General features: G+C 33.8%; 9 protein-coding genes across 20 annotated transcripts in view; 4 read left to right on the forward strand and 5 right to left on the reverse strand.

The window, feature by feature from the left end:
- The first annotated feature begins 1,244 nt into the window (after positions 1-1,244).
- Positions 1,245-48,999, forward strand: LOC128179683 (potassium voltage-gated channel subfamily KQT member 1-like). 5 transcript variants are annotated; one of them, XM_052847197.1, is made up of 15 exons: positions 1,245-1,388; positions 2,198-2,314; positions 14,729-15,214; positions 38,710-38,803; positions 39,488-39,614; positions 40,828-41,003; positions 41,320-41,448; positions 41,627-41,737; positions 41,872-42,056; positions 43,464-43,652; positions 44,481-44,504; positions 46,225-46,331; positions 46,930-47,131; positions 47,236-47,332; positions 47,631-48,999. In XM_052847197.1, exons 3-15 carry the CDS (start codon positions 14,790-14,792, stop codon positions 48,303-48,305), a joined length of 2,541 nt encoding a protein of 846 aa, XP_052703157.1. In that variant the 5' UTR covers positions 1,245-1,388; positions 2,198-2,314; positions 14,729-14,789; the 3' UTR covers positions 48,306-48,999. The 5 variants fall into 5 exon arrangements, with proteins under 5 accessions (XP_052703157.1, XP_052703183.1, XP_052703191.1 ...); XM_052847223.1 differs by lacking the exon at positions 44,481-44,504 and adding an exon at positions 45,423-45,440; XM_052847206.1 differs by lacking the exon at positions 1,245-1,388 and adding an exon at positions 1,970-1,987.
- A 378-nt stretch (positions 49,000-49,377) lies between these two features.
- Positions 49,378-58,381, reverse strand: LOC128179656 (transient receptor potential cation channel subfamily A member 1-like). Of its 4 annotated transcripts, none has more exons than XM_052847185.1 (4): positions 58,196-58,380; positions 56,770-56,848; positions 53,903-54,050; positions 49,378-53,762 (listed from the first exon to the last, which is right to left on the reverse strand). In XM_052847185.1, exons 3-4 carry the CDS (start codon positions 54,047-54,049, stop codon positions 50,118-50,120), a joined length of 3,792 nt encoding a protein of 1,263 aa, XP_052703145.1. In that variant the 5' UTR covers position 54,050; positions 56,770-56,848; positions 58,196-58,380; the 3' UTR covers positions 49,378-50,117. The 4 variants fall into 4 exon arrangements, with proteins under 4 accessions (XP_052703145.1, XP_052703142.1, XP_052703137.1 ...); XM_052847182.1 differs by having other exon boundaries at positions 58,170-58,380; XM_052847177.1 differs by lacking the exon at positions 56,770-56,848 and having other exon boundaries at positions 58,170-58,381.
- A 2,908-nt stretch (positions 58,382-61,289) lies between these two features.
- LOC128179796 (coiled-coil domain-containing protein 12-like) lies at positions 61,290-66,669 on the reverse strand. Its single transcript, XM_052847407.1, has 5 exons — positions 66,468-66,669; positions 62,930-63,006; positions 62,163-62,224; positions 61,774-61,885; positions 61,290-61,676 (listed from the first exon to the last, which is right to left on the reverse strand). The coding sequence occupies exons 1-5, from the start codon at positions 66,587-66,589 to the stop codon at positions 61,582-61,584; spliced, it is 468 nt and encodes a 155-aa protein (XP_052703367.1). The 5' UTR covers positions 66,590-66,669; the 3' UTR covers positions 61,290-61,581.
- Positions 66,670-69,806: 3,137 nt separating this feature from the next.
- On the forward strand, positions 69,807-82,998 carry LOC128179754 (transcription factor E2F3-like). 3 transcript variants are annotated; one of them, XM_052847333.1, is made up of 9 exons: positions 69,807-69,943; positions 73,999-74,359; positions 76,624-76,729; positions 76,853-76,953; positions 77,158-77,282; positions 78,870-78,943; positions 79,092-79,191; positions 79,334-79,623; positions 79,746-82,998. In XM_052847333.1, exons 2-9 carry the CDS (start codon positions 74,108-74,110, stop codon positions 80,039-80,041), a joined length of 1,344 nt encoding a protein of 447 aa, XP_052703293.1. In that variant the 5' UTR covers positions 69,807-69,943; positions 73,999-74,107; the 3' UTR covers positions 80,042-82,998. The 3 variants fall into 3 exon arrangements, with proteins under 3 accessions (XP_052703293.1, XP_052703286.1, XP_052703302.1); XM_052847326.1 differs by lacking the exon at positions 69,807-69,943 and having other exon boundaries at positions 73,817-74,359; XM_052847342.1 differs by lacking the exons at positions 69,807-69,943; positions 73,999-74,359 and adding an exon at positions 74,381-76,462.
- A 4,089-nt stretch (positions 82,999-87,087) lies between these two features.
- On the forward strand, positions 87,088-89,470 carry LOC128179770 (uncharacterized). Of its 3 annotated transcripts, none has more exons than XM_052847355.1 (2): positions 87,088-87,361; positions 88,076-89,470. In XM_052847355.1, the coding sequence occupies exon 2, from the start codon at positions 88,103-88,105 to the stop codon at positions 89,090-89,092; it is 990 nt and encodes a 329-aa protein (XP_052703315.1). In that variant the 5' UTR covers positions 87,088-87,361; positions 88,076-88,102; the 3' UTR covers positions 89,093-89,470. The 3 variants fall into 3 exon arrangements, with proteins under 3 accessions (XP_052703315.1, XP_052703332.1, XP_052703324.1); XM_052847372.1 differs by lacking the exon at positions 87,088-87,361 and adding an exon at positions 87,674-87,835; XM_052847364.1 differs by lacking the exon at positions 87,088-87,361 and adding an exon at positions 87,674-87,831.
- Positions 89,471-92,602: 3,132 nt separating this feature from the next.
- Positions 92,603-98,851, reverse strand: LOC128179787 (60S acidic ribosomal protein P0-like). The gene is made up of 10 exons (XM_052847379.1): positions 98,795-98,851; positions 97,673-97,773; positions 97,454-97,553; positions 96,972-97,047; positions 96,773-96,860; positions 96,435-96,581; positions 95,994-96,102; positions 95,020-95,096; positions 94,772-94,912; positions 92,603-92,842 (listed from the first exon to the last, which is right to left on the reverse strand). Exons 2-10 carry the CDS (start codon positions 97,724-97,726, stop codon positions 92,690-92,692), a joined length of 945 nt encoding a protein of 314 aa, XP_052703339.1. The 5' UTR covers positions 97,727-97,773; positions 98,795-98,851; the 3' UTR covers positions 92,603-92,689.
- Positions 98,852-105,188: 6,337 nt separating this feature from the next.
- On the reverse strand, positions 105,189-117,711 carry LOC128184187 (solute carrier organic anion transporter family member 4C1-like). The gene is given in 13 exon segments (XM_052853551.1): positions 105,189-106,539; positions 106,819-106,883; positions 107,253-107,337; positions 107,340-107,436; positions 107,540-107,684; positions 107,945-108,140; positions 108,313-108,570; positions 108,663-108,784; positions 108,914-109,010; positions 109,167-109,352; positions 111,956-112,231; positions 113,487-113,790; positions 116,839-117,711. Coding segments are annotated over 13 exon segments (2,163 nt in total). The 5' UTR covers positions 116,845-117,711; the 3' UTR covers positions 105,189-106,213.
- Positions 117,712-133,947: 16,236 nt separating this feature from the next.
- On the forward strand, positions 133,948-137,199 carry LOC128165394 (magnesium-dependent phosphatase 1-like). The gene is made up of 6 exons (XM_052829900.1): positions 133,948-133,992; positions 134,675-134,735; positions 135,087-135,197; positions 135,344-135,451; positions 135,809-135,894; positions 136,687-137,199. Exons 1-6 carry the CDS (start codon positions 133,956-133,958, stop codon positions 136,779-136,781), a joined length of 498 nt encoding a protein of 165 aa, XP_052685860.1. The 5' UTR covers positions 133,948-133,955; the 3' UTR covers positions 136,782-137,199.
- Positions 137,200-139,373: 2,174 nt separating this feature from the next.
- Positions 139,374-144,179, reverse strand: part of LOC128165390 (COMM domain-containing protein 9-like) — a 13,210-nt gene continuing 8,404 nt past the window's right edge. The window contains exons 3-6 of the mRNA XM_052829887.1: positions 143,838-143,922; positions 141,726-141,815; positions 141,378-141,481; positions 139,374-139,624 (exon numbers count right to left, since the gene is read on the reverse strand). Of these exons, the coding sequence (XP_052685847.1) occupies positions 139,484-139,624; positions 141,378-141,481; positions 141,726-141,815; positions 143,838-143,922 (420 nt within the window). The 3' untranslated portion in view covers positions 139,374-139,483. The remainder of the gene's footprint in view (positions 139,625-141,377; positions 141,482-141,725; positions 141,816-143,837; positions 143,923-144,179) is intronic.

A 144,179-nucleotide genomic window follows, 5' to 3' on the forward strand; every position in this document is an offset into this window, starting at 1 on the left:
TGTAGGATCGTAAAAAATATATGATGTATTATTTGCTACAAGAGATTTTCAAAGCGGAAATAATACCGGATGCAAAAATTTTAAAAAAGCTGCTAATTGTCTCATTTCGCAAAAGGATGACTGCACTTAGCGCTGGGTTTTGGGTCTTTTTCAGTTGCTTCTGTTGCTTTTATTTCTTTACCTAATATCATTTTTGTTTATTTCATTAAAGAGTCTTGTCAATCTCAAACATAAATTAAGATTTTAGACTGTGATACAGTAAACTTATTCGTATTTCCCCTGACAACTTTCGAAAAAAAGAGAATTTTCGCTTATATGCACATTGATCGAACAAAAGACTGATACTAATATGCATGAGAGGTGGTGTTGACATCAGTAGTATTATGCATGACTCTCACAGTACATTATATTATTGTAAAGGATTGACATATCTATGTAAAGTCGCTTCTTTTCAAGATATGTACATGTAGTTTAAGATAATAGCTAACGTGAACAGTTATAAATTTTGTTTATTTTATGTAATCAGAATGAGGTTTTGGTTACGTGGTCTGAGACCAAGAGCGGATTGATTGAACTACACCATTATTCTTAAGTTTGATCCTCTGTCCATTGGAAGCTCAAATACAACCCAATGACGCGGTGAAGAGTTCGATATCTTAAATCCCAAGTGTCATTACGATAAATATCCCTTACTTGGTGTACATGGTTGCTAGGTGGCGACACCAGTGTGAACTAGCTCAACGGGACATTCAACAAAATACTTGAAATCTTTTTTTTTTTTGTATGTTCATGCAGTGTGCGAATTCATATTTAACTGAGCATGCGTGCCGGATGCTTTACCTCCAACGAATTTTCGACCAGTGCTTTGCTAAATGTTAACCCTGTTGTGACTTTACTCTGCACCTCAATATACATATATGTCTGACATATTTCCGAAGGTTTGTAGAGATTACAAATAAAACCTAACTGATTATCTCTGGTGAGAAAATCAGATCTTCTCACAATGTGTCATTCACTCAAAACGCCATTCCATCATTCATCAATAAAGCGAGAAGTGTCCGTTCCATTTAATATATTAATCAAAAGAATCTCTGTATAGAAAAAAATAATGATCAGAATTTTATTCTGCTAATGGACTATGGTAGTTACTTTGAAAGTTTTGAATTTGCGTATCCCTTTTATATTCCGTAAGCCAGGCGCAGCACTCGATCTATTAAGAGTTCAATATGAATGTAGCTTACCTATATCGAGAAGGAAATCAAACGCTCATGAGAGGCTGCTGCAGCAGATAGACAGATAGGCTGCATGATGAGAACGGAAGATCAATCCCACGAAACGTATCTCTGTTCATGATAGCGGACTGCGATTTGTATCAATAAATATACAAGGTATGTACTTCGATCTTAGCTTGCCTTCATTTTCCCCCGTCTCCTGTTAGCAGGCAAGAACTGATCATAGTAAAACTATGAACTAAGATATTTTATTGTTCTGTCCCTATTTTTCAAAAGATCAAACCATTTTATTGAACATTCTTGTATGCATATTTGAAATATAAAAATGTAAACCATATTATATCGAGGTACATGTATTTGTTGCGATGTATTTTGAACAATATATTGAATATTCGAAGGTAATACTCCTTCTCGTTGCGTTTTTTTTTAAAAGGAAAATATTGTTATGATGGCACAAACAAGAAAGTTGTAGTGGAATCGTGCAAATTTAATACTATGCAATTACTGTCGGTGCTAGGTAATTCCTATATAATCCCCAATACAAACCAATTATATTGCGAACCCTGGTAAAGCCATACGTGTACAAGTCTCCCAATGTTGTTGAACCCAGAAGCAACAGAAATATTAGGAAATATCGAGGAGATGCTTTCATATTAAATGCTGGCTTTTTGCGGCAGAAGATAATGATTTGCAGTCAATATATGAATGCTCCGTTGATGCCTTTCATCATTAAGTCAAGAAATAAGATTTTTGAGGTAAATGTCAAGGAATGATTTGGGCGCTAGTTGATTTGAGGGGGAAATTCAATTACACAACAATACAAGCAGTAAATAAGGCAGTTGGCTTTTGTCAATTACCACAACTTAGTTCTTTATTTTTTTTTACGAATTCTTCTCACGCAACCAAGCTTTACACTGAGGAAAATGAAAATCAGGAAAATTTGGTGTTTTTATTCTCATTTTTAGAAGCTGCACATGACGAAAGGACAAAGAGTAGAAATTCGGAATCTCGTTAATTTTTCGGAGTGCATGTGCAGGGATATTTTTCAAATAGTGGGGGAAACATATTTGGAAGGATCGTAGGTATGTATCTGTAATAATTTTGTCAACTTTGATGTAAAAATAGTGCATTATTGTGTACATGACGACTTTATAAAAAATAGAAATAAGGTGTGAATTTATTGATAACTGGGTAAAATATGTAATTTTACCAACTATCTGTCCTTTTGACGAATTTAATATTCTTATTTTGTGAAGGTATACCAGTATACATGTGTAAATATGCATACTTGTTTACGTGTAATTTCTATGCATTTTGTTGTGTATAGATATATATCATTTTTTTTACTTGACATGAAATGCGTTTTAAATGACAAGCCTCTTCTATAAGCTAGAAAAACATATTACGTGATAACTTTTCTCCGATTGGAGACAGGATGTCGGGACACGGACGAACAAACCCTCAAGATAAAAAAACAAACAGTTGAATATAATACAACCAGACAATGTTGTACTAAGCGGAGAGACACATTATTCCCGGAGACAGATTTTGAGATTTTTCTCTGTTTATTGATGTGATAGTGTCTGTCTGCGAAGCAACAAGCGGGATGAAAAGAAATGCAGTGGGGAGTTGTGTGAGATTGAAGAAATGGAAGGGGGAGGGGCTGGATAATACGGTCAATCCGATTACACCTTGGAACCCTAAGAGGGTTTTCAAGTGCTCTGATTTCGCTTCATGCAATATTATTTTTTTTCCAAATGCGAAAAGCGGAACATGTCACTTATAATTTAGAAAAAAAGGTATATAATGTATATAATGTAATTAGTCAGATTTGAAAAAGGATCCTTCGTTTAAGACTAAGCGTAAATTGTTCTCGCCCACCGTTCCCTATGTAACGCTTACTTAATTGCTATTGACTTGCAACATGTAGTTGAAAATCTAAATTGCCATCACTATATCCAGCGAAAATTTGTTCCGTTCAATGATCGTAAGTAATTATTACGGCAAATTGCTACTCAATTTCAAAATTCGCGTGTGCGTAGAGCGAAATTAATCACCCAAAATCCTACCAATAGCCCCCTGGAGTATGAATTATTGCTCCTAAATTTCCTTCTTGGTAGCTTTTTGCTTTTGTGAAAGATTAGGTGTTGTCTTTTGATTCATTTTAAAGCCACTGAGGAGATTAGTTTTCGCTATTTTCTTTCATAAATGGAAAATTCTTGCTAAAAGAATATTAAACGTCATAAGTAAAATTCGATCTATTAGTTTTTTACCACCAACTTTTCACTGTAGTTATGATTGACACGAATGAATGATTTTACTGTAAACGCATATTACTATATGAACAGGTTAATTTTGAATATGTCTATTTTTTAAATATTGAAGTTTAAATATTATAGTTCTTAAAAGTTGAACATAAGTGTTTTTAAGTAAGCACATGTGCAAATATGCATTGTTTATGTAAGTTTTTACTGTAAAATCTAGTATTGCCAATAATTTTTATGCAATAATAATTCTATTTCCCCCCCCCCCCCCCTTTTTTTCGTCTTTCAACGTATGTTTTGTATTATATGCATTATTGTTTATTGGATTTTTCTCAGCGCTGTAAATTATGCAGTTAAGAGAATAAAGAAATTGTCAAATTGTCAAACGGCAATTAACTATAGAATAGACATTAGTCATCCCTAATGCAAATGCCAGTTCAAATTCTGTAATTGCTCTCCATTAGTAAACCGAGCACATTGAAATTCACAAATTTTAAAAATCCCATGCAAATACATACGTCAGAAACATGAAGTAGTTTATGTCTGCAAATTAGGAATCGAAATTAGTTATATAAACCAAACCTTTATTTTCTTTATTTGCAACCTAGCCTTTTAAAATTGATCGCATATTAGGGAAATTAACATAATTAAAGCATATTGTACGCTCATTTTTTTTTCATATCTATGTGGAAATATTAATTTTGTTTCTAACAAATACCAAAGGATTTGACTTAATAATAAATCTTGAATAAGCTTTTATACATCAAGCAACTTCTTCTTTCACTTAATCATGTTTGAGAAGACAATATTGCCATCTTTTCATACTTTTTCATCACTATTACCGAAGCAGCTCGCTATCGTATTATCGATACCACTGGGTATACCCCTTTCACCCCTCGTTCTTTTGAACCAGCAGATACAATGATAACTGTGTAAAATATTGAACACCGTTGTCTGCGGTAGCAGTGATGATAGTCAGACTCAGTGCTCTGTTTTCTATGTCTGATCTTGATTTGATTTACATTTCTCTGAGGGAAAAAAAAGAGATTTCTATGATATTCTTAAACATATTGATTATAATCCAGGGGAGAATCACTGAAAATCTCTCACTCATGCAAAACGTAATTTGTGCATTAAGGATTGTGAATTGTCACATGACGGAACCAGTAATAAAGGAGATAATGCCTAGTTTCAGGAGCTTTGTTTTCTTTGAAACCACCGACTCTGCTGATAATTTACATGCCTTCCTATTCATTTCCTTTCCTGTTATTTGCTTAAATTAACATTAGAACTTTATTTTTCATCCGGACACCGGATGAAAACTTCTTGCTTCAAAACAGCGTGAAAAACGAAATATACATTTCCTTATAAATGATTATCTTTCATTGAAATATGACAAATATAGTGACCTGTACCACGTGATAAAGAAAACCATAATAACTACAGTAGCGGGCAAAACTAGCAAGGTGTCAATTAAAAGTAAAATCATTATTTCACAGATCTTAATTAAATGAAAACATTGAAATGATGTAATAAACATGTTTTTAAAACAACATACAGATATGTATATTTTATTTTTTATTGTCAGGAATAAACTGACATAGCCTTTATTCTCTTGTCTTCTATATAATACCTCTGATAATCGGTTTTAGAAGATGTGTAAATGTCAGAACCATAACTCATGGATGATTAACAAACGATTCACATTTTTTTTAATTTTCCACACTTTAATCTGTAAAATTCACACTTGAATCTGTAAAATTCACACTTTAATCTGTAAATTTCATATTTTAAAGTGTAAAATTCACACTTTAATCTGTAAAATTCACACTTTAATCTGTAAAATTCACACTTTTATCTGTAAATTTTACTCTTTAATCTGTAAAATCGACACTTTAAAGTATAAAACTCACACTTTCATCTGTAAAATTCACACTTTGAAGTGTAAAATTCACACTTTGAAGTGTAAAATTCACACTTTAATCTGTAAAATTCAGACTTTAATCTTAATATTTACACTTTAATCTGTAAAATTTACAATTTAATCTGTAAAATGTACACTTAAAAGTGTGACTTTAAAGTGAAAATTCACACTTTAATCTGTAAAATTCACATTTTAAAGTGTAAAATTCACACTTTAATCTGTAAAATTCACACTTTAATCTGTAAAATGTTCACTTTAAAGTGTAAAATTCAGACTTTAATCTGTAAAATTCACACTTTAATCTGTAAATTTTACACTTTAATCTGTAAACTTCACACTTTAAAGTGTAAAAGATACTTTAATCTGTAAAATTCACACTTTAAAGTGTAAAATTCACACTTTAATCTGTAAATTTTCACTATAATCTGTAAAATATACATTTTAATCTGTAAAATCTACACTTAAAAGTGTAAAATTTACACTTTCTTGTAAAATTTGCTCATATATACACATACATTGGAGAGCATTTCCGATGGTTTGATCGAAGCATTATGGACTGAAATATTTTAATTAGTGAATATTTCAAACTTTGTCTTAAATACAGTGACATCATTACACAGTGATATTTAAAAGAAAAAAAATACCGTGGGTTTTTCAAATAGTGGTTTTATGCCTCGGCTTATTTCCACACATTTTTTGATGATGTTACAATAAAAATAACAAACAGTGTTGAATTACTGATCATTCAAAGAATATACATTATGTATCATTCCGGTCTAAACCTCGATTAGTTTAAGTACGTTCAGTACTTTGAGTTGTGTACGTACTACAAAAACTTGATTAAATAAAATTGTACTGTATACAAATGAATAAAATTGATGCTTTAAACTAGTAAAAGTTGACGTCTTATATACATTTAACAGGCTTGAAGACTGTGTATTTGCATAAAAGTGAACAAAAAAGTCAAAACCCCAAATTACAGAAAATTCTACATTTTATGTTGCGGCCGCCATATAATTATGTGGTGGCCGGCTGGCCGCCAAATAAATAAGTGGCGGTCGCTATGACGACTGCTACTTATTTATCTGGCGGCCGCCAAATATAGTTATGTAGCGTTCTCCAGACAAGCGCTCACCTTATTTTTTGGCGGCCGTCAGATAATTAACTTGTTGCGACCGCCAGTTATAATGTGGCGGCCGCATGATGAAATATATTTTCCACCTGTGACTTTCCGGCTTCCATAATTTACGCCCTTCTTAACATATATTTAATATCTCTGAAAGTCTCATAGTTTAATCTAAAAACGTTCAGTAGAAAACTCTTAAAAATCAGTTTTAAAAAATGAAAATTAGACGCGTTTGACGAACGAATGTCATCTTCTAAACATTGCAAATTATAGCTATTTTCGTTCTCTATCAATGCCGCGAAGAAAAACAAAGAAATACCTTAATAAAATGCATGACGATTCATAACATATATTGAAATTCAGAAGTAAATATGTTCAAAACAGGGTGATTTAAGTTTTTAGTCCATTAAATTATCACTTTTTCAGATTTTGTGAAAATCTGATTGAAAGAGATGAGGGAAATGGCTTTCATTATAAAAAAAAGCCCTTCTCGTTGAACATTTTTTTGCCATGTGACACCGATACATTTTGTTTAAGAGAATTAAATCATAACTGTTTCACTTTTTGGAAAATTGAATACTGTTAATGAGAACTCATTTGTCAATTGCAATTTTTATTATTCAAGCAAGATCAAAGAAATTCCGGACAGTAATTAAAACAGCCATGTGGTGTTTATACAGTATTTTACAGACAAATGTTTGATTTTTACAGATTAAAGTGTAAAATTTACAGATTAAAGTGTGAATTTTACACTTTAAACTGTAAATTTTACATATTAAAGTGTGAATCTTAGAGATTAAAGTGTAAATTTTACAGATTAAAGTGTAAAATTTACATATTAAAGTGTGAATTTTACACTTTAAACTGTAAATTTTACATATTAAATTGTGAATCTTACAGATTAAAGTGTAAATTTTACAGATTAAAGTGTAAAATTTACAGATTAAAGTGTGAATTGTACACTTTAAACTGTAAATTTAACGGATTAAAGTGTGAATTTTACACTTTAAACTGTAAATTTTACATATTAAATTGTGAATCTTACAGATTAAAGTATAAAATTTACAGATTAAAGTGTAAATTTTACACTTTAAAGTGTGAATTTTATACTTGAAAGTGTGAATTTTACAGATTAAAGTGTGAATTTTACACTCTCAAGTGTAAAATTTACAGATTAAAGTGTGAATTTTACACTTTAAAGTGTGAATTTTACAGATAAAAGTGTAAAATTTACAGATTAAAGTGTGAATTTTACATATTTAAGTTTGAATTCTATAAATTAAAGTGTGAATTTTACACTTTAAAGTGTGAATTTTACACTTTAAAGTGTGAATTTTACCGATTAAAGTGTAAAATTTACAGATTTAAGTGTGAATTTTACACTTTTAAAGTATGAATTTTACAGATTAAAATGTAAAATTTACAGATTAAAGTGTGGAAAATAAAAAAAATGTGAAGTGCACATGTGGCACTTATACGCTTCTGTATCTGTCAGCGTGAAAAGACAAAGGGTTATAACAATTTTTCGCGTATGTGCAGTATTAAGAAAACCACAAAAGTCCTTCATTATTGTGTTGTAGGGTCATAGTTTTAAATTTGCGCTGAAATTTGATCGGCATAAATATGTAGGTTCACATACAATTTGCAATAAAATTGCAAGCAAGGATATCAATATAATGATAATTTATTAGAGTAAGCAAAAGTCAGTAAAGAGCTCGAGTGTCCGTATCGTTAGAGGGCATAATTTCAATATATCAATGTTTACCTTTATCAAATCAAGGAGTCGCCAATTTATGAATTCATCGATAAGAGGAAGGTACAATACAAACTAAAAAAGTATATTTTGCAAACTTACTAAATCAAACATTCCAAACTTAAATTTTAACATACAAACTTAAATTATATGTAATACAAATGTAAAATTTACAATACAAATTGAAAATAATTCCATACAAATGGAAATTTTACAATACAAATGAAACTTTTTACGATACAAATGAACAATGAAGCACTTTAAATGAAGAAGTATCGAGATGACGTCATCAGCTTTAAAGAAATCGCAAGAACAATGGCAAAATAATGTTGAGGTTCGCATCATGTTCAATAAGCAGTGCAGCACCTTTAAGCTGTAGATTTAAAACTAAGTCAAGTTTAGTTGTTCATATTCCAAACTGATGTTTTATTTGTTTAGTTATACTTTACAGCAATCAAGTTCACGCATAATTGTTAGCTTTGAAACTTAAGATATAAGGAAAACACTGGTGGGACGGTCACAATTATCACAGGATTCTGTTAAGTTCGGTTCTTTTATTTTTTTATCAAAATACAAGCCACCATATATTGGCTTTTTGAAAATACGTTAAAATTTGAGGTACCAGTTTGCTATTGAATATTCATCATTATTGCAGACACTATTTCCTAAGGAGAATATACCACAACTTCTCTGAACAAAACAAAATGTCTAGGGTCACTTGCTTTAAGAAAAAAAATAACAAAAACAAAATGATATACAATGCCATAACTTGGTCATTTTTTGAACTTGTAGATGAATAAATGGGGGCAGATGGTGCTTGTTTTGAGTTAACACAAGAGAGATAACTTGTTTTCTCGTAATACGTCTGGCAATATTTCAGATTGTCATTATGATTTTTTTGTACATATCACTGGCAAATTGTTATGTCTAATGGTAGTGAATATAGGCATTTGGTAATGGCAATAATATGTTCCTAGGAAAAAATAGCTTTGTTTTATGTTTTTCTTCATTTAATTGTAGTTTAAATTTCAAAAGCATTTGGAATTTGACAGGAAAGCGTTCAGTGAAGTGGACTAATTAATGCAAGTAAACTCTTTCAAATGGTTTGCATGTTTGCAATAATACTAGTCCAGAAAACTCACGGTTACTATTTTGTCTGTCCAATTGTTGAACTAATTATCTACTGACATGTTGAAACAATGTACGATATACTTACCGACAATTTAATTATTGTGAAATTTGCTTTAAACGCGCTTCTATAATGATTAACTATATTGATATCGTGTATACAGAATTTCCTGGCTAAATTATCAATTGAACTTTAAATGTTAATGCTGATTGATAATTATCGGCAACATGTGTGGGAATTGTTATAAACAAATTATCTCAAGAATTTTAGGTACATTTTGATATCGATTTTTTTTAAAGATGTCAATTCAAATACTTGGATGCTTTTGCGTCATTGGATAGCCGTTACGTCGATATAGAGGTCACTTAAGAAAGTTGCCATCGCCTATTGGCATCTTAGACCTATTAGTTACGATATTTGCAAAGCAGCAACCCCATTACATATTGATCAGTCTTGGACCATTCATCAATGCATTTCCTGGTTTCTTCAGAACACATAATTATTAACGTGATATCTTTTACCTGTATATGACTTATGCTAATAACGTAGTCTCTAGCTTACTTCTATCACACTTTTCCTGTTCTTGCACCATTTGGGATTACTCGTATTCTCTTGTCCGTAACAGACTTATAATAGCATCAGACAGACTTCATGTATATGGATTAATGAATATCATATACCTTCGTATACACACAATATAGATAGCCTTCCCATTGATGCCTCACAAAGATCAGACGGATAATTTCTATTGTTTCCCGTGACGTTGCAATGTCAACCTCCGTCCATGTAAATTGATGTCAATGACGTAGATATATATACGCACTGTCATAGTAAACACTTGTTCTTCTTCTGGTGTTCGATCGTAGATCAGCATTCGGTTATTTACATGTGTTTGTCGGTGAGTACTCAAATATACTATCACAAATACAGATAATTTATAAATAATTTGACAAACAAGTTTGAATTCTTTGTCTATCTTTCAGATTATTTCAAACTTTGCAATGTTACAAAATTTCATTTTATAAAGTTATGATTTTACTTAGCTGGAATCTTTCAGCATACTCGAAAACTACGTGGACTTACTCTTGAAGTCAGACTTTGTCTTTTACATCAGTAACTGAAGCTATACATGTTCCAGGATTTTTTTCTTTCTGGAAAAAAATCAGACTAACGTAGCATTTTCTTGGACAAACTTAAATAGGAAAAGGGGCGAACTTTCTTGCAGTGATTTGCAGCAATGGTCGCACTTTTTAAAAATATGAATTTATGCCAATTGCTTCGTACATGTACACTGCTATATTGATTAAAAATATGTGTGAAAGTGATTCTAGACGGTGTTTGATTTTTATGTATATTATTCGAAAGATGGGCGCTAAAGTTAGCAACATAATCTAATTGCATTTTTTATTTTACGTACGGGTAACTAGCGTCGTTGTCTATTTTTCATATATAAATTCTATGATTATTCATTAGAATGACATTGTGCATTATAAACATTGTACTTTGTACTGTAAACAAAAATAAACATTAAACTAAACTGCACCTGGCTCATTAAACCTGTACATGTGTAAGTCACTTTTTTCATTAAATTATATAATTTTTTACACATGCAGACGATGTTTTCTATTGTTAAAGGCTGTATGCTCAAATTTGGCTCATTTTATCTGGGAATCTTGATTTAACACTTTGAAGAAATAAACGGTGTCGTTATTATTTGGGTGATCATTATATGTATAATCTATAGTACATGTACGTGTACTTGACCAAATATACCGATCCATGGAAACTCGAGAAATGTTTAGAATTTATGTGCTGAGTGTAAAAGAAATGTTTCTGTAATGAATTACACTTTTGTAATATAATGATGTGTCAATATTCATTGGGGAAAATGATACAATCATGATTTCCAAGGAGATTCGTGTAAATGTATCACGAATTGAATACCCCGAACTTGGTAAATTAACCAATATTTTGTAGTCCCTTATCATTTAACTACCCGTATATATATATTTATATGTCATTCATAAATAAGGATGTAATAAAACGTTTAGCACACGTACCCATCGCTTTTTTACTCATGGCGCATCTCAATTACTGGTCAAACTATGTATTCCGGTACATAGATGGATAACGTTCTCATACTATCGAAAAAAGATTAATCAAGCCAGAGGGGCTTATAGGCATTGCATATAGAAATCTACTACGAGCTGGAAGTCGGTGTTATCTGAATGAAATTGTATCAGTAATTTATAGAACATGGAGAGAGAGAGAGAGAGAGAGAGAGAGAGAGAGAGAGAGAGAGAGAGAGAGAGAGAGATGCTTGAGCCACGGCTGCCAGTGTGCTAAATTGTGGCGATCGAACACCAGCGTTGTCTTTGACTTTTGGTCAGCCCCTGTTGTAGCCAGTAGCCCAGATCCAGCTAGAATATGTGGAGGCTATATAGAAAATCATAATACGTTAGTAAGAACAGACCTCATGAGATTTCTTTATATAACGATAAATCTTAATCAGAGAGTGTAAATTAATATTTTTCATAGTTATTGTCAGATATTGTTTAATAATATATTCTTCCAAACTTTTTTATATAAACAGTATTTGGAAATATACCTTCAAACAACTGCATAGTATGTTATAAATCTTGACTTTTGAACCTGTTTGTCCCTTTTTCTAATAATTGCATTCTTTCTTTTAAAGAAGTACATATGTATAAACAAAGTGCCTATTAAGCAAATACACGTGAGAAAAGTTGGTTATTAATAGAAAACAAGACCCTTTCAACATCGACATATCATTAAGATTTCCTTTAACATTCTTGCTTCTCTTCTCATATAACAAAATGAAATTGGCATCATTTAAACGACCATCTTTCTGATTTGTGAAATTTGTTTCAAGATCATCAATGTTTTCTTCAAATTTGAAAAATGCTGTTCTTTTGCGAAGTATTTTTTTTTTCGGGGGGAGGGGGATTATTTGATATTTATGTTTTATTTGATAATTTCTTTATAAGTAAATTGCATGTACAAGGAAACGAATTTTGATTTGAGATTTGAATCATACAAATGGAACAGCTATTGATTCGTGATTATTTCCCTTACTCCTTGTGACAAGCAGCATCGGAGAAAAATCTGTTACGAAATCCGATACTCATTTTTCTTCCATAACTAAAAAAGACTCCATTGCTATAAAGAATACAAGAATAAACTAAATCAATTTCTCATTGATATCTCTTGTCCTGTAGTTGACATTTGGATCTTTTTGATCAAACATTTTGTTGGTTTCAATCCGATTTCTCGTGTAACTGCAATGGATAGGGCTTATTTTGGTAAGAAAGAAAGTGACATTTTCCAGATATTCGATTTTCCAAAGCATTTTAGCCAACAGATTGTTTCATTAATTTCAGGAAAGAAAAACGTTACAGTGACAGACAATATCATGTAACTAATGGACTAATGGAAATTAGTAAACTAAAATTCTCAAGTAAATCGTTTTTACTGTTACATCAGTGGTCTATAATCATTTAATTTCGACATGTACTGGTTTTTGATAAACAAGAATGCCTAAATACAGAAAAGCGGGTTTGAAATAGCAACGTTAAACGAGAATAAAAACTTATCTTTTTAACGATTTTTTCCTTTTTTTCTACACTATTATATATATTCTAGATAAGATAAATTTTCGAACATGTGAGCAACATTATTTAAAATTTAGAGAAATCAAACTAAAACTAACACTAACGTAAATTCACCAACTGAATGACGCTGTTCATATTGCGAAAATGTGCAACTGAAGTTTCTCTCTCTCCCTTCCTCTCATTCATTCATTCATTCATTCTCTCTGTCTCTGATTCTCTCTGTTTCTGTCTCTCTGACTCTCTCTCTGTCTGTCTCTCTCTCTCTCTGTCTTTCTCTCTCTCTCTGTGTTTCGGTCTCTGTCTCTGTCTGTCTGTCTGTCTGTCTCTCTCTGATGATAAAGAAAAGCTCTTAAAGGTCAAGGTCAAGGTTCATGTTTCTCTCTCTCTCTCTCTCTCTCTCTCTCTCTCTCTCTCTCTCTCTCTCTCTCTCTCTCTCTCTCTCTCTCTCTCTCTCTCTCTCTCTCTCTCTCTCTCTCTCTCTCTCTCTCTCTCTCTCTCTCTCTCTCTCTCTGTGTGAGAGATGATACAGAAAAGCTCTTAAAGGTCAACGGTCTTTGATGAATAACAAGCAGAATAATTTGCCTAATGCAAGATAACGACGCTACTCGTCTTTGAACGATTGATCTCGATTTAATAATAATTCTGAGATTCTGATGCGAATAAAAACAAAAATTAAGCTCACCGTTTATGCTATTAGATTCTTTTTACGATTAAATGATTTGAAATTTCATCCGATCGGGTAAGTTGCCAGTGTAGAAAATCAACGAGTCTCGATTTTTTGCCACACTTCAAAGCGCATTCCGTTAAATTGTTGCGATTCTTCCCCTGACACGATTAAATTTCCGTTGATTTTTCTCTTGTACACTCTACAAATTGGATGTCGACAATGCTTTACTTATTTTTGCTCCTCTTCAATTTGGTCTGACGTCAAGGTGACTAAGTTTGTTGCGAGTTTTCTGAAGATCTATCAAACTACATGTGTAGAAGATAGCATATTATTTTGATGCCAACATCTTCCAATTATTATATAGTATATATCGGCTCCTCTCATTTTCAGAAAACATTACATGCAATCTTAACACCGGTAATAATGAAGTTGATGATAATTAAAATTGATTTCGAACAAAAATTTAAAAAAAAACTTTTAAAAAAGGAAGACAAATATTTCTACATGTTTTGTAACAATCATTATGGTTCACAAGAAGTTTAAAAGTAATGCGAGTTTAAATAGAGTATTATGAATTACCCCCCCCCCCCCCCAACCTGTAGACACGATCTTTTTATTCAGATCTTAGCATTGCTTTGCATGTTATGCGTTTGTAGTTTACAACCAGAGTTTTTATCGCATTGCCTCAATTCCCTAAAGCATTATTGCACTACTTGATGGTTATGCACTTTTGATCCATTCCTTCTGTTTTAACTTTCGATATTCTTCATATACTTTAAAAAAAGAAATATGTTCGCCAAGACTGAAAATAGCAATTTAATTACATGTAATTATGAATAACAAATTAAAGCAATTTTGACATTTCCAACAGTTACTTCGTTTCCCTCAGTTTAGCTGTTAATTGAATGATAAACTCCTGACTCTCCCCTTATTTTTCCATCTCCATTTCTACAGGTAAATTGTTTGGTTTATCTCACTTGTTTTATTTATTCTTTCTACAGCCGCCTGTATTAAAGGTAGACGATTGAACTCGCCGACCACCAGCATCTGCGAGAAGTGATAATGAGTAGAAAATCGAACGTCAAGCTGACTATCAGCGTAGCAGGCGGAGGAGGTCCGAGTAGCATCTACCGCGATCCGAGCTATCTAGACTGGGTACCAAACAGCCCGAGTGAGTCCGACTCTCCCTCGCCATCTCCAAAAGGAGGGGGGAAAAAGTTCTTACGAGTTGGATTTATGGATATGGAAGAGAGTAGTGACAATAATTACAACAAAACAAAGAGTGATGTGGAAAGTGATATAAACCGACTGTCAGGCAAAGGATCCAGGAGTAAAAGATTTGTAGAACCAAGGATGTCGTTGTTAGGGAAACCGTTAAATTATCGTCAACACAGAAAAGATGCACGGATGCGGAGATTGCAAGCAAAAATTTACAATTTCTTGGAAAGACCAAAACAGTTTTTATCTGTTTTGTATCATATACTTATGTAAGTAATTTCTATTTACAAATATTTGTTGTTCGAATTTGCTTTTTTTAAAAATTCGTTTCTAAAATTTAAGGATTTGCTATAGAATCACAAGGGAACGATTTTGCTACAGACTAACAACAATATTAATGGGATAAACAACTTGCAGTAATCAATTTAAAATTAACTTACTAAATAAATGAAAAAAATAAATTATGCAATCAACTTTTATCGTTACTAAAGATGCTTTCCCTGTGATTTGTGATGTTCTTTGTAAATTCACCAAGATTTCCCTATCCAGTTAAGATTTTGTTTAAAATGAGGGATTTAAAAAAAAAGACATGTGTAGTATCAAAGCAGGCGCATCCACTTGTCTGTAATAGCGGTTGTTCTTATATTGAACGTATAGACGTACGCTAGACACATCTGTGATATTTTCTCGTTATTTGAATTCATGTGCAGCAGACTCGTGAAAAAAAATCTCAATATTCTCATCATGATTGTGACAAAACCGATATTCTACACAAAGCAAATTGCTGTTAATATTTGATGACGCGAATAATGGTTATTCCTCAAACATTAGTATGTATACAAAGAATCGGTAGTGGTTTTTGAAATTGCAATCCGAAACTATGACGATTATACCTCAACGTAAGAAGGTGTCCTGTAATTAAGGTGCCTGCACGTAAAATTGCATGCAAAAATGCACGAAATATACAGATGTACAGTTTTGCAGACAAAATTTGCAACAGTCTAATTTTCACGAAAGCTCTGTTATCGGATTGGATATACCAAGAGATATATACAATCTGCAAATGGCTATGTGGCACTCGCATTCAATTACTTCAGTAGCATCAAACTTATAAGTCCTGATTAATTTGATATGAAAGACTGAAACCCGTTTGATCCAAAGCAGACGACCATTGCCGTTCGTACTTAGCTGGTCTATGACAAGGGAATCAAAATGTCCAAGAAATTCAGTTTCAAGTCCTATCAAACAAAGGCATCCGATACCATCTTTAATTCCCATTGGGTGGAAGAAAAAGGTCTGTCTCCTCTGGGAAATATTTTTGATTAGGTGAAAATTATGTCAAGTACATAATGTACTCTATGCTAAACTGCTTGCTTTTTAAAAAATTTCTTTTGCATTTGCTGTTGTTTGAAATACGGAAATAGACAACCGCTTACACTCGCAATGCTTAAAGTAAGATTTGGTGTGAGATTAATTGTTTTCGAACTGTTTCCTGCAATGTCAACAGTTTCTCTTTTGAAAATGTTGATTCAAAACAACTGGTGTTCACTTGGTAAGACTCTTATTGCACAATCTGGATGGCGCTGGGAAACAAATTGTCTTCTTTCCAGTATGTCCGTCATTTCTTGCACAGATTGTCGAAGCAAATGTCAGAACTTGACTGCGTTTTTATTGTGCGACTGTCAATTTTTTAAAAAAAATACACCTCTATTGTTAAGATTTTACGTCATTGTTTTAATGCACAAAAAAATATGTAAAAGGAAACGATGATCTGTAACGTGGTATAAAAGAAATTACACTGTCTATCTAAATAAAGCCAGGTCCTCAAATATTGATCAAAGAAGCTTGGTTTTTTAGATTTGCAAGGTGAAAAACATATAATGAAACTAGGATGGTAACAGATTGAGAGCCTCTTCACATTTCATTGATATATGTTATCAAATCGCGGTAGATGAATGATGTCTATGCATGTATGCTAGTATAAAAGCTTTGAAATTTAAAATTTCCTTGGTAGTAAAAAACGTCGACATTAAAGCTTTTTATATCGGTTTTAGAATATTTTTTTTTACATTGTAAAACATGTTTAATGTGAGTAACTTTGTTTTCAATGGGGATTTCTCAATTTTAAAGAAAACAAATTAATAGAAAAAAATATAATATTTCATAACAACTATATGTCTATATTTGTTGTGAACATGTAAAAAGGGTTCAAATTCTTTGTACTTGCTTTATGTTAAGATTTGATAATGATTGATTGATTAATTGATGTTTAAAGTTACATCGATAAAACTGGATTTAAATCTCTCTTGGTGTCGTTGTTAAGCCAAATCAAAGGTAAAACTTAAGAGTTGACATTTTGGTCAGAACCTTTTACAACACACGTGGACTTGGACTGTATCTTACCAAGTCAATACAATGCAATTTACACAAGATATCACTCACACAAACAAGTATTTGGTCCGGGTATAATCACGATGAAAGCCTGTACATGCATTTATTATCACCTAATTTTCTTCAAATTTGTCCCCGTCCTTGATAATTAAGTACTTTCTGCATCAATTCGCTCGATGCAGAATTCGCGAAAACCAATATAAACTCGATGTTCAATGGGAGACGAAAGATGGGGATATTTCTTCTTATGGAAAGACTTATTAATTTAATAAAACCATACAAAGATCTCTCCAACTTCCAATCTATCTTGTACGATCGCAGGAGAATGACAAAGATTCACCTTTTGACCTCAGTGGTCATCGCTTGTCAACAATCGTTTTATGTCGGAAAATTACCGAGATTCAATTGTCTATGTTCTCCTATTTAGATTTACTCCCAGGAGAATATTTCTTGTCTTTCTGCTGCTGTACGGTATGAATGGATTTGAGCATCTAAGCAAATTTGATAATTGGGAAAAGACTAGCACCGAATGCAATTATCACTGTAATATTGGGCAATAACAAGACGGAATCGATCATCTCTTTTACTCAAGGTTAGCTATTGACGAGCACTGGTCAGCATTATGCCACGTCATCAACAGATTCTTAAAATTCTATGCTTCTTTCTTATAAGCATTTCTTAGAACATAACACTTTCTGGCATTCCGCCCATTCTTTCACTGATTTCCGGTTCAGCGCCACCTATGTGTAGTTTATCTATGGTAGGGGAAATCCGGGTAAATCCGGACAACGGGTAATTCTGGACAGGTCCAAAGTTTGCGTACAATGGTGACTTCTAATCCTTTAGCTAATTCGGTCTTTCTTGCGTCTCTCAAAATCTACCTAATAGCGTAACGTTAACGAAATGTTTATATTAACTTTTTTGTTCTGACAGTATTGGGGTTTTATAAACTTATACAAGAAGAATGTGATTATAGTTGATTAATGCAAATTATTGAGCGAATCACTACTTAGTGAATTTCATTATGGTAAACAATTCCTAACTCAATGTTTATATCTGCATCCGAGATACTTCAGTGTGTGTTGATTTGATAATTGCATATGCAAGATTATCTCAATGTGCGAATGTTTTCCAAGAGCCATATTCTTCAAACATCAAAGAATGAGAGTTCTGGATGCAAAAAGTATGCTTGGCTTTGAATAAATATCATTTCATTCGATTAGTGCTGGAATCTTCGTGTAACTTTTGGATTCCTTCTCCATTAAAATTCTTCAAAATATGATACCGTGGTTTGTTTACTATTTGTTGGCATGAGTTTTCGCGGATTTGGTAACAATTATTACAGTTTCAAAGAAAGGTCGCGGCAATTCTTCTTTCAATACAACACTAGTTTGTTATTAGATATTGGACCTCAATAAACATAATTTTGTTGATATACTGAAAAGCATATTCCAATAACAATTTATATTCAACAGATGTTGATGAACAACAGTACTGTAGTTCCTTTAAAAAAAATCCATACCTGAATATTTACACTTGTTAAATTTAAAAAAAAACATTGTGAAAGCCAGTTTCAATTGAAATTAAAGATGTTAGGGGAATTATTAGCAAAAATTATTCAGTTAAAAAGGGTCTTTCAAGTAAAATGTACTTCGGTACTAGTAAAGAGGCCGATGTTATTAGAATTATAATTCTCTAACAAGATAAAGTACATAAAAAAACCCTAACTTGTGCAACAACAACAACTAAGCCGTCGAGATTTGCTTTAAAGAATCTTGTCTTTCATTGACAATTAAGCTGTATAACCATTTGATATCTTGGATAACATCAAGTGAGAGCCCGTGATCAACAGTAAGTTTATGGATAACCACAAGTCTCTCCCCCTATTGATTAAGTTGCGAGTATTTTGTTAATAATTAATACTTTGGTTTCACTTTATCTCCTTTCATATCTATCATTTCTCAATATATTTGATCTTAGTAATCGCGCAAGATATTCAAATCTGTAATTTCAAGTATCTACGGGCTCTCACTCGAGAAAGTAGAGATCCCATTAAACGCAGCTTTCTAGCTACAGTATACATGAAGGGGATTACTTATAGAGATATATCATTATGCAATAACCTATCATTTTTCTCAGTCGTGGTTTTGTAGGGTTCGTATAGTACATGATCTTAAGAATCTATCATTTTTTGGTGCATATTTTTAAGCGATATATATAATGACTGCATCATATCCAGAATCACGCTATTTCTCTGGGTTTTCCCCCCTCTTTAGCCATACCATTCAAGTATCAATATACGACCCCGGCATCAGTCATCTTTGTGTAGAAATCAATGTAGATTGCTGTTTTCTCTACGAGATATGCGAGTTTGATTTCATACGAAGGATTCTCTGGGGTTAGGTTTTTTGTGGTGTGTTTTTCGAAATCGCCAAAATTTTATTCAATTTTAAATAAAGCACACATAAATTTGTAAGATTTAAGCTCAGTGTATGGTGGCAGAGTAATGACATCCCTTATTGGATAATTTTGTTTACTTGTCAGATGTTATTAAAACAACATGTCAGATATTAATTTAAACTTATTAGATCAAAACAATTTGGACGTGCACAAGTTTTTGTTTAAAATTTAAGTCATGTTAATAAGTGAAAAGTCGACATATAGATCTTACAGTCGACATACTAGTAATCATAATGATAATTATGTTAAAATGATAATCTGACATGTTGTGGCAGAAATATGCAAAAATTAGAAATGAAACCATTACTTTGCGAAATTATATCATTTTTGCTTTGGTACTAGTCTATACCTTCATGTAGCTACTCAAGCGATATACCGAGTTTGTGTTATATAGAATGCAAGTACATGTATGGTGGATGCCAGCATTACAAAAAAAACAACTTTTACAATATTTCACAAAAAAACGTTTTAAAAAACTTTGTAAGGTAAAAACTTTAAAATCACAAGGGGGATTCGAACTTATGACTAAAAGATTCGTAGTGAACCCTCCTATAACACACTGCGCTACGCTATAAGGTGCTAATTATGGGAACGAAACTATTTATAAAATTAAACTTGATTGTATTGTTTATTTCGATAAACAGTACGTCATAACATAGTGGTATCCCATACCACATTTTAAAAATATTTGTTATTGTACGTAAGCCATCGGGTTATCGCCATAATGTTTCATAAATAGAAGAGCCAAGGCACCTTTTCTCCATATTTGGTCATGTCATGCAGTATGCGTATTGAATTCAACAAGTTCTTAGCGGATCAATTTAATAGGGCATGTCCTTTTATTTATTGTACATAAACATGCAATATGATTTTATGCTGATATATCTCATACTCTAGCTGAATGTCAACATATCCTGTGCTGTATAATTAATATACAGAATCAGCTATTAACACTGACATATAGGTAGCTATGTCTGACATTTTACTATCTATATATACCCTGGCATCTCATTAATTATTCACGGACGCTGATATATCACTGGCTTTACCCATTGACATTTTCACCAATCACGGAGCAGGGTACGTGTAATTACGTCATTGGACGCATGGCTAATTTTGGCAATGCTTGTGGCCTAGTTTCCGAATTCAACGTATAATATAAAATAGACGGTGCTTGGGGTCTCCAACGACTTTTTTTAATTTTTTTTTATCTCACCTTGGATGTGATATCATAATGCTACATATAGCTAGTGTTACATTATACTGTATTATTTACTACAGGCAGATATATTGCTAGACAACTACTTATACCGTAGATATACCCATATTGCTAGTTCTGGTACTAAAGCTGAATAAGGTTGAATCACTAGCTCAATGCTGGCATATAACCAGTTCTAGTGCTATTGCTAAATATGGGTGAACCACTTGCGTAATGCCGATATTTTACGAGTTAAAGTACTAAAGATAAATGTTGTTGAACAACTACCTTTATGCTGACATATAGCTACATATAGTTCTAGAAATATAGCTACATATCGTGAAACTACGTTCTTTTTGCTGATATATTACTAGATTTAGTATTGTTGCTAAATATTGTTCAAACACATTCTTTGTGCTAATATATTACTGGTTTTAGTATTATAGCTAAATGTCGTTGAATCAAATCTTTACGTTAATATATTTACGTCTACCAAGCATTATTCTCTGTATTTCTTACGGAAACGTATAGTTAATTCATAGCTCTATCTAAACAGCCAGTCTGAAATGTACACGCCCCGTTTATCGCTTGGTTGAAATCTACAGCGGCTGAAACTGACAAGAAACTGACAGGACTGAAATTGACACACCCTGTTTATCGATTGGTCGAAACCTACAGCGACCTAAGAAAAGTTACGGACTGCACGAAATAATCATGTTGAAGTCAGACTTAAAGTCTCACAGAAAACGACTTGGCTGTTTCTTTTAGCTAACGTACTTACGTACATTAACAGTAATTTAGCAGATTTTACTTACTCTTTATAATCAATTTATTAATTAGTTAAAAGAAAGATGTTAATATAACAATGAAATGTTTTTTTGATGATTCATGCGGGTTATGAAGGTAGCGATCATTGCAGAAAAAATTTACATAACCCGCTAAGGCGGGTTATGTATTTTTTCTTTACTTGATAATTGAAATACACTTATGCATTCAGAATACAATTGGTAATCAATTTTCGCGTCTTAACGCATTTGAATGGATTCAAAAATATAGACTGTATGTTGCAGCTTGCACGTGAACTTGTGGTCTGTTATATGCAGAATACAGACTGGTGACTTTTGGTGCAAGCTGTTGAAAATGGTCGTAAAATTTGGATGTAATAAGAATTGTTATCCTTATATCAGAGGTTGAATAAGCTATTATAATAAGATAATAATCAATCATCAATCAATCAAAAGTTTTGCATGGCTCACTTTATATTCATGTATATCTCTGTGGCACTTTTGGGACAACTATGGTAATAGTTCTAAGCGCATCGATCAACCAAGCGGCAGGTGTTGATATATAGCGGGCCAAATCTGATTGCAAGAGATAATTATTGCTTTAGAAAATAAGGTAATCAAAAATGCGTGCTTAATTAGCTACGCCTAACTTAATTATTCATTTTTTAAGTGCTAAGATCTACATATTTCAAGAAAACCTGACCTTAAAACTTTTATGCCTTTTCATTTTGTTAATTGTTCCATCTTTCATGGTTTAAATAATTGTTTTATAGGGAAAAAATACATCACAGAAATGTGTACGGTGAAAGTATTTAAAGGTTGGCCTTCAATTCACGTTAGCACTTGTTTGCTCCTGACTTTTATTCGAAATAAACCAATTCTTAGCCAAAGCCCATCAAATTTTCATTGAATGTCTAATTTGTATCGGGAGCCGAAGTTTTTGCCTTTAATTAAATAATTAGGGTTTCTGTGTTTATTTTGAGATTGGCAGTAAGATTGGATTGTATATGTCTGAGGAAATGGGGTTAGTAGTATTGATTCACCCCCACAAATAAACACTCCATTCCAGTAAGTAGCTCACACGCAGTGACTGAATAGCTTTCATGTACGCAAATCTTAGTGCTCTCTCTCTCTCTCTCTCTCTCTCTCTCTCTCTCTCTCATATTTCAATCTTTAACCAATCTTATTTTTAGAAACATTATGGATTACAGACAACTGCATGATTTTTTGAAGTCTGTTTCACACGATTCAAATATTCATGGCATATTAAATGACAATTTTAAACCAGAAAAAAGGTTAAAAATCCATAAATATGCATTAATGATTATTGACATATTTCGTATAATGTGCCTTACTAAAGATAGTAAAAGTGAGAAACCGCCAAACATCAACTTTTTAATTATAATACAAATAATGTGAAAATAAACAATGAATGAACTATCTAAATGTTTAAACTACATGCATTACAACGAATCAATAATTCAGATTGTTCCAGCAGTTGCAAGAATAGGCAATGTAAAATATAAAAATATAGGTTTTTTGTGCTAATGTTACCCAGAACTCTATTTTTTCTGCAGCCTGCCAACAATCAAGCACACCACTTCATAATGTGATATGTTTTTTAAATGTCTGATGGCATGCCGTTACTAGAAATATAATAGCTCTATTAGGTAATGTGAAATCAAACTAGAAATAGAGACGACTGCAAAATAAATATATTCGATCTCTATGTTAATTTTTGCCTATTGTGTTACCATTTTTACATTATTCAATTTGAATATGAGATTTTATTTTATGACTCTTTTTAATGAAATTAACGAGCTTCCAGCCCACCCACCCCCTTTCATTAATATTTTAAATTTATCGCTCTCACATTCTATCTCCCTCTCTGAATTGAATGTAAAAAAAAATCAGATTCCAATCATCGGTATGGGAAGCCTATTTAATTTAATTTAATTTTCCACTGGGAAAAATCACACTTCAATTAGTCTACGTCATATATATTAAAGTATGAAGAGCTATCAGATACATTTTTTTCTTTGATAAATTACTTCTACTAAAGGGGTCTCACGTGTATTATTTATTAATCGGTCTGTGTAACAGATGATGTAAACTCAATCTCGTTACTGTTCTATTGAATATTTTCATTTATCCATCATGAGAAAATAGAATGGCTTAATGTTAAACTTGTATCGAGCAGTGTTTCTCTTTGTTGTTAACGTTGCAATTGTTTATTTGGGTGGTTCACAAATTAACCATCGTATTCGCCTCAAATTTTTAAACATGATATTTTTGACCACAAACTATCATGAAGGAAAGAAAAAAAATCCAAATGACAGAGCGTTAAAATTTGAACATTTTCATTTATAATTATACAAAGCTCTTCGATCGAAGGTGGTAAATATAGCTTAAAATGGTCACAGCCATCTGTGTAACAAAGCAGTAAAAGGCATCTTTCTTTATGAAAGCGAAACTTCGAATCTCTACAATGTTAATTCTAAATCTTAACGGATTTACACTACATTTTAACATATTATGGAATAGGTCTGGCAATATTTAGTCAGTCCGCGGGCTGACTAATTAAGTTCAATCGCAACTTCTCGAGCCTCGAATGTACTACCTCGAATGTACTACCTAAGCGTCCATGACAACCCCCTTTTTATAAAATTTGATATAAATACAACACATTTTACGATCTGTTGCGATGTCAGCTAGACTTCGTTAAAGTCAATGATATACCCTAAAATGTACCACAAAAGTGACACAAGAGGCTGTCTAGCCGATACTTATTTTAATGGGAAGCGACTCCATTTTGTATGAAACTCTAACATCCGCTGATGTTAATACATTTGAGGTATTTTTCCGAGCCTGCCGGAAAGGCCCGAGATACTGCGATTGTAATTAAGTTACTAGACTGGTCCTCTGACTCTATTTGCTAGCGCTCTCGAGCGCTAGCAACTACGTTAGTCCTTTTCACTGGAATACGCATGCTCGACTCCACAGCAGGGGATTCTGGGAATACTGTACTACTGTAGATAAACTGTACCATTTGAATTTTGTTTTATTATCTTCACGTGAAGTTTTGTGTTTAATCGTTAATGTCAAAAAGTAACAGTAGCTTTTGTCTTATAATGCAAAGTTATTTTCAATATTATAATAAATAACATGTAGTTAGCTTTATCTTAAATTCCTTCAAGCTCGGAAGACAACTTCGGATATATGTTTTCCGAGCTTGCCGGAAAGGCCCGAAAAGATACGATTTCTACAAAATAGTACCAATGGTTCCTGAAAAATTTCACCTCGAAATTGAAATTACAGTAGACCTGTACATAATGATTAAGGCTGGCGTAGTATATAACTTCAATTTCACTCCTCATTCCCTACATACTCCCAAAAAAGTGGGGGGCCAACACCATGATAATTCTATTTTTTATATGTAAATTACAAAAAATTTGTTGCTGTGAGAAAAAGTGGGGGGGGGGGGGGGGGGGGGGGCAGGCCCCCCCCCCCCCCCCCCCCCCCCGATGCTACGTGCCTGATATATCGTTGGAGGTTACTCCGAAGGAAACGAATGTGGCAATGACACCACCTATAAAAGATAGTTTACCGGTAGTTTCTATCATTAGGGAGCATCAAACTAAGCCGTAGTCTGTTAACAAGAGTTGATTTATTATGATGATTTTTCAATGAAAACCTCTTTAAAAATGTTTTCTATTTCTTCACATTTAAGATTTAGAACATTCAAATATAACGAATGATCAATTTCATGATCATAAATGACAATTTCAAATTGCAAGTGGTATTTTGTTGATTTCAGCCACATGAAATGAATAATCTTATAGTACTGATGACAAAATTAGAAAAGAATTTTTCAGCATAATGTTTGTACAATAGTATCTTATCTATAATTATTTTGTTGCATATGCTAACATGGACTACCAAATCTGGTCTCTTTTTTTACATAATAGTTAAGATGGTTTTTTTTCTTTTCATTTCAATACTGCAGTGTAAGACAAATCTCTTGTCTTCAATAGTTCAAATGCTAGATCTTGATTAATGGTAATCTTCCAGAAATGCTTTAAGGCCATTCATGTAGTAAGAATGATTATTGCAAGGCGTGAGCCAATTCCATTCATAACATACAATAAGGTAGATCTTACTCGTGATTTATTTCAAATGCCACTTCATAAAGTTCAGAAAAAAATCTATCAAGTGAATTTTTATTAAAAGATACTAGTATATAGGATGAAACATGAGTTTTTTAAGTTTTTTTTTTTCAAAGCTGTAGCTTTGTAGATTAAAAATGGACTTTTACCTTTTGTTCAATAGACATGGGGGGGGGGGTTGGCAATACCAATTTCTGACGAGAGGTGTAGAATTCATATCTTTACTTCATTATCTACATGCTTGAAAAAAAAGTCTTGATTTCTGATCTTCCTGTAATATGTAAAAAATAATTAATATGAATAATCAGAATAACCAATCATAACCTCTTGTTAACTGAAGGATTGTTTATGTGGGGATTTTGGAAAGAAAGAAATGCATGTTCATGTCCCTGTACAGTTTTTAAAAAAAATCAGAATATTAAGAATACTATATACAGGTAAATATTCGCCCCCGTTTTATTTTCGCCCCTGTCGCCCTCGTTGGCAGCGGGAAAATTTAGTACGGGGCGAATTACAATGTTCCAAGTTATTTCTTTAGTACAAAAGCAAGTCTGGACGAATTCAAGACGAGGCGAAACTGTTTGCAAGTGTAGAAGGGCGCAAATAACACGGGGCAAAAGTAACCCTGTATACAGTATGTTATAACTACAGGGTCTGTGAGCTTTGGAGAAAATAATCTTTGTGTCGGTTCACAAGCATGGTAAAGTTTACACATCTCCTGTAAGCTCTGTTTACTAATTTTCTTATCATTAGACCCTTCTTATGTAACTCCTACAGGTGTTAATTTCCAGTCGTTAAACAATCTTTGAAATGTTTTCACACTCTTTTGTAAATATTGGCGCAGAGACTATTTACATTGGAAGCTGAAATATTGCACATGCATGCTGCGGTGTTGTTTTTTTCTATTGCACTGATATTGTTATTTTTATAACAGAAAGGTATTGATTTCAACAGAAAATAATAAAGTTCAAGTAAGTTTGAGGTTTATTTCTCGATTTTCCCTAAATAATATATGTTTATGTGTTATTGGACTGAATGGAATAGATCAATCTTGTTAAATGTCAGGGTGTTCTGGTAGCAGACTTTTCCACAATCTTTTGAAATACTTTATTTATATTTGTCAGACAGTATATTTTCATAATATTTGCGTTTGGTCAAAAATGCCAAGAGGTATCAATAATTCATAATTCCATGTTTACCCTGGCTGTGATGAGTTTTAATAAACAAAAAAAGTACAACATATTATCGATATTGCGTTTGTGTCTAGAATATTACGTGCGAGCTTACTGTGTACGAATAAAACGACGCAGAATACAGTCTTTTGTAATTTTTATCAAAGGAACTCGTGATTAAGATGATTAATTTCTCTTCTAAAGACGTTTGTATTTTTTTTTGTTTAGTTATTTTTAAATGCATAGCATTGTGTTTGTTTTCCACGTTTTTACCAATTGTATATGTCTAACGTAAAAGTAACCTAATAGTACTTTTTTGTATGACCACTAGGTGCCATTTTGAAACAGCTTATTCAACTTGCAGGTGGGCAACAAGTATAACAAATTATCAAATGATAGTGTTAGGGGGATGGGAAATGTTACTATTTCATGGTGTTCTTTCTACCCATTTGGTTAAAATTCAAACGAATTAACTTTGATCTACATGTATTAGCGGCTTTGCTAATAACAATAAAAAGAATTCAATACCTTTGAAATGAACCACAATGAATCAAAATTGCGTACTTAGTACGAATTAACTATGTACAAGGTAGTAGTTTTCTGTTTTTGACCAATTACAACAAGGGATAGTTTTTTGAGAACCAAAGACTTACTTTTACTTGATCGAGCCAACTAAATTACGTTACTATATTTAAACTTGAACAAAAGTATTATTTAGCAATTGTTGTACTAGTATCTTGTACATGTTATGTCACTTTTTTTAGCCAAAAACGCCAACAATAAAAAAACAAGGTACCCTTCAGTAATAGAATACAGCCTATCTAGATCTTATGAGAATTTCTTGCAGGACTCTTAAAGCTTACTATCTATCACCAGTTGGCAGCGTTCATTACATTGTGCGATTTAGGTGATATGTTCACGGTTACATTTGATGACGTCATCAGATGCGTATGCATCGTGCTAATGGTCAACAATCTTTGAATCATTATTTTATTTTGCTTTGACTGAAATAAGTTTTCCTTGAATAGTGGATTTGTTTAAAGCATTAAGCGTTGCAACGTCACGTCCCTCGGATTCCTAAACATTAATCATCTTTGTAATGATATCTAGTCACATTTTTAAAACCTTGGTCAAATATTCTTGTAAATGCAACAATAAAGCAATCGATGATATTTTAAATTCGTAGATAAAACGATGCTTCAATCGATGCAATCGCCATTATTTTAAGGGCAATAAATACCAAACGCAACGTATCACATTCAATATGAATGGGTTTTAAATGTTAATCACATAGTTTATTTTTAAAAAAAAAATTTATGGCATCTGGAAAAAAACCACCTGTGCTTTTTGGTGACGTCTCGATACCTGCTGTTTAAACAGGTCAACTTGGCAATGGACTGTTCCACAATAACTATTTGACAGATTTGTTTTAATTTGAATATGACGCCGTAATTAATTTTAGTCCAAACTTTGTTGCATTTCTGTAAAGAACTTGTTTGGGTAGAAATTAAGCATGATCAGGCCGTTTCCAGTTGAAATCATGAAAATATGGTGCCTCTCTTTCGTTTAAAGTACTTTGAGAGAAACAGTCGAGAAAATACACTATAGATAAGATCATAGCAATCTGTAAACATTTCATTTGTTTTTTTTGTAAGTAAAAATATTAAAGTTCGTTCGTGTTAATATACCGTTGATCCATAGATTACACGTTTTCTTAAATGTAAGCAATCTGTAAACATTTCATTTGTCTTTTTTTGTTCATAAAAAAAAATTAAAGTTACTAGAGGATAATTTTGCCTTGAAATGGCCGCTTCAAAACAGTTTTCATCGAGTTTACCCGATATAAGCAATCTTTTTTGTGCATCATTAAGAAACTCGTTTCTCAAATTCAAATAGCATGTAGTCTTCTTTCCTTAAAATCTTTAATCTTTAATTTCTTATTATTTTGCCATGCGAGATTATTTTTTTATGAGAGAGAGAGAGAGAGAGAGAGAGCATAATGGTAAGTTTATATTGCGAAAGTGCAGATTTTTATGCCTGACAAGGATTGTTTTTGACAGCAAAACGTGATAACATCTCATTTTATACTTATTTCTGAGGAAGCATGACGAGGAAAATATATTTCCAGGAAAGTATGAACAGCTATAAACAATAATCACGTGGATGAAAAACAGAGAGCACATATAATAACCAAAACCCCTCCACCCCCCCCCCCCCTCCCCCCGCGATCTTAAACTTTGAAAGAAAATGATGGTGTCACATTAACCTGACCCACAGCACTTCTTGTATGAACAATTACCATGGAACCAAGAAGAACGGCAAACGTACACAAGATAACGTCCTGATAACAAGAGGCCTCCATGTAGGTTGCTGTTTTATCTTGCCCAACTGCTGCTTTATCTTCTTATCTGGTATAGATAAAATATAAAAGAGTTCGGGTTCTAAACATTGTGTAGAAAGTCATAACCATAACTATCTAACATGTTTTTGATATACTGACAACAAGTCTTGGGGTATTATTGTTATATTATTGGAGTTCATTTAAATATCGTTGAAGGCTTGCATGTACTAGTAATTGTAAACTATCAGTGTTTTAAAGATGTTTTTTTATCGAGCTTGTATTTATAGATATTGAAGACAAACGGAATCTGAACTCTGTCGTTTAATTTTCTGAAGTATTATAGCTAAATGTTACATTTTATTTGTATCTGACCAAAGTAGCTGATCGCTGTATACCCACCTCATCCTTCCACGGAGACTTTTACAATCCAAAGGAATATGTCATTCACAAAGTAGGAAAGTGACGTAAACTGTGGCTATTTTCAAAAGATTAAGGCATAGCACTATATTTTCCAGAAAAAAAACACCCTAAATGTTTCATACTTTGGAACTTGCGGGAGTTGTAGTATCTCTCGTATCATGAAAGTCTGACTTTTTGGTTGAAAGCTCGTATATATACAATGTAATGTTCGCCAGGAAAAGAAAAAAAGAAAAATTACTGTTTATTTTCGAGATGGTTATTGCAACTAATATTTAAGATTTTACAAGGTAGTTAAAGAACTTCGTCATTATCAGAGACACTTATTTAAAGATCTTTTTGGTGTACATAAACCTTCCACAACACAAAATCATTGTCTCCATGAAACGAATAAAGTATTTTCATTTCTTAATGGAACTGTTTGTTTCTAATATGTGTATGCGCTATTCGCTGCTACGTAAAACCATACGACATATATCTTTCATATAACAAATCTTGCGGAGAAGAAAGCGGAATCTAATTTTGCTTTTTCAGCTATTTTCCGTCAGAATTTCTCTTCCCAAACAAGAATTTAATCTATCAATTTTCTGGCCTGGCATTCAGAGAAGTGGCATTTGTGTCATTCGAGAGGTAGAAAAAATGCTGGGGTTATTTCCACAATTAAACTGACAAAATGCGCAAGATTATTTTTGATTTAGACAATTTAAAGCAAAATACGGTACATATCATCTTACTTTAACAACGCAACAGTACAAATGGTACTGTGACGCACAATAGTATCTCTTTCGTCATAATTACGTCAACATCTCGGAATAGCCTCATTTTTCTCGTAAATTTGAGAATATTACTAAACTATAGATAGTACTTTCCGTAATGGAGTGAAAGTGGTCGTAGCGCGTTTTTTTTTCTTTCTAGCTTTAAATTTTAGAAGTCTGCAAGTCACGTTTAGGTTGATATAACAATTTTGTAGAGTATCTTTAGAAGAAAAAAAAACAACCCGCAAAATAGCAAGAAAATAATTCAACAGTTACATGTTAGTATGTTGTTTTGGTATGATAAGCCGGATTTGGTGGCCATTGTCTTCTAGCCATGATACTATTATCTGTTTTACAAACTTTTCAGGTAGTCTCAAACAAAACGTCCCATCGGAATGATATGCATTGACAAGCGGAAATGCCAGCATATTCTACAGGTTTTTTACCGATGTAATTTAAAAAATTTTATCTGCTGATTGAAAATATTGATCGTTCGGTTAGGCCATAATGTAGAATACGAGTACTCAATGCGTTGAAACGCGGGTTCTTAAAGCACAATTGGATGTCCTTCTTTCATTTACTCTAAAGACGTAAATTAATATCATTAAATTTGTTGTTGAATCATTTTTAGAGGTACATTTTGCCCTCCAATCTCGTGCAGGCTTTTCAAAGAATAGACAAACAGTCGAAATGCATTAGCCCGCATTCATCTTGTGAAACGGTTATATCGTTTGTTTTGGTTTTTGTATGCAGTGATTGAAACCTTGGGAAATCTATTGCAAGCGAACCTTGCTGAAAAGCATTATACTTCTTCAAACTCAAATGAACGTGTAAAACTGATAGATTAAATCGTGACGGAATGAGAGAATGACTAAATCACATGGGACCAATTTTGTGGGAACTTAACATGCAACAAAGTGCCTTTGTTGATTTTCAAGCTCTTAGAATAAAAGAAGAGTTCCGTTTGTGGTCTCCAGGTTCTATGGCTTAAATGTTTCATTTTGTCTCTTCTGGGTCTGATACTAAATAGAAAGTCGAAGATGACGCTGTTCTTGCAATATAAAGGGAATTGCAATGTACCTCGATCGTTGTTTAGAGTACTCAATTTAAAAGGATATTTCTTTTTAAAAAGCAACAAATAGTCATCTCGGACAGATAGATGATTCACGTAATGCTGTATAGTAATACGATTAATAATTGGAAATGTAGAAAAATATTCTGTTAAATGTTTTCAAGGCCTAACAACAAGATACATGTAATATATGTGTAATTGTAAAGCGCTTTGAGAAATGGTTCGCCAATTTTAAAAGCGCTATATAAAAACTTGCAATTATTATTAATTATATATGTAATAATAGCTTTTGGACAACCCGTCGATGGCGAATATTTAGAAATGCTTTGGAAACTTTCACTTCCCTCTTTCAATATTGATGAGCAGAAGATGCTAGATCTTCTGTAGAAGAAAGGCATAGTGTCTGTCCATTATATTACACCAATGATTAGAGTATAGCCTATGTATCATTATCACATTGATGAATAATGAAAGATTACCCCCTTTCTCCCCGTGAAATCGATATTTTATTTAAGACAAGTTAAAACAATAATAATGTAAAGTGGTGATGGGGGAAATAGTAATAAGCTGATTTGCAATGTCTTGATATCAATCTCTTGGCATGTTGGGTTCTATCAAGTGTTGCGGGTGTTAGAGCTTATTGATCACAGTAGAGTATGGTGCTTGTTGTTCTAATGAACAGAAAACGATAATGAATAAACTATTTTCAATACAAGGGGGAAAACAGCTCTCAATTCGTGCTTGTTGTATGTCTTATGTGTATTTCAACGATTGTGTTGTCATTCTGAGCTGGGCGACAGCCGCTAAGTCGGGAGTTAATGAGCAATGTCTACGACCTCGCTCTGATTACGTAAAGTTATTTTGGCAGAACAGGAATATTTTGGCAGTGTGGTTGTAGGTTTTTTTTTTTTAGATAACTAGAAATAATTAAACAGAAGGCAAATTACTGTTATATATATGAAAGTTCGAAAAGTTTAAGTAATTTAAAATGTATATGTTTAAATTTCATTTTAAATTCCATATTTTCAAGTAAATTAAAAGTCTGATCAAAAATAGTAAGTTAAATACTGGTCATCAAAATGAATTGTCTCTCTATGTATTGTGCACACGAAGCGCATATATGTATATAGACAGGAAAACGCAAAAAAAAATGATATTAAAAAAAAATCTCAGATCAACTTTTTTAAATATAGGAAAATACCCAAATTTAAAAGTTAAAAGAATTTTTTCTTTGGTTTAAGAATGTTAGGTAGATCTGATGGTTAATGTGTTGACTACAGAGCCTCCTTAAGATCTGAAATACTGTGGAATCATAATTGTTCGTGAGGGGACCAGTATTTGTGGCTTTCGTTCGTGGGTAACCCTTGCACACGAATTTACATCCCCATGAACTTATATATACAAGTATTTTTTGAGATAAATTTATTCACAAAATAGAATTGCTACCGACGAATATACGTCCCCACGAACCAGAAACATTTTGGCTACCCACGAACATTGAGCCCCACGAATAAAAATTATTCCAAAGTATCTGGTTTGGGATAAATAAAGGATTGTGGTGTAAGTTTGATATGTAGGTAAGATTGTAAGAATACGAATTTCATTGATATCTTCGATATTTTTTAAAGAGGAAAGAATTGTGGAATTAATAGATCAGAATAAAAGTCATTAGCAACTACTATCCTGCACAAATCATACACTTAATCAATTTAAATATATTATTCAACAATCAAGAACATAGGCTGTAATTATTGATTTTTGTTATGCAAGTTTCGACTAAATATACGAAGAATAGAGCGATGGTGGCATTTCTAAGGTATAATTCTCCTCTTTCTTCCTGGAATATATTTATCTTTGATTTTCACATTGGCATTTATAAATTATTAAATGTCTCTAGTTCAAAGCAGTAAGTTTAAGTGTATTGCTTAAGTATTCTGTTTGATTTTCTCGTGCATTTTTATCCAATATTGTTTTTGGACCAAAAAAATGTTCAGTCGATTGTCACATGCTGAAAACTGCGTATACAAAGAGGTCTGGTTAAAAACTACCACTCAATTAATAATGAGCCCGTCTAACTTTCAATACTCAATCATATGACCATTGCTTTGATCTTTGGTCAATATCTTTCTAGCTAAATAAGTATAAGGGAGAATCCTTATTTCCTCATCACGGAAATTAAAGACACTTGTAGAACTCTCTCTCTCTCTCTCTCTCTCTCTCTCTCTCTCTCTCTCTCTCTCTCTCTCTCTCAATTTTAAAAGAAAGTTTGCCAAATGTAAATTGATTTCTGCTGACTATTCTAGGATTTTTAGAGATTTAGATCCACACATTTTTATTAAGTGAGATATTTGAGAATCGTATGATTTCCAAGCATAACCATAAAGGTTATTATAAGCGATTAAGTTCACATTTGCATATTCCTTTTATAAAAAAAATGTTGCAATGGTTTTCGGATTGAATGATGAAACATAAAAATAGACACGATCTCGTTGCGAGCAACGAGGAGGTCTTCCGTTCGAGTTCAGAGTGTGAAATAAAAGATTGACTTTAATATTCGACAACTAAACATGATCTAGAACGGGGGCACAGTCACAGGGTCACAGATAATTTAGTATCGATAGTAAAAGCTGGATGTGAAAAGTGTAAGACCCCTATTGGCCCCTGATTAAAGGCGCAAGCCCCTTTCCAATTAAGGGTCTTATGATTCTAAACACATCTTGTTCAACAAGTGTTTAGAAATTTGTTACCGTTCTTGAGATATATTGGAAAGAATGTTTTAGGTGCTAACCCCTTATCTCCTATCGGGCAGTTTATTGAAATTTTAATTGCTGATTGTTGTTAGGAACAAAACTCTAATCATCTTCTTCTCTATATTGCTTTCCAAAATATTTTTCCTTTTTAGAGATATGTTATAGAAATTTTGGATTTCTGGCCCCTTAAACCCCTAATTAAGTAACGCATGAGAAATTTTTTTATTATGTTTGGTTAAACAACTGCAGGATGAACATTTTTTGCCTCTATAACAAACTTTCGTTAAACAAAATTTTGATGGTAGAATATTGTTTAGAACATTATTCTAAGCATCTCCTTAACTATGTTGATTTTCAAAATATTTGCTTTTTTTTTTTTTTTACTTCTGGCCCCTTAAAATCCCTAATTACTCAACACATGACAAAATCATTATATTGTTTGGGTATATTACTGTAAGATAAATATTTTTGCTTCTATAAAAAATGTTCCTCAGTAAAGTGCTATGAATGAAAGACGTTAGATCCATTTCGGCCCCTAGTTTGAGGAGCCAGCCCTTTTTCTGATACAAACAAAAGTCCTTGTAAATATAAACTTCATTTGCATTACATGTCTGAACAAAATATTTTCAAGAAAAGAGATAAACACAGAAAACCAAGAAAAATCGAAAAAAAAATTAAATCTCAATTTTCATGTCCAGGCGAGCTTTAGTGCTTTTTGAGCCAGACAAATATAAAAGAACCAGAGATCTTAAAGCAGTAACAAGATTAATAAAAACAGAAAATCATATGCTTCGTGGTATGACTTAACAAAATCCGAATGAATTTAAGTACGAATTAACAAAAACCTTAATGATTTCAAGAACGACTTAACAAAAATCCTAATGTGTTTAAGTACGACGTATCCATTTTCGAATTCTTTTTGGTACGAGTTAGCTTAACATTGAAGAAAGACTATTTTCTAAACCTAAGAACGCAGAGTCAAAGTTTCTGGAAATATCAATTTTTGAACCCTAATATCTTTGCTGTGCTATGTTTGATTTTAAAAAGTGATTTCAGTGTCGTATTTAGCATAAAAAGAACACTACAAACTGCATAATCTTTTATTCAAAACATTTGAAATTTCGAAAATTTTAAAATACTTCCAGTTTGGACCGGAAATGACGAAAGGTACATTCAAGCTTTATGTCTCAATAAAAAAGATAAATGTATAAACACAGAAACTTTCAAGTCTCTATCTCGGAGCACTTTTGAAAAGCGACCTGGACAAAATTACTTGTCTCTATCTATCTTTACTCGGTTTATTTTTTTTAGAATCGTCGCAGACAAAATTAACCTTAAAATCGTTTAACGACAATAACTTACGACCAGAAGTAAATTTTGAAAAACTGTCACGGTTGTACAAATTTCAGATGACGAGGCATCATCCCTGAAAATCTGAAGACGGAAGACCCTAAAAATAATCAGTAGAATATTTAACAAGAGGGTCTTCCGTTGGAAACGGAACTAATAAGGAAAAAGAAACGGAAGACCTTAATTATTCCTTATTGATTTTTTTCAATGCAGCAATATGCAACACGGTTCGCCAACATGCTTGTTCAAGTAAGCGCTGATGAAATATGAATGTCATTTTGAATAAAATATAGAATATCGGTCACATCTATTCTGTAATGATTAGAATAGTTAGTGAACGTTTTTTTAGAAGAACAGCTTTCTCTCCACTAATTACAACTTCTTGCACAAGCGCCATCGAGAAAATGAAGGAGATTGAAGTTCCATTAGTGGCAAAAATGTCTGTCCCATCGGCTTCGGATGTAGCCATTGTGATACATAGACGGAGATTAACCTTTGATATCGGTTGTTAGCATTTACAGAGAGGAGACTCCAAGATGGGCTCATTGCACGATGATCTGGCATTTGTTTTTTGCCTAAAGACGTCGTATTTTGATGTGAATTTCGATTTAACTTATCTGAAACCGTGCGACAAGTCAACCAGTCATGAATTTGCAACCAAGTTGTAAAGACAAAAGATAAATTGATAAATAAGAACAACTATCTCATAAATATTGTTACTACCAAAATCGTCCCTTGTACAAGAGTAGCTTTGTTTTGGATGATAATGCACAGCTTTAGTGTTTATATTGAAATGTCAGGCAGAAAAAAGCAAAATCGGGATGAAACCGACCGTAATTCCACCTGTTTTCAGCGCAGTGATTATCAGTATCTCCTTAAACCATTAAACGTGTCGTGTGCGAATGTGTACTTCTGGGACCAGATCCAATCAAATATTAATCAAGTATACGTAACAATTAAACAATTATGTGTCTTTCTCATGAAAAGAGTGGAATAGTTCTTCATTAGACGTAACACGTGGGATTACCATCATGACCTCTTTGACCTTTTTATAATCAATGAGGTTTTCTTCTTACGATACTTTTAACGTGTATTTCACTCTATATAATCAAAATTCATTTTCGTATCTTCTGAACAAAAATAAAATTTTATTCAATTTTATTTGATTTTGTTTCTGTTTTTGTTTTTGTTTCTGTTTTTTTTTTCTTTTTTGCTAGTATACAAATTGCCCCAGTAACTTTTGTTTTCGTTCGTCTTTGATCAAACTGAAATGCAATATTGGGTTGTGGAACTTCTTTGTGGGCAATTGAAATGTGATGAACTACAAATAACCCTAGTTATTTCTAATCATTCAAACAATCATATTCTTGTTTTGAGATTAAGTTTGCTAGTTTGTTCGGTATGGATGTAGAATAGTTAACCAAAGGACAAAAAAAGACCCCCAAAAAAAAACCAGAAGGAAAAAAATCTTGGGGAAAACAGCACGAAAAAGAAAAAGAAAACATTTTAAACAATAATTAGTAGTTAGCGAGTAATTTAACAACAACATATGAAAAATACACTGTAGTGAATTACCAAGAAAGAAAGGTCTCAGCACTGAATTGTAAATTTGTTTACTATGTTATTCGGATACTTAAGTTTAACATGACGTCGTTTAGGTTTCTGATGCTAACCTGTTTTTAGAACCATTTTAACAAGAGCTTGGACTTTGGGTAGTTGGGTCATACAGCAATGTGTCGTAGGCCTGTCTATTTCATTGCTGGCCACTTAGCCATGGCTCTTTGAATTCAACAAGATTTGTCTGACTTTTGAGCTAAGACGGCGCAATTGGTGTATATTTCGCTTGAAACTGCGTCATTTCCAACCTGTTTTGACTCAAGAAATAGATAGCTACTTCCAACCGAAAGTCCAATGTCTTGTTTAAATGGTTCTATCTTTTATTACGAATTGTCATATTTTTGTCAGTAGTCGTAAGTTTCTGCGGAGTTGTTATCCGTTATAGAAGTAGACAAAAACATGAGACAATGACTTTTTTGTTACTTGGTTATTGCGGGATTTTTTGGGGTATGTGTAAAAGTAGTCTGTAACATATAGCGAGATATATTTACCGCGATTTCTTAGTTTACCAATGGTTGCATACATCTAATAATTTAGATTTATTAGTAGCCTATATAAGTGCATCCTCTGAAATTGGTGCAATAAAACGACGTTGTAAGTTTAGTATCGCTTTTCATCGTGTTGTTATTTTGGTTCATCTAAAACAAAGAAGATTGTTTCAACACCGCCGTTTACATTTTCTGTGTATTCATCAGAATTCAGATAGAGTAAGCTTATTACCACTATTGCCATTAATAATTTCTCAAGGCTACTAATGGGAAATGGTTGCTATCTCGGGGGACTATAGATTTTCATTTGGTTTTATAGACGGTAAATATATATAGGTATTAAAAAAAATACACACTCTTTGATATACAATAACTTATAGTATTTTATGTTGAGTATTTGATATTTCTATATTTTATTCGCGTATATATGGTAACTTCATGTGTGTATTTTTAGATAATTTGCTGACACCACGTTGCTTATACATGTATGTCTGTCGGAGGATTTTCCATAAAATGCCATATAACACATATATAAAATGTTACACTACGAAATTTCATCTTGTTCATAATAAACCAAAGTATTTTTGACATATGTTATAATGTTTTGGTTTCTATTTTGTCGTTTGTGTCAATTTGATGTAAATGTGAATTTCAAACAGTTTATCATTAAGTCTTGCATTATGAAATCTGAATGACATATTTTTTTGTCGAATAAAATTGACAATAGCGGTATACTTTCTTAAACAACAAAGTAAGCAACAGTTATATACTATATGTCGTATTTATATTTGAATTTCTACAGGTTTCTCGCCATTCTGTCATGTCTGATCCTAAGTGTCTTAGCTACCATCGAGGAACTCAACGAAGAATTCATCACTCAGATCGTCTTGTATATTGTAAGTGTAATCCTTTTTTAACCCAATTTCTGTGTTATCGAATCCTCATTTGCTTTTAGGCAAAACAAATTGATCAAACAAAAAGAAATTTGCTATCCTTAAAGGGCCATGGTAACGGTTTTGGTCAAAAATTATTTTTCTGATTTTAATGTTTGCAATGCTTAAGTAAGGCATTTATAATATGCAACAAAAATTTTAGTGTCATTTGTTGAGTTATAAACGAGTTACAGAACTTACAATTCTTTACTATGATCAAAGCTTTTGTTTACATTTATTTTGAAAGTAAAAAATGTATGTGTTTAAACGCTAGGAACTGTTTATTTATGCTTAAAATGAATAAGATTTTTTACTTTTATATTGACCTTATGTATAAAAAAAAGGACGCGAGCCTTGTTTACAAAACAAAGAATTGTGAGCTCTGTATCTTGCTTTTATCTTGATGACTGACTCTCAAACATTTGATCATGCATTTCTTAAGCATTGTAAATAAAAAAAACAGAAAAATAGAATTTTTTTTCAAAATCGTGACAATGATTTAGCATAAAATATTATTAAAATGATTTAGCATAAAATAATAAAGTTTATGATCATCATAATTTTTGGTATATTTTTTTGTAAACGAGTCTGTTTGTGGAGGATGAAAGCATAAATCATTTTAAACCAGTAAATTTTTTCTCAAACCAGGAACCAATTATGTTGGTGTGGCTGATTGCGGAATTCGGGGTGCGGATCTGGGCTGCGGGGTGTCGGTCCAGGTACCAGGCGTGGAGCGGAAGGTTAAGATTCATGAGGCGCCCTCTATGCATTGTTGGTAAGTCAATCTTGTCATGTTCCAAATTCAGTTCTGATATTGGATTCACTTGAATCAATTCATGCCACTTTAAAGAAGACATATGAGAATTTAATCAACTTTCGTGGGGTCTCTCTGTTAATTACTTATTGATGAAGACGTTGTTTCGTGTTTATTAGACAGTTTTCTTTAATTCATCATTATTCAAGTAAAGTGCATAATAAACGGTGTCGAAATTGTTGGGAAATGCAATCGTAGACTCGGGATACACACGAATAACGTGGAATCATGCCAATTTTGGTGGGCAGTAAAAACACTTACACATGATTTCTTTCTAAGTTTTTTTCTGATTTGTTTCTTCTGTGTTTACATTTTTCTATACCAAGTTCGTAGAGTCGAAAATCACAAGAATTGGTTAATTAAAAAAATATATATAAAGATTCTGTGATTTGTTTGCAACGTGTGTTACAGTGTATGTGCCCATCAAATCGTACAAGTGACAAAAAGTTGTGATAACTGAGTATGAAAATTATCGTTCTTAAGATACATGACTGTGTCATTCTTCAAAAAAGCAATCCATCTTGTAAATTTCGCGCGAGTAGAAAATCTAACCAAAAAAAATAATTTTTCTCATTCCAAACGAGATAGTAGTATTCTGTTTCAAAGAAAATCTTTGTAGAATGTCAGCGTTTTCAACGCAAAGAAAATAAAAATACAACAACAAAGATCTTGTTCTACGGACGTACAAAATTGCAGCTAACGCAAAATAATGACGTTAGTTTCGACACGAAACCCGTTATATGCAACCTTGTCATTATGAGTGGAGTCGTGAGAGAAATACACGTATTGCGTCACCTTTCCCTAATGATAAATAAAAAAAGACCAATGAAATGATGTGAACGGATTATATTTTTCGCTCATAACATGTTGAATGCGCCACGATCGCACCTTGTCGTTACAATAGCCAAATGTACTATAGTCTGTGAAATGCTAATCCCTGTTTGATATTTTAAACGATTTTTAAAAACAAAAATGACAGTAAATGCCAGAAAAGCAAGCTGGCAAGCAACAATACAGACGTACCTTCACTTAAATGTACATCTTAATTAATTTTAGAGTGTACGTATAACTAAATGTCCTCAATATGTAAAACCATGTGTGTTATGTATTGACAATTTATTATATATATTAGCTCAATTTTTTATAAAAGATAATAATGTTGTTTTTTTTTTAGATATGGTTGTGATAGTTTCCAGTGTCTTTGTGCTCGTACTCGGGGCGGGAAATCCCGTGTTTGCCGCCTCCACTCTCAGGGGTCTTCGATTCTTCCAAATTCTACGGATGGTCCGAATGGATAGACGTGGCGGATCCTGGAAACTCCTTGGGTCGGTGGTGTGGGCCCATAGACAGGTACTTGTGTGGTTGACAATACTTTATCATTATTTAGAAAACTTTATGACATGATGCTTCTCCGGCCGTTTATCATTTAAATTCTTAAAATCTGGAAGTCGGTCAAACCAAAAATAAAAAATAAAGCAATTTTATAAGTGTAGAATGTTAGAAATAAAATTGATTTGCATACTTTATACCATGACATGACACACTACATGATTACATTTTAGACGCGATTTACATTTATTTTATATTAAGGTTATACCCTGTAACATGATAACGTGTATGCAAGTAAAAATGACTTCATTGACAAAACCTCTCTCTCTATCTCCAGGAGTTACTTACAACGTTGTACATTGGACTTCTTGGCCTGCTCCTTTTTTCATTCCTGGTCTATCTCGCCGAGAAGGACGCTACCAGGCCGAAGTTCAAGAGTTACGCCGACGCCCTATGGTGGGGGGTTGTAAGTGGTTGATTTGTGGCTTTGGTGTCCTGTGACTGTCGATCTCAATACAAAAAGCTTTTCAATGTGCTCTTAATCAAAAGTCTTGCACTACTGAATTTAATAACAAAGAATATGAATTATCATTTCTGTTTTATATCTGACTTGATGAGAACAGTCTAAATGATTGATGTTGCAGATCACACTGTGTACAGTGGGATATGGTGACGTAGTTCCGACCACCTGGGCGGGAAAACTCATTGCGGCATTTTCTGCCATTTTAGGAATTTCATTCTTTGCCCTTCCCGCAGTAAGCCAAGTTTTAAAATTATGTAAAAATTCAAACGTTTATTAATATTATCAAATTTAAAAAAATGCTTCATTGTATAATTTCAATAAATTTTAGGTTTCTGTTAAGTTGATTTTTTTTTCATGAAATTTTAGGGAATATTGGGTTCCGGTTTTGCGCTGAAGGTTCAACAACAACAGCGCCAGAAACACCTTATCCGGCGCCGCGTGCCAGCCGCTCAGCTTATCCAGTGTCTGTGGCGCTGTTACGCCGCCGACGCCAACTCCATGTCCGTGGCCACGTGGAAACCCCACATGATCCCTTGTCCAAGTCCTACGTCGTATGTTTATTCACTTTTAACTGTTTTCCATTTTTTAAAGGTGTTTTATATGCCAAAAATTGCTTTCTTATACATTGATTTTTATATGTTTGACCGTTAACGAACTTTACATTTTTCAATCCTTGTTAAACTTTTCACTTTATTTTTTAAATTACGTTGGTCCTGTTTCATCATTTAATTTACCTTAGTTTATATCGGTCCTGTATTACTTATCATTCGTTGAGTTCCTGTATTACTTATCATTCGTTGTGGTCCTGTATTACTTATCATTCGTTGAGTTCTGTAGTACTTATCATCGTTGTGGTCCTGTATTATTTATCATCGTAGTGGGTCCTGTATCACTTACATGTATCATTCGTTGAGGTCCTGTATTACTTATCATTCGTCGAGGTCCTGTATTACTTAACATTCGTTGAGGTCCTGTATAACGTATCATTCGTCGAGGTCCTGTATTACTTAACATTCGTTGAGGTCCTGTATAACGTATCATTCGTTGAGGTCCTCTATTACTTATCATTCGTCGATGTCCTGTATTACTTAACATTCGTTGAGGTCCTGTATAACGTATCATTCGGTGAGGTCCTATATTACTTATCATTCGTCGAGGTCCTGTATTACTTAACATTCGTTGAGGTCCTGTATAACGTATCATTCGACGAGGTCCTGTATTACTTAACATTCGTTGAGGTCCTGTATAACGTATCATTCGTTGAGGTCCTCTGTTACTTATCATTCGTTGAGGTCCTGTATTACTTATCATTCGTTAAGGTCCTATATTACTTATTATTTGTTGTGGCCTTGTTATGCTGTAATGTTAACTGTTAATGTCTAATTCTACTGTCAATTGTTCCTGTTTTAGCTCTGATTAACATTGGTTTTGTGGAAACTTTACTTTATTAATTTCGTTTAGCTTAACGTCGCATGTTGATTTATTAATTACTGACTAAAGGACGTAAGTGTTTAAGGATTAGCCTTTCTTACCGTTTTGATTACATAATCATTAAAGAAATGATGTATTGTTAGTTTATAACTACTTGGTTTTTTGTATATGTATTGAAAAAAATATTAATAGAACTTGTTCCAAATTATTATGAATGTTCACCGAAAAGAGAGACTGTGTTGTAATTGAAACAAAATCAAATATAACTGGATATGTCATTATCAGACGGTCTATTCCAATTATCGATGCGTGTCAGTTATCAACACGATTTTAATGAGGTTAAAAATAGAAATAGAATTTGAAAATATCTTGCTTTCTGTTCTCATTATTTCTAATGACCACCATTGTACTTTGTCTCACCATGAAATTATTTTAATTGCGCTGCAGTTTTTCTTTTCAACTTACCAATCACTGTCTCGAGACTTGAATATTGAATTGAATTCACTTGAAATTGACAACTATTGCAGGGATCGGCCATTCAAAACGAACGCCTCTTTCGTGAGTCGCTTCTCCACGCGGCGCAGGGACCGGTCGTGTTCTAGTAACCATTCAAGTGTGTCCAATAACCCTCACTCCCCGCTCCTGCCCCGGAAGGACCATAGCAGACGAGCCAACGGACCGGAAGTCCATGAGGAGGGAAATCTGGCCATTAACAGGTGTGTCATTGGTGACTTTGTTACTATTTTTAATAATTCAAATGACAATTTGGCGCAGTTTACGCCCAAACACCAGTTCAGCGAATAGTATACTAGTATAAATGACATGCGAAGGTAAACTTGATATACATTTGTACATGTAGGAGATTATTGATCAAAAGTAATAAGATGGTATTAGTATTTATGTTGAATATCAATATGACTTTGTTCACAACGCCCAGATAGATTGTTAATGTAAAAATATTCCTCGATGTTATCTCACTTTGTGATTGAGGTGAAGGGTGTTAGACTTAGCTGCCTTGCATGCTTACGTTGGATTGTGTCTGTCATGATCAAGATATGGACCGGATATAAATTTCCACATTGAAACAACTTTTCAAAGTAAAAAAAAATAAACGAATTCCTAAATTTATTGGTATATAAAAGTAATTATTAAAACCCAGAAGGATGAAGTCATTGTATAGCTCCCCATTAATGCAATGTGTCTGACATCAAACTATTAACTTACAAAATGTTTATGCAGTCATACTTTAGAAAACCTTAAGCATATAATTCAAATACTAGTAATTCGCATTTCAAGGATTTTTTTTTATCGATTACATATAAACTGCCTGTAATTGCTCTCAAGTCTTCTGACAAAGGGCAATAATCAATGTCAGAATTGAAAAATCAAAGAGAAAGAAATATTTTTTTTGTAGAAAATACATTAAAATAATTATGAAAACTTCATCAAAATCAAAGTGATTTTTTAAGCTGTTCACTCTCCAAATTTTAACTACATTTGTATGCAAAACTGGTGTATTTTTATGACAAATTGGCTGTGTATAGAAGGAAACAGTACAGACAAGCAGGGTAAGAGTGACCGTATAAAAACACACACACAAATCATGTTCACGGATTATTAAAGACCTTTTCACAGCAACTGCAGTACTGCTCTTTTGCATCTTTTGCGTCATTTAATTATCTACCAGCTAAAACTTCGACAAAGTATATCATTTTGCCCTGCAAGAGAGCAGTTCCGCGGTTATCGTGAAAGGGTCTGGAATGTATCGGTAGTAACACCAATTATCAAAATAAAAGTTGTCAATATTTGCAATAAGCACGTTTGGGGCACATGCCACATTGTTCACACTCGCAGGTCTTTATAAATACACTAATGGTGTAGATCAAGAATTCACGTCCCAAACAGACAAGTTCTGTGCACGTTACCTAAAAAGTTTCTGCGTTAAAGTGGACAGTGTTAAAATAGTGTTAAAAAGTACTATAGTTTTTTGTAAATGTAAAAACTGTTTTAATATAAAAAAAATTTAAAAAATTTCGTTATATATGAATTAATTATAAACAATCCCCAATATGACGTCATCGCTTACGCGAAAAAAAGACTGTTAAGGGTTTTAAAGTAGACAAATTGTTTTAAAGATTAAAAGTAGGGGAAAAATAACCATTTCGGGCTTTTTCTTGTAGTGAAAGTAACACGTCCGTTGTAGCAATGTGTATAAGGTAATATATTTGTACACTAAAACTCGCTATTTTGTACTCAAGGTTATTTCAGCGCACCTGCTGGTTTTTTACATTTATCTATGTTTATATTTCACAACGCGCTACCATGCTTAAAGTGAAAACACTCAAAGATGTGGTCCTATATGTAATTTCAATTAAACAAATCCATAAAAACAAAAAGATTTTTTTCACCAAAAAAAAAATGCATGGTAATTTTGATTTGACTGATTTATCACATGACAATTGATTTCTCTATTCCTGTATTTTTAGCTTAGTTAATCGAACATGGTAAGAAACTGAATACACTTTCAGTGTTTTTGTAAAAGTCCTAGCTAGCTGTTCATATATATACCTGTACTCCATTTAGATTATATATATCTATATCCATGGTATTTTGTTTGCCAAAAGTAGTGGGTCCATGTTCCGTTCTATAGCCATCCGTGTATCGTATTTTGGCATGTTAGTTTGTAAGATCTCGAATTTCCAGTCGAGCATATTTTCAATCGTGTTTGATATCATTCACTCTTTGTATATATATTAGGCGCCTTTTTATACTGATTTGAAAGCACTTTATTCTATATAGTTTGCATCTGAACACAAATCGCATGCCAATTAGAGAAATTAAATTATTTGCCAGATTCGCTGTTCATATGGAAAAGATCACGACTTGACTTCTCGGTCTCTTGTTTGCCCCCTTCTCTCTCAAAAAGATTCGTGTGTGAAGACATTTCTTTTTAATGATAGATTTACCAGTACCTATAAAGTAATTTTTTATTACACAGCAAAGATATGTACACTGTATTTTATAAATGCTGTGCCATATTTTCATTATCAATGAATATTTAGCGAAGTTGGCCAGGAGTGATCTCTTCCCAATGTTCTCTTGCTAAAAGACATTTTATTAATATTCACATAATAGATGCATATAAAGAATCTGAAATGTAATAAAAATGTGTATCGGTCAAATATTTTCGAGATAATGACTTCATCACATAACCAAACCGGGTGTCTTTAATTCCATAAAAGTCATATTTTCATTCAGATTTAAAATCTTTACAAAATCTTTTTTAAGGAGTCATTTAAGCTTGGCCACGGGAATAGCTGATCATAAAGTTGACCATCTCCCGATCAGGAAGGAGAGTTCCTCGCCATCTCTGTCCTACAGAGACCCGTATGAAGGTAGGAAACATATTTTATAACTCTCCTCTGAAAAACAGTTGCAGGTGTGTAACTCCCGGTCAAAAAAAATCAAGTGGACGACTTTGGAGCTACCGCTTCTTTCTCTGAAAATAAATACACATTTAGGTCAATTCTGAGTTTGTTGACATTTACAGAATCAAGTATGCTAGGAGATCAAATTAATTCCTTAAGGAAAGCACACCAAACTGTGCATGGCGTGTTATGAAATAATAACTTAAAATTGTTGTTTCAATTTCAAATTCATAGCTTAACAATGATCTATTGCTCTATTTTTGTCATTCTAGTGTTAACTTATAAACGTTGTTTAACTAGTGTATATTCTTACTAATATATTTTTCAATTGTTTCAATTCATTTATCTGTTTCTTACATTTCATGTGATATATATTTAAATCATATCTGTTAAGTTATTATGCTGTCTTACAATGCGTCATTTGTTATTTATATTCTTAAATACTAAAATCAGAAAATCATTTTAATTTCTTAAACCACTCTCATTTGTATATTTTCCTGTAACTCTTTTTTTTAAATTTAAAAATATGAAATAATCTTATCAATTGATAAATTTTCTTTCACAGATGACTTTGATGTTTCTCCAAAAATGGTTCAATTAACTGAAACTCACAAAACAGCTATTAGGTCCTTGAGAAAAATAAGATACTTTGTTGCCAGAAGAAAATTTAAGGAAGCTCTGCGACCTTATGACGTCAAGGACGTCATTGAACAATATTCAGCAGGTCACGTGGATATGCTGGGAAGAATCAAAAGCCTTCAACAAAGGTTGGTATGAATTAGAGTTTTGTAATTTGATATAAAAACTAGTAAAGCCTGTGATCATAGGTTTTAAAATGTATATGTAGTAATGGCTGTTCTTTTTGTACCAGACTTGACGTCATCCTTGGAAAAGTTGGAAGTAAAAGGAAAGACGTCTACGACTCCAAACAGAGTCTGGCATCAAGGATAGTGAAAGTGGAAAGATCGGTAATGAATGACAAGATGTATTACGTACAATCATTTCGCATCTTCTAAACGATAAAAAGAGTTTCCAGTATGGTATCCTTTTGTACACAGTAAATACAAAAAATTTTGTTGAGTACATTGATTCGTGTTTGGTGATAACAGGTAAGTTATACATCCTTGCCAAGTAATAATGTGCTTTTTTATTCTTATATTTGGTGACTGATAATATTATCGTGTCAAATACTTGTTGTATGCTATGGTTAGTTCATTATGAATATACATGTATGATATTGACTACAATGCCTCTTTTTTCTTAAAGGTGGAAGATATTGAGTCAAAGTTGGATTTACTCATAGACTTGTATAAAGAAGACAGAAAACCGTTATTACAACATTGCCAAGACTGTTCTCAACAGAACAACATGCCAGTAGAGCATAATCAAACGGAAGTGACGTCATGTCTAAAAAATCCCATCATTCCTAAGCCAACAACCCCTCGTTCTATTCTCTCTGACAAACACTGTAGTGAACCTACTAGTCCAACAAATGCACGAACTCCCGATAAAAAGATGCAAAGAAATTTATCAGACCTCAGTCAACGAATCAAAAAGCGTGTAACATACAGACTGTTATCTTTAAACGACCAATCATCGCTGGTAAAACAAAATCCTTCAGGTCCGAAACGACAGAGAAGTGCATCTGTGGACAGTGCAGATACTGGGCTCTGTGACACTAAGAATCACACCGAGGAAGTCTCGGAGAATGAAGACCAACCGATAATAATCAAAGATCCGCCACCTCCAAAAAAGAAACTTTCCCGATTATATGGTCAAAAATGTACAAATCAAAATCCAGAATGCACTGCGGAATCTGAAGTACCGGTGGTGACTACGGTCACGTCAGAGGAAGTCAGAATAGACCTCCTAAACATAAATCATATAGTTCCTGACAATATCGACTTGCAAAACTTTCCAGGGTATAAACCAAAGGCATAAATACTTCACCTTTCCTGTCGATAATCTCCAGATGTCAATGTTGTTTATTATGATATTTACGTAAATACCTAAATTATATTGCATCTAAGTGGCACACATTTTTTAATAAGAGTTAAAATTCAAAATTTTACTTTCACACCAATTATTGGTATGAAATACAAGAGTTTATTCGTAAGAAAGTCTTAGTCCCAGTTTTGAGGATTTTCAAGATACATATAGATACATTCAGTGTTCTACAGTTTCTGTTTACTTTTTATACCAGATAAAAAAATTATGAAGTTTTCAAACTCAATACTTTCCTACCACATACAATAAATTACAATGTATATCCATTAGAGTGTTTTCTTAGTTTATATCTGGCTTTATTTCATCAAAGATTTAAAATATGTTGACTCTTGTTGTGCGATATTTGATGGTCAGTTTTATAAAACAAGACATTCCTCAACTTGTTACGGATTATAAATTATAGCTTTATGAAATCTATAAAAACTGCATTTTGCGAAGAAAATCTTGCATACCTGCTCAAATATTTTCATTCTTAAAATTTGATATAACTACATTGTAGTAATTTTTGGCATTTTGTTATTTTTTTATTTGTTTTCTGAAAAATATTTTATAAATGAGAACTTTATAAAATTATTGTTATTAAATACTGGTTAATTTTATCCACATTGTATTTGGGATATATAAAGTTGTTTCAATAAAAATTTTCTTATTTTTGTCTTTCTTTTAACTTGTTGGTACAGATTACCGAGACGGAATCAAAAAAATAGCCCAAAGTAATTGTCACATAAATATTTAAATCATTTCAATATAATTTATTATGATTGTGATAAAGAGGTAGAAAAATTAATATGTTGATAAATATCAATCCCGAGTATTACAAGTTCTTCGTTCTGTCATGGAGACAAATGAAATACTGAGAAATATGTGCTAAATACACTGTGTCTATAAGAAATATTTATTCTGGTTCAACATCAATAAATTATGTGGTAATATTTAGTTTTCAAACTTCATGCAATCAGCATTAAAAACCATGCACAACTAGGAAAAGATTTGAAACGAAAAAATGTGTTATTTTATTATTTTAATTACTCTCAGACTGTCAAACAAAAAATACAAAATATATTTTTAAAAAGTATTTGAAGGAAGACATTATCAATCACAATAAATCCTTAAATTGCAATCTTATTAAAATCAGACCTGTACATGTAAATCCGCGCCTCTACATACGATACGCTATGGGGTGGGGTTGCTTCTTTCACCGGTACGTGTATTTTTTATTAAAATTCGTCAAAATGTGCGGCATGAATATATTGGGACAGACTACAGTATTTAGATTTTCTTGTAGGATACTAAAAACTGCTATCTGAATTAAATATTTTCCAGTTTGAATTCAAATTTATATTACCAATAGTCGAATAAAGGATTTTAATGCCGATAGTAAAACATACAGGAAAAATTCCCTATTCTTTAAGGAAATATACTTCCTCAAATTCTAATGAAAAGAAAACTTCTGCACGATTTTAAGAGATGCCAACAATATACGGTATTCCATAAAACAGGAAACACTTTTTACATTCAGAATTGCCTTCTTCTAATGGGTTATTCAAATCCTTCAGGTGGGACCCGATTTAATTTTACCTTTTACATGCATGGATTGTGTAGAAAGTTCACGTAAGACGGGTGCAAAAATGCAACCTTTGCAATGACATACCGGTAAATATTCAACGACGTGCATATAGCTATATGCAGTAATACCAAATATTAACATAGCATTGAATAAAATAAATAAAATACAGGTAAAAAATATCACAGTTTACTAATATCCTCGACTGGCGTGGTAGTAGAGGAAGGGTCAGTATTTTGACCTTTCTGTACAAATGACACGAGCTGATCCAGCTTGTTTCCGATTGTTTTAAGCTGTTGTTCAGTTTCCGTCATTCTGCTATTGATTTCTACCAAATCTTCTTTCATTTTGTCTTTGATTTGTACATCGATTGGCTCTGCCATTTGGCTGTATTTTGATTCAAATTCCGTTTGCGTGAGTATTAAATAATACTTTTGAACCTCGTACTTTTCGTCTTCCCCGGGAATTTTTCGATGTTGGATTTTGGAAAACATTTTCGGTAGCCACGGCAAAAGTCGCTCTATACCTACTCCTATCTGCACGGAGTCCACTCGCCAGTGGTATTTCTGGACAGCGAGTGTTTGTGAGTACGAGTCATTCATCATGGCAATGAGCATGTTGAGTAGCACAATGGTAGCTAAAATCAAGTAAATCACATATACTACCTTAGCAAACCAAGCAGTTCTGCCAGCGGTGCTCATACCTAATTCAAAATTGTCATCGAATAGTTCTCCCATCCCCACCATGATATTGAAAACCAAGAATATCGTGTCAGCCATTGTGGGATACGTCTCAGCAATGGTGTAAGATATTTGAAATAAAGTGTGCAGTGTGAACGCAAACGCCAGTAGCACGCAAATGTAGACAATGAAGAAGCGACGTACATCGCTCACAATCATGTTGAGAATCATTCTCCAAAAGTAGTTGATGGCTTTGAACCCGCGAGTAAAAGTGATAGTATACGTCCAGCCAAGACAAAGGCAGATGGCTAGGACATAGTCCTGATACCGCTCTTGTATTGTGATGAGCACCAACCATGCTATAACCAAGCCGGAGAATACCAGGTAGAACAAGAAAGGAAGGAACTGCAACACCGGGTTGGTGAAATCCCGACGTTTTATCAAATCGATTACCGACATAATAAAGTACAGGAGAAAAATTAGTGGTTCCATCGGAACTACAATGTACGCAAGTACGTACACGGAGGAACTGGTCGTTATGTTGATAGGATTATGGCGAAACTCTTTCGATATTTCTATCCCTGCGTAGCTGAAAAGTCCCATGTACGTAATGTGGAGAAGGATTAATACTGTGAAAGTTACTGCATTTATCACATTGTATATTTTTTCGATCTCTTTCATTGGTGGAATATCCAGAATCCGTGAGGCTCTCTCCTTGTTAACGCCATGCAAAAGAATTTCCAACATAGACAATTCGGTTTTGACCTTGCTGGAAGAGTTACCCGTAAAATATTTTGCGGAAAGATCTACTGATGACATTGGCATGATATTCGTAACGTCCATCAAGACGTTATCCTCTTCTCTGAAAAATGTGACGTTTTTCATCATCAGGTATCTAGAGAGTACTTCGAAGACTCCTAATTTGCATGCTAAGGTAAGAGGAGACAGGTTCATGTTGTTCTTTAACGTCGTCATTAGATAAACCATTGCCTGACGGTGCAAACGGTCAGTCACAGTTTTGCCTAGATCATGGAGTTTCAAATTTTTCTTAACGCTCCACCATAGAGTACTTTGTTCTACAATTACCTCGAAAGACCTCAAGTAGCGACTAGTGTTATTTGGGTCACTTGCCATTTTCATGACTAGTTTGTGAAGAACGGTGTTTCCCTTTGAATCTGTAGCTTCCAAATCAGCTTTCAGGTATACTAGACGTCTGATGGTGTTGTGGTATCCCTCCAATGCAGCTAAATGCAGCACGGTCTCTTTTTTATTATTTAGCTGATTGACATTACCGTCGCGATTCATTACTTCGAAAATGTCCAACATAGTTTCAAGACCCTCCGAGTCTTCTTCACTTCGCACTGCTTCGTGCAAAGGAGTGTTTCCATCTTCGTCGAGATCCTTGAATCTAAGGTACCGAAACTCCCAAAGAACATCTGGCACAGCAAACTTCGCAGCAATATGCAGAGCATTGTTTCCAAAATTGTCCATGGCGTTCAAACTTTCCCAATCGTGGGTTTTGATGGTATGATCTACTATCATTTTGGCGATCTCAGGCGTTGTGTGTTTTGACATCGCAGCTATGTGCAAAATGTTTTCACCGCGTTTGTTTGGGATGTTCGTGCTGGCGTTGACCTCGAGTAGAGTTCGGGTACACTGGACAAAACCAGCATTAACCGAGATATGTAGACAGGTTTCTCCCCTGTCGTTCTGTGTATCTACGGACACATATTTGTGAAATTCTCGAATAACCTCGCTTTGGTTAAATGAAGTCGCGTAATGAAGGAAAGTGTTCCCGTTGCTATCGCGATCGTTTGGGTCATGTCCAGCTTTAAACAAGTATTTTATCTTCTCGATGTGACCGTGGCCTGCAGCAGTGAAAAAATGTGGACGCCCGGAAATATCAGTAGATACTTGGAATTCCCGTTCAGATGGAGCAGCGCCGTATTCCAAAAGGGTTTTCAATAAAGATAAATCGTTACTATTAATTGCATAGAACCACAAGTCGTGGCCTAAATTGTTCTTGTGTGTAGGGTCATCGCCAAGGTTTAAAAGAATACGCACGATATCTGCATGGCCGAATCGTCCTGCGAGCAAAAGAGCGGTGTCCCCCTTTTCGTCGTGGGCGGTGAAGTCTGCTTTGAATTCCAGGAGTTTTCTGACTACTTTCGCATGTCCCTCTTTACATGCGTGATGAAGTGGAGTCTGGCCTCCCGGAATCACGTGATTTGGATTAGCGCCGTGCTTCAGAAGCAATTTAACTATTTCATAGTTCCCGTAAGCTGACGCAAGAACAATCGGGGCTACGAGTCCTAGTTTTCGTTCTTTGTTGATATCGACCTTCGTTTGAGTGTTTTTTAAAAGCAGACGAACTATATCCGTATGCTCGTACCGGATAGCCCAATAGAACGCTGTTGATCCTTTGTCGTTCCCTTTGTTTGGATCTGCACCCAATGACAGCAAAAATTGCACTGTGTCCACGTGTCCACACTTTGTTGCCCACAACAACGCCGTGTCTTTTTTCTTGTTGAGAAAGTCGACCGAGATTCCGTACGGTTCTCCAAACTTTAAGTAAAGTCTTACCAGATCTGTGAAGCCATGGTAAGCCGCTAGATGAAGACAGGCAAATTCCCGCGGCCGCTGGTCGCTCATTTCTATTTTCGTTGTTGCCGTCATTGCTTTCTTTACATCCTTCAGACGACTTAGGATCTTCTCTGCTAGGTCAATTTTATTGAACTCCGTTACTTGAAGGAGAGCTGTTTTGGTCGTAGAACCAACGGAAAATGCATGCTGAAGCAATGTTTCGTCGCCTTTTTCGATGAGAAGACTGGCCTTCTCGAATAGATTATTGGACAAGGCGTAATTCAGCACGTTCTCGTTAGTTTTTGGATTTGTCATAACAGCATCAGAGAATGGAATTTTGGCATTGACGGTCTCTATACATTGGATTGTAGCTTTGTCATCGTCCTCGAGGACAGACTTGAAAAGCTTTTGTCGAAGTTCGTCGAATTGCTTACTTCTGCTTGCGCTAATTGGTCTAGGTTTTGAGTTTGTGGATAATTTGTTCTGTCGAACTTCTGCTTTCACGAGCTTTGGCAGGATTTCTTCATTTTCTTTTTGTGCCATTTCTCTCTCCTTCCGTCGAATCTGCAACATGCATTCATTCAAATAGTGTGCATATGTATATGTGATGTATTCATTCAATTCACGCATTTACACCATGCATTCAGAATTAGTTAAAATTAATAAAATCGATGTATTTTTTCATCAGTTCGTGTTTTTATTACCTCTCGAATTTTTCTGAGTCGTTTGAAATCGCCATCTTCGGTACTTCCGCCAGCTGAACTCTCGTTGGCGAGACTTAGTTCGGTACTGTGATCCGCCTGAAGAAGACGGCGAGGACGCTTCAGTAGATACGCTGGTATTTCCGTCATCCTAAAATGAAAAAAAAAATATATTTTTGATTACAAAATTCGTAATATTTCTGGTTATCAAAGAAACAAACGGTGATGAATATTGAGAGCGTTAGTAGGTGTAATTATTGGATTAGTGTGCAATTAGAAATATCCTTCATTCTAATGGTACTACAAAAAATGTTAAGCGCTAAAAGCAAAACATGAACATACGTGTAAATATTCATTACACTTTTCCCTGTATTATTTTAAATCTATATCAAAGGGAGGAGTAGACTCTGAATAATGCAAAATTAATCATATTATATACAGCATCCACTTTTTTGGGCAGCAAAGATTTTTCTTAAATTTACATACAAAAAATTGGATTAAGATGGAGGACCCCCCCCCCCACACTTTTATGGGACCATGTTAAAATTTGAATTGAAAATAAGTTCACTGAAGTTAAAAGTAACTTTTCTCTCCCCCCCCCCCCCCTCCCCCCCCCCCTCCCCCCCCCCCCCCCCCCCGGCTTAGGGTTTTCAGGATTTTGGAAAGTAACCTTTTCCCTTTTTTTTTTTGCTTGTCAAGATTTTTCGGATGAGTCTGCCCCCGCCCCCTTTTCAAAAACGATGTTACGTGCCTGATATGTAATTGTCACCTTGTACAAAACATCTGTATCTTATATAGTTAAAATTTTAATTAATATATCTTCTCGTGATATTCAAAGCTGAGTATAAATTATAACGTATCATTAATGTTATCGATAAGTGTAGATAAAAATAATCCTCCATGTTGTTAACTTGATATTAGTAATTTTAAAGATACGGCTCTTTTCTTTCAAGGTGTTTCCCCTCGTATTGATATATACTAGATGTCCACTATGACGTGGATCCAAATACAAAAATAACATTATGACAAAAAGTTGTAAGAATTCAATAGCTTTGCATTTACTTTATTTCAAATCAGTCTATTTAGCTTTAATTTAGATCAATTATTAACAAAATCTCAAGCAGCTTGTCCTACAGTATTATACATACATTTTTTCATTTACCTGTTTATGTATCTTTTTAAATGTTTTATTGCTTTTATTATTAAACACTCTATACATCTTCATTTTCGAGGTTTAATACATTAACTATCCTTGTTTTTGTGTGGCAGTGGAAATTGTTTTTCAAAGTGTATTTTTTCAGATATATTCGACTTTCGCATTGCAGAAATCTCTGCCTACTCCCATTCCCACTTCTATAAAGGCTTGATCCGCCATGCATTGTCTAATATGTTTTTTTCTTTTTTCTTTCTTTATTTCTTTTTTTTTGGGGGGGGGGGGGGGGTAAAAGAGCTTTGTGACCTGTAGACCTATTTCTTAAAACTCTTTAAAGTCGTAATCGATCGTCACACATGAACATGTAAAGCAATTTAGTTATATACTAGTATCTCATGGAGACAGTTTTCTCCTTGTCGCTACTTATGCAAACCTTTTGAATTTACATGCTCGGCTAAAATCATCAGCTGTATCGTATATGAATGTGTAAGCAAACAGGCATTTCGTTGAATACTCGGATCCTATACATTTACACGTCATTTTATGAAATCGGTCGTACGAACTTCCTTATATTGCTACGAGTTAATTGCTGAAGAGACTTGTTTATTTACTACTTATATGGTTTATATACATCAAACTTTACTACCTGAGTTCATTTAAACTATATATGTACATGTATACACTAAGAACGGCTGAAATAGATGTTGATACACACGAGTCGGGTTACGGAAGCACGTATTGTTAAAGTGAGGGTGGGGCTTAAAGATAAGAATAAGTTGATCAACTGCCAGTGACGGCGCAATGGAGGACAATATAATCATTATAAAAGATCTAGTGACACAGAAATGAAATGTTGCCCTATGTCCACTGATGAAAACATTAAAAGGAATGCAACTCCAAAACCCAAGAAAAAGTCCCGACCGGTTGCCAATTTTCAAAATAATAAATTGTACAACATATTCGGAAGAGGTAAAAATTGGCGTTCTATCTTGTGCAGCAATACATGAGCCTGACGAGTATGTCTTCTGTGCACTACTTAGTTGTAGTTTTATTTGAATATACTACATTGTATATGATAGCCTTGTATATAAAAAAAGGATTACTTAAAATGTAACTTGGTGAGATGCTTAAGTAGATGCTGTGGAATCTACTTTGTGAAACAAAAAAGAATAATTTTCCCGACAACATAAAATTATGCAGCTTTGTTGGTGTACATCTCAAGTACCTGACGCTATAAAGTTTTTTCTCTTAATAAAATTTTTAAAAACATCAGATGCCTGTGGTGTATTCGTATTTCTTCTTTACGGGTTTTCTTGGGCAAGCAGTAAGATTTTTTTTCATTTCTTATTTTTTCCGTATTTATTTTTTTTTTTTTGTGAGATTTTTTTAGGGGTTGTCTTATAAATAGGCAAGACATTTGAGGACCGTGATTTGATTGAAATTAAAATAAACTTGAAATGGGGTCTTGAGACGGGCATAAAACTCGACACTCGCCCTCATTAAATATACAATGTACTCTAAATTCGGCCCTTTCACTCGAAGTTTTATACCTGTCTCAACATTTGTCAAGTTACATGAACCAGAAACGTACTATGAAGTATATATATCTGTCACATTAGATTTCCCCGCATCGTAGTCAGTTTTGCATGTCCACGTATGACCCGTTTATGGTTTGTAAATAAATAATATTTATGATTAAATTTATATACTGGTCTACCTGTCAGCCCCAGTGCGTCCCTCCTCGTTCTCTACCCCTGCATCTCTCACCTCCGTGTCCTGTACTAGAACTTCAATCCCTGAAATGGATTGTTTGGGACCTTTTACCTCCATTTCGTACATCATATATACATGTGCATTTGCTTGTCAAAAATGATCCGTATATTCTTATTTCTGCATGAATTCACAACTAGAGGGTTTTTCCTTCATCGATATGACGTCATAGATTCCAGTTCGGTTCCACATGAAAAACCACGAATTTATGATGTGGACCGTGAAACGTATCTATTCAGTCTGTCCTATATTTACTTTGTCCGGTACAATTAGTATATATCTACCACGTGTAAATACGGTATGTTAGGCCTGTACAAATTGTCGCTTTCATATACTGCACATGTACTTGTCGTATTATGAGCGATCGCGGATTTGACGATTTTAATTCATGTTCCAGGATTTAAATTTGTTTCAGAAATTCTTATATGTAGGTCAAGTAAAACCTCTGTGTCCTTATACCAACGTTCAGGGACAAAATAAAACCCCAAAAATAAAAGTCATGACGACCTATTTCAAATAAAATACATGCATAATATCAACAGAGGCCAATATAAGCGTTGCTGCAAATGTTTTTATTTAAAATTCGTCCGTTTTTTTCTTAGAGTTACTAGTTTTTAAATTAATATGTATGAAAAATAAATCAATATGAAAAAATTACTTTGCTTTTACCCATCACAAAAAATATTGATAAATGCGGCAGTGTATACCATAAGTGGTGTGTGAATTTATGTAACCCGGTCGTGCGTTATCAGTTCGATTTTATTCGATTTCACTCATTGTGAACATTTAAAACGCCACCGCCGATAGAAAATCAAACAACAAAGACACCCCAAAGTCAGGAATTATTATTTTGAAATACTTTAATTCGGTTTATTTTCTTGAACTATTTTTTTTTGTTAACGACATTAAACACAGTATGAAAAGTTCGGGGTAAAAATGATAACTTGAAATAACTATGGTACTTTGGTTTGTTTGCTTTCATAAACATGATTGAACTAAGAAGCACCATGCATGTAATGCATTCGAACTCTAGAGTAATCAATAAACCCGAATGACATGCACAACTAATAATTTATCGGCTATGCTAAAGTCGATCATTTAATTCTTTCATCCGCCTCTGACGTCTGATTTTTCAATGTACCAATTCCATAAACATACAGTTTCAACATCAAAACAATGGCTAGATACTTATATTCCACGTCTTAACCGATTTAATAGAACAATAAAGACAAATGCGTCATTTATTTCATAATCTAGAGTAGTAAAGAGGTATATAAACATGCGTAAATATACATAAAAGTTTGATTGCCCCCTGTTGTGATTTACAACTATTTGAAATGTACTTACGTCATTAACAGAAGTATATACTATACCTCCAGTGACGAACAACAAAGTTTCTTACGTCCGATGATTATCTATGGCACAATGAAGAGAAACGTCCATGGTAATTCCAAAAACCACCCGGTATATCCATAGTTTAAATGCCAAAGCTATGGTGCTTGTTTTGGATTTTTAGACAGACGTGAAAAAACAGGTCCGCATGACCGAGGGCGATTTAACTATAACGGGTATCCCGGGCCAACTTTGTACACACACGTACACACCTATACACACGCACTCGAGTCTCTTATTAATTAAGGCTTCTTGATTGCTGTATAATTAATTATGTTAATCTTATTAACCAATTTAACTGTTATTATTTTATTGATCAAAAGAAAAACAAAATATGCGGAGTCAGATGTCAGTCAATAGCTTGTCATCGATTTTGTATTGACTTACAAGACTTCACGATCATTTCCCATTTCCAAAAAAAAATAAAATAAATAATAAAAAAATGTTTACACCGGCGAATCTAAGCCAATTATTTGGGTTTTACTTCACATTCAAAAGCGGGTGGGACTGTTTATTTTTACTCTATAAAGAGATATATAATATAATGGATAAAGATGAGTATTTAGGTCTTCCTCGAATTCTCTTCATTCACCAAGAAATTTTTTTTCCATTCGTCACGAGTAATTTCACCGTCCAGTGATGCATCACCTATACATGTTTTATGAGCCACAAACTAATGGTATATATACCTGTTGCAGTAAATAGGATGGAGAATTACTTAGCCATGCAATAACAGATGTAATGTGGGTTCCTTAATCAATATTGATCAGACAAGGTCGTATCTAAGACCTGGCCTCAGGATCATGAAGGAATTTCAAAATTTCAGTTTTCAATTCTTTATTCGCTCAAGACCAGTTCACTGGTATTTGAGGTTCAAAATCAGTATATACAAATGTACACGAATACAGTCAAGGATCATATGTACAGTAGAAGTAATAATGACAAAAAAGGTTAAAATCACAATACAATAGGTTGTTAAAGTTGGTTTCTGGAAGAACAGACTTTGAAAATTTTCTTAATAAATATTGACAAGTTTTTTTAGTTTTTCTACATTAAAAGTATTCATGAGCTCGTTAAATTTTATAATATTTGGGTTTTCATAATATCTCTTGGGTAAAAACATTTTTCTGTCGTTTACAAAATGTGTACATTCTAAAATATAATGACATTCATCCCCAATACTATTAGAATCACACATTGTACATTTTCTTAAATGTTTTTCAATATTGTGCCATCTACCTGTTTCAATGGGGAATCGATGATTACATGTTCGTAATTTTGTAAACGTGATCCGTAGATCTGTAGGTAAAATCAACAAGTACTTTTCTAAATTGAGATTTGTTTTAAAAATTCTATAATTAATACATTTTGGTGAGTTATCTACGATACTTCTCCAGTCTTGTACAAATTGATTTTGTAATATTTCTTTAACTTTCCCCAATACTATTAGAATCACACATTGTACATTTTCTTAAATGTTTTTCAATATTGTGCCATCTACCTGTTTCAATGGGGAATCGATGATTACATGTTCGTAATTTTGTAAACGTGATCCGTAGATCTCTAGGTAAAATCAACAAGTACTTTTCAAAATTGAGATTTGTTTTAAAAATTCTATAATTAATACATTTTGGTGAGTTATCTACTATACTTCTCCAGTCTTGTACAAATTGATTTTGTAATATTTCTTTAACTATTGACTAAAGCCAGTTATAACTACACATTGTTTGATTTTCCCATATATATGACAACCCGCACGAGTTGAGTATATCATGTATACATTTTATCTATGGATGTATAAAAGATCCATTTTTGTAACATCTATAAAAATAACAATAGATTACATTAGTGAGTTTACAATCGTGGGCTGTCAAAACTTTTGCCCAGTCATTAAATTATTGCTTATCAAAAAACATTATGTCAAGACACTTTTAATAGCATTCCAATTTTGTCAGTGTTTGGGTTTTGAACATATTTTATTGATTATTAATAAACAAAAGGATCAGAAACAAGTTCTAACAACTTACAAGTTCCTCTCCTTAAATATAACAAAAGTTGTCATGCATATGTATATAGAACAAAAGAGAATATAATATAGATATACGCAAAGAAATATTATTTAAATCTCAAGGATTCGTCTATAAACTTTTGTACAGAAACAAAAATGCTTTTGTTAATTTGTAAAGGTAGGTTGTTGTTGCCATATAAAAGTAAATTAGTATCAATATTGACTAAATCTAACATAAACAATTGATCAAACATGTTGTTTCTCGCTCTAGATTATTTTTTACAAAAAAAGAAAAGAAATGATACACATCTTCTGTTTGACCACATAAACACAACGGATTACACGTACTTATATTATTATACTTTGAATTAATGTTAAATGCTGATTTCTGATTGGTTTAGACGCAGTTGATAATCCGCTCTATTACTCTCAGCGTTAGCAACTCACTAAGCCACGGGTAACACAACGAATTGTTACATGCGCGTAAATTATGCGCGTACGGTTCGCCGTAGAATTCATGTCATTTCTATATAAAAGCAATATAAAAATTATCTAAAATTAAGACATTCAGTATAATAAAATAAATAGTGCCTGTTCGGGAAGATAACAGTTGAAATTGACACCCCTCGAAAACCATTGTCAACCTCCGCTTCGCGTCGGTTGACAATTACTCAGAAAATCGCCGTTTTGTTCTCAGCCGGAGTACGAGTATGAAAACGTTTTATAACCTCGATACCTTGAGTACGAGTACGATTTGGAGTACGGAGTACGATTTGGAGTACGAGATCGTACTAAAAAAAGTTTTATAACCTCGGGGCCTGGACCTCCAATATTTTATTGTTGCTAGAATTATACAAAAATTCATATATTTTGACACACCTAAGACTATATGCCACGTGTTCATAAACTTTAAAGAACGTGGTTATCATCATTTTTGAAATTTAATGAATAAAAATATTGTTCTGTGTAAACAAAATGCCGAACATTTTCGCTTGCCAAAGATTTCTGACCTGCGTCGCTCATCAAAAACTCTTGGCTAGCGAAGATGGCCATTGAAAGAACACAACTGAACTTGAGAGTAAGTTTTATTACAATTTTTATAAAATTGACAATATGGTGCAACAGCCATACTGAATGTTTCCTTTGTGAAGGAAAAATCTACATTATCATACTGCACAACATACTCACTCACAAAGACTTAAGTACATGTATTCATTTCATTCTCTTTTATCAATCACTTTTCCCCACAGAGTGACTTCAAGGCATTGCACTGTGTTTTGGTTATAGAGTTGTCTCTCTTGCAACATGGAACAATTCAATAAGAGTTATCTCTCTTCTCTCCTACGATACGGTCACTGGTCAGTCTTCGTCATCATCGTCGTCGTTCCTTGAATCCACGGCAGCTGCATTTACTGCGAGGGCTAAATCTTCGTTACTGGCCTGTAAACGCTCCCCTGGAAAAAGAATGAGTAAACATTACTACTTTTTCTCTTCCAAAAATTCATAAAAATGTGACACTTTAACAATTGTATCTGTATGTGTAATACATACTGATGAGCTCTGCTATGGCGCGCTGTGTTCTCCTCTCCAACTTCTCTAATTTCTTGGCGACATCTCTCTTCAGGTCCCAGTCAGGTTTCCTTGGAGCCAAATTTATCAGATCCTAGTCATAAAACATCATGATTTTAAAAAATATATATATTCTTCCACTAATTTCTGGAAAACCTTATTCCCACTTTGCCGACATCGATCTACCTGCATTTTTTTTTTAAAAATGTTGGGTAAGTGGGAAGCGGGAACCATATGAAAGATATAACGTGACGGTGTAAATGTTTGATGGACGCAAATGTACAGTTGTAAATGTGGTTAACTACATGTATATTAAATTGGATACCTTACATTTGTATTATCAGTGTAGCAAGTTTTCAAGAAATACTTACAACTTCCTCAATGCTCATTTCCTCTGTAGCAGCCTCCAAGTGAGATTTTATCTTGTCTGTCACTGTCAAAGGAAATGAAGACTGGGGTCAAAAGGTCATGGCCATGTGGGTAAATTAAAACCAATGAGAACGCACATTGTAGCCCAGTATATGTCAAGAGGACAAAAAATATATCATTTAACTTCGATTAAAATATAATGGCAAATGTAATACATGTATGACCAATGCATTTTTTCTAAAAATGAACTGAGATAATATTATATTAATATCATGTACAATGGTATAAGACTATAAGTATAAAATCATAAAGGAGAACAAAGTCCAATGTCATGACACATGTAAGCGAGTACTTTGACTTGGTTAACTTTACAGCGATATCCAAACTTATGATTCATTAGCATGCCTTTTGACCTAATTATTTGTCTATAATCACTAATCAGAGTACATATACTTAACTTAAACATAGTACATGTGTATTTACATCAGACGCTGACATGCACAGATCATCAACTACTGTAAACCAACTTTTATTCGTGTGCGAAAAATTTTCGCGAGGTTCGCGAAGGCCTTGTTGTCGAAAATATTTCTCGCCACGAATAAGCCCTTGTCTTTTGATTCTTATCACAACATGGGTCTGGATAAGGCTTGGTCGCAAAAATTAGTCGTCGCGATCCAGTTTATATTCAGGAAATCGCGAAATAAAGTAGCGGCGAATAAAAGTTGGTTTACAGTACATTGAGATGCGAAGCATTGAGATTGTAGCCTACCGTCTGATGGTTTGACTTGTGGAAGTTTGGATTCCTGCAAACTTTCATCTTTTGGTTTGTAGCTTCTGAACACGGGTCTGTCAAACAGAAAGAGAAAGATACTGTTATAAAGAAGTGATGCACATATATAATAATTTGTTTTTCCTCAGACTGAAATGTCACACTTCCAGTGATTTAAACATGGCACTTGATTGTTGGATATATATCAATGTCCATCTGGTGAGAACTAATATTTGGCAATATGCCTATGGCTGATGCTTAGCCTACTTATCTCCACATTTCATAAACAATATTAAACAGAAACTACTTTCCATAAATTCTTCAAATATTTGGAGTAGTTGCCCAACTTGCCCTTTGAAATAACTTTTAAATTAGAGCAGTTGCTTTTTGAATTGATGTCACATTCTTGTGTCTGGAGCAGAGTAAAATTTCCTCAAACCTCTACAGAGAATAAGCACAAGAGAGGGGAAAAAAAATTAAAATTGAATAGCGACAAAACATTGTAAGTAAACAAGGGTGCAGTAAATATTTCCAAGGGTGCAGTAAATATTTCAAAGACAATATGAAAGGTACATGTAAGAATGATACTTTTGAAGAGTTTGACTGTATTAAATTGGATGAGTCATAAGGCAACTGTTACATGGATTTTTGAAGATAAATCACTTGAATCACTTCTTGTGAAGCTTAAATGTCTCTCTCATTTGATAGTCCTTGGAAAAACAGAAAATTTATTAGGTTTGTAACTGACTACAGAAATACATGTATATTGGGTTGATCAATCACAAATATGGCAAGGAATTCACCTTGCTGTCCATGAGATTGATCAACCCGCTATATTTCTGTAGTCAGTCTGTAACAAACCTACTGACTTTGTATAAACAAAATATTGCACACATTTTTACCACAGTGTGGATGTTTTATTGCTAAACTGTAGTAATTTTCTACCATGTTGAATTTGATTTTGACCATAGCACAGTTCTTTAACTATTAGCCATTAAGAATACAAATTAAACGGAAACCACTGCAGCTCAGAGGTCGTCCATCCAAATTTTTTCAGACTGGGAGCTATACAGACCTGCAGCTTATGTTAAAGTTGCATATACTATAGTCAAACCTTTTAATGGGAATGCGTAATTACATGCCTAATAAAAAGGGGGCACGTTCCTTCAATGTATATTGAGCAAACAAAATTGAACAAATTTTAATTAAATAATGCAACATGTAAAAAAAATAATACAAAAAGTAAAAATAAGATACTCAGATTACAGCAAGGAAACACAGAGAAATAATACAGAGCACAGTGAGACGTGGACAAAGCCCGCCTAGTGATCATTTTATTCCAGCCCTGGGTGTGGCCATATTAGCCACCATATTGTTTTTTAAAAGGTAGTTCGACCATTGATTGACTGGCACTTATCTATGTTTTTGCCCCAAAAATCTGTTAAAAACTTTCCAATGTTTCAATTTTTAGGCATATAAAAAAAAATTGTGTGTTTAAGGTAACACTGATGAAAAAAATAGGTTAGGTAGGTAGGGATTTTTTTTCATTTTATCACATTTTTTTCTGCATGAATCCTAAGAATGTTTGTTTGTGTCATATTTCAAACTGTGTATTAGTAATCGAAACAATTCTAAAAATTGTATGGATCCAAGCACTATTGATATTGAACTCCAGTCTCGTTCAACCAGAAACTCAGCTGTCTCCGTTAATCTCCGACAAGCAAGAGAGCCTCTCTGTTTGTCAGAGATTTACAGAGACAGCCGAGCTTTTGGTTGAACGAGACTATATTAAACTCTGGCGTATGAATACATTAGACTACATAAATATCTAAATTGTTCGTATTACCGGTATATAAAATCTTACTATTTTTAAAATGTTTATAGATAAGTTTCCTTGAAACACAATGATTCAGCATACATTACATCAAATTTTTCTATCATAATATTCAAGAACTAAGACTTGTCAGCGGTGATGATTTGTGCTTAGGTCCAAACACTGTTTCACTTTCAGTTTGCCAGAGTGACTGCATAGGAGAGTTGATTAAAATCAACTCCCAAAAATGGTAGGATCAGGGCATTTTTGTAGGTTAGGTCGGGTTATCATAAACACACAACTTTTTTTTTAGGCCTAAAAAATTAAAGTGAAAACCAGTATGTCTAAACTATGTATGTCTTATTGAATTATCAGATGGAAAATAAAAACATGAACATCAAGGAACTGATCTTTTAGATACTAAATAAAGTATTCAATTTTATTACCTGTAGTGTTCACAGAAATTAAATTGATAAACAATGAAAGAAAAAAAATAATTTTGTTTTGGAATCACATAACTCCCTTTGACTATTTCCGAAGACAAAACTTGTATGTTTTACGTACGAAACATGACGTCATAATGTAGACTAAATGTGCAACGTTTAGTTCAGCTTTGGCTATTGATTTGAATAGGCAACCAGGTGTATCCTACTGTATGCGTTTCAAATAAATTGTTGTACAAAAATCAAACTGTACTATGTTAAATCTGCGTTTGGTCCAACGATCACACCTTTTACATAATACGGTAACCCCGGTATCGGGTGCGTTCGCCCTACCCACATGTTCGCCTTAGTCCGTTCGCTCTAGGTCCCTTCGCTCTAATTATCGTTCGCCCAAATAATCGTTCGCCTTAAACCTCGTTCGCTCCTTGTTTATAAATAAACCATATTATAAGTTATTTCATTTACTTTCAACAACTTGTTAACTTTTATTAATGATTCGTATATAATATGTTTTTCCTTCATCAAAAAAGACGTAATTGGTGTAATTTTAAGATTTTATTGCCGTAAATTGTCGATAACCGTCTTCTTGTTTTTGTAATGATTCGCTTGGTGTTTTTTGAACAATTAAAGAATTTGGGACTTTAATTGGCTCATTCAGAAGCTTAGCAGATGATTATCACATATTCTATCTTTAAAGAATTTACATAACACAATCCTTTGATCTTTAAATGAGATATACATGTATACGGAAATGGAACATGTAACTTTATCAAACTACTGTCAACCATGGTGATTATTATGTAGAAGTAGAAAGGGCAGTAGTGTTTTCATTAATTATATACATTATGTATCTTTCAAAATGTTTAAATTGACCAGAATACAGAAAAATATATATATTTATTAATCCTATATAAAATTAAAGCGAACGGACACAGTGCGAACGGCGTCAAGAGCGAACGGACCTAGGGCGAACGAAAATAAGAGCGAACGGCGTCAAGGGCGAACGCGTTTTAGAGCGAACGAACAGCCAATCACATAATACTGACAAGTAATTTAATTTGTTTTACAGATTTCGCTGATCAAAATTATATCCAACGAGTAAAGGACTGTTTAATAGTGGGACAAGTTTATGGGGAATAGTTTACAATAATGCCAGAGATTTGTAGTTCCCGCTTAGCTCGACACAACGGTTGCACCGTACGTAATACAAATCAACCCCGTCCAATAATTACACATTTCACAGTTGTTTCATATAGAGTAACAAGTAAACGAACATTCATACTTTGGTAACTGTTCTCCTTCTAATTTTGACTCAGAATTATCGGCTTCCTTCTTTTCTTTCAGTGCTTTTAGACGTTCTTTTCTCTTTAACGCTTCTTCTTGCATTTTCCCTACTGAATCCATGTCGATAATAATAACAACGTTGTTTTCTCGAATAAAATGTGGGAACAATCAATGTCAATAGAGGTCTTAATAAAGTGTGACAAAGAAAGCCATAATAAACGTGTATGCAACTAAGAATATTTAAAAATAGTTTTAAACTTGTTATGGCTAGCACTATTTTTTCCGAAATGATGTAAATTTTATATGGAGGATAAGGGAAAAAACATACAAAGTTCAATGCTCCAATATTATTCATTCCTTAATTTCACACATGTAGCCTTGTGAAACTACTTTAAAAGGGTGTTTACCTTATTATTTTTTAAAGTAGAATTTAATGAACATTACCCTTTCACCAGAGACATAAATATGTTATTTATGTCCCTGCTTTCACGAATATTTGTTGTGTTTATATTTCATTACAAAGAAGCTTTAATTTCGGTGACGTAATAGGTTATGTTTCCAGATGTGGGATGTACTTAAAAAATCGCACTTTTTTTGGTGTCAACATAACACCCGTCTCTTTTTGGTCGTTTCAGTGCGATTTTCATTTTGGTCAAACTATTTTTTTTTCAATCCACGTAAAAAGTTGCATGTATTTTTAATTTAACCCTTTTTAACTGTGCATTGCGGATCTAGAGGGTTCGGGGGGGGGGGGGGGGGGGGTCCGGATTCCTCCCCCGGGTAAAAAGGAAGATCATAAAAAAAATATATTCCAAAGTAAAATTACCAAATAAGGTCTTGAGCCCACTTTATCCCACCGCCGGCAACCAAAAATACTCACCCATCCCTTCCATTGGAAAAACTTGGATACTTGCTTGCTGTACGTGGCTTCTTTTATTGTTTACAAAGAGCTTATACTTGTCCTTTTTTAATATAAGCATTGATTTTCAAGTCAGAGTCGAGTATCAAATTATTTTCACACATACATAAAATAACAAATACCAGTGGTTTTATGCATATGCCGGTAAATGTTTTAGATATGGGATAATTGTTGCTCTTAAAATGCTCTGCATCCACATAAATGAAAATTAATGTCAAAAATACCGTACATATATTTTTTCACAAAAAATTACAATTTGATCATCAGCAGATATTGAATATATAGCATGACTGCGCTTAAATGTTGTGACTTGATGTATATACACGTATAGCTACATGTATATATACATGTATAAATATGAAGGCATACAGACGTTGCCTAAATAAAAAAAAAAAAAAAATTACGATTACGATGGAATAGTCTTGTTTTGAATATCTATACTATATATACTATGTTAAAATAATAAACTCGAATTTTTGGTCTTTAATACCGAGAAATCGGAAGAGTACTTTTGTTTTATATATTTTAAACATCCTTGGGACTTGAAGATTACCAATTTGTTTTTATTTTTTCTCAATCAAGCTTCGCTAATTAATATCAACGAAAATGCCTTTAAAAAATCCGGAAATCATTCACGTTTAATCACGGGAGGCTCTTTAGTTTATGTTTCCACAATGTCACATTTGAATGGATAAACTCAAATACATGTAAATTTTTATTGAAATTTTGTCATATATTCTGTTCATTATAGGAAATACGAGAGATAACTCTAATATGAACAATCCCGAGAGTTTCAAACGTCAACATGGTGTGTAATTTCGAAGCGAGTAAAAAACGTTGGTGAAAAAGTGTTGAATTTTTAATTAATATGAATTAAATTTTTAGATGAAAGATATTAACAGCCTCAAAATGGTTTGTTACGAATAATTTAACTATTATTTTCAATGCAATGCAGCTTCATTAATTTTCTCTAAAATCGTTTCGGAGCGATTCCGATAATGTTTGCTACTTATTAGTACATTACGGGTATATGGGAGGCATTTTAACTGTGGCGAGACACAGTTGGGTTATTCTAACTAATTTAAGCAGAGTGTAATGAAATTAAAAGCATTATTGCAGGCTTAAAGCTTGGTTATGTAAATGTCAACAATACGGTGTGTTAATGTACATGTATCTATAATTTCGTAAATGTCCGATATCATATGCAATGTCAACCCGTGCACGCACGGGTCAAAGTCTAGACTAATTCATATGTAACAAGTCTGTTTGTCTATTGCAACACTTTTTACATTTTTACGATATCACTTTTTACGATATTAATATCGTTATTTGCGATTATATCTCCCTTAATCACTACTTTTCGTCCGTGTTCATTTGAATTACTTCGTATTTTTATTGTTATTCTAACACTTTAAAGCATATAACGCTTGTCTGCTGTCCGTAAATTTTGCTTGACGTCATTACGCTTGTCCTTAGGGGTGTTATCGACGCCGCCGACACTCTTCTGGTTACACAAGCTGCGATTCCAATCCGTAAATGTTATGCAATCGCTGACACCTTCTTTATTTCCTCGGTTACCTGTTCTAGATTTCAGATAGAGATAACACAATGGGGGTATATGAACAGATCGAATGACAATGGGTTTTCGTAGAAAAAGGACAAATATGGAAACAATGCATACAGATACTGTTTGCCTTACATGTAAGCAATCTAGGCTGAAAAATGAATAAGATCATCTCTAAAGATTTTTAGTGACATATTTTATAACATATAGAATCTGATATATGTACAGGACTGGTTTTAAAATTGTTTCATTGATAAAAAAAAAAAGAAGTTCAAGGGAATAGGGATTGGCTTTGCTGACAATTTCCAGTTTTGGCAAAACCACGTGAGTGCAGAACTTTAGATATTGGTTTATTTACATATGTAGACCTTTATGTTTTGATATAGCAGTCGTGTTAAAAATCTTATTCGAAGTTTCAATATTAAAAATGTTCAGAAAATTGATGTTCGAAGCTAGAATGCATGGGTAAATTGGCCAGGGTAAGAAAGTCCTGCTCACTTTCACAAAATCTGGCGAAACATATGCTGCATATGTACCATATATTATAGAGATCGCCTTCTTGATGACTCTCTTTGCCCAAGAATAGCAATAGTATCGGGACTCGTATACAGGACGGCTTTTTCTACGCATACTCGCTCTTTTGAATAATCAGTTCTAAAATTATCGATGATAAGCTATGCCTCTGTGGATCCCGATGCTATAAATAGCTACGTCATTATTAAAAGACCGACCTCTATAATGGTATATATGCAGCAAACATAATATTATGCAAATCTCTTGACAATTCAGCCCCAAAATCCAAACAAATTTTTGGGCAAAGAGTTCCTCCATTAAGTAATTCGAAAATTCAACTGCCTGTGCATTGCAGTTCAAATTTATCATTCATATGACCTGTCTGAAAAAATCATTGACCAAAAGTCAAGTGGATCGGGATTAGTTACAATTCTAAGTTTCGGTCAAACCACGTGTATGCAGATACTCCAGAGACCAGGTACTGATTTTTCTGATTTAATTTATGTTGCCCTTTTACTTACTGTCGTGTCAAAAATCTTTTTTTTTTAATTATTATTATTATTTTTTTTAAAGATTTATCATCAACTTTGTTAGAAATTACTTGTACATACATGTATATTATTAAAGTAAAACTAAAGACAATGCTTGGACGGAGGTTGGCCACATTGGCGTACATGTTTTCATGGTCCAGAAAGTTTTCTGTTCACCTTTACAGAATCCAGTGAAGCAGGATTAACATCATTACGCAATAGATTACGCTTCTAATCCCTTATCACTGATGCATCTTTATGCGAATGTTCTTATCTCCAGATCAAGGGTCATTCCGCTAAACTATGATAATCCTATATAGCTTGTAATACAATGGGAAAGTACTAGTATTAGGACACTGAGTCACAGACTATATAGCTACCGGCAAGCCAGACAGTTCAGCTCAAATACATAACTTTAGAACTCTTGGTCAATGCATGAATAAGATATCTTAAAAGACCCCTGAAACTCCATATGAAAATGATTAAAATCGGGTATACTGGTATAAGGCGATTTTATGATGATTTATAATTACAATAACACGTTTTATGATTTATGTGTAGCCTAATAATTTTTCTGGAAATGACACGCTTATAACTTAATTTTTGTGCACAGGATCGAGATAGCGTTTGCAAACACCAAGGCAGCATGCACGCGTTGTTAAACATATAAATCTTCTTTAAATCAGAGCCACGCGACCCATTCTTATGCCAGAGAAGAGAAAACGGTTTTCTTTCATTAAAAATTTATAACAGACAGGTGTTTTCCGAGTGAGTAGTGATGCATAACCTTTGATTGAGGTGGCCAGTCATTTGTATTGCTTGTCTCTTTTAAAGGGGCATTGTCAAATATCTGTTCTAATTGTTCAACATAATCTTTTGAAGTGGTATTCCCTGCCTTTTTATTGAAATAAAACATTGTTAAGGGGTTCAAGAGTCTATTCTATCGGTATTTTTTTTTTTTTTAGTCAGATGCATTGTCATCTAAACAGGGAAGAAAAAAAACGCGCGAATTTTTTTCTTCGTAACAAAGTACACTGCATTCACAACCAGTTATATTTGCATATTGGCGGGTCGGGCATCTGCTTGTGCACCTTATCTTTAGCATAAAAATCTTGTCGTTTAATATCTGCTGACTCCATCATTTTAATAAGTACAATGTACAAAGGGCAAATATTCTTAAACCGTCGAATTAATGTAGAAAAATTCTGAAAAGGCACGCAATACATTCAGAAAAAGCCTCACTGCAATAAGCAGCGATTGGTGTTCGAGAAGTGAATGAAATTATTTTCAAGGTATCTTAATGAAAACCACATGTATACGACATAAATTTTGATTTCAATATATTTTCTTCGTTTTGCCACAAAGAGACCTCAGGTTGGCGAGTGATGTTAATGACATTTTAAATAAAACCTCATGCACGCCTACGGGGTACCTCTCCAAAAATCGGAAACTCTGGAAAACAGGCACACGCCTTGAAATGCCCGGTGTACATCAAGCAGATCCCCCCTTACTCAGAGAGAGAGAGAGAGAGAGAGAGAGAGAGAGAGAGAGAGAGAGTTTCGGTCGGATAGTATAAAATAACTTTAAAGACAATTTTTCTCTGGAAATCGTTTTTTTTTTTTTGCTGTTTTTTCCTTGAATTACAATTTTAGAAGTATGTAGGTCATGTGCTTGAGATTTAAACTGCAAAAAGAAAATATTTTCATATCGGTTCGTGTCTGGTATTTAAACGAGGGTCAATGGCAGTTACTTAGAGATTACATTTCCCATTTCTAAATATTGCGATTGCCCAGGCACACAATGTACAGTCATGGCTCAAATTAACATTCTTTGCCACCCTGAGAAAATATCGGTCTCTATTGGACCCCGGCCGCGCGTTGTTAACCCTCCCTTTGTTCGCTATCATTAATCGATCGTTTTTTGTATAAGCATTTATTGAAACTCTGCACATCAATGAATTCCCCATTGTGAGAAATCATACAGATGACGGTTTACTATAGTTTTCCCGCCAAATCGTAGCCTCCCAGGGTAACATATGGCCAAGCAGCTTATCACAATAATCCACTGCATGAAAGAACGTGAATGCCGGGAATAAATAGCTACTGGATCAGTCGAGAAAAATATGTACGACATATTAGTGACACACGTCATTTTTTTTTTTTTTTTTGCTTTATGCTTGTATGTATATATGTTATATAATATGTAGTTCAATATTGTCCTATATTTTATATTTGGTGTTTAGGAATTTTGGCATACCATCATATTCACTAATCATATAAAAAGTAATATATATATACCGAAATAATCATATACATGTCCATGTATGAGTACTGTATATCAAAGCGTACAAGTACCAACATACTTCAAGTTGCAATCATATACAACTTGACTATAAAGTTTTTAATATAGATATATGTCACTGATGTGGTATATAGAAAGAAAACAAATTAAAGAGGGAGTTATATTTAACAAATTACCATATCAAATACTTATACATGTATAAACCGACATGGCATATGTTGTCCAGAATTTCTACACTTTATTGCAAGCTGTTTCCACTCTGTATAACTTGGCCATCTGTTGGTTTCGGCGAATCAAGCCTCGCTATTTCAGATAATAAAATAAGGGGGTTCTTCGTTTGCCGCCGACCTAAAAGTCAAGATAAACATAATTCAGCTTTCAGTAAACAACTCCGTTCTCCATCCATAATCGGATAATGTTCACGACAATGTAAAAATAACAACATACCTAGTGGCTTAAAATTTTACATATTAATGTACCCCCTTTACTGGACCTCTTTTGAAATTATAGAGCTGAATCATCAAATGGGTTTTATCAAGGTAAAAGCTGGGGTTAACTGTATTTACACAGGTCGAGGAGAACGCGCATAGTTTTGTTAATTCTAAGATATTCCATACCCTTTTTTGTTGTATTTCTTAAACGTGACCAGTGGAAAATATGTTTATGCACGTGTGAACATATATTTTACCGGTCTATGCATGTGCACGCATATATATACATTTTCAAATTCAATGAATTTGAAAAATATATATAAGCATCACAGTGATCACTTTTGATAACAAATGCTTTTCTTTTGATAAAAACTTCTAAAATAAGTAACGAAGTACATGTATATATCGATGTCACACATGTATATATACGTACACCCATTATAGTAATACATGTATATATCAATGCAGGTCCGCTCCCTTTTAAAAGTCAAACTATTGCTTAGATAATGAAACGCAATGCTATATATAATATAGTTCAATCGAAATATACACGTTTAGGTAGCAGTGCATGCATGATATATTATAGTTCAATCGAAATAAACACGCTTAGCTAACAAATAAGTCAAAGGCATCTTAAAAATATTACTGAAAATTAAATAAATATATCGTAAACAGCTTGAAAATAAAATATCTTAACGTAAGTAATGTGTACATATGGACTATTTACACTGTTAGATCAATGTCAATAAACTAAATTTCATTGACAATAAGACCTATCAACTGTTTATTCACTGTGTACCACAGTACAGCTGTTAAAATTCGATTGAATGAAGAGGCCACGAATCATGTATATATCGAAACATACTTAGAAAGGAAGTTAAAATAAAATTTTGTCTTGTGTGCAATTCAAACTAAAACGTTGCAAATACAATGGTAATTTTTTGGAAATATTATTGCAATATTTAGTTTGAACTTGAATGGACAATTTTTCATAAATCGAGATAAATATTTCCCATTCTTTTATAATATGCTTAAAACCGGGCTAAGTTTTTATGACGTCAGGTTGCGGGAAATTTGATTTCCCGCGCTTTAATTTTGCTTTGTTTTGGTCTGGGGACCGAAAGACTGTTTGATCAACCGATCGGGGCTGCAAAATCTCGTGCCATCTGCCATTCATGGATCATTGTTGGAATGTTTAGTGGCACAATCTTTAAAGTTCAGATATTAAACTTTTAATTTTTGGACTTATTTTCTAAAATTCGTTTGTTTAGATTAAGATATTGGACTTCCTTTTGGGCGATCCGGATTGTGAATCGTCGGCCATTGACACACAAAGGAACTTCCCGGAATTTTCAATTTTTCTATAAAATTGAGACAAGTATGAAACGTGGGATTTTGACAACAAGTAGAGGATTATGTGCAACAATTGTAAAACAGGAACAGCTAACAGAATACCCAACTTCGCCCCAGATCTTAAATTTGACGAGCATATATCGCCAACCCCTTAGTGCTACAAAGGATCCACAAGTGCATTCTCAAAACACTATTACTGTGCAGCCTGGGGGTCTTACCCCTCATGGACCTTGTTACAGCCCTGTTGCTGAAGTAAAGCACCTTGCAGGCAGACCACAGGTATTTTTGCAACTATTTTTTTTAAAATTTGTGCATGCATAATTTTTTTGCAAGTGCAAGGTGGGCGTTTACGTTAATATACAACGATTACTGTCGGTACATCAATGCATATATTTTGCAATGCATTTTCTGCCACGGTTAAAAGATCACATGAGAATTATATTGATATGTGTTGACTAAATTAGAATCGTCTTGCCCGTTTGTATTTATGAGTTGACACTGCATTGTCGGAAAAGACCGTGACCCTTCTGATGTATATATATATATTATATGCCTCACAGCAATACACGTATAAACATTACATATTGTTTATGATCCACAATCACAGTTGAGTAATGCATACATACATGTATATTAATCACAATCGACAAAATTTGTGTGTTGAGTGGATGACTATTTAGTGGTTGGAATTCCATGATCACAGATTTTAAAAAAATCCATTTTCATTGAAAGACTTGATTTGCAGGTTCGTTATGAATTTGAATAACTGAGATATATATGTCAGTTTTTTTATCAATGAATTAAAACCAGTGATTTTCGTTTTAAAGTTCTCCATTCCTAAGCTTCAAAGTATTTTTTTTTTATCATACTAAATGTTATTTATCCCTAAAACTTTATGAATGAAATAAACTAAAAAGAATTTTTTTATGGTTATGAAGTTTTTGCAATTAGTGCTTCAATCAACATATTAGAATAATGTACACAAGTTGAGATCAAATTAGTAAAAAAAAAGGTTGTTCTTGTGCATCAGTGGCTCGAACCCCTTTGCCTCTAGATAGTAGGTCTCTGTGGATCCACTAAGCCAAACAGTTTGTAGAATGGCTTTGCGTAATATTAACACTTCAGGACTTATTGAATTTATCTATATAAAATGCAGATTTATGGTACGAGTAAAAAAAATCCAGATAATTTAGAGTTATCGAACATTGCTGAGGATCGAAGAAACTTAAGCACACCATGTGACGAGGAATGGGGAGGAAGGGAGTCACATAATTGTACGAGTGCTTGCATCATAATTATTAAATTACAACATGACAGCATTGCTGATTGCCTTGCTGTTACAAGTATCCCATTTTGTCACTTAACATTACATACATGGCACATGTGCATCCTTCCAAGTTCCTGTTCAGTGTTCATACATTGTACTACAGTATACATATATACTTCAAAATAGTATAATGTTACAGCAAAGGAGGACGGAACAATATTTTAAGTACTTTAGATCAAAGCAATAGCAAAATGAGTAATGTATCAAATGTAGTCAATACTTCAAAGATTAACCCTCTGTAGGTCAAAATTTTTGTGTAAAAAAAAACCCCAACAAACTGGGACTTGCATCTTTGCTATTTATATGGAAAACTGTTAATTATCTCGAGATATTAATCATGTTGATTGGATGGGCTCCAGACAAGTCCTGCCATCTGTTGCTGTGTTGAAACATTATCAGATAGTCATTTCCTATCAGGGCCTTAACCTGTATAATTACTCATCATGTCCCTCCCCTAATGAGCATTCGCTTATGTAAGAGAATTTAATGAATAATCAGTTTGCATTGATTGCTCAGACAATCTCAATTTGACAATATATTCTCAGCAGTTTCCCCTGGTGAGAGGCGTGACACACAGAAGTTAGGTGGTTATTTCCAGGGTGTTCTCCGCCCCAGTCTCATGTCAAGGTGAAATTTTCAGCTCCCTGGTGGTTTATCCTTAGTCACACCTGGGTGAACCATTGTTTATCTACCTGAATGTTTATTGCCAGGCAATTACTGCATATCATACTTGATGTCATTTGTTTACCTGTAGGATTAACACTGTGTGATAATCTGTAGACCATAAAATTATTTCCTGGGAATTTTCCGGGCACTATACATGGTATCTACCCCATGAAGTAATTAAGCCAATTATCACACCCCTACAAAAGATTCACACCTGTAAAAAGGGTGCATTGAATGGTGAAAAAAAATCAGTGTGAAGTTAACAAGACTCAGTTCTCACAGGTTAAAGAGGTTTACTGCTGAGTAAACACTCACTTCTACCCACTTGTAGGAAAAACCAACCCATTCTGAGAATGGTGGTGTGGCTAGTTCCTGTACAGGCACTTATTGTAAATACCTTGTTTACTGCATCTTGTTCTGCTTGGATAACATCCCCTGACTCTTTAAATTGTTGTCATATTTTATGAATTACAGCTTTTTTTTTTTCATCTTTCCTCATAGTGAATGTCATTGATATTTTATTGCTAATTTTTAATCTGATATTTTATAGGCCAAGAGAAAGTTAGAATTAGAACCAACTCATATTAATGAAGGTTTCAAAACTCCAGCCAAAGCCTGCAAAAGAAGACGGACAGTATCTGGCACAAGCCCTAAAGGTAGACATTGTCAAAAACTTGGGACATTTTTGCATCCTTATTTATTATGTATATTGTGATAGATATTGACATTGTGTTTATGTATACAGTTTGTTGAATGCTGTGAGCATCATTTTATTTCAGTGCCAAAGCTAGGTTCTCCCTCCGAAAAGACTAGATATGATACTTCCCTGGGTCTTTTAACGAAAAAGTTTGTTGGTCTTCTGCAGAGTGCAACAGATGGGGTACGTATAATGATGGTTGAAGAGAGAGGCTGTGTTAATTTTTGATTTGCCTGTCCTTAATTATCTTTGTTGTTTTTCATTTTTAAATGAAATGAACTTTGTAAAAGCCCAATATGTAAATGGTTAAATATCAGGGTTATTTTGAACAGTTCGATTCTTTGAAACCAGAATTGCAAAATCATTGCTGTTTTCTATTAATTGTAGGTTTTAGACTTGAATAAAGCTGCAGAGTACTTAGAGGTCCAGAAAAGAAGAATTTATGACATTACTAATGTGTTAGAGGGAATCAATCTAATAGCCAAAAAATCAAAGAACAACATACAGTGGAAGTGAGTAGTTAGTTGAGAGAGTTTAAAAACTCACATTGAGGTTGTTGAATTAAGGTCAGACGACACGTCCCTCAATATTAGATAACTTTTTCCAGGAATTTGTTAATGGTTTACTACTACTTTGATAAGCTTTCTTGCAAAAAATTAGGGTACCTTACCAGGCATTTCTGCAAAATACTAGAGTATGCAATATCCTATATAATCTTGAAAATACACTTGAATTGCTGATATAAAAATAAATACATCTACAGCACAGCGAAATTCACTATATTACAACAATATCTCCGCCGGGGCGGGGCTTTGAACTCGCGACCTCTAGCACCTATACGCTTTTGGCAGTGAGCAGCCACGGTTCTAACCACTTGACCATCTAAACATATAACCAAATCCAAGTAAATTTTGATCATTTTTAAAGTAATTATAAAATTAATATTTTTTTTTGGAACTCTTTATTACGAGAAAATACAAAAAAGATTTTTGAGGAACGTGTCGTCTGACCTTAAGCACTTTATCAAAAGGAATAATTTTGAGTAATTGTAGAAAATCTTTAACTCAATTAGGCCAAAAAAAAAAATATTCCTGTTTCCTGTCACTTGACCAAAAAAATTAGGGTAGGTAGGTAGGAAAAAAATTTTATTTTTAAAAAATATTTTATTTTTAACAACTTGGAGCATGTGTGTAATAATGAGAGAGATGTATATTCCCAGTGTTCAGTATGAAAATAGATGATTAAAAATTTCCAAAGGTCTTTGTATTGTTGATGCATGTAATGTATAGAAAACAACAGGCAAAGAAAAAAAATATATTAATTTTTTAATTAAAAATAAAAACTAATATTATTTGCAAAATTTAATCTACGTGTATTGAATGTATTTATCCTTTTCTGGATAAATATTTTTGTATTGTAATAGCTTAATGTCAATATCAACATGATTAATTAAATCACTCTCTGTACTTCCATGTATTTGGGGTATTAGTCCAACCCTTTGACCCACATACTACCGTACGTTATATAGAGGATTTGTTTAATTCTCAAGATAATATAGAAAGCAGTTTTATGATAATTTTAACATTTATTGCAATTATTAACTAATAACAGGTTATTGACTAACTGTAATATCAGGATTTAAAGTAATAAACATTGTTTTTGTAATTTCCAATATACAGTATGTTGTTGCATCACCCGTATTTATAACCCCTGAAGGTAAGATAGTCGCAAGTTATTCACCACAAGGTATATTTATGCAGTAAAAATGTCTGCACATTAATTTTCTATCATTCTTTCGCCAGTGAGGTTAATTTACACGATTATGAACTCAGAAGACTTGGTCATCTTCACTTCTCTTTCTGAGGAAATTCTGGCGAAGATACCGATCACCACCATGATCACAAAAAAACTTTTAGGGTCGGAGGGTAAAAGATAGGGTCGGTCGGGCGACAGGAAACAGGAATAATTTTTTTTTTGGCCTTAGGATCTTGCAATGATGCTTCAACTCACAAATTATTAGTTTTTAAATCCATCTTTGTTGCTCCTAACTGTTGAATTATCATGATAGAAATTATATGAGTTTTTACATCTGTTTTCAGGGGCTGCACAAATTCCATTGCTGCTAATCCAGATTGTCCGAAATTATCTACAGAAATTTTAGGTTTAAGCACAGGTATCTTTTTTTGTATATTTAATTTAATTTCAGTTATGGGAAGGAATCCTGAGTCAAAATATATATAGATCACTGCATTCAAATAAAAAATATAATATACCATTAATCTTTATATTTTCCATGATTCTTGAAATCTATTATATTTTAGAACTTGGTGATTTGGAAGCTAAGGAGAATCGCCTAGATCAATTGATAGCAACATGTACCAAACAGTTGAAGCAGATGACAGAGGACCCATCAAATGCAAAATATCCTTTGTTGAGAAAATTTTTGTCACAGAAATCTGTTTCATGTCATGCAATCTGAATTGGATTGGTATTGCAGAAGTTTATTCTTTGACATGAATGCAGTGGCTTGATATTACAGAAGTTTATTCCTTAACTGTGATACATTAGCTCATGTCACCTACCAGGACATCCGCAGCATCAGCTCACTTGACGAACAAACTGTGATAGCAATAAAGGCCCCTCCAGAGACCCGGCTGGAGGTTCCTGATCCAGAAACTAACATCCAGATCTGGCTGAAGAGCACCAAGGGTCCCATAGAGGTGTACCTGTGTCCAGAGGACACAGAGGGGAACGGAGACACCAGCTCCTCCAGTCTGGGAAGTCTCAACAGTGAGGAGAGTAGGGAGAGTCTGTATGTATCAGACGACTCCCTCTCCTGTGACAGTTTTAGATGTAAGTACATGTACACATGTATGAAATCAATTCTTCAGCTGAAGTGAAAGATGATGAAAATACTAGTATGTCTAGTGTATCTATCCTGTGTTAGAGATTTATTGGTGTTTAAACCTTTGTAGCTGGAAAGAAAGTCAAGCAAGAACCAGATGTACACATCAAGACAGAGCCAGATTCACAGTCCAGTAATTCCTCCAGCGGCAGAGGTCAGTCGACCGTGAAGAATGCCCTGCTGGAGGACCAGGACATTTCTCCAGATATTGATGGAAACATCTTGCCTCAGACAGAGGACCAGGAGCTGGACTCCCCCTTCATTCACCTAGATGCCCCCCTCAGCATGGACGACTATATCTTCAACCTGGACGATGGCGAGGGCATATCTGACTTATTTGATGCCTATGACTTCCCTGTCGTGTGAAAATTTAAACATTATTGGAGGTGAATGGGGACAGAGGGTGATGAATTATGGAAGTTTATAACACAATTTAGTGCCTTTGCTATACATGTTTAGCTTGAGTACATGTGTATTCTGTTGAAGAAGTCTTAAGCTTATTTTTACATTGAATGCACAGAACAAACAGCTTTAGTAAATTCTAATTGAGTGATGATTTTGAATATTGGAGATTATATTATATTTTAATCTTCAATATCAGAAAATTAACCTAATTATTAAAATAATTATGAACAAGTTAAAAGATCGAAGGCATGTATACTAAATCAGAAATGTCAGGAGAAAAAAATACCTTTAATATAGAAGTTTGAAAGAGGTATATATTTTTGTGATTTATTTATTTATAAAACTGACTAATGGAAAACTTATTTATTACATGAATGGAAGAAGTTGGAGGTTTTTTTTATGTGGCTGATTGTGTCAGAGTAAAAGTACTTTTTAATCATTCAAATCGTATGTGTGCAATGCAGAGAACTGCTTATACTAATGAGCACATACTAGTCTTTCATTTCCATCACAGTTGCAACAAAAATCTAGGGACCACTATTTTTTATTGTAAAGCATTTTGTTAATGTTATTCATTTCATCATATCAGAATCAAATGATTTAAATCGTGATTTGAATATAGATATTCACCGATAATCATGTTTACCACTTGTTTTCAAATTCAACATCTTTTTAAATTTACCATCTTTAACCCAGGACTGTGTATAATTAAATCATATATAGTCTCGTGATCAATCAAATATGCATAAAATGTGTTCAGAAAAAAATATTTTTTATAATATATATCTTGGATGGTAATAATAGTGTGTTGAGAATGTTACTGTTCAGGAAAACCATCCATGTGTTCAGAAATCATTTACAACAAAGTGTTCAGAAATCATTTACAACAAAGTGTTTAAAAAATCACCACTACAGTGTGTTCAGGAATTGCCGCTTTGATGTGTTCATATTATTGCCACACTTGTGTTCACTAATGTAAGGATTGCATTATGTTTGAAATTTTTTGTGTGAGTAGATGTAGACGAGTGTTTGTTGTTTTTTTTTCTGCCCCATGTGTGACATACTTGGATACATTAGTGTTTGAAATTTTTTATGTATAAAGTCAAAGTTGTGTGGTGTAAGTAACCAATGAGAAGAAAAAATGGAGACATATATTTGAGTATTACCGATTGCTATTGATCAGAAGTCTATGTTTACACCACTGAGGACTATAGTGCTAATACAATAGATGTGTATGTACATAATATGTCAGTCTGATGGCCAACTAGAGTTTATTTACTGTGTGGATGTTGCATTGGTATGTTCTAAGTATTGTATTCCCTGCATTTATGGCTTTAAATATTGGACTTTATATATATTTTTAATATATGAGTGTATTTAATAAGTTATTGTCTGTGTAACTCCAAAGTACTTTTTGTTGTGTGTGACAAAAGATTACCTCTTGTTTATCTGTTTGCTTTGCAAATGTTACAATTAATGATTTTGATTTTCTTTTATAGGTGTACTTTAGTTTGAGCATGATTTTTTCTAGTTTTATTTAAAACATTTTTTTTTAGTAAATTAGATTTGTATTACTGAAAAAAGACCCCAAAATGCAAGGAAGTACAAGAAAAATAATAAAACTATTTTTAGGATTTATATAAAGATAGATTTCGAGGACAAAACAAAGCCCCTTTTAATATCGGCAGCAATTAAGTTAAATGGCTCTTTAGTTATAGCGCCTAATAAATGCATTAATTCTGTTTGAAAATAGTGGTTTAGTACTAGTCATGTAGGCGATTTGATTCACGTGCAATTGAAAAAATTAAATGAATATATATAATTGTTATAGCAGATAAATTTTATAAATTTATTGAAAAGATATTTACTTTCTTGTAGCAGTATTTGTATCACCAGTGTTGTTGTTTTTTTTCTTTCTTCTTTTATAATTTCATCAGGTAGTTATTTTAACAATATGCAGTGTGTGAAAGAATTGAAAAACCAGAACATGTGCTTAAAAGTTTATATTGCATGCCTTACGAAATCTTACAAGACAAAATTTAACGAATGTAAGTTACGAATGGAGTAGAGATTTTTATTTCGCTATGCAAGGACAATATGGCGTCAGGTTGACCCTCATTAAGTGTGGCAACCTTTGATGAGACTGCAAGAAGACACAATTTTCTTTATTTACGTACCAATGTGCAGGGACCAGCATGCCTTATTTTGGACTTGTTTCTATTGTTGATCCATTACTGTTGAAGTTACTTGTTGACATTTATCATGTTAGTACCATTTTCTTCTTTTCCTCTGCAGTGGAATACTTGTTTATTGGACAGACTCTATCCCTTGTGTAATTGTGTTCGAAATAATCATTTGTAAATGGCATGTGAACTGATAAACAAGATAATGCAGTTTTATTTCATTATTTAAATTTTTCGTGATAGTAATTTTAGAATATTTTTGCATGATAGTAAACTTAGATTAAACATGTTTTAGGTAATTTATTTGTAGTAAAATTAAGTTATAGTTTAAAAACCTAAAATTGGTTACTCAATACAAGTGTTTAGTTTTTGGTTTTTTTCATTAATTTTAATGTGAGAATAAAGAACTTTTCTTTTGAACTATTTAAAACATAAAGTACATGTAGATTTACACATATTATCATCAGAGGACCAATCATAATTTTTTAAATATTAATATAAGACATTGTAAAATCTATTTTTTGAAATGTTGTACTGCCATTGTTACAGTTGGAAGTTCTAATCATGTTTCATTCACCTGAATTGACTGTCACAACTGCAGATGCACTGAGGGTATTGCATTGGCTGTGTGTCAGTATGTGTGTTGGTCTACAGGACGAGTTCTTACTATATACCTGTACAAACAGAGTTGTTGTGATGTGAAGTACATTGATAAATAAAGTAATGATAATATGATACATGAAGTTGGATTTTTTTCTTTCACTCATTGAGTGAGGTGTTGTTCTTTGCTCTGTGTATAATCTATGGCAGAAATTATCGCCTCATAATATTCAAAGAATGAATCCTTATTACTTATATTTATATAATTTTAGGCCATCGTACGATTAAATCTTTAAATATAAATAAACAAACCCCGCCGGCGCCTCAATTTGGCGTCATTTGTATTATGGGTTATATAGTACAAAATCGATACGTAGTGTTATCACGGGCAAAGACACTGAAAATGTAAATATATAAATATAAGTGATAAGGAATCATTCTTTGAATATTATGAGATGATAATTTCGGTCGGGGTGTGATCAAATCTATCATGAAGCCCTTCGGGCTTTATTGGATTTGATCACACCCCGACCGAAATTATCACCTCATAATACTCAAAGAATGATTCCTTATTCCTTATATAAAATATTTATACTTTCTCGTACAAAAATCAGATGGATGAAACTTTTCTGGGAATTCCTTTATGGCAATCTTAATTTCGTATGTTACCCATTTAAAAGAAATTGTTTTAATAAGATATTCTTCATTAGATGTGAACACCACGCATAACGTTATGTATGGACGAGATCAGCATCCCATCCACCTAAAAGCTCAAATGAGCTATTAATGTGATCACCTTTCATCCAGCGTCCGTCTGTCCGCTAGTAAACGCCATATTCTTGACCTTTTCTCAAAAACTTATGACAAATTGCAACTTGGCACAAAGTATCCTTCAAATTTGTTATCTTTCAAGCGGAAAAAATTTAGAATATCGAAAATTTGTTGGCCAGAAATTTTAAAGTAAAACGTGGAAGCATTCTCGGGTAGTTTGTTAAAATCAATATCCCTTGGGGAAGGGTGGGGCCACAATAGAAGATCAAACTTTTGCATAGGAAAAAGGCAAGAAAAAGTAATTAAGAAATCCAATGTATTTACTATGCAACCTGACATAGTTAGGGTCTTCCGTCTTCAGCGGAAGCCAATCTATTATTCTATTGTTTCTTTTTCAATTTTCTTCTTATTTTTTTCTTACAATTTTTGTGCAGAAGATTTATTAGAAATTGTTCAACCGATTTTCTTCAAACTTCAGGAATGATGCATTACCATCTAAACTTTGTACCTATGTTTAATTTTTTGAAAATTCACTTCCGGTCATTCCTTACTTCCGTTTTATTGGTTTGGATGACCTTCTTGTCCGAATATCGCCTCAAAAACGACTCAAACTAGTAAGTTGAAATTCCAAGACGTGATAGAAGACATCCTTTTCATAAAACTTTCAGAAAAAATAGACATTTAAAATATCAGGAGCCCCCCCCCCCTTTTAAAAACTTGGTTTGGTTGTTTCCAATTGTAGAGAAAAATCTGTCTTCCTTTTTCTTTAAAACAGTAAAGAAATAAAAAGAAAACTTTCAGAAGTGATATACCTTATTGTCTAGATGTGTTTTGTTCGGCGTAACCTCTGGTCGTCATCGAAAGTTATAAAGATTTGATCTTTTAAGTTTGTTGGTGTTTTGCTTGAAATATAACAGTTTACACAGGTCGTCGAAGCAATGTTGATCGTGTACAATTTCTTTTTAATTCACTTGAGATATATCAATTATTTAAGTAAGTTTTCTTGTTGAAATTTTGTCTGTAGGAGGTCTCAAAAACTTTTCAATTTACCGGTTTCTTAGGTTATAAAGAGAAAGTATTTGAGAGGTATTTAAAGAATCACTTTCTGTTTTGCCGTTTCCGGCCCGAGAGACACTTACTTTCTTGTTCCTTTTTAGTCACCTGAGCTGTAAGCTCAAGTGAGCTTTTCTAATCAAAAATTGTCTGTTGTCTGTCGTTGTTGTCGTTGGCGCTGTCTTGTTGAAAACTTTTCACAATTTCATCTTCTCCAGAACCACTAAGCAGATTTCTACTAAACTTGGCACAAAGCATCACTGGGTGAAGGGGATTCAAATTTATTCAAATGAAGAGCCACACCCTCTTTAAAGGGGAGATCATTTAGAATTATCGGGGGTAGGATGGGGCCACAATGGGGATCTAGTTTTACATGGGAATATATAGAGAAATCATTTTCTCAAACACTATAAGGCCAGATAAGCTTAAACAAGTGTGGAAGCATCTTCAGACGGTGTAGATTCAAATTTGTTTAATCATAGTCCCCGGGGGCAGGGCGGGGCTACAAGTGGAGGATAAATTTTTACATAGGAATATATAGAGAAAATCTTTTAAAATCTCCTTAAAAACTATTAAAAATTACTATTAAAAGAAAACTATTAAAAAAACTATTTGCAACATAGAAAGTTCTTTTTTGAGTGAAAACTTCCTAAGATAGTTTAGATTGAAGTTTGTTTAAACCACTGTCCCCCCAGTGGTAGGGTGGGGCCACAATGGGGGGGGGGGGAATGAATTTTTAGATACTATATGAATATATAAAAAAAATCTTTAAAAATCCAGTTCTCAAAAATTACAAGGCCAGAAAAGCTTAAATTTGATTGGAATCATCCTCAGATAATGTATATTTTAGACAATAGTTTGTTTAAATCATGGTCCCCAGGGGTAATGTGGGGCCACAATTGGGGGATGAAGTTTTACATAGGAATATATTGAGAAAATCTGCAAAACCCTTGCTTTCACACAAGTTACAGGTGAGCTAAATATGACACAACATTAATGTTTCAACAATTTGCAGAACCAATGATCCAGTAATAATAACAATGACCCCCTCGCGCTAACATCCGTGCCAACGAGAGATGCTAATATAAGTTGTAGAACTTGTTTATCAATCGTTGTAGAATAAAAAAAAAGTTCAGGTTTCAGGTCAGCAATAATAAACCTTTACATATAATACACTAGTAATACATATTTATAATCATGATCTCGAAGGTCATGATGCATGGTGCCCTAACAGGGATTCAAAGTTCATGATAATGTGGATGAATTAATAACTGTCCAAGTGGAGGGTGGTGATTAGTTTTACAAGTAGATAAAACAAATAATTATCAGAAGAATTTGTTATTTGTAATTTGATATGTAAACGTGAAGAATAAAAACATTTCCCGTTCGCTTCAGAGAAATGTCATATAGTTTTAATTTAAAGGGAATGTCAAATTTACATCGTAAGAAAATTCAGAAGAGTATGATCAAGGCAATGTCAGTTTTTAATATTGATATATTTTAAAACAGCAAGCCTAAAGAGTAGTTTTCAGATTATGACTTACGGGGCTACACTAGGGATTCAATGTTTTTATGTACCTTGTGTTTTATCTGTTTTATACGAGAGAAAACAAGAATGAGAAGTTTCTTACAATGACGTGGATTGTGGAAACAATTTGAACTTATGTTGTTTGAATATCAACTATACTGTATACATGGTTATTTTCGCCCTTTGTAGTTTTCGCTCATATACACTTGCAAACGGTTTCGCACCGTCTTGAATTCGCCAAGATGCAGTTGTGTTAACAGAAATATCATTTGCAACATATAATACGCCTAGTTTCAAATTTGACTTCTGGCAAAGAGGGCGAAATGGGCAAAAATAAAACTGGGGCGAATATATCGCTGTATACAGTATGTGAATTAAGGAAGCTGTCAAAATCAGGCTAAAATTTTTCACGTGTGTTCATAGAGAGGAAATTTGTAAAATTCAACTAAAAGAAACAAAGTAGTTTTAAATAATTATAACTATGTGCTTAGCACAAAGTTTTCTCCATGGCTAAAAAATAACATGACTTAGATTCAGTAACTTCACATGATACGTCTGTCACCTGAATGTTATTTTTTCTTATTAACGAAAAATAAATGCAAACAAATGGTTAACAAGTACAGATAAAAGTTTCCACTTTTGTTCCCTTGTGGAAAAAGGTCCGACGGAGGCCTGTTATAATTAATATGTTTGCGCGAAATCAAGGTTCAATGCATTTAAATTTTTTATCATGCATTCAAAATGTGAATGAACGAAAATTATTTTATTTAAATATTATTTTGTAAACAAGACGGCATAAGTAAGCTGTAATCTTTCTATTTAAACCATACAGTGCGAGATTTAAACAGGTATTCACGGACCTTACCATCCATTTAAATACCAGTTTGCATTGAGCGCTATACCTCTCCTAACAACCATTTTTTTTTCTCTCTCTCTTTCCCATTTCTTATCTCGTCCAAATGTTTCACAGACGGAAACCGTGGCCATAAAAGAGAAGAAGAGAAAAAAAATATAGAATGTTAGTCGTCAAGACAAAATGTGACGTTGATATTCGCAAGTTCAGCGGAAACAACGAATGATTATTCGTAAGACACCGAAGAGAGAAATAACCAACAGTGGAAGCCAATTTATAGCTATTGCCACAGGGTAGGTAGAACAATAGGATCACGCCGATCGATTTTCGATCTAATACGATCGGGGGTGAGAAGTTACCGCCGAAATTTAATTATTTGGTGAAGGGGGGTATCGTTACGTTCATTGTTACGGTGTTATTCATTCGATCTTTATTCCTTGCGTATGTATACCTAGAGATTCCAAATCTATAGTCTAATCTCCATAATGGATCACCCGGTGCCATTTAAAACATTTCAGATCGAATCTGTTTGATATGTATATAGACATACGAACACTTGTGCACAGGGGCCCGATTATTGGGGTTTTGCCAAATTGATATTCTAATTCTCTCCAAAGAGGTCAAATTGGGATTTGTTTCTGCTTTAACATTGTCTCATGTGCATTTCTATTGATTAAATCCATGATTTACGCTGTTACCTGACAGGCAGTGCGGTTTTTTTTCTAATCAAGTTATTACAGCGATCAACCCTAATCTTCGAAAAGTAGGTAAATATTATTACTGCTGGTTCATTTGTTGCCCTGTTTCTATTTGCTCTCCGAATGTTTTTCTAATATATCATTCATTCTGAATCAATTCAAAGCCATTAGTGGCTAAGCTTTTACGCCTGTTACGCCTTACGTTAAATTTACTAGTTTAAACCTATTAACGTGGAATACCTATCATCAAATGAACCAGTTGTTGTTTTTGGAAGTTTACACTATACTTGTATATTTCTCTTTATACAGAGAAAACATTGATTGACACATCTCAACATGGCGACATCTTTCCTGGGTCCGGAATCTCCAAGGCCCCTTTCCGTTGTGTCCGAGGGATACCAAACTCGCTTCCGAATCCCCAAATATGAGGAGAAGTACCATTTTGGTAAAAGTTATGAAGACAAAATGTTCGATCTCATTCACAAGTACTTGGAACTCGGGACTACCGACCGCTTCTGTTACATCGGCGACGTCAAAGGCAGTCTAGTGGAAAGGATAGCGGACAAGTTCTGTCTCCTGGAACCGGTCATGTCCGTGATTCCCGGACACTTTAGTTACGTGCAAACAGACACCGAAAAACTTCTATCCGTCCGCGTCGCTCACACAGGTGCGGAAGAATATTTCAAGCAACTGGCAACTAGCAAAGAAAAAGTGAAGACGGTCTTTGATAAAATCATCCTGAAAGATGGAGTTCGTTACCTTCAAAACCCAAAAGAATGTTATGAGTACGTGATGAAATGTGTGGATAAATCCGGGAAACTTCTCATTATTCATCGCCCGGGAAATTTGAATTCGCTGCCGATTTTCCAAGATGCAAAAGAACGATTGGAAGAAGTAGAGACACCGTATATGGATATTATCAAAGATCTACAAGACTGCAAATTTGACGTGCAATGGGAGATCGAGTGCCTTCCGATTCTTCTACCGAAGAGGAAATGGTTTTCCATGTTACAGGAAAAGTTCCCGCCACAAATGGAAATTCTGAGTGATTCTGAGATCATATCCGGTTGTCGCGAACTAACAGAAGGGGTTATGAAATACGAGGGTGAACTTGTGGAATTTCAGGATAGGCTTCTATTTATAACAGTCTCGCATTCGGCCCTGGAGGACGGGTTTCCTAAACTTCATAGACACGGTAGAAGCGATACAGGAACTTTTCCTAATCTGAAAGACCTCAAACTCAAAATGTCGGTGACCCCAGAAATTAAAACGCTCCTAAGACCGACCAAAAAAACAGAAGATAAAGGAAAATTTCCCTGGCAATAGCTTTTGTTTGTTTCTCAGTATAAATTTAATGTAAATTTGCTACTTGCTTGCAATAGTTATCATTTTTAAAAGGAACTAGTTCTATGGATATATATTATAATTTTTGTAGCTCCTTCAGTATGCTTTGAATTTGTTCACTGATAGTGCTTTTTTAAATATGACGATTTTTACAAATGTTTGAGAACCAGTTTAGATTCTATATAAACTTTTTTCCAACATTGCGAGGTAAATGAAAATCGATTTTATATATCTATTCAAAACAAAAATGTTTGATGACGCATTTATCATGGACTGTAGACGCTCTTATATAAAAAAAAAAATCATTTTGTGAATATTTACTCAAGAGAAAAAAAATCAATAAAAAAAGGGCGAAAACAATTTGCCTCATAACTGATTCTCACAAACATCATATGGTAAAACGGAACAAAAATAAACTGAATTCCACAGGCGCTCAATACATTTTACTAGATCCTTTTTAGCTTATAGGGGTTCCTGGGTACCATTTTAATTTTTTTCAGCAAAGTTTTGTAAGAGACATGGTCTACACACCGATAAACAGATGCAAAGCACCCCTCCCCTCTCTCTCCTTTTGTCAAAAAAACCCCACAAAAATCTACCACTAGCTTATGGCTAAAAGTCAATATACATGTATATTAGTATTCAATAAAAAAATTCCAGCGTTTAATCATCAAAATCATAATATTAAACGCATAATGATCTCATTTAAAAGTGCAATGTAAATTCTAGTACCTGTAATTTTAATGAACATAGTATCCTTAAGTTAGCTTCCGGTCTGAAAAATTCGGATGGACGACCTGGGAGGTACGTTTGGACTGATTGAACTTTTTTCCGAACACATTCTGTACAAATATATGATACTAAAATAATACCCGGACGTTTTAATATAGATGGCACCACTTTACTTGCCTCTCACCCAGCCCCGTAAAGTGAAGTTGCGCAGTTTGTTTACATGTAAAAATTGCGACGCTCGATCTGCACGTTAATCTAACATACATTTATTTTCCCGAGGTCGGTTAGCATGTTTAAGAGAAAGTCGAAAGACGATATCAGTTTTAAAATGCTTGAAGAATTCATGGTACTAATATTCCCCCACAGAATTTGTGTGGAAATAAGGTTAATCAGTCCAAAACTAGCGCAATTTTAGTGCGCCGAAATTTCAGTTTTTAAAACGTACGGAACGCCGTACCTCTTAAGTAGATACACTAACAGAATATTAACGGATTTTGATATTGTGTTCCGGTATCGATGTTTATGATAAATGGACGATGGATGTGAGAGGAATAAATGGTCTGAACTCGTGATGAGTTTTCCATCTTTTTATTTCATAACCGGAAACTAAACTAAAACTACTAAATACGGAACCAACATGGTCGAACATTATCGATCCGGAATTCTGGTCAGACTATCATATTACAGATATGGTACATCCCCGCCGTGCGAAAAAAAATTGGTGAATTTTTTCAAACAACATCAAAGACCAGAATTCCAAAATCAAGAAATGACATAAATGATAAAGATCAAGTGAATCTCAACAATAGGTGAAATATGGACATCCGATGAAAGTACATTGTCACAAAAATAATAATTCCATTGTTATTAATACTAGTATTCCATGGTAGTCAACCTGAAGAAATGGACATTCTATAGTAATGAAATCAGAATTGAATAAAATGTACGAAACATGTATACACCATTCATTGGGCCCATCAAACACTCTCACATTTACACAACATGATATTCAAATCAGAGTGCATTAAGAAGAAAACTAATCTGCAAATGCCAAGTAAACAATGTAGATACAATCAAGTAAATTGCAATTGTGTAACACACTGACATTTCGTTGCAGTAGTGACTATTTTGGAAAAAGCTAGAATTCATGGAAAAAGTAAACATTGCACATTGGTGATTTTCTGAAAAAGCGTAAGTTTCAGCAATAGCAAAGTACTGTACTTACAGTGCTATAGTATAAAAATGAAAAATGGTTTTGAATATGTATCAAAATGAAAAGACACAAGTTGAAAATACAATGTATAATCTCAAGATAAAACAGTCTATGTTCTACATGCGGAATCCTCCTCGTGGGATGTGGCGGTCCTGGTTGCGAGAGTTAAGCTGACGAAGGTCGTCTACTTGAGTAGAGAGCAACTCAATCTTCCTAACGAGGTTGTCAATGGAGGGCTGTGTGGCAGCAGCAGCCAAAGGTATGGTAGTACAAGTCGCTGGGGCAGCAGTGGACTGCAACAGCTCTGGAGGGTCAGATTTCCTGTAACCACTTGCGGCGCCAGACAGGGCGGATTCAAAAGCCTGGGCCAAATCGATAGGTCGGCCTGCCCGAACGAAAAACGCCAACTGGTCTGGGAGGCCCGCGATGAAACGATGCATGATGTCTCTGTCAGCAACCTGTAATCTTGTTCCCAGATCTACCACTGTGGCATAGAAGTCCTCAATGCGTTGGTTTGGTTGCAATCTTAATGAGTGGAACTTCTCAACGTCAATGTGCAAACAACGGTTGTTGTTATACTGTGCCAGGAAAGCTGCACGCAAATTATTCCAATTATACTTTACAGTGTCGGCCAGTCGTTGGTACCAGGACAAAGCCGGTCCTTGTAGATGTAGGTGAAAAGCAGCACACTTACGGTCTGTCGATGTTACTTTAATGCCGTGAAGGATCAAGTAACTGTCCAGTTCGTCGAGGAACTTCTGGGGGTCTTCGTGTACATGGCCGGAAAATCTCGTAATATGGATTTTCTGTGAATCCATCATAGACGGCTTTGCTGAAATAACGGGTGTAGATTAACAGTTAATGATTCTCCACCATGTTCCGGTATCGATGTTTATGATAAATGGACGATGGATGTGAGAGGAATAAATGGTCTGAACTCGTGATGAGTTTTCCATCTTTTTATTTCATAACCGGAAACTAAACTAAAACTACTAAATACGGAACCAACATGGTCGAACATTATCGATCCGGAATTCTGGTCAGACTATCATATTACAGATATGGTACAATTGTATCTTTGCAATGCCTTTATCAACCAGGCATATTGGTACATGTACTGAAAGAAAAAGTGAGAGAGCTCACGTAATGCCTGATACTTCCTCTACAATTGTACAAGTTTGGCAAGGTATCCTACAACAAACAGTCAAAAATACAGATGTAATTTGAAACCAGGACGCAAAACCCACGAAAAAAATAATAATTTCCTGCAACTATGTACATCTGCAGAGTATGTCAACCGTCATTCTTCACTACTAAGTAAAATGAAATTATCTTCGAAGATTCAAGAGGTGTGCAGTGTCAATCTTTATCATTCTCAAAAGCCCAATTTTTAACTTCATTCGAAAGATACATTAGAAACTGAGAAAACACTCCTTCAAATGAACAAAAAAAAAGCACAGTAGCATTTCCCATAGATTTCGCCTTTTTAGAATATGTATTGGAAATAATTTTGTCCATCTTTTGAAATTCTTTAAAGAAAAGAACACTTTGCAAAATTTCAAAGTTTTTTAATTCAATATTCCAATGCCATATGGTTTAAACCGGCATGGAACTTTCTTGAGTTTTCGATCCCGTTAGTCGAACAGCCCGAATCCCATGTCGTCATCAGACTCGCTCTCTGGTTCTGGCTTCTTCTCCTCCTTCTTGGCAGCAGGAGCCGATGAAGCAGCAGCAGCAGGGGCAGCAGCCACGGCAAACTTGCTGGGGTCCTTCAAGTACTCCTTGGTCTGTAATAAAGACAACCAATTTAGTAAATACTACATGCTAGGTGGTGAAAAAATACACAGGTGTATCATAATGTAGAGGTTGTTGATATAACACATTAGTATATAAAAACAGGGGGCCCATGGGCCACATCACTCACTTGATCAACAGTATAAAAAATATCTTGACAATGTAATAATAAATTCATTTTGTGTATCGAAAGTTAATCCCCCCCCCCCCCCCCAGATAGTCTAATGTTTATCATTGAGACCCTTTTAAAACAGGATGATTTAATTAATAGTCATATCACATATTGAGCATTGTAGTTTACAAGAAAATCTTAAACAAATTTTTATATAAAAAATTAACAGCTTTTTAAGGCTAATGGCTTTTTAGAAAAAGATTAAAAAGATTTTTCTGTATATATGTAAAAATATATGTACAAATTTTCTAATTTTTTAAAATTATCTCCCCTTAAAAGAGAGTGAGGCCTATCATTTTAACAAATTTGTATTCCCTTCATCCAATGATGATTCGTGACAAGTTTGGTTGAAATTGGCTCAGCAGTTCTGGAGAAGAAGCTGAAAATATAAGAAGTTTACAAACAAAAGGACAAACAGAAGCCAGCCAAAAAGTGATCAGAAAAGCTAACTTGAGCTTTTAGCTTCGGTGAGCTAAAAAAGTTTGATAACTTCACAGCAATCAGAAGCAAATAAAATTCTCAAGTTACCGTAGGTTTCTTCATGTGAATGAGTGAGCTATATGGCACTAAATAGCAACAAATACTCAATTTGGGGAATGTTTTGATAGCTTCAGAGTACTAAATTAGGCTTAGGCCTATAAAAAAAATTGTGTGTTCAGAGTAACACTGATTAATTCAAAGTACTGAAGTACTGACGGGAGTTGATTTTATCGATTATCATTTATTTTAAAATCAACTTATGTTGCGTGGCAATTAGTTTCTAGTCTGTATTTAAATGACGCACTTTTTTATAATATGAATTTTAATTAGACTTTTCAGACAAGAATTTAGAGAAACCCCATATGATAGATTTCAAACTATGTATTAGTAATCGAAACAATTCTAAAAATTGTATGGATCCAAGCACTATTGATATTGAACTCCAGTCTCGTTCAACCAGACGCTCAGCTGTCTCCGTTAATCTCCGACAAGCAAGAGAGCCTCTCTGTTTGCCAGAGATTTACGATGACAGTTGAGCTTTTGGTTGAACGAGACTATATTAAACTCTGGCATAGGAATACATGAGACTACATAAATATCAAAATTGTTCGTATTATATTTCATTTATGTGAACTGTATCCATAATCCATGTCAACCCGTATCTAGTGAAATGGAGTACTCTATATGCAATATTTTGCCAAAGAATGATTAAGTTCAAAAGCTGGTATTTTTTCACAAATTATCAGCAATCAAAATCCTAGAAATATGCACACCTCTGATATATGTACAAATGATCTGCAAAAGAACAACTTCCTACCTTGAGAACTGTAGGAGGAGTTATCCGTACAATAAGGGTACCCTACATGCAATATTTTGCCAAAAAATTACTTAAGTTCAAAAGCTGGTATTTTTTTTTATAAATTATCAGAAATCAAAACCCTTGCAATATGCACACCTCTGATATATGTACAATTGATCTGCAAAAGAACAAGTTCCTATGTTGAAAACTGTAGGAGGAGTTATCCGTACAATGAGGGTACCCTTTTGGCAGCCGCCCGCCCGCCATTTTCACCATTTTAATAACCGGATTTTTCCGTTGGAAAACCCGGTTAAAAATGGTAGGATCGGGGCATTTTTGTAGGTTAGGTCGGGTTACCCTAAACACACAACTTTTTTTTAAAGGCCTTAATGGAACCGAGTATGAAGATGAAATCAAGTTTGGTTTCATTTCAATGTTAAACAAGCAACTGTTGAATTACGCAAGCATTACCTTCTCAGCTGCTGGGAAAGTGTAATCCGTTTCCACAGCAATAGCCAGAAGCCTCTTGAATCCGTTGGCAATGGAGTGAGGAGCTGAAGCGGCAGTGGGGTATCCAATGGTCAGAGAGATGGCAGCAATGTTTCGGACTCCCTACAACAAGAGTAGTCATCATAGTAATATCCATCTATTTCTTTATGAATTATAAAAAACGTAAATGCTTAAAGTCAGGTATATATCATATATATATTTTCTCTTACCATCAGGAATTTTGCCTTTAAATCATCATCAGTAATGTCCAAAATCTCGGGTTCAAAAATAGTTCCAGAGTCGTACACTAGGAGATAAAAAAAATACCTTTTAAGATTCTAACTATAATTACACAAAATTTAAAAAATTTCACTACCAGTACATGTAGTCCTCAGACAGCCAGTGAAGGCAGTGTATTGGTCTGGGTTCAGAACAAGTGTCAGTGGGTTCAACCATTTCTGGTTCTAACACTTGAGTGCTCTGAACTCGCAACAGGTTGGTTGTTCATCACAGAACTACACAAACTCTGATACTTTAGCTAGCCAATTTAATGATATCTTTGCTACTTAACCATTTTTACAAATACAATAGTACAACTCCTATCCTAGCTAAAATATAAAATTGGTTCATACCGTATATCCGGGATTTTTTTCATGTGTCATCAAATTTGTGAAAATGAAGAAAATATGTAGCATTTATAATTTGTGTCAGTAATTTTTTGTGATTTAAAAAGTTTCTTATAGAAAATGATACAGGATATAATTTCTGTGTATTCAATTATTTGCGATTTAAAAGAGATATTAAAATATTAAGCGGGGTCGTATCTATATGGCTTCAGTGCTGAGCTTTCAACAACTTAATCTAAACACTGTGAATAAAGTGTAATCTGGATTTACTTAAGTACAACAGACTAACAATAATCTGATTGACATCCTCAGACAGCCAGTGAAGGCAGTGTATTGGTCTTGGTTCAGAACAAGTGTCAGTGGGTTCAACCATTTCTGGTTCTAACACTTAAGCGTTCTGAACTCGCAACAGGTTGTGGTTACATCATTGGATTGAATTTAACTGTAACAAAAATATCTACATACAGTACTGACCAGACACAACGTAACACCAAAGCAGACCCCAAAGGATCTGCTTTCTGTTAGGTTGGGTCAGGTCAGTACCGTGCATGTACATTAACAAAAAGAAAAATAATCACCTTTCTCGACAACCAGACCATACGAGAATGGAGAGACTCCCAACATGTTCAGCAGTGTAGACTCGGATGAACCAACCTTCTCTCCTGCTTTGATCAGATGAACTTCGTTCTACAAAATTATAAAAAAGAAACATTTTTATCAAATGTGGTTCAAAAAGGGGCATGATAAAAGAGTTTATGCTCTGAAACAAAAAATATGAATTTCTATAGTTAATTGAAGAAAGTCTGAAATTACTGCAAAGTTTTTATGATCTAACAAAACATGCTTATTAAACAATGATAAGTAGTAAATAAATTAAATTGCTAATAAATAAGAAATAAATATTGAAATCATGATTGTCATATTTGGTTCAACACAAGTTGAGACAAGAGGGACTTCATGAAAACTGTAAAAGAAACCCCAGTAAAAACAAGGATTCTAAGATGGATGGTGTAACTGACCAAGATTTCAATGCATCCTCTGGTAATCTTGGTGGGGATCTGCAGAGCTTGGAAGAAAGAGGTCTTTTCTGGACCCAAAGTGGTGGCCTGAGCAGGCACATGGACATCCAAGGGAGCAAGGGCACCTGCCTTGGCTGGGGCTTTCACCTGGAACAATGAGGAATTCATTTAATCTATCAAAGATCCTGCCATAAAACCAGAAAGCATACAAGTACATGTATTGCAGAAAACAGTTTTTATCAAGAGAAATAATGTATTGTCTTCCCAGTTATGGCCATTTAATAATTGCCCACTTAGTCACCCAAAAATGGAATCTAAATCAAGCCATCGTTGTTTACCTTGTTAGCCAAAAGAAGATCCCTGGTCTCTACCAGATCGCCTTTCAAAAACACCAACCCAACATTTTTTTTAATGAAGGGAAGGAGTCTAAAAAAGTAGAAAAAAGATATTAACTACAAGGAGATGATATTTCTGTCTTTCCTTCATTCAGAGACGATTGTTTCCTGAATCAAACATTTATTCATGCTTTGTACTTACTTTTCCAACAATGGGTTCTTATCAATGTGACCTCTGATGGCTTTTCTCATCATGGTATTTTTTCCCATCAAAACAACTGTAAAACAGTTGCACATAAATAACTACTGAAATCGACCTGCTGGTGCACATCTCTGTGCAAGAATGTTGCAATAATTGCATTATCATGTATAAAACCAAAGCTCTCTAGTTAATCAATCAAGAATCCAAGATATTCACAGAACTATAGTCAAACAGAACAGAAACATGAACAGAGCTGCCAACATTTGTAAATTAAAAATAGTAATGCGGGGGTCCGCTGGAGATATTTTGTAGAAAGGACATGCAATAGGTGAAATTTGAGGCATATATCTAGTCTCAATTCAATTAATAAATGATTCCACTGTATAATCAAATTAAACTGGTAAAACAAATATATTGACATTTTTTTTTAATAATTCAATATATTTGTTTTACCAGACTATTCAATGCATTTAAACACATACCAGCTTTTCCTCGCAGTGCCTGGCGGATCTGCTGCATCTGCTTTGATCCGACATTGTCAGCATTCACGATGAAGGCCTTGGGATATTCATCTAACAGGCTCTGTGAATACACAAGATTTATTGTCAATACACTCATATCTTATAGAGCTTCTTCCAAGTCTTATAGTGAATAAGGTCCCATTTGAAATTAAACAAGCTTTTGAACAAATAGTCACTTACTGAAATTTTCAAGAAGTAGTTGGACTTCCAGGTTGACTTGTCTTCCTTGACCATCTTGTTGTGGTTCAGGGATAGCTTTCAAGGGCAGTTTAAAGACAAATCTAATATAAACAGAATTAAGATTTTGTCAATTAGATTAGTCAACTACCCTCAATATCTATTTCTTGCTTCAAAACAAGTTAAAAATGAAGCTGATTTTACGCGAAATATACACCGACTGCCTAGTTTTAGCTAAAAAAGCCAGACAAATCTTGTTGATTTCAAAGAGCCATGGCTGAGTGGCCAGCTGTGAAATAGACAGGCCTACATGTACTTTACATTGCCATTTGACACAAATACCCAAAGTCAAAGCTCCTGTTAAAATGGTTTTAAAGGTAGGAAGCTAACAATTGGGAGTTAAAAAGGAAGTCCAAAGTAAAACGTTGTTATTGGTAGTTGCTTCAATTCAACCTATTTCTATCAGAACAACTGCCTGAAGTTCAGGCAAAATTTTCCCCATCTAACTTTGTGTAGCACTTGTCCGAGATTCGGAAAAGATGCCATTTAAAAATTTCAGTCTCAACGAAATTCACCGAGATTAAACGAAAAGAATTGGATATGTGTTAAGATATAGAAAAATAATATATAATACAATTTCTAACCGATTTCTCTTTGTTAACAAAAAAGTTTATTAATCATATGTTAAATTATAAGGCAGATCTGATGGGTAAATGATTAATATTTATTTGCTCACAATCTAGCCCCCAAAAAGTTTTATTAAAACTTGGGTGATTGATTTACTGTAAGGCACCACAGATGAAAAACTTGTATCCGCGTTTTTTTCAGTTCATCTAAATATCTAAATACAAAATGAAGGCAACGACTTTAAAAGAGCAACCCCGTTTTATATGACTGAAAGAAGCTTTGGTCGTTCTTGGGAACCAATCTTACTGTAAGGTACCCCCCCCCCCCCCCCTTAACCACTTTTACTATGATATATTTGACGGATAACTCTTATCAGATGTCATTTCTACAATACACTTGTTGAAATTAACTCAAGCAAAATGAGTTACATTAACTAAACATGAATATTTAGTGGGTTTTATCGAAATTTTATGGGAGCAAATCCACCACATGTCTTACCGGAAACGTGTTCAGGTTGAGAAAGGGACACCACGTGATTTCCTACGTCATTGTTAGGTGCCAGTCATTTCGTTCCCTAACTAAACCGTTCCGGTTAATTCGTCTCTTATAATTTGGACAAGAGATATGTAAAAATGATTTCAGAACACATGAAAATAATATACTGTCTTTGCTGATTTAGAAATCTTATAGATACTTTAATTTTTTTTTTTACCGCAATTGTTATAATTAAGTAGTATTTAAATTTTTTTTGATAGATGACTGACAATTTGGATGTATCAAATACCAATGGATTACCATTCATGTATGAACAAAGGCATCCGGCATTAATTAAATTTATTGCAATAAAAAATTATACCGCTTACCTAAGGGTACACCAAGTCCATAACTTTTTAAGCAAAAAAACAAAAAAAAAAAAAACCAAAAAAAAAAAAACCACACACACAAAAAGGGAAACATACAAAACAAAATGATTCCCTCCAAAACATTTTAATTTATTTTTAAACGAACAATTTATAAGTTATAATGTACTACATGTAAATACCTGGACACTTATGAATACCGAGAGATTTACCCCTAACTATGTCTTTCTTCTGATTTCCTTTTATTCCCCTTTTTTTCTTTTTCCTGCATTCTGAAATATTTTAATGATCTTTATAAATAAACTCTTCGAAAATTTTTTTGTACTTTGGGCTCGAGCTAATGAAGAGAACTAGTAAGACAATTTGTTTCCACTGTACATTTCATATATATTCATTGTATATACATGACGTATTGTACTCAAATAAATGTATATCATGAATAAAATACATGTACTTCTGATATTAATTTTTTTTTTCACTTCAAAACCAAAGCTGTCCTATTAAGTACAAAATAAAAAGTTACATGATCTTTCCTACCTTTTTACAGTTTGCACGGAAAACGGTGTGTTGCATCAAAACAACACGAAACACAGGAATAAAAGAAATATTTTAAACATCGAACACAAGTGACATTTGGACAATGAATAGGGAAGGACGTATACATCATTAGATTAAAAGAAACAATACTCAAAATAATGGAATAGATAAATAATATAATACTAGACTTTGACCCGTGCGTGCACGGGTTGACATTGCATATCGGACATTTACGAAATAGGAACATCGACATACCTTATTTTTGAAATTTACATAACAAAGCTATAACCCTACAATAATGCTGTTAATTTCACTACTCTTTCCTTTGTTTGAATAATCTAATTGTGTATTAATAACGAATAGCCCTCACCACAGTTAGAATGCCTCCCTTATACCCGTAATGTAGCAGAAAATTGCAGAATCTCTCCGGAACGATTTTGGAGAGAGTTAATGAGGTTGCCTTGAAAATAACAGTCAAATTCATCCCAACAAACTTTTCTGAGTCTGCAAATACCTTTCAACTAAAAATTTAATCCATAGAATGGAAGAATTCAACACCTTTTCACCAACGTACACGCATTTTCTTTGTAAAACTGGGTCCGTAGGACATTATTCATTTTTACGATAAAACATATTCTATCTTCACTCTCCTAACAAATATAATGTAACTTTAATTTCTTTGCATGTAATCAAATATTTTTTGTCATCATTCACGAATATAAAAGTAAGACTGAGTACTTAGCTGAAATGTATATTTGTTATTTTATACTTTCTCTCATTAGAAATCATTAATATAATAATTTATATGAACAGAATACAGTGTATATATTAGCAAAAGTCCAATGAAAATTTACCCGTATTTGTATTATCATTTCTGAGTTTATTCATGCAGATGTGATATTGTGGAAACATAAACTAAAGATCCCGTTAGCGTAAATGTATTGCGCAAGCGCAAGATTGTAAAATCGAAAAAGTCAAGGTGATTTCCGGGATTTTTTGAGGAATTTTCGTTGATTATTAATTAGCGAAGCTTAACTGAGAAAAAATAAAAACAAATTGGTAATCTTCAAGTACCAATGATGTTTAAAATATATAAAACAAAAGACAGTATTCTTCCGATTTATCGGTATTAAAGACCAAAAATTCGAGTCTATTATTTTAATATAGTAGTATAGATACATATGGAACATGGGTGCGCAACAGGTTAGATTGAATTACAATAGGATTCGGAAACAAGGTGTGAAACTTATACTAGTCCCTTTCCTTAAATATAATTTACTTTTGTTATGTATTTAGTCTGCCCAGTAAGGCGAAGTATGGATTAAATTTTTAGAGAAAGAAAAACAGTAGAAAATACGTATCAAAAGGAGTTCAAGTGTAAGAATTAGTTAAGTATTGCATCTTTTAGTCGTGATTTAATAAATTTGTGTACAGCTTGAAATATTATCAGGTTGTCAAACCTGGATAAGTTATCTTTGGGGATTAGAACCATTTTAACCAGACCTTGGATTTTTAGTTGGATGTAACGATCTATTTCTTGCGTCAAAACAAGTTAAAATGACGCTTGTTTCAAGCGAAATATACACCGATTGCGTAGTCTTCGCTCAAAAGCCAGACAAATCTTGCTGATTTCAAAGAGCCATGGCATAGTGGCCTACAATGAAATAGACAAGCCTACGTCACATTGCCGTTTGACTTAACTACCCAAATTCCAAGCTCTTGTTAAAATGGTTCTAATGTGGTTGTGACACTCTAGTAGGAAGTGTTGGGTTGTTTTGGGACTATATATCCGCAGGTGCAAACTGTACTGCTGTTGATGTTATGGGAATAAAGATAAGCATTTAGAATACTGCATTCTATAGTCTTAGTCTAGCATGCAAAAGTAGAAGAGTGTGCAATGCCTGTCAAATCCCCCAAACCTAGGATATTTAAAGAGACAATACAGCTGAAAACAAGAGGCCCATGGGCCACAAATCGCTCACCTGAACAATAGTCCTTGCATCATTTTTTTTCGAAAGGGTTTATTATGATGTGAACTCTTAATAAATATTGTAAAACTCATATATTTCAAGATTTTGCCATATATTAAACAATACATAAAAAGAAGATAATAACAATTTTATCTTTCGCATGTTGTCACTATTCACAATTGCTCCACCTGTAAAATACATTTTATTAATGTATAGAAAAATCATATGCTAGGAAAGGGGAAAACTGAAAAGCTCATTAAAAAAAACTACCTACCCTATTTTAAAATCTGATGAAATAGGAAACACACATATTTGTTTTTCTTGCCTTAGCAGTGTCCGAGAACCTTACTGGAGTGCGACCATTTCTCGCCGAGTACCATTTCTCGCCAGTATATTGTGACGTCAGTTTTCGTATATAATTTTATGTGTTGATAAAATGACGCCACAATGTCCCGGCGAGAAATGGTACTCGGCGAGAACTGGTCGCACGCCAGTAATATAACAATAAATATTGTTCTTTATAGTTCATATTTTAAAAATAAGGGTCCATAAAAATCAGTCTAACAATTTTGATGTTGATTGGCCTGCCAATTTATCGTAAAAATTGTTAGACTGCTATCACAGCTTAATATTAAAATTATGTTTACTCCAAATGCAATACAGTCATGCAAACTAATTATAATTAATAAACAAAACATTGAAAAACAAAAACAATTTCTTTTATTTCATTTTATGCTTGTCAAAATGTAGCATCAACACGATATAAACGTCTGTAGAACATCTAACCCCGATTTTAATCTTTCATTGCAAAAACAAATCGTAGTAACATTGTTCTCCGATATCAGTACCATTCATATTTACCAAGGTCGTGGTTGCACTTGTTTGATTCGATCGGTAAACTTTACAATTAAATTACGCAACAATTATTCCAATAATCGATGACAAATTAAATAGCTTTAAGTAGAAAAAAAAAGAATCTTGAAAACGCTGTGTAAAAACAAATGGCATGGTGATTATGCTGATAGTTTACTGTAGAGCTGAATTCGGAAGTACGATTTACCACTATTTCATAAAATATTCTTTATATCATTCTTCGTTAAAAACGTTACTTTTATACCGAGCGCAGCGAGAGGCGGGCAAAGCCCGCCTCGCGAAGCGAAGATTAATGGTAACACGTATATATAAGAAAATCAGTGAAAAATGAAAGTTGAATCAGGGGTACTAAGGCCAAAAAAAGTTTCTTCCAGCCCTGGGCGCCGCCATCTTGGCAGCCATTTTGTTTTTAAAAAGTTAGTTCGATCATTGATTGATCAGTACTTATCGATGTTTGTTGCCCCTAAACTCGATTAGATAAGTTCCAGTGTTTCAATAGAAGGTAATTCGAATTAAAAGAAATTAAAAAGGAAACCAGATAATTTTCAATAGTGCTTCAATCAAAAAACACGACATGTTCTATGTTTGTCTTATCAAATTATCAGATGGAAAATCAAAACATTAAGGTCAAGGAACTGATCTTTTAGATACCGAATAAAGTATTTAATTTTATTACAGCGGCATTCATATGAATTAAATTGATAAACAATGAAAGAAGAAATAAAAAATAGTTCGGAATAACGTTACTCTCTTCGGCTATTTCCGAAGACAAAACTTGAACGTTTTACGTCTGAAATATGACGTCACAATGTAGACTGAGCACGCGACGTTTAGTAAAACTTTGGCTAATGATTTGAGGAGGCAACCAGGCGGATCCTACTGTGTGCGTTTCAAATAAATTTTATTCTACAAAAATCAAACTGCATTGTGGTAAATCTGCGCTCGGTCCAACGGTCACACCGTTTACATATTAGTTAAACCGGCAAATCACAAACTTTTCTTTTGTCAAAATTGACGTCTGAAATCTTCTTCAAAATGGCGGTTAGTTAGTACAAACAAAGAGCTTCCGTTTCGTAATTCCGAATAACGAGCCCGATCTTATATAAATGAACACACGATCAGAACACGCTTACAACACATAGTTTGAACCCTTCTAAGGGTCCCAGTATTAGACTGAGGGTCACCATTTTTACAATTTAGAATCTGCCTTATATATAGAAGTTGTCATATAAATATTGGTAATATTGGAGCAGCGGTTCTTGAGAAGAAGATTTTAAAAGATACCCCCCCCCCTTTTTTCACAGTTTCATGATTATTTCTCGTTTAAAAAGGGATTGCCCTTTGAATTTTACAATTTATAATCTCCTTAATATAATAATGCTTTCTGCCAAATTTCGTTAAAATTGGATGAGTGGTTTTGGAGAAGAAGTTGAAAATGTGAAAAGTTTACAGACGGACGGACAGACGGACGGACGGACGGACGACGGACAACGGGTGATCAGAAAAGCTCACTTGAACCTTCGGTTCAGGTGAGCTAAAAACGTGTGTTTTACTTCTGTAATCAGATTTACCCATTGTATCATTAGGAAATAATAACGTTTCGTTGATTGTGACAGTTGAAATGCATAAAAATCCCTTTCACATACCTAATTAATGTAATTACGAGCTTCCGGAAATTGAAGGGTCATACAAACCGGATTAATATATATCGTTTATTTGTACCACCGTGGATTTTGATTGACAGTATTTGACACGTGCTGAAAACTACAAGATCTTCGCCCGACTACGGTCATCATGGAATACGACTCAAGGTAATATATTTAACGTACGTACATTACTATTGCTTCGGGTCTCATGGCCGGTGACTGTCTAGAAATCGTATATAGATCAATAGACGTATTACTGTAAACTGAACATGTAGGCATATTTCAGATCAAATTCTACATTTATATTGACAAGTGCAACCAAGTTGTGAAACATTAACAATAAAAACAGACATAAATATAATGATTCTTGAAATGAAAATCCTATGTTTAACTCTAGACCCCTTTTGACCAATTCAGGACAACTGCAAATAGTGCAATTGTATACAATAGTTTTTACGTTGTAAGGCAGCGATGACTTTCCGTGCTAATGATTTATTTTGAAAGTTGAGAAGAGAGGTGCAGAATGTGTTGAATATTGATAGGAGATAGAAGAAAGGAACAATCAAAGAACAAATTACATCAAAATGAGAGGGGGTATCGTAATCTAGCCAGCTATAAAGTCGAGGAAGGGAGGGGGGAGTTGAAGTCACTTTGATAGATTCAAACCGATTGTCAACAAGTATAAACGGGGATATTACTGGAATGAAAGATTGCATCGATTTGCTTTAGGGAAAAAATCAAGATGTACAACATTTTTAATTGCATGCTGACTCAGAAAGTTCTTTAATTGCAGGAATTAATAAGAATCGACGGTTGAATGCTTGCGTGATGCACATAAAAAAACGAGATTTACAATCAGCGTTAATTAATATTTGGAGCGGAAATCTTTCAACAAAATTTCCGAGAAGTCACGAAGAGGAAAAATGGCAGCAGGTTTTGTTGATGAGCAACAATGAACAACCGTGCAAGAACGTGCTTCAGAAGGAATGAAAGACGAACAAAATGATTGAGTTCTTTTTTCCTCATGGAAAAGTTTTTATTGTAAAAATAAAATCTTTCATAATTCTGACATTAATAACTTAAAAACAATCAATAATCAAGCAAGTCAGCACCTTCTACCAACTGAACGTCTGCGTCTATACAGTCGACGCCATAACTTCTTTTTCATGAACATTCTGAGGTGATGATAGAGTATTTCAAACAAAATATCATTATGCTGAGTTGGACGTACAAATGTTGTCCGCAAATCAATTGAGAAATAAACAGCTGAACCATTCTAATAAAAAAATAAAAATCTTGTGGCATTCAACTGGTAAAAAAATGTAATTTAACCTGCTTTGTCTTTAAAGATGTTGATATAAAATATCACAGCACAAGTTCCAGTATAGATTATGGAAATATGTACATTGCAAAGTAAGTACAATAACAAACTACATATTTCATTTGTGAACCAGCACACAAGAAATATATATGTAAGTACTTAGAATCAACAATAATGAAACTTCATGGAAAAAAGATTTTTTTCATGCAAGATTTACAAATTCTGGCTTGCACACTAAGCGACGACGTTTCCACTATTGTAACGCCCCCTAAATTCCAATGCTGAATAAAATTACAGCGTCTCACTTGTATTGCGTCACATTGGGTTGCGCATCTGCGTCACAGATTTCAGCGTTTAATTCACATTCAGGTTTCAAACAATGTCACCAACATCATCGAATCTTCGAATTTAAGCGTCGTTTTGAAAAAAAAAACCAAATCTGTACAAGTGTGGCTTTATTTGTTCAATTTTGACGCGTCCTTTTAATTGCACCCAAATCATATTGAAAATGGGCGTCACCACAATCTTTGCGTCTCTCTTGGATTATCGAAATTGTAATAACAATCACAGATTTATAAACTGTGAACACACAACAGGAATGCTAGAGAATCATGTGACAGAGTTGGGCTTGACACTGACTGTCAAATGAGGATTATATGCAGATGAACTTTAAATTAAAATAAATTAAGGACAACTAACGGACGATTCCTTTAAAACGTGGAAGTTCGCTCGGAAACCGAGTCTGAAACACTGGAGTTATCTTTCCTTGGTGGCCCTGTCCCATTCTCAGTACTGTGATTTTTCACTGTCGTACTAACATTGGGCAACTTGTCGGCGGGCGGGTTATAGAACTTGTAGGCCAGTATAAACATAATGGCCGCTAGAGTCTTCACACAGACGAGTATCACAAAGAAGTTCCGACTGAGCGCCTCATTGTCGTAAATCCAACAGGAAGCCCTCTCCTTGCATTTCTCTTGCCACACTAAACAGGTACCGTCGATGATGGCCCCAAAGAAAATTGGTCCCGGAACCATTCCTGCGACAGACAAAAGAACAAATCTTTTTTAGATTAAGAAGAACATCAAGATGCCCAAGAGAGCATCATGTACTTTTCCTTCGAGCGAAAAAGTCTGCTCTGACGACTTGTCATTTACATTATACATTTTTCATGCTTTGAAAGTCACTTATAAAAGAAAAACCTTTAAGTAGCTTGAAATAACAATTTTCTAAAAATTCCAAAGCCACAACTCTCTAATAAATATGTTCAGCGAGTCAAAACTGCTATAACAGCTGGCTGCAAAAAGAAAAGACGCACCTAGGAGTCTGGCAATGAACCACTGAATACCTAGTGCGAACGTCCGCTGACTGTCATGTATACATCTACAACACAGATGTGGAACCTTGTGAAATTCAGGTTTTGAGGAAATGCAGAAATTAGCAAGTGTTATGAAAAATTTCTTTTACACATTAAAAATTTTAATTACTGATATACACATGGCAAATGGGTGGGCAATAGGTATGATAACATAGGTAAACAGCGTACAAAAATAACAACCATAACGATCGAGTTACGTTCAAACCCATATAAAATTCTCATATTTCTGTATAAATTACAAGTTATAAATACTGATTAAGGAATTTGTGTTTTGTTGATATACTTTTTTTAGAAGTGGGTAGGCTATATATAATTTTGATGATATTTCTTCATAATTAAAATGAGTTGTTGTTTAAGTGTTTAAGGAGTTCTACCTTAATGTAACAGCCACGGAAGGAGGCGATTCAATGAATCGGAAAAAGATGGACAACAGCAAAATGGGGAGAAAGATGTACAACTGAAGCACTCGGAGTTACACTTCCCTTTCCTAACGGTGGACTGTGACAGATGGGAAACGCTGTGGTTGAACGCAGCAACGCAAGAACAGTTTGAATACGTCTAAAACCACATGAAACAGATAATCAACAGATCGTTATATACAAGTTTATAAAGTCTTGTTGCAACTTGACAGTTGTCTGATCCTTGACCTTTCTGCACTTACCCCGTCGTCCCGAGCCTTCCCAGAACACCCGGCGTGACACGGCGAGAAGTACTGCACATTGTGCTCGCTGCATACCGGCTCGTATAGCGCCGTGCTGCAAGAACAGTTATTGTTACACGCAGATATGAGACCATCAACGTCCTCCCTGAAATTAAACAGAATAAATACAGTGTCAGCATTTGATGATAAATAAGAAAATATGATTAAAGCTGACAACTTCCGTAGACGAAAACTTCACATTTGAACTCCTGTCAAAATGCCACAGTCTTGGAAAGTTCAAAAGAAATTGCAAAGGTTAAATTAAGTTAGAAACAAGGAGAAAAAGATAGGCGAAGGATCGGTTAGATAAAGGAACAAATAGGGAAATCAAAGCATTGTCGCAATCAGACTTAAACAATTGCGTACCCTTGATTATAGCCAACTGTGACGCCCGCGATGTCCTCTAGATCACATCGCACCCAGACGACAGCGTCAAGAAGAAGCGCAAGTATACAGACGATGACGTTCAGACGTAGCATGCCTTTTACTTTCAGCTTCATCTTCTTACAAATTATCCCTCCGACAAACTGACCGCCCGCGGCACCAGGAACAGCTACTAGACCTATATAAAAATAAAACAACGTCAGGGAAAAGTTTCCATCGCTTATTCTTCGTTATTATCTATAAATGTATGAAAAATCGTAAATAAATCAAACCAATCGCAACTATTCGGCCATTTCCGAAACCACAAATATAATCTTAACGGAAAAGGGCGAGCGAGATTCGTGTCTTACCGCTGAGAATTGCCGCCCAAGCAGCGGATGTGCCAAACTGGTTCTGGATAAGTTTCGGTAGGAATGTGGCCATTCCAGATGTAGAAAATCCCTCGAAGGTCCCCGCCAGTGAAATGAACAAGAAGGCAGGATTCTTCATCAGGATCCAAAACGATCGCGGCATGTCCTTGATGGACGCCCCCAACTCTTTGACAGCTTTTTCTGTTGTGTTGTCGTTGTGGGTTTCTGTTACCCGCGTTTCTCTTACGTGCTGAGCCGCTGAAAATCAAAATGTTCCGTCAAACAATTTTCATGTGGTTACTATTCAAAATTGATTATATAATTTCTTTGAAGACGAAGTAAAAACTTACTTGGTAATTCTTTTCCATAACCAAACAATGGAATTGAAACGACTAAAAACAGCAAAGACGCAACGACAAACCCCACCCACCATGCGCCTACCCATCGGGGATCCTTTGGGGTTATCGACACGCTAAAAAAGAAAATTTACAATTAATGGTTGTCTTTATAGAACTCAGATTAAGCTTTTTAAGAGAATGTTTCGAGATAAAATAAAAATGCAAAAAATATTGAATGGTTGTTATTAAGAGCGGAAACTTACCTTTCAACCTCATAGAAATCCACATAGAGGTTAAGCAATTGTCCCCCTATTACGTATCCTAACGCGGGACCCAAGGTGGAAAAGGAATACATTATTCCTACCAAAAAAAAAGAAATATTATTTTTTAAGTTCTGAAAATTGCAAATATTAAAATAATATATTCAAATATACATGATGTTTCAACAAATGCTTGAATTATTACGTAGACCATATGTAGCAAATGAGACGTTACCTCAGTACGGCCCTTACCTACCGACGTATAAGGGGGAGGCCGAGGACGGGACACTGTCGTCAACCAGGGCCACGCCCACTATGTACAGGGTGGTTCCCCCGACCCCGTGCATGACCTGACCCAGCAGGAACACGTACAGGAAGTGTTGCAGGTAATTCTCCGCGTCCGCGGAGCACGAGTTCTCACTGAGAGCTGCTGTCGCTGGATCTGTGTGGGAGAGAGGAATAGTTATGAATGTAAACAGAAAACTCTCTCTCTCTCTCTCTCTCTCTCTCTCTCTCTCTCTCTCTCTCTCTCATATATATAAAAATATATTTAAAAAAATGAATTCTAACACCCTCAACTGCAAAGATTATTTTCGTATTTTAGAGTTATCTTCCTTACATGCAGTCTGTACAATGTACATCTAAATCTTCTTTTTTTCTTCTTTTTTTTTTAAAGTAAAGTTTAGGGAGAAATATATAACAATCAATACGGTATATGAATAATAATGAAAAATTTTCAGTCGGATAACATTTGAAATCTCTGTAGACACTACCATTTTGTGCCATTTCAAAACCATGTCCCCTTGGTAAGGCAACATACATAATGCTTAAAAGATTTACTCAATTTGACTGCATTGAAATGTCAAACACAGAATCCCAATTTAGACACTGTTTTGAGTGGGAATTGCGCAATTATAATGGCTGCATAAGTACAACCATATCCATCAGAGGTGTCAAAATTGGCAACGAAGTTTTTTAAATGTTACGTGATGTTAAAGGGGCATGGTGATTGGTCACAATTTTGGTCAAATTTTATTTTTCTGTTTTTATTATTTACAATGCTGTAGGAATGGACTTCTAAAGATCAAATTAATTTTGAGAGTCAGTCATCAAGTTACAAGCAAGACAGAGGGCTCACAACTCGTTGTCATGTAAACAAGGCTCGTGCCCTGTTTTTGTTTACATATGTTCAATATACTAGTAAAAAATAACTTCTTCAATACGATTTATCTATCTTCTTATTCATTTTAAGCATAAATAAACAGTTCCTAACGTTTAACACATTATTATTTTTTTTCTAAAACTAGAAATTTCACTTCAACATTCAAAATGTAAACAAAAGCTTTGTTTACATAGCAAACAATTGTAAGCTCTGTAACTCGCTTATAACTCAAGGAATGACACCTAAATTTTGGTTGCCTATTAAAAATGCCTTACTAAAGCATTGAAACATCAAAATTGGAGAAATAATTTTTGACCAAAATCGTCACCAAGCCCCTTTAAACAGTTAACCTAATACCGCAAGACAGATAAGACTGTACTTGCATGCAATATGACCTTTGTGAAAAGGTCAACAGACAGCTGACATATAATGCAGGGTCTGAGGTAACATTTCTAAAGATAAAGCTTTTAAAGATATCAGCCAAGACTTGACATACAGCTGAATACTCGGAGCAGTTCAACATTGCCCCTAAAATCTCGCAATTACGTGACCCTGACAGTTGCTTCACCAAAACGAATGACCATGACCCCATTTCTTTTTAAAGTTTAAGGTTTCGATTTACTAGTATTGTCAATGTTTCACTTCCACCTGTTCGGTGCGCTTGTTATTAACTGCTTACCATATTTTCAAGTGAAGGTGTGCAACAAAACTGTTACCATTGAGAATATTAGCATACTGTATACAGGGTTATTTTCGCCCCGTGTTATTTTCGCTCTTCTACACTTGCAAACGGTTTCTCCCAGTCTCGAATTCGCCCAGTTGCAGTTGTGTTTACAGAGATGTTATTTGTTACACAGAATTCGCCCAGTCTTAAATTCATCCTCTGACAATGAGGGCGAAAGGGGCGAAAATAAAATTGGGGCGAATATTTCTCTGTATACAGTAGTACATTGTAAATTGTTATGTTGGGTGAGAAAACATATCAAGTATACAGAAACAGTCTGATTATAACAGTTTTTTAAGGAAGGAAACGAAATGCTAGTAAGATAGATTTGAAAACAACAGTTACTACTGGGGTCACAATATGTTTTAATCAGGTCAAGTACTAACTAGTAAGGGAAATCTTGACATCCTATCATCATTCAATCAACACTTTGCGCCACCAGTCTCCAAGTTCCTGTTACTCAAGGAAGACTTGTTTACGAGGGGAATTTGTTTATGTTTTTATTTTTGTATTTTGATTTATATAAGACGTACTATTGTATAAATATTTCAAGTGTGTGCTCGTAAGAAACCAAATCGTAAAGTCAAATAATTTTTCGATTATATCACAAAGAACATGTTTTACACACTCAGAAAGAATTTGGCCGTGATGCATGAAATATTCAGAAATATCTCACTCACTGTATTAAATTTCGTGCATGTGCATGAAATAATATTTTTTCATTCCGGAATTTTGTAATTTTCTGTCTGGGAATGTCAAGCTCTGCTTAACTTTTTGAAAAATTAGGCTAATGTATACAAACATTAAGATGTTTTTTATTGCTTATGGTCCTATTTATAGCTGTAACACTATTGATGCAAGACTTCTTCATGACACACATAATGTACAGTAAATCCTTTTTATAGAAGTTTTTTTTTCTTCAATGGATACAATACAAAAAAAATTAAACAAAATCATAACAATCATATAAAGTTATCATAGTGTAATACTCAATGCCAACATAAGATGGATCGGGAAAAAATATCGATTTCTAATAACCGAGATTTCTAAGGTAAAATTCGATTTCATGCGTCAGATTGTGATAATAATTTCCTACAATCGAGATTCCCTTACAAATTGCATTCTCATAGTCGGGCTTTACTGTAATTCAATACGTTACCTCGGCAAGATTCCGCCACATTCTGGCCATATTCGTACAAGCCCGTAATAAAGTGAGGGAGGGCCATGATGAACGACCCCAGGGACATGAACAGGCAGGCTGAGGCCACCATCCGGGGCTTGTTTTTCCCGGAGCCGAAGTACGAGATGATGACCCCCAGTATTCCCGCCGAGATGTCGTAGGCGCTAGAGATGGAGCCGACCCTGGAGCTGGGCAGCTCAAAGCGCCGCTCCACCGACGTCGTGTTGACATTATTTATACCGTTGACTACAAAACCTAAAAGTGAAGGCGTGATTTTATTTAAAAAATACCGTGTTTGCTCAAACCTCATAAACTTGAGTTAAAAATAAAGATAAACTGATCGAGTTGAGGTTATTAGTTCGATAACTAAGCCTGAAAAAAGTCAATGCTTGCAAATTGTATACAACATGTCGTACATAGCCTATCTCTCAAATTTAATCTAAAATAGGATGAACGTACAAATAAAAAAATGAATAGAAAGACAAAGGGAATGTTGTATAGGGCCAATTTCTAAAAATTTAAATCTTAAATATGATGAAAAATGACAAGAAGGATACATGTATATAATTGATAGGAACATGATCATTCTCGCAAACCTGTTATGATGAAATTACGATAAACTGTTATAGAAACTGTTATAATGAAATTACGATACACTGTTATAATGAAATTACAATAAACTGTTATAATGAAATTACAATAAACTGAAATGGATGACACGTGAATGTGATTGATCGGGAATATCACTTATCTTCAATAAGGAAGCGAAACCATATTGGGTTTCTTTTTTGAAAAACAGAGAGGGTTATACTGTTTCTATCCTTTCAGGTGCCTGTGATTATACTACAGTACACGAGCAGCTCGTAATACAGTACATCATTTAATACTAATCAACTGTATCAACATTTCAAGCATGTCTCCCTTAACTTGATTTAAGTACAATGTGAGCTGTACATTCGAAGGCAGAAATTTCTTAATTGGCAATGTACGCGGCATCTTCAAAGCTGTGGGACAACAACCCTCCATTATAAATCACTTTGAATAGCGCTCCCTCATCATCAATCTTCCTACGCATCCTTTACTTTATCGTCATTTTACGATTCGGATGAGTCACATTGCTTATGTCCAGCCTCGATCGTTTTTCGTACCTTGCGTGCGACGTACTAAACCGATTCACAACCTTGCAACATACTAAAACAGACCTGTTCCTAACAATATTCCAAAACCAGGGCATTACTTTGTTACTCACTTAATCTGATTCTGCAATATACCAAAAAAATCTCTTGAGACGCAACATTCATTAACAGAACCTCAACTTGCAACATACGAATTCTTACCTTGCAACATAAACGAGCAGTTCCTGGCTTTAATTATAGCGACATACAAAAATAGTTTCTCGCCTCGCAACACACATAAACAGTTTCAAACATGCTGATAGTTTCTTTCCTTAGCAACAAGTTTCTTACTTTTGCAACGATCTTTACCTTGCAACATAAAACACGGTTCTTACCTTGCAACATACAAAAACAGCTCAAGAAGAACAGCAGTGCTTTGGGATTGTTGAATTTCTGCATACAGTTTGGTGAATATGGTCCATATCCGCATTTGATATCTTTGGTAGACTCCTCATCCATTTTCATAGGTAGAGGTTTCACAGACATTTTGCCGTTTCTTATATCTCCATTTACACATGCGTCCTTTCCAGACGATTCTGTTTCGGACATGACTTCAAAATCCGATTCCGTCAAGGGAAGTAACTCTTCCACATCATCGACGGACGAAGGCGTCCGCTTGCCCGTGTGAGGCGAGTTGAGCTAAAAATAAAGTTTATATATCAATAATCATCAACATCAAATTATACTGTTTGATGAAGCCAAAACAATGACATTAAATAATAATGATTGATGAAATCAATATACACAACTGAGCCTTTCGTCAGCCTATACCCGCAATTCATTCAGTAGTCTTTCAAAGACATGAGCGAAATGTGACGAAGAAAGAAATTTTAAGTGAAGAACTCTCAACTGACGGGCCATGAAGACACTCATCGTCAGGAGATGACTTTTACGAGTTTTATACATTAGGTCATATACCACTTCACTCAAACTCTTTAATGTTCAATGGCTAGTGATTCAAGTTGCATTGATCCCGGACTTAAAAGAGTCAAAAAAACCCACGAGGTATGAAAATCAACGTAACAAAAATTAACTAACTTGATAATTTACAAATATTAAAAATCATTAATGGGTACTTATACGATGGGGTACGGAATAGAGAAAATTTACAGAAGGCAAAGATCCACAGTTTAGAACTGGACTTGTGATGGATTTAGAACTATTTTAACAATAGCTTGGACTTTGGGTAGTTGTGTCAAACAGCAATGTGACGTAAGCATGTTTATTTCATTACTAGCCACTCAGCCACGGCTCTTTGAAATCAACAAGATTTGTCTTGATTTTGAGCGAAGACTATGCAATCGGTGCATATTTCGCTTGAAACCGCGTCATTTTTAACTTGTTTTGACGCAAGAAAAAGATAGCTAAGTCCTACTGAAAGTCCAAAGTCTGGTTAAAATGGCTCTATAACTTAGAAACAATGTAGACCACAGGCATTGACAGACAATGTAGATATTGTTAAACCTTTTTTCACAGATGGAACATCGAATGTTAGCAGGCTGAATATGGGTCGCATGCTGACCCTGGTGTTAAGTACTTAGTACTATTAACTTTGATGACTGCTGGTAGTTCACAGGAAATGTCAGCCACAACTTATTTAAAAGCATTCTAAAAATATCATAGATGTTACCATTTATAAACTCTAGTAACAGGGCTTCTTTCTTTTGAAAGAATTAATTAAATTAAGAACAAGTTCACACGGATGTAGAATAAAGCTTTGATGATCATTTTAGAGGTCAAACGATATATGTATTATATATGTACATGTATATCATACTTTTCGTCTCGGGCCATCATACGATATCAAAATGCGCCTTGTCAAAGTCACAGAGAGACACGTTTTTTGACATTCTAGAAGTTCATTACCATACGGCGACATTGAATAACTTTATGTCGAGTCATCCGTGTAAAATATATGAAATGCATTTCCTTTTTATTACAATAAATTAAACTAATAAACATTACAAGTGTGGTATATGAGATAGATAAATTGGATTATGATGGATTGTTTAATCTTCTGCGTAAATGCGTTTATCTTGTGTCACAACAGATAATCGCTGATTAGAATGACGGTATCAAGTGGACAGATATCAAGAATAAACTAAATTATCTCTCAATAAGAAACGCGGAACGGCAGAAATAAACTATGAACGGTCTAACGTATATAGTTTAATGTCGTCTAAAATAAAAATGTCGCGGGGATTTTCTTTTCTAATATGTGAAGCACTTTTGGGGGGGTTTTCAAGAGTATCTGAAGCACCATATATAAGGAAATTATGAGATCAAAAGTCATTGATGTGGTAGAGACATTGTAGAAGCATTGTACATCTCGCGTGTAGGAATTATAGTATACATGTATTAATAGTATACATGGCGGTTGCTAAATTCATAATCCCTTATGAATGAAACAACAACTCATCTAGAAAAAATGTATATATCACATTACAGAGTTTAACAAGGTGAAGAATGGGGTCTAGGGTCTTAAAATCTGAGAGCAGAAGTTTCGAATTTCAAAGTTTATGTACACACTCTATTAATTGAGATTAACGAATTGGGCAATATGTTTATTTTTATGAAGTACGGTAACAGTAAACCCCGGTTGGCCTTCAGGGTACTTTGACCATACTTAGCAATTAAAGAAATATTAAATACTATTTCAGTCCAATTTCTCATTGGCCATTTAAAACACGCCTGGGGAACAAATACATCTCGGTATTTGATGAAGACATCCAGAAAGGAACATTTCTCGCGTGCTTTCTATTATTAAAATCGGGGTATCCGCCCTCCTCAAGTTCGTATCCACTGAGTCTTAGGCCGAGTACAGTATGTGATTGCAAAACGTGTTTTTTTTTATTCACAACCGTTCTTCTGCCTCTATAACACAAACAAGGAGTTATCGCAATTAAAACAAAGTGAACTCATTAATTATGAACATATCGGTTTATCAGCAATGGATATAGCCTTCTTCTATTTACAGAGCTAATTAAATCAGTACCAGGGGATGTTACTTGGCAGACTTTTTTTATGGGCTCTGTAAATTAATATTAATACAACGCACGTTATCAATATAGTATACTCTCTATGTCTGTGTATATACATAAGCTGTGTTATTCATTGTCATTTCCGTCAAAAATAAACACCGGCAGTGGCAAATACTAACATGTATATGCAATGTTTACATCTTTTTTATATGGAAGATAAAACTTGGTGTTTTTCCTCCCTTTCGATAGCACAATTTTTTTTATTTAGAATAATTGACTTCAAGAATCGAAAGAATCGATGATTTATTTATTTATTTATTGGGGGGGGGGGGGGGGGGGGGGGGTCCATTCACCACAATCTTTTTCCAAAATTAAAAATCTGATTTTGATTTAAATATTCACTTGCGTTTGCTGATCAAATAAAGAGAGAAGTTTTTAACAAATTCACTGACCATAATCTGAACCCGGGGTATGTGTAAATACAATCCCAACACGTCCGATATTTTAGATCAGCTAAAGCCGTTTTAATCCTCAGTAAAAAGGAGTTTCAAAAGAATATTTCCTATCGTATTAAACCTCACTGGAAACGCTCGATAAGAAAAGAAAAAGTATTAGTTTGTAAAAAAAAAAAATATATCATAAAAATGCAGTGAACAACCAGCAAAAATGATCACCGACTAACATGGACATATACATGTTCACTTACCGCCATCGTTGTCAGATTTCGCGCAACAACTGTCAAAATATTCACACTACATGACTTTGTATATATCCGAATTGGCCAGGTGAGAAGCACTGCGCTGACACACTTCGCTAGACCAAACGAGACTTGACTTCCGTCGTACAGGGCGATATTAGATATAGAGGACAGAGATTAATTGTGACAACGACGAGAAACTCGACACAGCGCGAGATTTCAAACCGTTCCTTACGCCAGCACTGACTCAGACTGTAATATACTAATTCGGAACAAAAAATCCCGCCTCGGATACAAGGCATCTGTCGTTAAAAAAGGAGGATGTTTGAATAAAGCTTTTTTAATGATATTTGCAAAAGATCTGCTGACAATGAAGATAGGCTGCTCAAATATTTTTTCAACGAGATTTGCGCCAGGGCAAGGAACGATTTGACTGACAACAACGTCTGCAATGTTTGAAAAGGGATACACCGATATGAACATTCAATAAGATGGGCAAAGACCCTTGCAATGGACATCGACCCTTTGGATTTGGTTGTATTCAGCCAATTTCACGATAGAACAACAAACATTCCATTGTATTTACATTAAGTTCGTAATCTGATATGTCAAAAACTTTATAAGCAAGCTGTGTTTATACTTGATTAATTGGACCATACTAAAGAAGGTACAGAGTAGCGCAAGCTCCATTTGACTCCGTAGAAATCGGGCGTGAAATTGCGGATAAGTTTTGAGGACCTTGTACGGGGCAGGGCTCGCACAGTGTCAGGTTTCAGATATTGGACACCATTGTGAAAAAAAAACCCCAGAGGCCCGTGGGGTGTGCCAATATTTTATCTTAGCCTACTCTTTATAAATGTACCAACTTTACGTGTCTGCACAATGGCTTATATAAGACCAGCGCTCAATATGTTAGGCTACTAGTAATGTGATACTACATTGAAATAAAGATGTGCAAGTAATACTTGGAATATTGTACTTTATTACTAAAGTGCTTGTGTTTTTCCATGTAAAAGCATGTTTACTGGTAAATAAAATTATGCCGAACAATGCACATTATATGTACTGAGAGTAAAATAAAACAGACCTGTGCCTAAACCATGCACTTGAAAGAGACGTGAAAGATAGAATTCGTCAAAGAAAATTATTGATTTCAAGGAAAGCTGCCCACTTTTCAAATGAGAATATATGCAAATTTGTAAAAATTCTTGTATTCTAGTATACTTTCTCATTATTCCGACAATATCAGCCAAAATAAAAAAGGAAATTTTTGGCTTTTAAAAAAAAAAGTTTTCGCAATACATGTACATATGCACAAACAAATATGCAAGCAAGAGGAACAGCCCTCCAAGATGATTCAAAGAATGAACGGATTTCTACGAAAACGTTGCCCATTTTTCGTAACGACTCCTGTGCATCCTCTTGTCTGCAGTTGGTGCTTAATATATTTATTTTAAACCGTCTCTTGTGTGATGCTGTTGTATATACACGTGGATGCATTTTTCATTCCCGACCGATAGTAAACAAGAGTCTCAATAAACCGTAACACAGCATTCCAGCCTAGAGCCAGACGAATATTTTGGGAATGTGCTGTCTAATTTGAGAACAATCTACATGTATTCAGAACTGCAAAGAATGCCTTATTTATGATAAGATAATTTGATGAATTTCCGAGATGGATATTTTTATCATATTCCGCCCTCGTCAGTTTATAAGTATGGTATGCAACAACTACTAATTATATATATTAAACAGTGTCAGCAATTATGTTCCCCCCACACTTCTATGAATAAAAGGTGGATGATTAGCTAGAAGAATAATATATCATGTTCATACTTTTCAGACTGCCCTTATTACTTGAATGGTCATCAACTTAGTAATACTATGTCAAGAGGTGTTTTTTTTTCTTGATTAACTTTCACAGACTTTAGTTTAAACAATATTTTATTATGTAAAATATTACTTGATAAAGATTGGGCATGCAGCAGGCAATCTGCCTATATAAACCCTCTCCTTAAACAAGAGAAATAATAACATGTACGAACCCTTACAGACTAAGTGTCATGACCATATCGGATAATGGTCAAGGGCATTGCAAGTCTAAACGTTCGTCCGGCCCATACCAGTCCATAACCATAGAGACTAAATTGGATATATCCAATCCTTTACAAAAACTTTGTTTTAAAGAATGAAAAAAAAAATGTAAAAAGGACAATCATTTAATTAAGGTCACGTCTTTTTTGCTGTATAATATTTCAAAAGCAGTGCCACTGCTTTAAATTAGAATGAAATTATAGAATACCACCCTCAAAAATATGTAAAACGTTGACATTGGGGCCATATATATACTTAAGGATCTTTACAAATCACGGACCTCCATTTCTCTATAACTCCATCAATTAAGTGGTGGGGGGGGGGGGGATCATATTTTTTATATTCTTCATTCTATACATTCCTAAGGTTTTGGGGGTTTTGTTTTCATAATCTTCTGGTCAAATTTTATTTTTCATTTTCTTGACAGTTCTTTTGGTTTTGGTTTGTTTGTTCTTTGAAATGTAGAATTTTTTGACGATTATTTAATATCCAAAATGTATAATTTCGGAAAATTTAACAATTTGACTACAATGAATTTTGTAGAAAACTTATTACTTTGAGAATATCTTATTCAGTAGAAAACGCCGGATTTGGACAACAGAAGTTGCATAATAGTACATTTGGCCTCTGCATAAAATATTCGAAATAGTGGAAATATTGTTGAATTTCCGTAACAAATGTATAAGAACAATGATCAATGAAAAATGTGAACTCTTAATCGAAATCTTATCACATTATTTCTTTTCTACATATTTAGTTAAACCATATATATATATATATATATATATATATATATATATATATATATATATATATATATATATATATATATATATATATATATATATATATATATATATCTCTCTGATATGAACCGTATATTTTCAACACTGTCAGTTTCCCAAGTGTAAGGAGAGATAACTTCGTTTTAATGCGAATGAATTAGTCTGGTTTCATTATCTGTTCTACAAAACTGATGTTTGATTCATCTAAATAATAAATATATATCTAAATACATGTTCTTTACATATACATGTATTTCTTTTTTTTTCATTTGAATTGGACATACATGTATTTTTATTGTACAAAAATACAATTGGAATTGGGCGCAAGGACCATAACTTAGACCGACCTTTCTTTTTTACAGCATAAAAGACTTAACCGTTTGTTTGGAAAGAATTAATTAATATACTCTTTAATTAATAACATATCTACTACATAGTCATACACTGATTTGCTTTCATTCATCCTCGTCACTTCACACAAAAGAATGAAGTCGTTATTTATTAATAGGCCTCACGCCCGGCATCAGACTTTCTTCCTTAAAAAATCTTATGATCATTGATCACTCAGATGGTTAAAACCATCACCTCTTTATTTCAAGGTAGACTGGGGTGATTTTCTTTTATTTTTATCATTTTGACAATTTTAAAAAGGTGACCATATTTTAGTGATTTGTTAGATGTACGTCATTCGTATGGATATTTCATTATTATATTCGAATCTAATTAAAAGCAGGTGCGTTGTATTTCCCCCTATCCATTTCATTTAGCCTAGTTGACTCGACACGGAAAATATTTTTTTGAAACTATCAGAATTAGTCAATACAGATGAAAGAGGATAAAGTTTCCTAAATGAAAAATAAGTTTGAAAATTTAGTATCGGCAAAAAAGAAAAAGAAAAAAGATACCTGGTATTTTCTTCCTGTTAAATTCAAGAAGCCTTCAACTGAATATCAAATTAAGGTATCCGTTTTTGGACTGCTAGTTAACGTTTACAGAATATGTGTTTCTTTTTACCTTTTCTATTTGGTGAAAATCGAGTGCTGGGTGTTCTATCCGTGGGCGAATTTTCCAGTCAGGTGGAACTGATTTTTGCATGGGAAATACATGTAATTGTATTGTGTGGCGCCATTTACCAATAAGAGTGCGAGTCTTATTCAAGCCAGATTTTTTTTTCCGGAAAAGGGAAACAACGAAGGTAGAAAATCCCTACGCAAAAACACCACTAAATATTATCGCAATTCAAATGCTGAACATCCTCATTTTTTATTTTTTAAAATTAAAACTTAAAAAAATATTGTATAATCTATTATGACAATTCTAAATTATCCACAGTTTAACAGGCAATACGTGACTTTAAAAAGTCAGTTTTTATAAATGTAGTCGTATTCTTTGATAATCAATCGAGTAATTTCGATGCTCTATTTTGGAGTCCATAGTCCAAAATACAGGGATCAAATTATAAGAGCACCTTGAATCTGTAACAGTAACATTTCAACAGGAACCGGAAGCCGTGCTAATTATTCTATAACTGTATATTTCCTGGTTTGGAGATTTAATAGTACTTTTCATGATAAGTACTAGAGTTACAAGTAGTCATGCATTGATAATTTAAGAATAAGAAGGCAAAAGACACTTTGAGATCTTACGGTTTAAAAGGTTTCAAGATATACAAAAACATTTTCGACAATAAGTGACGATTGAACTGCTTAGATATAAAAAAAAAATATATAGAAAACCTTCCAGAGAATTTAAAAACATTTAGAATTAATTATAAAGAATTGTTAGAAACACTGAAACAGTTACCTAATACCATAAAGGAATATTGGGATGAAAAGAAGTATATATATAATAGGAGTGGTCACATTTTAAATTTACCGGACCACCGTATGAGAAAACATCAAACTACTGTAGGGTCATTAAGTTTTATTACAAGAAATAAACGTTTATTGTTGTAAATAATAAAACTGTTTGCTAAATAGAAAAAAAGCACCCTTTAAGACAAATTACCAACCCTTCAGACAGACTTGTAAATGGAAATCTACCGCTAAATCTGTATAAATTTATACTTGATTTATGGAAAGCAATTACCATGCGAGGGGTACAAAAGTTCAGTTCCCGCTTAAGAACCAATAAACTATACACAAAAACATTCAACCAACCTTGAACGGTATACATGTATGTCCACAATGTAAACAGTTAAGTAAGATTCTCTAACGTAGTTAAAGTTCGCAGAATAAATCAGTGTGTAGCTCGATGTATGTATAAAACTAGTTTCATATCACAACAAAACCGCCAGGATGTTATTGTGGAAATCAAAACGGGGATAATATGATCATGTCAACTCAGCACAAATGTACCTTTCCATGTTTACATACGGAGTAAAATCGACACAGTTTTTGGCATTTCATCTTTCATTAAAAATTGTCATCTTACCATTTGTACCATCATAAATATGAGATATAGGACTTTTTGTTCAGTCAAAGATCAACTTCAATAGCAGAAAAATATAAATAAACATTTGTGAATTTCTTACCTTTCAGTCAATTTAGAATATGAAAATTATATAAATAATTATTTGTGAATTTCTTACCTTTCAGTTAATTTAGAATATGAAAATTGATGAGTTATTTATAGTGTATAATTATATTGCACTGACGGTACTAGATTTTTGCTGAGTATGATGCAAGATATGCTACATGTACTAAGTTCCAAAATCTATTTTTGAAGAAGAAAAAACTCAAAAAGATAATTATATTTCTGTAAAATAAGGGGAAAATGGCGGGAAAAGGTTAACTCTGAGATGTCATATTTCAAAATTCTGAGCATTTGGATCAAAATGAAAATTATGAAAAAAAAACTTCACATGTACATTTGTACATAGGAAGCAAAGAATTACAGTAAATTGATGATATTCGTTTTAGGAGGCCTTGTTAGGCCCATATTGATCATATATAGCCCTTTGCCTTATTCGTTCTGACATATTTGTCTACAAACGGATTTTTTTTTTATATATAAATAAAAAACCCTTAAAAGATCGATGCGTTTATTGAAGCTTTTGAAAACTCGCTATGGTAGTACTGTTTCTTTTATGTAAGTATAAACTCGTAGGCAGTTCACGTAAAAAAAGGAAGTCATAAGTTGGTTTTTTTTTAACATGATTTCCGGAAACGATAGTTCGCCCACTTTGCGAATGAAAATATAAGAGAAATACGTGCAGTTTTACAGTTCAACAGCACCATTTAGAACTACCAGATATTCCGTTTGCAGACTTGACGTGCAACATGAGGTTGCACACGTAGAAAATGGTTTAATATCAAATGCGTAGCATATTGTTTAATTATAAAGTGTGTTTTTAACACAGTCACTTTAAAAAAGGAAGTTTATAAACAAACAAGTAGTGTAATGACGTTGACGGGTGTTGTATCAACTTAAATCGTTTCCTTTTTTCTTTCTACCTAAAAATCGCGTGCCCTGTAAATAAGTATATATAACAAGCAGGAACTTGGCCTTTCATCATTTCATGTATCTTAAATAGCCACTAGAAGCCCAATTATTCTGCTACCGAATTAAATACAAAAGAAAATGACAGGAAAGCATTGAGAAATGCGAAAATCATGTTAACTATTGAATCTGTGGTCATTATTGCCACGTTAACCCAGGGGAATAGCGCTATTAATTTGATAGGGAATGCGGATGAAGAGGGGGTCACCGAAGTAAAGATGTTATCTTGATTAAAGCACGCATGCTTTACTTCGTGGTATATATTCTCTGTTGACATAAGACTTGGCTAATAAGAAATCCGGAAAATAAACAAACATGACCGTAACCGGTTTTCGAGCTTTCGCACGCTTCAGTTAAAAAGGAAACCAAAAATAGACCGATCGAGCATATGATAACGCGTGTAACGATGGCACTACCCCCCCCAAAATATTAACTTACCCAGTTCAACATCCTTCGGAACATTTTTCACACCTTTGGAATTGTTTATTTAATACTTTGGTTGGTAAAATGTCGGTCAAAACATCGAAATATTGAACACAGTGATCTGTCGTTGCTACCGCACATGTGTATTGTCTCCTCTGAGAGCTGACGTCAGTGAGACCGAAACCTTTATAAAAGTCAGATTGACCCGGAAATCTTCACAATTACGACTAATTTATACATCTATGTGATATTTAAAGAGGAATTAAAAATTTCCTTATAATTATCGTTTTACTTGTATTAATAATTCTTCTACACCAAGTCTGACGAAAGGTCCACGAACACGAACTGTCTTTGGTCAAAATGTTCAATTATATTTAATCAATTAAAATTTAATATGTCTCTTTTAAAAGTTATTTATCACACTAAAAAGACAACACATGGTTTAACCAAAAATATCATTTGTGATAATTTGAATGTAAAATATTATTAGAATATATATACAATTTATGTATTTATCTACATCCACTGACTATTTTCTCCGTTTATGTTTTCAACAATACCGATTTCTATAATTTTTTTCTGTTTATAATGCTTACAGAAAACTGATTTCCATAGACTTACCAGTCTGATCAATGACGGTCTTAAGTGCAGTTAGCTTGCATCTGAACAACAAACGACGAATTCTTGAGCAAAAAAAAAAAAACCCTTGCAGGCCATCGAGTCAATTCTTAGAAGCTAAAAAAAATCACAATCCATTCAATTTTTATTTCAAACCCGCAGATTATATAATCAATCTAGTTAAAATTAGAACTTACATCCGCTCCATGCGCGGATCTAGGGGGGGGGGGGCGGGGTCGGGGGGGGGGGGGGTCCCGACCCCCCTGGAAAATGAAAATTTATTAAATTTACATAGTAAAATAATCGCGAAAATATGCCTCGGACCCCCCCCCCCCCCCCCCCCCCCGGCAAACACAATTATCCTTCGGACCCCCCCTGGAAAAATTTTCTGGATCCGCGCATGCGCTCCCCAGTTTTTGACATGTCGCGTGGACAGATCGAAAACCGCGATATGTCGCGACATATCGAAAACCGGGGGGCGGATGGAAGTTCTAATTTTAATTAGATTGGTTATATAATGTTGATATCTTTAAAATTAAACTGCCTTGTTCTAGTTTATATTGACCTTTGTGGACTATTTTAAGCTCGACTAATATTGTTTTTGGCATTTTTACACAGACTGCATCGTCTCAAGCCACGGGTTTTGTGTCCATTCTATTTCCACACAAAACCCGTGGCTTGAGACGATGCACAGACTGAGTGTGTATAGCTTTTTGGTTCTTAATGCATTAGTTGAATTTCAATTGCTCACTTTGTTTAAATAATTTAAGAGAGATCCAAATAGATAAGTAAATATGAAGAGTAAAGTGCTATACATCTGGTGGTTCAAATACGGGGTATTGCAGAAAAAAGTCACGTGACACGCTGACGCCTGCTACCTTTGCACCTTCACAAGAAAATCTCTTGTTGTTTAAATCATAGCCATGATGAGGTATTTTATATGATCGATGGCATGGCCTGTTTCTAAAATTTCATTTCAAGCATGAACTATGTAATACACATCTTTGCGTTCTTTCTCCTCAATTATATCATATAATGAAAGCTGCTATTTAACTATTATACTGTAATCGCAAAAGACAAAAGGAAGATCTTGTCTGAGTGGTAAAAATATTATTGTGCAATTAAAATGCGTTATAGAATATAAGTAAAGAATTGGGCATACAGATCCATGTCGATAAACTCAAAAACTGTCCTTGATTAATACTTAATTAACCTACTCGATCAATTGGTGCGATTTTGTTCAGATTGCTCAGTATGTATATATTCCCTTTTGAGCTTGCAGTTCTAATTTCAAACAACGGGTGGGCGCAGTGGGTTTAAATTTTAAATTTCAAATGTTGTCCATCATTTTCCCCACATCTTATTTACGATGAAATCTCTATTGGGACCGATATGAGGTAGTTTGTGGGAAGCCCAAGTGTTATATACACTTGTGCTGTATCAAGCAAAATCAACAATTCAACATTCTGTCAGGTGGTTGATCAGGTGGTTGAACTTGTCATATATGACCTGCATGTCGGGCAAATTATAAAACATACATGTACATGTGTCCATGCCATTCGATCTGACGCTCTGACATTCGCATATTTAAGCCCTATTTACACGATGTGATTTTACAGATCTGACTCGCCACATCTTGCAAATCAGACCATGTAAATAGGAAAATCATAAGACAGATATGAAGTCAGATGGAGTCAGATGGAATAGAGACATGCTCTATTCTGTCTGACAAGTCAGATGGTTTTGACCAATCATTAACAAGGTCAGAAAGGTTGATCTAAATACAGAACAATTAAAACGTGGACTTTTCCCGAACTTTTGCATCTATTTAATTTAGATTAATTTCAGGATTAATTTGGTGTATTTTTGAGTTGGAAGTGTTAAACATACATAAAGACTGATACATCCTACATAACCGAGTTCAAACTCACCAGAAAGAAGAAAAATAATTATGTAAAATTTGCAACTGAAAAATATCTATGGATAATACCATTGTACTAAATTTTTATATTTGTGAAATATTAATAGATAGTAGGTTATAGCCATCTTCTGATGTTATATTGTAAACAACAAAAAAATTGGAGGGAAATATTAATGAACTACATGTCTGACAAATCATACTGTGTAAATGCAACACTGCAATCAGATGTGAAATCAAATATGAAGTCAGATCTGTAAAATCATATCGTGTAAATAGGGCTTTAGAGGGGGGTCAGACTGGACCCCCCCCCCTTCTGCAAAATTCAAATTTCTTTAAATTACATTACAAAATTACCAAAATATGCCTCGAACCTCCCCTGGCAACCTCAAATAATCGTCGGACCCCCAACCCCCACTCCACTTGGCCTTGGAAAAATTTTCTGTATCCGCGCATGTCTGACTTGTTCATTTCCTACTAACACAGACGCGATAAGTAAGATGTTAAAAAACTAATTCATGCAAATATGGCTTAACCTTTGACAGGTTAATAGTTATCCACGATCGCAGGCAAAGGACAGAGAGATGGGTTATAAGCAGCGAACAATTTGATAATGTCGTTACACGTTACAGATCTGCAGACAGATCAACAGAATAATTTGATTTCGCTGATTTGAATTCTTATATACTTTTGGTAATAAACTACAGAATTTTATAACTGCACCTTGTATATGTGTTCTTACTTGAATCACATGTACTTATAATACATACAAATAAAACTAGCAATATACTCAGTATAAGTCAAGAACAAGAAGTCACTTAAGTCATGTTGCATTTTTTTTTGGTAACACTAATGCATTCTGATATCATTAATGGCAAAAATCACTTACCTCTATAAAAATTGGCACAAAAAGCGGAAAAGAAAATTACGTTCTCCTTGCCGCAGTGTCTTCGGTTATTTATAACCTTCTAAAGAGTGATACATCGATTGAACCAACTTGGGACTTTTATAAATAAATCATCCACGCCTTAACGATCGGTTGATGTTGAGACCATTTGAATTCATGGGCGGAGCTAAGAAAAATTCCACTTCTTCAGTTTGATGGACTTTTCCTCACTATACTCTGAGCACGTTTGTCTAAGTTCGACCAAGAAATCCAAGAGCTATAAAAACAAGACCCAATCATAAGTGACTCCGCCGTATTGACATGTATTGCACAAAAATGATTGACCGAGGCCATATAGTAGTAAGTTGCGCGAGTGCCAAGAAAATTATCTTTGGTCACCGCTAGCCGAACTTGCATAATTATGTGTATCAATATTTCATAATGTTCACCGTCGTTCTATACGAAATGTTCGCATGACTACATGCTAAGCATGGTTCATCCTTGAAAAGAGCTATTTGTTTGACATCATTTCGTGCGAAACTCAGATCTATTTTGATATAGGATACACATATTCATCTTTTGGATTATTTGAATTTTCCTTTAAAAATACATGTTCTTTATTTGAATGTTTGAATAATATGAAATTAAATCACGGGGCACTGGCTTTGAATACATTGTACGCATAATGCAGGCTGTTGTGAAACGCCAGAAGATACTCACCTTTTGGGTAGAGTAAACAATGCGTTTTTTGCATGGACGTCATGTAAAAAAAGCAAACAATTTTGTGTAAAGTTTGTAGACGGACTTCTGCGAGACTTGAATACATCAAGGAATCAGATTAGCATAGCGTCATCCAAATGGCCAGGAGTCATTGATGGATTTGATGTCTAAATTAGATTACACTGAATCAACACATTAAACTCGCACATTACACAGTTCACGATGCCTTTAGCCAACACTGATTTTTACCCAAGGGTGTGTCGAAATGCCACGAAAAATGCGAATTTTCGCTGCGCTGCTTTTAATTAAGATATTGCCGTACGTTGAGCTAAATTAGATTTTTGCTGAATTTACAAACATGAAAAATGAGGTTCGCGACCATCAGATAACGAGTTATGCCTTTCTAATTCGGAAAGTAATTTATTTTGTTATGGTCTAGCGGAAAATATCTATTCAATTAATTCTTCCAATCCCAGTGTTGTTAGAGAAGGCAGTTGTACAATCGGTCACTTTGACCTGTATAGGATTCCTAGGCACCCAATTTTCATTGTTTGTAAACATTTTAGATTTATGGTAAATATACTCATCCTGACCCTTTACGAGGTGTACTTTTAGTATTAATGGTTCAATTTATACCAAGCTATTCGTGGTCATTTAATTTTTAAAGAAAAATCACTATTCTGTGACTCATCAATCATCATGAAGCTATGTAGTCTGATAGATACAGGTAGTTTTACATACAAGTGCACATGCAAACACACATTCACACGATCTTTATAAAATGATACCGAAACTTGCAAGGTTACATGCAGTTTTTTCAGCATTTAAAGATCAAATTTTAAACAATGTAACAAAAGGTAGTGCATATCAAATGCAGCCATACACTCATTCCTTGTAAATTTCTTTGTTATGAAGATAATACAATTACGTATAAAATTGCGTACATATATAAACATGTTTGAACTATAGACCGTAGAAACCCCCGACCCAAGCATCTTTTTACATGGTTACAACAGGTCGTGAATTTACAGAATTACAGATTTTTAGCCTGCAACCAAGGTCATATCAACCGCGCGCTTTGGTATTTTACATGTATACATACTTTCATCTACCTAAAGATATTTTTTTAATTATAAGTATTACCGGTCTCGATTGTTACTTCCGGTCACAAGTAAAATAGTTTCGGATTCGATATCTGATTCCTAATGACATGACTGTATACTTAACATAAGTGACCCCCTACTTACGGCATGCCAAGTCAATTCTTACATCTCTAACTAAAGATCTATTTCATATATATATAACACACCTAATTGCCTCTTTGAAATACCGGAAGTTTAATTAGAATATAATTTCCTATCACGTTAAATAGTTAATATTTGAACTACAAGTAAATATTTCGAAAGTTTTCCAGTATAATCCCTGATGTCAAATGTGGTGACAAATAGCTTTAACTTCCTAAATATTGTAGACGATAGCTTGTTTTGCACTTATTTAAGGAATAAGGAATCATTCTTTGAGTATTATGAGGTGATAATTTCGTCGGGGCGTGATCCGAAGGGCTTTATGATAGATTTGATCACGCCCCGACCGAAATTATCACCTTATGAAAACTGTTTTAAGGGCATTTGACGTTAAAAATGAACGAAATAAAAACAAGATATAAAATAAAAGAACACATTTAATATAGTTCTTGGTCTAGTTTCATAGAGCAATCTTGCTACGCCTAAGGCTATATAAATGTATATGTACTACATATGTTTAATGTTTGTTCACAAAGATGACAATGCCTCAGATTAGCATGTTACATATAGAGATTATAAGACAATAAGATATTTGTCTTAATTTTATCATCATCGATTAAAATAATGATTTTTAAATCGTGATATCTTGAGTGAAACTTAACATATTTCTTATCCCCCCCCCCACACACAAACACAAATTCATAATATACACTTTCATCGTTGAAATATTATTTCTTTCAATATATTTTTAGATCACATATTAAGAACAAAGGACGATACACTTCAAGGGCATGTCAAGGACATAAATTAGGACACACTCAGTCCTTATGTACTGATTTTAACAAATAAAATCATACGATAATATCTATACTTATAAATTAAGGCATTTTGCAAATAAACTCAAACATGCCTGCACCAGCTCACCCCATTGGTATTTCAACACGGGGCATATGATGTCCGTAAGCTATAACTGAATTTTATCTTATAAGTAGTTATTGTAAAATTAGTTAAAACCCTTCTTTCATTTTCGATAAACCAGCCCGAATTAGCAAAAATGAGAGTAAGGTGATGGACACGCTTTGGCGGATCCAAGTCAGTGGTAGTTTGTTTAAAAAATATATTCTTGCATTGAAATGATAATGAATAAATACGTAAGTGTAAATATATAAATTAAGGGAACTCATTTATTGTATGACAAAGAAATTAAGATTTGACAAATGTTGAATTAATAACATGCGCCAATTCGTTTTTGGAATGTGCGACTTTAGTTTTGATAGAAAGAACTTTCCTGAACGGGGTAACTAAGAACGGGGTTGACTAATTGACGCAATAGCGGAAAAAGTAGAACGAGTTTAACATGCAACCGGCAGACTCCTTGGATAATGAACTTTGGCTTAGAATGTGCATGCGTTCGCGTTTTAAGATTACATTGCATTTTTACACCTCTGCAAGATAGCTACATATAGATAGTCACATTTTTTATATCCGATAATCTATCTATATACTATATTAATATAATAGACTCGAATTTTTTATCTTTAATACCGAGAAATCGGAAGAATACTGTCTTTTGTTTTATATATTTTAAACATCATTGGTACTTGAAGATTACCAATTTGTTTTTATTTTTTCCTCAGTTAAGCTTCGCTAATTCATAATCAACGAAAATATCTCAAAAAATCCCGGAAATCACCTGGATTTTTTGGATTTTACAATCTTGCGCTTGCGCAATATATTCATGCTAAAGGGATCTTTAGTGTATGTTTCCACAATATCACATCTGCATGAATAAACTCAGAAATGATAATACAAATACAGGTAAATTTTCATTGGACTTTTGCTATATATTCTCTTCATATATATAAATGATTTCTTATGAGATAGAGAAAGTATAAAATAACAAAATTAATATACATTTCAACTAAGTACTTTCTTTTGTCTTCCGTTCGTGATGACAAAATATATTTGATTACATGCAAAAAAGTTACATTATATTTGTTAGGAGAGTGAAGATAGAGTATGTTTCATCGTAAAAATGAATAATGTCCTACGGACCCAGTTTTACGAAGAAAATACATGTACGTTGGTGAAAAGGTGTTGAATTCTTCCTTTCTATGGATTAATATTTTTAGTTGAAAGGTATTTGCAGTCTCAAAAATGTTCGTTGTGATGAATTTGATTGATAATTTCAAGGCAACTTCATTAACTTTCTCCAAAATCGTTCCAGAGCGATTCTGCAATTTTCTGCTACATTCCGGGTATAAGGGAGGCATTCCAATTGTGGTGAGTGCCTTTCCCGAGACACAGTTAGATTAATCAAACTAAGGGAAGTGTAATGAAATTGATAGCATAATTGTAGGCTTATAGCTTTGTTATGTAAATGTCAATAATAAGGTGTGTCGATGTACCTATTTCGTAAATGTCCGAAATGCAATGTCAACCCGTGCACGCACGGGTCAAAGTCTAGTACTATGTTAAAATAATAGACTCGAACTTTTAGGATTTAATACCGAGAAATCGGAAGAGTACTGTCTTTTGTTTTATATATTTTTAACATTTTTGGTACTTGGAGATTACCAATTTGTTTTTATTTTTTCTCAATCAGGCTTCGCTAATTAATAATCAACGAAAATTCCTTTAAAAAATCCGGATATCGTCTAAATTTTTCGAATTTTACAATCTTGCTCATGCGCATTACATTCATGCTAAATCACCAGATGCTCTTTAGTTTATGTTTCCACAATATCACATTTGCATGGATTATAAACTAAAAAACGATGATACAAATACGTGTAAATTTTCATTAAAAATTTGTTGTATATTCTGTTCATGAAAGAAAACACGGGAGATAACTCTAACTCAGTGCGAATGTCAACTTGTGTGCAAATTTGATGTATCTATTTCGTAAATGCCCGACATAATATGCAATGGCAACCCGTGCACGTACGGGTCAAAGTCTAGTTCTATTAAAAATTGTGTTAATACCTCTACGTCTATATGAATAAATTATGTAAGCATAAAACGGAGATTTTAGTTTAGATTTTATTCCAATCCGCTTCTTTTAATATCCAGCCATTTGATTTTAAATTCAAATTTTAAAAATATAAGTTGAGAAAATAAAATTTAGAAAAAATTCGAACACAGTATATAAAAAATGAAAAAAAAAATCTGTTTCAGCATAAAAATTCAATTAATATGTAAACTGTTATTTCCCGCGCTTGTGTGGGATATTACATGTATCTAGTATAAAAAATAAAAGAATACCTGTCTCTGATAAGCATTGATTCAATATCTGATTGTATGATGGACATACATGTAGTAGCTTACTGTAGTAATAGGTCGATTTGTTTAAATAGTTCAATACTTACAGTAGATTTAATTGACTCACTCAAGGTCAAGTTTGACTAGTTTTCTATGACATCTGTCACTCGTGCTATTGGTGCTAATTGCCTGCTATTGTTATCTCAATATCTGTAAATAGTGAGTATTTATAATAGGTGTACTTTTTGGACTTCCATAATTCATCGTACTTACCCAAATTTTACCGTCAAAGCATGTACATGTACTTTCAATGTCGCCATTCAGAGAAAAACACATACCCGCCCCACCCCCATGACAATGCACTGCTCGTTGAACTTGTTTTGAATCGAACATATCATTGTATACAGTTTTAAAATTACCATTGTTACATGTGTTGTATTTTAAAATAAAACAACAAACAAAAAAAATTATGAAAATGATGAATAATTTGATAAGAAAAAAATCCTCGGTTGGAGATATCTGTGTGATGAACTCATTATTCCTTTAGAATTAACATTTAATTATCAACTTCATTATTTAACTGGATGTTGTTGTCCTCCGATTATACGGCAGAATTCTTCTTCAGCATTTTCTCGATAGAAATATGGTGAATTAATAATCTCAATGATACGCTTCAGAAAGCCACTTCAATATACTTTGTAAATGAATTTCTGGGTTTTGATTTAAAGTGCACGTATAACTATATATAGGTGTTACCACTAAACTGCTATTGAAGAAATGAATATTCCAGCTGTCTGAGTTTAGCAATTTGACAATTTCAAGTTCACTCAGATGACATTATATATGGTATATAAGGTCCATTAAATTAATAAACATTCATTTCATTAAGAATAAGGTCAGATGAAAACAAATAAAAAAAAACAGACATATTATAACCATCTAATTAAAAAAAGAATTACTAAATATAGGTCTAACCTTGGCCAATAAGTATGATCTTCTCTCAACCTCTTAGATGGGAGAGCGCTTTATGCTGACTCAGGACCGTAGCTTGGGGTGATGGTACCAACGAGGGAACCCCGACAGAAGATAACAAAGAAGATGGATGAATAAGGTGTGTAAAATGCCAATATGAGGAATGATTAGATACTGCAAAATTAAAATATCATTAAATCGGATGACTTAATTTTTTTTTTTATTAAAAACAATGTATATGTAACGTAACATCGGTTTGTAACCCTTAAATATTTTAAATACGTGAAATAGGTTGATTTAAACTGGCGTATGCGTGTCAGAACCACCAAATAGTGTCATTTTTATAACTTCAATGCCTTTTCTTTTATAGAGTGGGTCTGAGCTCCATATACCTGTATTTGTCATAGTCTTAGTGCGGTTTATTGGAATTTAAACTCATATCAAATATTTTAATTGAAAAAAATGTTAAATTTGAAATTCTTATTGTAATTTACGACTCCAAATGGGCAGTTGCGCCATCTTATTCCCCCATCTTCTTTATACCACTAAAAAGAACCTCATTTTTTTTTTTAAATTAAACTTCAACATATAACATAAAAAGCAGTTTATTGCAAAAAGCTATTATTGGGGGGGGGGGGGGGGGGTCGACTCGAAATACTCATGCTCGAGTTACTAATTTATTTACTTTCATTTTCATTTCACCGATGGCCGTCAAACCGAAATTAGTGGTATTTGATTTAGGTAAATTTCCATATATAGTCCTTGCGACACTGATCGTTGTATCTAATGGCTGTCTCTTTAGTCAACAATTTTGATACTTTATAATTATTAATCTCAGACAGAGCATCTGGAAACATCGTTCTTACTGAGAACAGGAAATATTGGAGCTAAAAATTTGGTATCAATTTGTGCTCAATACAATATCTTTTAACACATGTCAAAGACGGCCAAATAAAATTTATTATGCTTTTGAAAAAAAAATATTTATGAAAATGAAAACCAAGAATTGTAGATATACAAAAAACAAGAAATTAAATGAAATTGTGAAATTGAAGAAAAATTGAAAAATTCGAACAGATCATGATTGTAATTAAACTGATCCCGAACAAAATCATATAGATTTTGAATTCATCTCAATTTTGCAAAATTCCTGTTGCGTCGAGGAACCTTAAGTAATATTTTTTAAAAATGATGTTTTTTTGGGGTAAACTCATGAGATGAAAAAAGACTATCGGACACATATGACTATCAGAAACATATGACAAGCTATTTGAATGACAAGCGATCAAAAGTCAAATTGAAACAAAGGTTGAATTGATCCCTCAGAGATCGTGTAATTGTGAATAGAATGTTTTGTGATTTAATGTTTCGCAAGGTTGACGAAAATATACTAGATAAATTTATGATAAATCCTTATTTGCAGATTATACATTATGGCCTTTCTGGATTGATTCACATTATGATGCCCCTTTTACAAAGATCAGGTCAGTATTTACATTGAGTTCTATGTAATAGACTTTGTCAGAAACTGTTCACATTTCCCTGTTCATAAGGTATATGAATCTGCAGTAATGAAAGAAGAAATGAGCATATGAATACAGGTACAATGAAAATGTGAAATATATGGCATGACTGGAAATGGAAACTCGGGACTCCTGCAACTCTAGTAAGAAGCTCAACCTTTGAGCTACTTGAGCCAATATCCATGGCCCATATAGCCGCAACCTAACTAGTACACATATGCACATCCAAATATTACCTTACTTGTTAAAACGGCTGAAATTGCATGTGTCATTCTTGGGTTTGTGGAATACTAATTTATTTAACGATTTCAGCAAAACAAATGTCAAAGATTGTCATGGAAAACAGGTGCCATTTTACACTGATGTGCCAAAGATTTTGCAGAAGTTGAAAACAGATGGCATTCAAATAGGTGTAGCATCAAGGTATTTGTTTCGTCTAATTAGTAATTACTGAATTAATTATGAATAGGTTTTCAACTATAATGATTGCATGAACTACATGTATTCAAATGTATCATCAAAATGACAGAGGTTTTATAAATGCAAATTTTCTTTCTAATTTCTTTTAGAACATCATGTACAATTGAAGCCAAAGAGCTAATCAAATGTTTCGAATGGGACAAATATTTTGATTATGTACAGATTTTTCCTGGAGCTAAAACCACCCATTTTAACAAGTAAGTCTATTATAGTTGCAACAAAACTACAAAGGACAGGTTTTTAACACAAACAGCACTTTATTGTTATTGTTGTCTAAATGGGAAAACAATGATCAAATTTTTTTTTACATGGAAAAAGAAATTGAAATTCAATTCTAACAAAAAATAATTCATGAATTTTATTTTTATTGCAAGCTGTGAAATGGGTAATAACTTGAATTGATGTTTTAGTAAAAATTGACAAATTGAGTTATTCCTCTTTGGAAGAAGCAATAAAATCAATTAATGTGGCAATTCTTACAGTGATTCCTGAGAAGCTAATAATTTTTTTTGTTTGGTATGCAAGTTTTTTTTGTAACTTTTATGTTTTGATAGTATAAGAAGAGACAGTGGAATAGACTACCAGGACATGATTTTCTTTGATGATGAACACAGAAATATACGAGATGTTTCCAAGTTAGGTATGGTTATCATTTTGTGCATCCTCTCACTTTCCCCTGCATTTTTATACATATAAAATATAAATGTAATTTATTAATAGCGTATAAGCCCAATTCCTCTTTCTGTTAATAGCATAGATATTTACTGAGTATAAATTAATTAAATATAAAAAATCATTATTATTTAAGAATTTGAATTCATGGACATTTTACTCATGAATATGTATGTATAGATCTACATCATGCGCGGATCCAGAAAATTTTTCCAGGGGGGTCCGAAGGATAATTGTGTTTGCCAGGGGGGGTCCGAGGCATATTTTCGCGATAATTTTACTATGTAAATTTAATAAATTTTCATTTTCCAGGGGGGGTCGGGACCCCCCCTCTAGATCCGCGCATGATCTACATTATTAAATATTCTCAATCTGGTTTTAAATGCTACATATTTTCCCCATTTTCGCAAATTTTGTGAGGCTCGAAAAAAAACTGGATATTCGGTATGTTTCTAAAACACTATTTAAAACCATATGTTGCGGACTTGATAAAAATGCTTGTGTCCTGTTACTTTTTCACTGTAAACTACAAAATCCAGTGAAATAAATAACCTGAAGTCAATTATTATGTCCTATAGATTTTGACGTCATTTCTGAAATTGGTGTTGTGTCACAATGAAAATCTGGGAGTCCTTAAAATAATTAGGAATTTACTTCTGTTTGGTTAAGAGGGCATAAACTACAACAGAACTGAGTCTCTACCATTTTGAAAACAAGAAACATTCCTTAATAAAAGCAATTTTAATCCTTTTATTTTCAGGCGTTACATCCTTCTTCGTTCCTCAGGGAGTCCAAAATGAAGTTATACGATGTGGATTTGAGAACCACAAAAATGGGGTCAAGCACAATATATAGAGTTGTACTTTAAAAGTGTCCTCCACACCTCTGGAAAGAAATCCTCATATCAGCTCATAATGATGTATTCTATAAAAATATGATATTCTTACAGTTGTATGATTTTTAATTCATTGAAAAAAATTTGCATTTACATAGTCACACATGTAGCAATTCAATCTAATTAAAATTAGACCTTTCATCTCGCTCTGTTACGTATGGTTATCACTCTTGAAAGGAGCGATAACCATACGTAACAGAGAGCGAGATGAAAGGTCTAATTTTAATTAGATTGGTAGTAATTCTACTTTAAGAGGACTGGATGGTCTCGGCCATTTTTAGACTGTATTGATCTCCTTTAGAAGAAGAGCTCTGTATAATGTTAAAGGAAGATATCTAAAAAATATCAAAATTTCCTTTACTAAATAATAGAAAATGGCTTAACATCTGATGGGTATTTGTTGACCTATGCATGGATCGGGGGGGGGGGGGTCAGGACCCCCCTTGGATAATTCATATGCATAGTAAAGTTACCAAAATATGTTTTGGGCCCTCTTCCCTGTTTTTGGCAAATACAAATATATCCTTCAACCCCCCCCCCCCCCCCCCCCCCCCCCAGGAAAAAAAATACTGGATCTGCGCATGACCTGACCAAGCAGCCTTCTTAAGTGTATCCCTGTTATTACAAACAGTGTGGAGGACTCTTAAAAGTGTCATTTGATTATTTATTAAGTTTTCATTGTTCTACTGTGATATGGACGAAAGATGTGGACCCTGTCCTTTTCTTTATTAAATCAGCATTTTAATCATCAACAATTTATCCATTGACATTGATATACATATGTGTCCTTCTGACTGTGTAAAATGTGATCTGTAGATTTGATAATTTTTATATATACATGTACATGGGTTGACTATATTTTTTGTTTAATGATATGAAATAAACTCGTAAATGAAAAATTCATGTAAGAATTTTAATAATGTCTTTTTCATTGTTTACATGAAAATTTACATTTTGTCACAGAATACTTTTAAAATGACTAACAAAAAAACATCAATCTTGCTTGATATACATGTATAAGAAAATTGAAAAAGCCACACTTTCTATGCTATTCTATTACATCTTATTTTACATTAGATTGGAATGTGAATATTTTAAGATCTGATGAACGTGAACACCTTGCGTAATATATATTCTTTAAAAAATAGTCAAGATGTGTTCTCTGTTAAATCTGTAATCGCTGACATATGTACCAAATGTTATCAGAACAAATCGCTAAATGACAGATTGTGAGGTTGCTCAACATTCTGTATTATAAAACAAACACACTTTCAGGGGGATTTTTATGGATTAAGTTTTAGCATCAATTTATTTTGTATTAAACGACAAATATTTTTGAAAAAGATATTTATTTAACAACCTTTATAACAAAATTTGAATCTCCTTTACCCAGTGATGCTTTGTGCCAAGTTTGGCTGAAATCGGCCCAGTAGTTCTGGAGCAAAAGATGAAAATGTAAAAAGTTCACAACAACAACAGACAAAAGAAAAGCTAAAAAGCAATAAATATGCTGTGTTACATTTTGTTTTGTATGCAAATTACGCATACACCAACAGAACAGAGCAATGTCTTTTTAACTTAAAACTGTGCAGCTACAAACTTATCTTGACGATGTAAAAATATGAAAGAAGGTCATTAGTGTTTATTCTACAACCACTTGTTGAGAAAAAGGTCCAAGCTTGCCCATTTAAGGTTGAATATCCCTCTGATAAGAGAGATAACTTCTGTAGAAAATATTCTCACTTTGTTTCTGTTAACTCGCAATTATTAAGGCACGAATCAACAAGGAAGGCGGTGCTGGGCCTCCTTTTATGTTGGAAGGCGACATTTTTTAAAATTCAAATATTTGCATGCAATTACGAAAGATTTCACGCATTCATCATCTATCAGTTAACAAGTCCTTAAAATACATCCTGATTTTATACGTCTAAACAAACCGAGTTGTTTTGGACATTGATTCGAGTTAAATTGAGTGTCACAGAATTGCGATTGCTTTCTAAAAATAGTTAAACAGGGATTGACACACTGAGAAAAGATTTTAAATTTGAAGTTATTCGATGTCTTAATTACAAAGAAATATGCATTCATAGAGAGTACATCAAACAAAAACAAAGTTCTTGATGAGGACACCAGGTTTCACTGAGAGCTGCTGGCTCATGATATTCGCCACGCTGCAGAATTTTCATTCCCGTGCTATGAAAAGGAAGGAAAACTCAATGTTTATGTGTTGGCCTAAAACTTAATTCTATTTTCTCTTTCTAATTGATTTATTTACTTTTGCACACAGTTATTTTTCAAAAGTTCATCTTTTCACAAGATAATTTCATATAAAAAATGTGAAAATCCTGTAAAAATTTGATATTTGGTATATCAAGGCTTTATGCGTCACCATTTTTTTTTTTTAAAAGCTTACATTTTTTTCAACAATTTGATTTCCATTAAATGATTTCATGGAATCTCATAAGTTAACATAATATACAGCCCAACCCACCCATTATATGGATTATGTGGATTAACATTTGTATTGAATACATCAGTAATCAGCACTAATCACAAATATATACATTCTTTATTGTAATAAATCAGTCTATATAAAAAAATATATTGCACACAGTTCAGTGATTTAGATACAACATACATAATATATACATATGTAATAGGGCTATCTCCTGGCGACAGAGGATAACTGGTCCCTGATTTTACTCAGTCCATCTAACATTGTATCTAGGGTTTCCTTTGATAGTTCAACATTGATATTATGGTTCTCTGGAGTTGTTTTGACATCTGTTTGATTTTCTTGTACCTACATCAAAAGCAAATTCAAATAAATTATTTTGTTATATTCAGTAGAATATTCTCACTATATAACTCTATATAGATGAATAGTCATTAATTGTCCGCTTCGCGTCGGGCAATATTTCGTCCCTCGGGGGCTAATATAATCAATGTTGCCCGCAACTCCAGTCAATATTTGTATATTGTTTCATTTTCAAAAAGGTTCAGGCTAAATTTTTCAAAAATATAAAAATAAATTCCTTTTTTTAAAACAGTCTTTAGAGTATCAAATACAAATATCTAGACAACTTGGTAGGAAATATTTGGTTAATAAAAATTTCCAAAACTTTCTCCACATATTATTTAGTCAAACATTATCAGAAAAGATTAAGACAGTAACATGTAGAAGATTTTTGAAAAATACAAACATATCTCAATAATTCTAAATTATCTCCCTTTTAAAAAGAGCATATATAGCCATTCATTTGAACTTGAATCCCCCTTAGCCAATAATGATTTGTGCCAAGTTTGGTTGAAATTGTCCCTGGGGTTTTGGAGAAGAAGATGAAAATGTGAAAAGTTTACAACAAGATGACAACTATAACAACTGACAAAGAGGTATAGCACCTTTTCCCCATTATTTACTAAAAATAGATACATGCAACTGTCGCAATATGATTTTCAAAACCTAGGTACTGATTTTATATGGGTTTTGGTATCCACTGATTTGTCCTAATTTAGGAAACCTGCATCGAGAAATGAATATCTAGTACTGCGTATAAAGAATATTAATTGATATTATAAATTGTAATAACTTCCAGTGTAACGCATTTACCGGTAATGCAATGTAAACAGAGTGTAATGTTATTGAGGATATCTGCTAAAAAAAATGGATGTGCTCATACTCAGAATTATACAAGAGAATTTGAAAAAAAAATTCAGCAGGTTAAATACATGAAATTCAAACTTATAGTTTCTATTCCTATCCTGCTTTCAGTGAAAAAAATATTTACTACTTCAATGGTGGAATTAATCCAGCGACTGCAAAATCAAAAAGACCTATGCGTTACCACTTACCACGCATAGAACACATTATTTATAGAATGTTTTTAAAATATGTGTGGCTATATACATGAATGTGTTAGAAAAGTCACCAATCGAAATATTTGTCTAATTTTCTGTCCAAAGACCATGTTAAACCAAAATTAATTCAATGTAAACGTATCCTACAATACCCGTAGAACATAATTTTAATCGGATTTCTTTGGCTTAAAGTGGTTGAAATACTTGAATATCCAACTTTTTAATTGTATCATAGCTATTTTCCTATATATCCTAAATAAAATCTGAAAATTTTAATGATGTCGTGTAAAATAATAAAGACTATTTTCACCTGATTTGAAATGATTACCATACTTTCACGATTCGGAAATGTCTATTGTGAAGTCGTACATACAATTTTTGTTTTGAGTTTTGTAGTTTTAACGATATTTTTTATAAATATTTAACAGATTTCCTTGAAAATGAATAGGATTTGTCCTTTAAGCATGCTTATGAAGTGTACAAAGTATGATAAAATGCATGCAAGGGCTTTCTTTGAATCTTGCTAACAAGGCTGAAATGAACACAATACCTACATACACACACGCACAGCAACAATGCTATATCCCCTTTGTAACAAGTTGTGCAAGGAGATAATAATCTATAGTATCTCACTGTATCATCTCTTAGACCAGTAAATTGCCTCCTTGCTTTACCACAAAGTTGGCAAGGTCTTGTACCTTCATTTGTAGAATGCATGTTGGAACGGACGTCCTGCTGACAGAGTCGGAAGCCATCTTTGTGTCTACCCTCCAGTCAAAATCCACCAGCCGAGGCAGGGACACTGATCACAGGTGTAAAGATAACAAAAATATAGTTCAAGGGAGTTTAATGACATAATTATCATACACCACTTTGTACCATCAAAAGGTATACACATGTTTTGATGCATGTCATATCAAAAACAGGCAATTAGTCATATGTTGATTTTATGTCCCGCTTTGTCATTCACAGGTAAGAATATATTTACTTGTTACATCTAAATGAACATTAGTTACATTAAATCATACTTCCATTGTCTTGCATACCTTGAGTGCTAATGGAATGGGTTTTCCAGGTATTCATGTTGTCCAAAGCAATCTTTGTTATCAAGTCACGTAAATTCTTGTGAAAGTCCTCTAAAGATAAGATGAAAAAGTAAAACTTATCAATTTTCTTTCTTTTTATTTTGGTGTTTAACATTTCTGGTGGTTATACATGTATAAACAAGATACCTGTGAGCCAATGCTCACTAGTGATACCCCTGCTCTGATGTGAATATGCAAAATAAGCAAAGTCAACATTAACAGAAAGCTGGCATCCGATTGGTACAGAAATATATCCCACAACATGGCATGCCTGAACAAATAGTGTGTTAAAATTTCAAGCATCTGCAATAAATAGCTGCTGAGAAATCTTTGAGGAAAATTTGTTTGAAAATTTTGGCTAAAATAAACAAAGTACTCATTTAACAGGAAGATGACCTCCGATTGGTACAAAAATAAACCCCACAATATGGCATGCCTTAACAAACACTTTGTAAAAATTTCAAGCATCTCCGATAAATAGCTGCTGAGAAATCTTTGACGAAAATTTGTTTGAAAATTTTGGCAAAATATAAACAAAGTCATTATTTAACAGGAAGTTGACGTCCGATTGATACAAAAATATATCCCACAATATGGCATGCCAAAACAAATAGCGTGTTAAAATTTCAAGCATCTGCAATAAATAGCTGCTGAGAAATCTTTGAGGAAAATTTGTTTGAAAATTTTGGCAAAAAATAAAGTCATCATTTAACAGGAAGTTGACACCCGATTGGTACAGAAATATATCCCACGATATGGCATGCCTATACAAATATTCTGTAAGAATTTCAAGCATCTGCGATAAATAGTTGCTGAGAAATCTTTGACGAAAATTTGTTTGAAAATTTTGGTTAAAAAATAAGCAAAGTCGTCATTTAACAGGAAGTTGACGTCTGATTGAAACAAAAATATATCCCACAATATGGCATGCCAAAACAAATAGTGTGTTAAAATTTCAAGCATCTGCGATAAATAGTTGCTGAGAATTCTTTGACGGAAATTTGGTTAAAAAATAAGCAAAGTCGTCATTAAACAGGAAGTTGACGTCCGACTGGTACAAAAATATATCCCACAATATGGCTTGCCAAAACAAATAGTGTGTTAAAATTTCAAGCATCTGCGATAAATAGCTGCTGAGAAATCTTTGACGGAAATGTGTTTGAAAATTTTGGCAAAAAATAAACAAAGTCGTCATTTAACAGGAAGTTGACGTCTGATTGGTACAAAAATACATCCCACGATATGGCATGCCTATACAAATACTGTATAAAAATTTCAAGCATCTGCGATAAACAGTTGCTGAGAATTCTTTGACGGAAATTTGTTTGAAAAGTTTTGCTAAAAATAAACAAAGTCGTCATTTAACAGGAAGTTGACGTCTGATTGAAACAAAAATATATCCCACAATATGGCATGCCAAAACAAATAGTGTGTTAAAATTTCAAGCATCTGCAATAAATAGCTGCTGAGAAATCTTTGAGGAAAATTTGTTTGAAAATTTTGGCAAAAAGTAAACAAAGTCATGATTTAACAGGAAGTTGACGTCTGATTGGTACAATAATATATCCCACGATATGGCATGCCTATACAAATACTGTATAAAAATTTCAAGCATCTGCGATAAACAGTTGCTGAGAATTCTTTGACGGAAATGTGTTTGAAAATTTTGGTTAAAAAATAAGCAAAGTCGTCATTTAACAGGAAGTTGACGTCCGATTGGTACAAAAATATATCCCACGATATGGCATGCCTTAACAAACACTGTGTTAAAATTTCAAGCTTCTGCGATAAATAGTTGCTGAGATAAATGTGACAGAAATTTTTGTTACGGACGGACAGACAGACAGACAGACAGACACACAAGGGTAAAACAGTATACCCCTTCTCCTTCGGAGCAGGGGTATAATAAAGTTTAATTTTAGGAAATTTAGAATAGTTTTTTTTTTTTTCATCTACAGTGACAATGGTAATTAATGATGTTGGAAAGGAGGAAATTGTCCCCCATGGATGGCAAAGGATAAAGTACTGTAAACTAAAATAAATATCCATACAAATCATAAATATTAAACTTACTTGGAAATAAGCTTTGTATTTCTTGTGGTTCAGTATATCCATGAAATATTATAGTCTTTAGTACAGAAGAAAGGGATTCTATCATCTAAAATATATTTGAAACAACAATGTTCACAAAAGTATAACAAGAAGAAAGATGTGTACATCTCTGATATATGTACAAGTTATCTGCAAAACAAAAAAAACTTCCTATCTTGAAAATTGAAGGAGGAGTTAATCATACAAAAGGGGTATCCTATGTGCATTATTATATTCCAAAAATAAATAACCAAGGTCAACAGCGTATGTACAACAAAATCTTCCTATCTTGAAAATTGTAGGAGTTAATCATACAAAAGGGGT

This window comes from Crassostrea angulata, chromosome 1 (genome assembly GCF_025612915.1).
Source record: "Crassostrea angulata isolate pt1a10 chromosome 1, ASM2561291v2, whole genome shotgun sequence".
Lineage (NCBI taxonomy): Eukaryota > Metazoa > Mollusca > Bivalvia > Ostreida > Ostreidae > Magallana > Magallana angulata.

Excerpts from the sequence above, each read along its gene's own strand:
- LOC128179770 (XM_052847355.1), top strand. The coding sequence starts at position 88,103 with ATGGCGACATCTTTCCTGGGTCCGGAATCTCCAAGGCCCCTTTCCGTT.
- LOC128179787 (XM_052847379.1), bottom strand. The coding sequence starts at position 97,726 with ATGGTCAAGGAAGACAAGTCAACCTGGAAGTCCAACTACTTCTTGAAA. Across the intron at positions 96,103-96,434 it reads GAGGATGCATTGAAATCTTG|AACGAAGTTCATCTGATCAA; the intron begins GTCAGTTACACC and ends ATAATTTTGTAG. Across the intron at positions 92,843-94,771 it reads CTTTCCCAGCAGCTGAGAAG|ACCAAGGAGTACTTGAAGGA; the intron begins GTAATGCTTGCG and ends TCTTTATTACAG.
- LOC128179754 (XM_052847333.1), top strand. The coding sequence starts at position 74,108 with ATGAAACGTGGGATTTTGACAACAAGTAGAGGATTATGTGCAACAATT. Across the intron at positions 74,360-76,623 it reads ACCTTGCAGGCAGACCACAG|GCCAAGAGAAAGTTAGAATT; the intron begins GTATTTTTGCAA and ends GATATTTTATAG. Across the intron at positions 76,730-76,852 it reads ATCTGGCACAAGCCCTAAAG|TGCCAAAGCTAGGTTCTCCC; the intron begins GTAGACATTGTC and ends ATTTTATTTCAG.
- LOC128179683 (XM_052847197.1), top strand. The coding sequence starts at position 14,790 with ATGAGTAGAAAATCGAACGTCAAGCTGACTATCAGCGTAGCAGGCGGA. Across the intron at positions 44,505-46,224 it reads AAACAGTACAGACAAGCAGG|GAGTCATTTAAGCTTGGCCA; the intron begins GTAAGAGTGACC and ends ATCTTTTTTAAG. Across the intron at positions 47,132-47,235 it reads ATCAAAAGCCTTCAACAAAG|ACTTGACGTCATCCTTGGAA; the intron begins GTTGGTATGAAT and ends TTTTTGTACCAG.
- LOC128165394 (XM_052829900.1), top strand. The coding sequence starts at position 133,956 with ATGGCCGTCAAACCGAAATTAGTGGTATTTGATTTAG. Across the intron at positions 133,993-134,674 it reads ATTAGTGGTATTTGATTTAG|ATTATACATTATGGCCTTTC; the intron begins GTAAATTTCCAT and ends CCTTATTTGCAG. Across the intron at positions 135,895-136,686 it reads ACGAGATGTTTCCAAGTTAG|GCGTTACATCCTTCTTCGTT; the intron begins GTATGGTTATCA and ends TTTTATTTTCAG.
- LOC128179796 (XM_052847407.1), bottom strand. The coding sequence starts at position 66,589 with ATGGATTCAGTAGGGAAAATGCAAGAAGAAGCGTTAAAGAGAAAAGAA. Across the intron at positions 62,225-62,929 it reads ACAAGTCAAACCATCAGACG|TGACAGACAAGATAAAATCT; the intron begins GTAGGCTACAAT and ends TTCCTTTGACAG. Across the intron at positions 61,677-61,773 it reads CGCCATAGCAGAGCTCATCA|GGGAGCGTTTACAGGCCAGT; the intron begins GTATGTATTACA and ends TTCTTTTTCCAG.
- LOC128179656 (XM_052847170.1), bottom strand. The coding sequence starts at position 56,894 with ATGATGTACGAAATGGAGGTAAAAGGTCCCAAACAATCCATTTCAGGG. Across the intron at positions 54,051-56,769 it reads GGACGCACTGGGGCTGACAG|GATGACGGAAATACCAGCGT; the intron begins GTAGACCAGTAT and ends TTTTCATTTTAG. Across the intron at positions 53,763-53,902 it reads GACTCAGAAAAATTCGAGAG|ATTCGACGGAAGGAGAGAGA; the intron begins GTAATAAAAACA and ends TGCATGTTGCAG.